At 43.6% G+C, this 119,372-nt stretch overlaps 4 protein-coding genes and 2 long non-coding RNA genes across 6 annotated transcripts; 4 read left to right on the top strand and 2 right to left on the bottom strand.

The window, feature by feature from the left end:
• The first annotated feature begins 1,658 nt into the window (after positions 1-1,658).
• Positions 1,659-7,842, top strand: DYNLRB1 (dynein light chain roadblock-type 1). Its single transcript, XM_083508345.1, has 4 exons — positions 1,659-1,797; positions 4,949-5,024; positions 6,781-6,948; positions 7,432-7,842. Exons 1-4 carry the CDS (start codon positions 1,795-1,797, stop codon positions 7,473-7,475), a joined length of 291 nt encoding a protein of 96 aa, XP_083364471.1. The 5' UTR covers positions 1,659-1,794; the 3' UTR covers positions 7,476-7,842.
• Positions 7,843-9,402: 1,560 nt separating this feature from the next.
• On the top strand, positions 9,403-50,696 carry MAP1LC3A (microtubule associated protein 1 light chain 3 alpha). Its single transcript, XM_083508344.1, has 4 exons — positions 9,403-9,745; positions 34,084-34,139; positions 48,674-48,780; positions 49,521-50,696. Exons 1-4 carry the CDS (start codon positions 9,706-9,708, stop codon positions 49,681-49,683), a joined length of 366 nt encoding a protein of 121 aa, XP_083364470.1. The 5' UTR covers positions 9,403-9,705; the 3' UTR covers positions 49,684-50,696.
• LOC310709155 lies at positions 50,052-55,898 on the bottom strand. Its single transcript, XR_014527366.1, has 2 exons — positions 54,414-55,898; positions 50,052-54,295 (listed from the first exon to the last, which is right to left on the bottom strand). It is a non-coding gene; the product is annotated as an uncharacterized lncRNA (long non-coding RNA).
• A 306-nt stretch (positions 55,899-56,204) lies between these two features.
• On the bottom strand, positions 56,205-84,477 carry PIGU (phosphatidylinositol glycan anchor biosynthesis class U). Its single transcript, XM_083508174.1, has 12 exons — positions 84,232-84,477; positions 81,998-82,062; positions 79,167-79,226; positions 76,631-76,693; positions 74,425-74,534; positions 71,145-71,245; positions 70,517-70,614; positions 69,562-69,716; positions 67,522-67,665; positions 64,311-64,435; positions 62,883-63,025; positions 56,205-57,850 (listed from the first exon to the last, which is right to left on the bottom strand). The coding sequence occupies exons 1-12, from the start codon at positions 84,359-84,361 to the stop codon at positions 57,737-57,739; spliced, it is 1,308 nt and encodes a 435-aa protein (XP_083364300.1). The 5' UTR covers positions 84,362-84,477; the 3' UTR covers positions 56,205-57,736.
• Positions 84,478-84,591: 114 nt separating this feature from the next.
• LOC310709164 lies at positions 84,592-86,088 on the top strand. The gene is made up of 2 exons (XR_014527376.1): positions 84,592-84,842; positions 85,948-86,088. It is a non-coding gene; the product is annotated as an uncharacterized lncRNA (long non-coding RNA).
• A 24,049-nt stretch (positions 86,089-110,137) lies between these two features.
• Positions 110,138-114,404, top strand: LOC310710161 (trace amine-associated receptor 13c-like). Its single transcript, XM_083510733.1, has one exon. It carries the CDS (start codon positions 111,889-111,891, stop codon positions 112,969-112,971), a length of 1,083 nt encoding a protein of 360 aa, XP_083366859.1. The 5' UTR covers positions 110,138-111,888; the 3' UTR covers positions 112,972-114,404.
• The last annotated feature ends 4,968 nt before the right edge of the window (positions 114,405-119,372 follow it).

Genomic DNA, 119,372 nt, shown 5'->3' with positions numbered 1-119,372 from the left:
TCAAACTCCCAGCAGCCCCATTCAGCACGGCCAGGGATATTGGGAGCTGGAGCAAAGCCATTTCTAGAAGTGTTAGCCATCCATGCACTAAAATAGCATGTTGTGCTTTTAATACAGAGGAGTTAATGAGGAAGCAAGGCCTCATGCGAAACAACACATTTACAGAATGAGGCTAAGCATGGTTATTTATTAAACGTTATAGTCACTTGCTTTTTAAAAGGCTTTCAAATGACCTACATGGGAAGATATACACATAAATACATTATGTCATAGGGGAGAATTGATACAAAACAGACATCTCATACGGCATGTTAAAAACCACACAACCCCCTATAATTGTGATAGAAAACTTTGGCAATGCACTAAAAGTGAAACAAAAATCATACTTCCCCCCCTAACCAGCAGATGAAACAAAACAAAACCTCAAATACCAACACACCCTAACCCAGAAGTCAGCTATGTCAACCCTGTGATTTGTTTGGTTTTATATTTGATCTCCCCACCCCAGCTAGAAGCCTGGTGTCCAGGCCAGCTATTGCAAATCAGTGGGGTGGGAGCCTGTCGTCCATGATCCAGTGGCTGCCCACTTCCTTGCAGAGAGAGCAGCAGCAAACACAAATCAGGGAGAGATGGCAAAAGTTTACCTGCTATGCTGCGGCTCCCCTGCTGCTGCTGGTGATACCAGTAAGCTTCGTGGGGATTTCTACGTACAGAACATGTACGTGGGGGTGTTACCAGTCCTAGCCACCCAACCTTGCCCTTAACTGGTCTGTAGCTAAGCAGGAATTTGAGTGAGAGAATGAGGGTGGGTGGTTTGCAGAACTTTTATCAGCCTCTCAATTAAGAAAATCACTGGCACCAGTGTGTTTCCAGGATCAATTTAAGGGCTTGGTATTGATCTTTCTCAAGCCCTAATCCAGGGTTGGGTAACCTGCACCCCTCCCTAAAGTCGTGTGTCCCTTCAATCCCACCAGCCCAATGACAGCTGAAAAGTCACAAACGATTTGGGGCCTGGTTTTCCCAAGGACTGCGTGCGTTAAACTTGGATGGTTTTGAATACCGGAAGCTGCCCCCCCCCCTTGGCAGTGGCATCAAGCCTCTCTCCCAGGCGAAATTTGTCAAGCGCCCTCTCCACCCCACCTCCTTTTAAGCGTTCTTTGAAAATATCCCATAATGCTTGTTCTCTTTTAAGTCAATCTTATGTTCAAACACTAAATTACTTACTGCTTTCTTTCTACATACTTCTACATCCCCCCAGAAGGACCCAGGTAGCAAACTCTTTGCCCATCCAATTCCTATTTTAGCCACCACGAGGAGAGCCAATGTCCCCAAGCACCATCCCGTGGGCTTCAAACGAGTAGGGATTTGAACCTGAGTCTCAGCTCTGAAATCACGCTCAGTTTTCTCCCCCTTGAGAGAACAGCTTATGCCACCGATGCCTCTGTTTGAGCTGCTGAGCCGTCCAGCATTACGCATTTTCCTCCTTCATACGCGAAGTTGCAAACACCCATTCTGTGTTTATGGAGAGCCTTCCAAAGCAACGATTCATAGCCGCCACCCCCACTTTCCCCCCACCCCCACGGAATGTTTTCCTACAAGAGGGCGGTGTAGGAAATGACACCCGGTCCCTAAACTTCGGAACCCGCCTTCCCTCTCCAACCATTGGCTAAGGACGCGGCTCGCCCTGCGGGGTGAGACTGGGGCGCAGGCGCGCGCGCTCACTGTGACGGGGCTCGGGTGCCAGCTTGTGGGTACCTCCCAGGGAAGGCATTGATCTCCCTCCCTCTCTGCAAGATGGTGAGTGAAGGGGGGTGGGCGGTCTGCTGCTGCCGAATTCTCCCCGTCGCAGAAAAGAGGAGACTTCCTGGGTGGGTTTCGGGTGACCAGTGGAGACTTCCTGGGCAGCTCTTTGGAAAAGTCCAGAGCAGACTCCGCTGCCGCCTTGTGATGTGCCACACCCGGCCAGCTCCTGCGCGCCCCGGGGTCCGAGATCAAAGGATGTGGCTGAGGGGCCCATTGCATTCACCAGCTCTTTTCTTTTGCTGTTCAGCTTCTCTCTGATCGCGTGCATTTCCACGGCCGTCCTCTTGGCACGCGGGTTCCGGGGCCTCTTGCATTGTTTACAGCATCATCCCCATCTCCGTGATGTGACCATCTTTCTGGTCCCATATAAGGAGCACTGCTCATGATGCGCAACGCTCTCACCTGCATGCATTCCTGCTTGATACATTTTGTACTCCCAGGAGCTCATTTCCCCCCAACATAACAATGGGGCAGGGTCTGCTGACAGAGTGGCTTTCTGTTGCATTGTATTTGTTGGCAGAGTGGGGTCTGCGTTTGTGGCTCGTCGTAGTGTCCAAACCCACGACTTTTGCCCCTGCACAACATTTGGCCCTTCAGTGTACTTTGTATAGAATTCTGCAAAATGTCTAGATTCGGGACTGCTTGCATGTATATATTATTTTATTAAAATCATTCCGGCAAAAGGTGTCTCCAAGGCATGTTGTTGGCACCCAAAACTATTTGTAAGATGATGCATGTGGGTTGCTTCCCAAGTCCTATGTACAGTACAACTAAACTTAAAAGACCCCATCAATGGCCTACTAGCAGCAGCAAGTATGTTCTTCCTGTACTGTCAGAGGCAGTGTTCCTGGGAATCACAAGTATGGAGAGTGCTGAGTTCTCAGGTTTATTTGCAGGCTTCTTGTTGAGACATCTCATTGACCACTGTGAGAATAGGATGCTGAACTAGATAAGCCATTGGTTCGTGATCCAGTAGAGCTTGTCATATGTTCTTGAATTGATTGATTGATTATATTTCTGTGCCGCTTTTCATTCAGATGAATCCCAAAGCGGCTTACAAATGACAATAATGTGACAGAACATAATAGAGCATCATAAATACAGCATAAATCATATAGAATAAGCACACCAAATACAGAAATACACAGTATTGCATTACTATTGCCTGTTGGCCATGTATATAGAAGGCAATGCATGGGTGGTTCCATGGTGCATGCATATTTGCATTTATAGTCCACCTTTTCTCCATCATGGAACCCAAGACTGTCAGCATGTCCTTCCCAAGCAGCCACTGGTCAAAACCTTTACAGTTCCAGCATGGTGGTGGCCTCATGTACCATATTTACTCGAGTGTAATGTGCCATCAAATCTAATGCACACCTCAATGTTCAGAACTTTGAAACAAAAACAAAATGCTGGCAAATGTAAATATGCCATCAAATCTAATGCACACCTTAATTTCTGCAACATAATTTGGCCAAAAAAGGTGACCATTAGATTCGAGTAAATGCGGTATTTCAAGTGTGGGCACATCATACATTTGAAGTATGCTATTGAACCTTGTGTTCCCCTATCACTTCCACTATAATAGCAAACTCATGAGCTGAATGCTGCTAGCATTGTAGCCAAAACTGACAATGAAGAGGGGAAGCATCAGCCTCTGCAGGGAACCCTCTCCCCTTTCCCTGCCAGGTTTGCAGAAGTTTGAAAAATATATAACCTCATTTTATGGTTGAGCATGGGGCAATGGGCCTGTTACCACATATTCAGATTGCATATACTGTAGAACTAAACATTTTTTACTTGATCATGGTCAGGACTTGTCTAGTTTGGATTTTCTGCTGTGGATTTTGATTGCTCCAGGCCACTTTACTTGTTTCCTTAATCACTGGTGCCTCTCCATGTGGTTGTGGTCATGGCCCTCCCGGCTGCAGAGATGAAGTAGTCTCCCTAATAACAGGTCTGGCCTTGTCTAGGCAAAATGATCTGCAGGCAGAAACCTCTGGTGGGTACCTTTGATACAATTTTGTCAGAATAACAAAAGTATATCATGGCACCTGAAAGACCTAACTAATTTATTATAGTATAAGTCCACATTATCAGATGCATTGCATTATCCTGAGTTGCAGGTGTGTGTGTGTGTATGTATATATATATAATAGATATTTATACATATATATGTGTGTGTTTAACATGATTAATATAACTCTCTAAGTTATTTAGACAAAACAATAAAGCATGCATATTTTAAAAAAGCAAAATCAAACTTTAAAATCAAGAAGACAGAAGACTTATTAAAATTTGGGCAAATTCAGCACTTTTATGTGTAATAAAAATCCTTATCTAGGTCGACATGCCTAAACAAAACAAAAAAGAGCATTTAAATATATATGTGGGGATGTTTGTTTGTACGACCAGGGCCTGGGAAACATAGCTGTCAACGTTTCCCTTTTTTAAAGGGAATTTCCCTTATTCTGAATAGGATTCCTCGCAAGAAAAGGGAAAAGTTGACACCTATGCTGGGAAACCAAAGTTCAATTCCCCACTTAGTTACGAAGTTCAATGGGTGACCTTGAGCCAGTCCGTTTCTAACCCTAACCTACCTCTTAGGATCATCTATATGCCATTGCTGCTGAACCATGAAATCTTTTAAATGACACGTCTTGGCTTGCCATAGCAGCATTTAAATATTTGCACTGTGCTTCCCAGGTTGTATTCTGCAAGATATTTTCCAGCATAAAGATGATTTCCATATAGGAAGTGATGTGTGAAGAGGCCTTTGTTGTGAGAGGGGGAGACTTCTGTGCAAGATGCGCCAGGATTTCACCCCTATCATCGCACTGCCTTGTGTAACGTCTGAGCCTGATAAGCAAAGCCACTGAAACGGATAAGCAGAACCAGTTTCTGGCTTCCCAGGACTTATTGCCAGATGATGGGAGGAAAATTGTGGCCTTAAGAAAAGCTTAAGCAGACTTTGATGATATGGTGGTGCTGGAGAGAGCTGTGCTTCTGTGCTTGGAGCACAAGACGTACCTCTCCGAATCCTCTTACCCCTCCAGTCTTTCCAGATGTCTTATTACACAGCATTATTGGAAAACAAATTGCTTCTTTCAAGATACACTTGCATATTTTCTTTTTCTTCCAGGCTGAGGTAGAAGAAACCCTTAAGCGAATTCAGAGTCAAAAGGGGGTCCAAGGAATAATCATTGTTAATTCAGAAGGTATTGTGTAATTATGGTTGTTGTTGGCGAAAGCCACTCTTTTAGGCCCTGATGCTCTATTGACATACTAAATTTATCCTGATTGTGCAATAAATTTAATAATAAATATTCTTGTGTGGGAGGGGGTTATTAGTTTGTTTTTGTTTTATTAGGTATGTGTGAACCGTCACATGCTGTGATGAATGGGGGCCAGAGGGAAAAGTGGGTGGAGCAATGAATGTAGATTTTACCTTTGCACAGTCTACTGGTTTCTTTAGTCTTCATCCAGGCAAAGTTGATGCATCAGAACTCAGGGATACATTCTCACCAGGCAGAAATATTCAAGCTGTAGAATGGAGCCAGTGAGGGGTGTGGCTTGGAAAAGGGTTGTACAGTCTAGGGAGAATTCCAGGAGCCAGACAGAGTTTTCCATGGGCTACATAACACACTTGGGTTAGAGAAACCCACTTGCACGTTAGAAATGTCTGCTGTGATGCTAAGGCTACAATCCTATGCATGTTTATATGGGAGTAAGTCCCAGCGAAATCAAAAGGCATAGTACATATCTTTAAAGATGTGCTGTACCTTTGATAATGAATTTAGCACTGCTTGTGGCCAATTAATTTTGCGTCTTCCTCTACAAATTGGGATGGTGTAATGCTGTTGAATGTCTGTCTGTGTGCCTGCTCCTAAAATGTTACTTGTGATCCGCAAGGCCCTATTAACAGTGGTGGAGAACTTCGCCATAATTACCTGCCCTTTACTGTAAGATCCCAGAGCAGGTTACAACAATGAAAACACAACATTAAAAACAACTTATAATCACAAAAAATAAGGTGGGTCCTGAAAATATACATCTCAGGTGTCAAAAGGTGTGTCATCAGATTTCTGAAGCACGGTTCACCCAACCCTTACTTCCATGAGAAACTCTAGAAGGATACTGTGATCAACAGTGTTGAAAGTGGCCAAGAGATGGAGGAGACTGCCCTCTTCTTTCTCCCACCAAACATCAGCAACTGGGGCGACCAAGGCAGTTTCAGTGCCATGACCAGGCCTGAAGCCTGACTGGAATGGTTCCAAGTAATCAGCTTCCTCCAAGCATGCCTGAAGCTGGACCACTGCCACCTTCTTGAGCGCTTTGTCCCAAAAGGGGATATCTGCCACTGGGTGATAGTTGTTTAACACTTATTGGCCAAGGGGAGGACTTCTTAAGGAGGTGACACACCACACCACCACCTTCTTCAAGGCAGATGGTACTTGCCCTTTCTCCAGTGAAGCATCAATCGCTTCCTGTATCCAAGTCAACTCCCTGTGGCTAGAAACCAGTATGGGCAAGCATCAAGCGGGCAGGTGATCAGCTGCACTTCTTCAAGCAGCTTGACCACATCCTCAGGCTGCAATAATCTAAACTGATTCAGTTTAGATGGAAGATGCAGTGTTCTAGGCACTTCCATTGGACTTGGGGGTAACTGTGGCATCCAATTTTGTTTGAATTCAAGTGATTTCCAACCCCCCCCCAGTGAATTGCAAAGGAGGGTGTCAGAGCAATACTGTCTTGGCCAGATGACAAAAGCCCATTTGCCACTCAGAAAAGCTTTGCCATACGGCTACTTGCGGGTGCAGTGGTGGCAAAGAAGTAAGCTTTCTTCACTTGGTAGGCACAAGCAGAAGTCCTTGTACAGGCCTTCTGCAGACAGGGCTAGTTAGGCCCTTAACTTTCTCAAATCAAACTGTGTCTTAGCCTAACGTAACCACAGAATCATTTTGCACCCTGCAGGCATTCCCATCAAAAGCACCATGGATAACCCCACCACAGTGCAGTATGCAGGCTTAATGCACAACTTAATAATGAAGGCAAGGGGGACCGTGCGAGATATTGATCCCCAGAATGACCTCACGTTCTTGCGGATTCGCTCCAAGAAAAACGAAATCATGGTTGCGCCAGGTAAAATAAACAGGGAAAGCTCTTCTTGGAACATTTGGATGCCAAAGTGGATTTTCATTATCTCTAAATCTAAACTTTTATATGGGATACACTCTTTATTTTGTACTATATAGGAAATACAGAAAAGTGTGGGTTCTAAATAGTGGTGAAAGAGTTTTAGATGGGTTTCCTATCCAGATTCAAATAACATTGAAGAACTTCATCATTGATGGGGGTTTTACATATCCTTCACAATCTTGCAACTTGGTCTTATTTATATTTTACTCCAAAGTCTTCTGAACAACTCTTGAACTTCTTCTACTTCCTCTTCTTGTGCTTTGTATATAAGATGGTCTAGGTTGCTACTGGCCAGTTGTGAAGTCTTGAAGTGAGACTTCCACTCCTAGAGTGTTCTATCTGTAACTGAGCCTAGAATGCATGTGATTAAATTAGCACTAACAATAAAATACTTTTTTAAAAAATCCCTCTTTTATTTCATTGCAGATAAGGACTATTTCCTGATTGTCGTTCAGAATCCAACGGAGTGAAATCCTCTCAAAATGACCTTCAGTTCCTTATACTTAAATGTATTTTTATTTAACGTCCAAAAAGCTGTTAGTAAATAATTGTTTGTGCCACATTAATAATGCCTGAGATTCTGTTTTTAACTGTTAAATGTAAATTCAAGGAGTATCTTCATATAACTAAAATGTAACTAGATGAAGAAGAAAAGCAAGGAAATCAGGCTAACTTAAGTGTCAAAGATTTTTCCCCAGAAAATGTAATTGTACAGGACTGTTGTCTGAAACCTTTCTAATCATAAATTAGTTTTTCTTTTGCATCCTTTTTCTTTTGACACTTATTTAAATTTGGAAGATGCTGTTTCTTCTGAAACTGATTAAAAGAATAGAAGAATTCTGGACTGTGACCTTTGATTTTTTAAAGATTTCAGTAGCCTTGAGTTTTTAATACAGAAATTGGAAGTCTTGCGTATCTTGAAATCACCCACGCTGTCACGGTATTCCTGAGCATTTTGAGTGACTGAATTTGGAAAATTCTGTACGGTTCTGGTTGCCTCACCTCAGAAAGGATATCGGGAGAGTTGGAGAAGGTTCAGAAAAGGGCAACCAAAATGGTAAGTGGATGGAGTGACTCTCAGAAAGGTTGCAGCATTTGGGGCTTTTTAGTTTAGAGAAAAGGCAAGGAAGACATGATAGAAGTTTGTAAAATTACGCCTGACCTGGAGAAAGCAGATAGAAAGAAATGTTTCCTTCCTTTCTCATAATACTAAATACATAATACTAGAACTTATGAAGCTTAATGTTGGATGATTCAGGACAGATAAAAGAAAGTACTTCTTCACACAGCCCATAAACCACGGAACTCACTTCCACAGGAGGCAGTGGTGGCCACTGGGTGCAATGCATGTAAATTTTACAATTGCACAGTAGGCTGGTTTCTTCATGCACTCAGCTCTTTTCTATATCCAGGCATTATCAGGGTCAAGGATGCATTTCAACCAGGTAAAACCACTCAAAGAGGGTGTGAAGCAGGTTGTGGCCTGGGGAGACTCCTGAGGTCCAAATAGATTTGGTGCTAGGGACTTAAGGTCCCAACCCCTGCTGCAGTAGAACTGGCCCTTAAAATTAAAAGAGAGAAGCAGGAGACTAGTTGCGTTTAGAGAGGTGGAGAGGCCTATACGTTTTTGAGTTCCTGCAATGGGAGCTGGTGCTGGAAATTCCACAATGAGCTATGCTGGATTTCTTAGCCATGAAGCTCATTGAGTGACCTTGGCCCTCTAGACCATCTAACCTACCGGTACATCAGAGAGTTGTAGGGAGGATAAAATGGTGGGGTGAGGGTAGAACACCACCTTTGGGTACCTGCTCATAAAAATATAAATAAGCATATGAGACCCTGCTCAACCTCAAAGCTCCTTCTGACCCAGAATTCCTGTTCACACAATTAGGTTATTCTGCATGCACTATTCAGTAGGAAGAGGGCACTCTGTACATGTTCAGTGGCATTTTACTGGGTTCATGGCATCACTATGGCTATATCATCAAGAGAAGGGGAAAAGCCTTATGGATTGCTCTGAAGGCGATTTGAGGCTTTCTGCTTTGATTTATTCCTCTGGTTTATCAGAGCCTGAAAGGAAGGATTGGCGGGGAAGGGGAATCCGAGGTTAATTCTTCGATGAACGGGCCTCTCCTTAGTTTAAAAGAGAGACCCGAGGCTCCCTCCGTAGCGAGGCCTGTGCCAGCTAAAAACACGAGCCCGAGGAAGCAGCACTCTGTGCATGCTCCTCGCCCTTCTCCGCGCCTGCATTGTTCCCTTCCCCGCGAAGCCCAGCCTCCTCGCCAGGGCGTCTGGAGCGGAAAGAGCGCCGAGGGCTGCCGGCTCCGGCCGCGGTGCGTCCCTGGCAAGGAGGCCGCACTGCAGAAGGGGCGGGGCCGCGCACCTCCCCTTTAAGGAGGCTGCTGGTGAAGTCACCGCTGCTTTGCCAGCTCCGGGAAGCGCCGAGGATCGCCCAGCCGGCGGCAGCGACGACGAAGCAGCAGAAGCAGCAGCGACAGTCGGCTGGCTCTTGCCGCCCGCGAGGCACCTGCTGCCCTTCGAGGACTTAAATAGGCGGCGTCCTCCGGCAGCCAGAGGCGGCTGTGGGGAGCTCGGCCGCGTCCCTCTCCAGCCGCGGGGTCTTTGGAGCCCGGGCAAGATCCCGCTGTCCCTGCTGAGTCGCGGCGCTCTTGGCTCACACCCCTTCCATCCCCGGCCGAGATGCCTTCGGACCGGCCTTTCAAGCAGCGGCGGAGCTTCTGTAAGTTCCTACGTCGGTAAAACGCTCGGCTCCCGGGCCCAGCAGGTTGGGACAACGGGGGGGGGGGGTTGGGGGGGAGAGAGGGAGCTTATCGCCGCCGTCCCTCCTACCCTGACGTTTTGGGGAGCAAGCGAGGGGGGCGCGGAGGTTTGGAGGGCGCAAATGTTGGGGGGGCCTCAGGCCGCCAAAGGAGCCCTTTTTGCTGCTCTGCATTAACGCTGCCGCGGAATTAAGCGGAGGAGCTTAATGCCCTTGTTTTCTTCGCTCTTGTTTTTTCCACCCAGGGTGCTTCCCTTTTCTCCGCCTCCAGGGTTCCTTATGCTGTTGGAGAGGGCGCAGTGGGCTAAGAGCTGGAGGGAGCCGTGCTCACACCCCCTTGGGGTGCTTCCTCCCCAAGATTATTTAGATTTCGGCTCCCTCCAGCTCACCTGCGTCTCTCAATCTAGGGCAAGACTTTTAACTCGTACCTGTTTGGGGCTGTGCGAATGAGAAGTGCCTAAAAACCCAAGGGCAGGTGATCACCTCCTCTCCAAAATGTGCCCTTCGGTCATCCAAACCCGAGGCATTTTCATAAAGATTCCGCCTCTCCCCCATTAAGGAAACTTCGGTGGGGTGTGCTGGGTAACTCAACACCCTTTACTGGGACAGACTGCTTTGCTTCTGGCATCTTTCCACTTTCCCCACCCGTTCTGTGGGGCTCTTTTTCATGGTTTGGGGTGGGTGAGTGAAAGAACTGAGCAGTTCTCCTAATGGCAGGGGCAGCTCCTCTTGCCCCCTCTAAAACCTGTCTTGCCCCCCCCCCCCCACTTCTAAAAGCAACTTGAAACTCAGTGCCCAAATTGCTGCAGGTTCCGCCCCTTGGAAAAAAAAATCCCTCCTTGTCTTGGTGTATGTTCAACCCAGACCTGGAGATAAATGCGCTTTGGGCGACTCTGGGAGCTGTAGGCAGCCAGGTGACTCTCTTTGTTTTGCTTGATCGTTCAAGTTTCCTGCTGCTGAGCCAGGCAGGGCAAGGAGGCAGGAAGGAAGCCCGAGGTAATTAGCAGCTGCAGCAGCCCAGCCGAACCCTAGCGGTGATGTAATGCCTACAAATAAGAAAAGTGGGGGGGGGGCGTTGATGTGGTCCAGCCTCTGCAATGATGGGGGCTTGGAACGCGGAGCTGGAAAGCCACGTCCCTGTGCCAGAGAAACCCCCAGCCCTCTAAAGAGCCAAATGTGCGGTTGAAAGAGGAGCTCTGCTGGAAGAGAGCCATTTCACTCCCACTCGGGTGGAAATATTTGCTGCCTCCAATGGGATCCAAGGCATTCAGTGGGGTCCCGCCCCCGAGATTCGAAGCGCTTGTTATGCCCACAGTATATTCCCACTTGTCATTCTTCTGTTTTGATTAATGGAGCAGAGAGTGTGGCTTTGGGTAATCTGCTGTGTCTGTAGATTTCTAGGGTCTCCAGATTATTTCCCCCTTTTGCTGAAAATACGTATCTAAGAATACACACACAAACATAAAAAACCTACTGTAGAAGCTGAAAGGAGGGACAAAAGTCTATGACTTCCCCCCTATGGTTAGAACTGGGTATCTGCCTTTGGTGAGCGATCGTTTGGAATAGGCGCAATGTATATTTCGTTGGTCTTCCATGTGAAACCAGCATCCTGTTCTGATCAAAGGCAGCTAAAGGGCTCCTGAGAAATATTAAGCTCTCCTGTTTTTCACATGGCCGCTGCCCTAAAAGTACTTTCAGAAAATGTAAAATACATTCCAGAATCTGTGTTCAAATAACTACCTTCTCACTTGTTACATTGTCTTCAGACTGACAGTCATTAATCCTTAATTAAGGATTAAATTTAGATCTGTATGTTGTTGATGCTTATACTTCTCCAACAGTTGGACTTTGTTGTTAGTTGTTGTATTCTGCCATTGTCTTTCAGAGAGGATAAATAAGTACAGCGCTGGACACTTATTCCTCTCTTGGAATAAAATGAGGAAAGTTTCTAGTCCTTATCTGTTGTGTAAGATAAAGCAATTCAGAAGCCTGGGAGGATGAGAAGGATCTGTAGTCATCGGGGATGAGTGTGATGTACAGATCTCATTTCTCTCCAAAATTCCCATCCCTAATCTCTGTGATTCATCTATTTTCATTCTGTTTCTCTGCCTCTTCCAGTACATTCCAATTTGGCCACTGGGTGGTAGGAAAACAAAATATTTTATGTAAAACAAGAACACATGCATAAATTACAAAACTAGTTCAGAGCACTGAAGTGAGTCCACAGGGAAGTTCTCCAGCACATCCCTATTGTGATGAATTGCAGTTTTGCAAGAGCACTGCTCGTCATCTATGGCAGCCTGGGCATTAAAATGACAGCTTGCTGAGTGAAGATCAGTTGAATGCTTTTGGAGTTTTTCACCATAAGCAGGTCCTGCTGCTTCAGAATGATCCTCTTTAAGAATGTTTACCAGACAGGTTTGTGTTTCCTCCAAGAAAATGCCAGTGACTCATCAATAGTTTTCTCATATCATAAATATTGACCCTGTTCATTTTCCATTATTCATTTTTGACTCAAAGCAGCTGTCAAGGCCCTTGTGTCCCCTTAATGGCTATGTCTGCAAGTGAATAGATGCTTATCAGATTATCAAGTATTTTCTAGTCATCCACCCCCTCCCTATTTTGGCATTCAGTTAGACTTATATGTATCTAGGATTGCTGTGTTAAGTTTGCTGAAATACTATTGCATTATTTTATTTTATTTTAAAGGATTACACCTTAGTTAAAAACACTTTTGTCATATAAACAAGATCTCTTATTTCAGATGCCAGCTTGGAGAGTGTTGTTAGCTAGAAAGAATGACTGTTTTCAAATGTAGATTTATTCTTTTTAGAAGAAGCATTGTTATATTGTTATGTATCTATTCAACTCCTAAAATAGTGCGTTCCCTTAAACTGTTTTGTAAAATATATATATATAGAGAGAGAGAGAGCGCGCGCTGGGAAAGACTATTGAAGGCAACAGTGGTTAATCATTATTCTCTTGGTGATCCAGAATGCCTTTTTAGTGCACACCCACAAAATAACATGGGAAGAGTCCAGCTGGATCAGAGCAAAGTTATATCTAGTCCAGAATCTTATTTTCTGCAGTGGCTAGCTTGAAGAAAACAGTCTTCCCCTTTGTCTCAAGCATCCAGAGAGAGAGACAACCTTTTTTGTACTTGGAGGTTTCAATTAGCTGTCATAATTAGCAGCCACTGAGGATACTCCATGAATTTACTGTATCTAATCTTTAAAAGACATTCAAAACGGCAGGGAATTCCGTAAGTTAAATTTGCATTGTGTGAAGAAGTACTCCCTTTTATCTGTCCTGAATCTCTACCCCTTTTCAGTGTTGTTGGGTGAATTCTAATGACGTTAAGGGGGATATCTGTAATAACAATAACAATAATTGTACAACACCCAATGGACTAGGTTGTCGTGGCCACTCTGGGCAGCTATCTATTTGTTTCACATTGTGCACAATCTTATAAACTACTGCTCTGACCTTTGGTCCATCTCTGGACACAGCATGAGGTGCTGGTTTTATATTTCAAGCCCGTTAATGGCTTGCAACCAGGATATCTGAAATATCACACGCATATATACCTGAACTTTGATCCTATTTGTAAGCCCTGCCCTGAGTCCCTGTGCCCAGTGCAGTGAGGAAAGCGACTACAAGCAAGATGGCCTGGTCATTGGTGGCACCCCAATGCCCTTCTCAGAGAGACTTGCCTGGCGCCTTCTTTAAGGTTGTGCAGGCACTAGGTGAAGACCTCTTATCTTCAGAAGAACATAAAAAGAGCCCGCTGGATCAGGCCAATAGTCCATCTAGTCCAGTGTCCTCTTCTCACAGTGGCCAACCAGAGGAATGTGGGTAGCCCAAACATAGAACCAGGGTGCAACATCTCTCTACCCACTTGTGATTCCCCAAAACTAGACCATGTTTCCCAGACTTTTCAGGGGATGGGTGGTGTCCTCTGGTTTTATTCCTATCTGTGCTGGTAATAGTTACAGATAGGTAGCCGTGTTGGTCTGCCATAGTCAAAATAAAAAAATTCCTTCCAGTAGCACCTTAAAGACCAACTAAGTTAGTTCTTGGTATGAGCTTTCGTGTGCATGCACACTTCTTCAGATACACGTGAGTTATATCTAGTCCACGTGAGTGTATCTGAAGAAGTGTGCATGCACACGAAAGCTCATACCAAGAACTAACTTAGTTGGTCTTTAAGGTGCTACTGGAAGGAATTTTTTTTATTTTGTGCTGGTAATGTTTAGGCTGTGTGTTTAATGACCCTTGTATCATACTTGTAGGGACGTGGGTGGCGCTGCGGGTTAAACCACAGAGCCTAGGACTTGCTGATCAGAAGGTCGGCGGTTCGAATCCCCACGACGGGGTGGGCTCCCTTTGCTTGGTCCCTGCTCCTGCCAACCTAGCAGTTCGAAAGCACATCAAAGTGCAAGTAGATAAATAGGAACTGCTCCGACGGGAAGGTAAACGGTGTTTCCATGCGCTGCTCTGGTTCACCAGAAGCGGCTAGTCATGCTGGCCACATGAACCGGAAGCTGTCTGCGGACAAACGCCGGCTCCCTCGGCCCATAGAGCGAGATGAGTGCCGCAACCCCAGAGTCGGTCACGACTGGACCTGATGGTCAGGGGTACCTTTACCTTTACCTTTACCATACTTGTCTTTAACTTTCATTCATGTTTGAGCCACTTAGAGAACAATATTATTGGAGAATCCTATTTAAAAATAGTTGATGACAATATGATGATGATGATCAATAATAAAGCTCTGTTGTGACCTCATTTTTTATTTTCCCACCTCAGTACTTCGCTATGTTAACCATTTCCCTCAATTTAGAAAACTTCCCTGTCTGATTCCCTTGGGGGTAGTTCTGATCAGAAAGAGCCAGGCAATTGACCTTGTACAAGCCTACTTTACCATTTTTTTCCAGCTCCACATCCATTATGTGTGTGAGTTCTCTGTCACCCCTATTTTATTGGTGGAGAATTTGAGAGTGAGAGGAATGACTTGACTAAGGGCATCCAGGGAGCTGATGACTGGGGTTGGATAGGTTTCCTAATCACCTCATGCAATGTAACCAGAAACTGAGTAAAGAAAAAGCACCAGGAATGCAAGTACCTTAGTATTCTGTTATCTGAGTACTGTTTATCCAAAGACTGAAACAGATGTGATATTGCAGATCTGTGATCAGATCCCCTGAATATTTTGTTTTGGGTTTTTGTTTTTTGTTTAAAACAGCTGGGGTGGTGTTTCAGTTTTGTGGAGAGCAGCAACTCTGGTGGAGGCTGTAGAAATAACAAACCTGTCCTTGGCCATACTGTCCCTCCCCAAAGCTGCTATTTAACTTTGGGCTTTTTTGGAAGGTGGGGGGAAGCCACAGCATGGGTATCTGTAGTTTTCCCTAGTGAGACTAACAGGAATTTTGTATAGCTAAAGGCAAGCCCGCAGACGAAATATTTGCAGTGGAGAATGAGGTGCTGGAATGAATATTACACTGGGCATGTCATTGTAAAGATGTGGCTTCTTCTACTATTTCTTTTTAAATTAATTGGGAAATCTGATCACAGATTCTTCTACATGGCACTCTGCATTGCAGATCCTGTCCTGAGCAAGGGGTTGGACTGGATGACCTCTAGAGGTGCCTTCTAACTCTTATGGTTATGTGATCTTCTGTGCCACATCTGTTTTGGTCCGATAGATGTGTCTTGTGTAGGCTCCCATCTTCTGTCATTGAAGCCTTGCTGAACTGTCATTCCTGAAGGTTTTGTATGCCCTTCTGGAAGCAAATGTTTTCTCCAAAATGTTCTCTTTTGTTGTGTGTGTATTATTTTGCACCCAATTCAGATTCCACCCAACAGTCCGCACCACAGATTAGCCTTTGATATCCTGTTTATCTCCAGATGTATTGGAGTGCAACTCCCATCTGCCCTAGCCATTACATGTTTGTTGGGCTGATGGGAGTTGTAGTCTGAAACATTTGGAAGGCGAAACAGGTTAGCAAAGGAAGCCATAGAGAATGTCTCTTGCTTGATGCTTGAAATCAACCGCATTCTGGGGTTATTATGTGGTATGTTGGTGAGAGCTGTGGAAAGTTTGAATTATTCTTGGAACCCTTGTCCAGTAATTTCTAAGAAAGCTCACAGAATGGTTTTCAAGTGTTGTCATGCTGTGACAACGCTGCCTTGTCAGTGAGCAGCTCTTAAGTGTTGTGCAAGCACATTTGAGGTCACACTCCTGCTTTGAACCTGTACAGCAGCTTGGCCTGGGCTAAAATATTAACTTAGCAACAAATTGAAGAGCCCTTAAGCAAGTAGGGACTGTGGGGACACTTCTTTTCCTGGGATGCAACCTTTTCCCCTGAACAAGTTCTTGTGTTTTTAACAGATTATAATAGGCAGGCACCACACTGTTCCTGTTGAATTTCTGTTTGCTGCAGCTCTTAAAGGTACAGGAGACCTGTCAGGAAAAGGTGGAGGGTTTAACCCTGGACCAAAGTTGCAAAGGCACATAATTATAATGAAGAGAAATGAGAGAAATTACATAGAGTGCTTGACGCCTTAAAAGCCACTGTGGAAACGACACCATCACATGTTGCACTGCTGTGTTTTTCATAACACTGTAGCTGACTCTCCCACATGCCGGAGACTTGAATACCTCTTGAGCTGCTTGTTGTCCTCACAAACCGCTTACTCACCCGCCCTTTGCCCAACCGCCCGCCCCAGTCGAGAAGGGTGTAACAAAAACAAAAATATCACGAGGCTTTTCTGACTACCAGGTATTTGACTGCTGCAATGTATATGCCATCACCTATCTAGAGCTGCTGACGTCCTGGCTGGCGAAGGGCAATGGATGAAGTTTGCTTTCTACCTCCCAACCGCCTGCTGTAAGCTTGGGGGGGGGGGGACACAGGGGGGTGGGCCAAGTAGGAGGAAAGCAGAGAGCTTGGCTTCTTTCCAGATGCCCTCTTCTCTCCTTCCTTCCCACCCCCCTCTCCCAATCCCAGCCATCCCATTTGAAAGCAAACAGGATTAAAATAGCCTAGGAGGCACAGGGGGCTGGAATGGCGAGGTCAGGCAAGGCAGCTGCGACTGACTGTTACGTGTTCCTTTCAGCTTATTTTCCACATGCCCTTTTGGCTCTCTCAGCTGACTGGTTTGCTAAATACTTTCTGGGAAGAAAGGGTAGAGGGGGGATGTTATCAGCCAGCCAGCCATCTGCATTGAGCCAAAGATGTTGTTGCTTCTATGGAGAAAAGAAAAAAAAAAGTAGCCATGTTTTCCTTCTCTACCTCCTCCAGGATGGGATTAAGAAGCACAGCAGAGAGTGTGTTAAGGAAAATGCCTCAGGGTCAAGTGCTCTTCTGGCTTCTCTGCCCTTTCAGGCCTTGCAAAGTTTACAGTCGTGGGCTGGGCCTGCAAGGCAAACAGTCGTCACAAGAACATCTGTTTACAAAGTGTTTGAAGCTGCTGCCCTTTTCGGAGGAGTTCTTAGGGAGAATCTCCTGAAATTTTACAAGACCTCCTTGTATCCTGTATACTGTTTTCATAGGCCCCACCTGTACTATTTAAAGCAGCCATGGCTTCCCTCTAAGAATCCTGGGAAATGTAGTTTAAGGGTGCTGAGAGTTGTTAGGGGACACCCAGTCCCCTCACTGAACTAAAACTTCCAGAGTAGTTTAACAATGACTCTTTTTCCTGGGAATTATGGAAGTTGTAGCTCTGTAAGGGGCCAGAGTCTTTCCCTTTTGAAAAACTTCAGGTGCTTCTGTTTAGATGTATTTTTCCACTTTCTTTTCTTTTCTTTTATGGCTGATTTTTGGATGTAGTTCTAGGTTTTCTTTGTTTTCATGCTTTGAAAAGCCTTGATCGTGTTTATTTGTCTTTGCCTTCTGGGATAAGAGTCTCCAAGGTTGTTGACCGAGTTGTTCCCTTGTAGTGACAACCTGATGGGGAAAAGCTGAACCAAACTTGATGGAAACTTAAAAGGATGAGCAGTTACATGTAGATGAGGCAGAAGCAAGCAGTAAAACATGTCATCATCATCATCATCATCAGTTAATTTATTCATCTCCTTGTAAAATACTGTCTCAAGGCAAAATTTAATTAAAAACAGTTAAAAATGCAAAAACAATACTAAAACTCTGGGTGCATCACGTCCAAAATGAAAACAAATTGCTGTGTTCGCCGTACAACTATTTTAAGAAAGGCATCTGTTTTCAGTTCAAACACTTTTGTAGCTGGAAGTAGGAAGCCATTGCTTAGCCCCCCTCCCCCAATTAAAATATCCATCTCTCATTGCACTATAATGAAAGACTGCAAACCTGTATACACCGTGTCATTGAATTTGATGGGGACTTACCGGTACTTATGAGTAGACACATACAAGATTGTTCTGTAAGTGTGTATAAATGGGTTTACTCACATTCAGGCCATGCTACTCTTTTCAACTGTCCCCTGTTTGTTCACTGCAAACCTGTTCTTTGATCCCAGGAGCATTCCTGCAGTTCAGCCGTTTTTAAGAGGCCCAAATGCATAGTGGACAAACAAAGAACTTTCCCAAATATATAGTAGAAGCATGTTGTCATATAATGTATAAATAACAATTCTAGTTCAAGGCATGAGCCAACTCTTAAAATACAACCCACATGTTGCAAGTTGAAATTGGGCTATTGTTACAGGAATATGAGGCCTGAGTTGGAATGTTGATCATGCCAGTCCTAGCCTTGCCTCTTTTAATTGTCCACTCCTGCCTTGCTGCATTCTAACTTTATTGCTTAGATGTGGCCATGGCACAATGACGCCTTTCATATACGGTATATTTCTGACAACAATTCCTCCCCAGGATACACAATTCCATGATGCTGTATGTGCAGAACTTATCAAAGTAATACTAAACAAGGTTTATTATTTATGTAGTGCATTTCCCAAACAAAATACTTTATTTTATACATTGTAAGCTACCTTTTTATATTTTAAGAAAGGGCAAATTATAAATTTGCAGATAAATAAATGGGACACTGGGCAGTGCAGTCTTACACGTTTCTCCTCATAATTAAGTTCCATTGAGTCAAATGGGGCTTACTCCCTGATAAATGGGTATAGAATTACAAGCCGAGGTGGCTAGATCATGACTTGCTTAAGACCATCCAGTGAATTCATAGCTAGGTTAAAGTTCTGAACTGGGACCTCTAAATAGTAATGTTTGTAGCCAGTTGTTGAATAAGAGTTTCAGTAGGTTTAACAATAATTTTTAACGACCAAAATAAATTATCCTCATAATCCTTGTAGAAGCTTGACTGTATATATTTCTTTCTCTTGAGTTTCTTTCTTCCAGTATAAGATTGTGATCTGGCACATAACCACTGGCATGCAATCTGGTTGCAATAGGACTTCTGCACACACAGCTGTGCCGAGCATTGTAGGTTAAGTAAATATTTTTCTAAAAGAAAACATTCAGTGAAATCTGTGGCGCTCTGAAACACTTTCAAAACTTAAGTTCTAGCAGAGTTGCTGGATAATGGAGGGCAGTTGTTGCTTTATATCAAAGTGGCACTTGTCTACAAAATATTTGGCCAGAAATCTAGGTCTCTCTGTCTCTCTCTCTTCTTAACAACAATTTCTTCTTCAACTCATTTGATCCTAATATACAGTAAAAGTTCTTGGCCAGGGTGGACAACCTTTTTTTCTGTCTAAGTCTGCATTTCCTTAGAGGTGATTGATCTATCAGGAATTGCAGATCTACAGTGGTAGCTGTGAAACCAAAGGTGCATGGGATCTCATTCCTGTTCCATTACTTTCTTTTTCCTCACTCTTCCACCCCATTTTCTCAATTTCACCTTCCTTGCTCTCCACTTGATATTAGCTTTAAGGGCCACCTGAAAGGGGTCTGAAGGCCACTGTTAGCTCACCTGTCTTACCTGAAGAGGAGCTTGACTGGATCAGACCCAGGGTCCATCTAGTCCAGCACCTTATTTCACACAATGGCCAACCAGATGACTTTGGGGAAAACAAAAGCAGGGTGTGGCAGCAATATCCCTTCTGAGTTGTTTATCTTCTACTCTTTGCTATTCAGAGTTATAGCTATTCTAAATGTATTTAGTGTACTTTGTTAATACTGTGAGATGCTTTGAGTTGAAAATAGGGATGAGATTCCAATAATTAAGTCCAAGTATTATATAATACACCAGAACACTCTTTTTGTCCAACCTGCCTGGGCCCATACTTTACCAGCTATCCCTAAGATGCCAAAGAAGCAAGTATGAACAGGGCTTTCTGCTTCCTGAGCCTTAGGCAGCCAACTTACACAGTATGTTGTTTTAAACTGTTTTTAACATTGAGTTTTAATGTGACTGTCCCTGGAACCTAAAGGTGAAGGACTGGTTAAAATGATGATAAAAGCAAGTAAACAAGAAGTTAGGAACTGGATTCAGTTCCCCAGAGAGACAGAATGCCAGATTTAAATGATGCAGATTTCGTTTTAAAAACTAAAAGAAAAGAGAGCAGCATTAACGAGCAGCATTTGAGATAATCAAAAGGCCCATAAAAGTTATAGTTCCAGAATCTGATTGGAAAGAGTGGTTGGGAATTACGAACCAGAATATAATGACAAAAGTTAACTGATCCTAACTCTTTCCATCCCATTGAGTATTGATCTTAAAGGCTGTAACAGGTGACAGAAAACAGGAGCCAGAGGAAAATGCAAATGTATAAAAACTCAGGGGAACCCCGTGAGCCAACCAGAAGTCTTAAAAGCTAGAATCTTCTAGCACTTCGGTGTATGTGTTTTCTCATAGCTGAAACTAGTTCCCAGATAGCATGCTCTCTGGCCTTAAAGCATAATATGTCCAGATAACACAGGTGTCTCAACTTGCTGAGATCATTCCAATTGTTAGGAAGTAGCATCTCTTCCAGAGACCAGTTTTTACCCCAAGACGCAAGTGATGGCACCATTTTCTTGACAGGGTTCAACAGCCCAGTGCATGGAATTAACCTACCAAAGCATTCCTGGCTGCCCCCACCCACTGTGAGGACCCTTCCTTTGCTGAAATTAGGGTTGAAAAAAGCCATCTGTTGTAGCCAATAGAAGGCTAGTTGCTGTGTGTTGGAAATTTTGGAGTCACCACTGGGGAAGGGTTAATTCTTTCTTTCTAGCAGCAATCCCACCCATCCCACAAAAAAGAGCCCCCTCCCCCCCCCCCCCCCGCAATTGCAGTTAGGCTGAAAAGAAGTCTTTTGGCTCCAAGAGAAGGCTTTTTTTCTAAACCTGTTGCTCTTTTGGAGACTTCAGTAAGCAAGGGTGGGTTCCCTGTAGGCTGTGCTGTCCAGGAATATCGCTCCCTCCCCTCTTTAGGTTTGGGGAAAGCTAAAACACTTCCTTGCATTGAGGGGTGTGTGCGGTGGGTGAGGGCCCACAATTGTTTCTTGGGTTTCTGAATGTGCTCATCGGCCCTGTTCCAACTCCATACTTAATAATGCTTCGAATAACTCTAATAGGGTGAGTCATGCCAAACTTCCCTTTGCAAAAGCCAAGCTTATTCTTCCTTTGCAGGACCTATTCTTCCATACATTTAAGAGCTTTAACAATGCTACGGCCCCAATCAGAAGGTCCTCATTCAACAAAACTGTTGTTCTCCCATAAACAGATTGCATGCATGTATGAAAGTGGATTGAGACACCTCCTCCCTCTTAATGCCGCGTTCAAAAGTGTCTGTTAAACCTTACGACTGGGGCAAGAGAGGTTAATTTTGAAAAATGACAACCTAAAGGCTCTGATCAGGCATAAGTATCCTCTTCATTCTTCTTTAACATTGGGACACTTGATCTTCAAGAAGAGAACTTTTTAAAAACAGCAGTAACAACTGATAATAATTTTATGCTGCAGAGAGGTTTTGTTTGAAGACTTTTGGGCGTGGGCAGGTAATACACCCTCTTAAACTATCTACCTGTAATATTTCCACTCTGAAAAGAAGGAGGGAAATAAACATGTAGTGGTAAGAGAGGATTCAGCTGGTTACTGGATAGTTTTAGAGTTACGGTCATTCAGTGGTGTCACTGGAACATTGCTTGCTTATTCTCTCGCCAAGCTTCATATTGCCATGGCTATAAGCTGTTGATACCCCTCTCCCCATTTCTTGAGTTGCATCCATGCCATATATTTAAGGCACATAGCTTCTTCCATAGAATCCTGGGAAACGTAGTATGTTAAGAATGCTGGGAATTGTAGTTCTGCAAGGGGTAAATTATTGTTCCTATTATTATTTGGGGGAAGTCATATGCTCTAAACATGGTATGGAAGTGACCCCAAGTCACAAGCTGCAAGAGAAGTACAGTGGTACCTTGGGTTACAAACAAATTGGGTTACAAACCCAGAAGTAGTACCTCAGGTTAAGAACTTTGCCTCAGGATGAGACAGAAATCATGCGGCGGGGCAGCAGGAGGCCCCATTAGCTAAAGTGTTACCTCAGGTTAAGAAAGGTTTCAGGTTAAGAATGGACCTCCGGAACGAATTAAGTCCGTAACCAGAGGTACCACTGTATGTCATTGGTGGCTTTTCCAGAATTACTTGGTCTTCTCTTTCCTATAGCAGTAAGGAACTCAAAGCGCAAGTGCCTTTCATTAACATCCAAGAAAACGGCTACTTTATTTGTTTCTTGGCAAAAAAATTATACCCTACTTATTGTTCTCAAAATGTGTTAACAAGCAAAGAAGAATATAGTTGTGTGCTTAGCCCAGTCCTCCAAGCTATGAGGTTTCAGGGGTACAGCACTAGGAATGAGGTCTTAGGTGTTTTGTAATATTTGTGTTTATTTAACAAGCTGAGTACAGGTGGATCACAGCTTAGCACTCCCCACAGATCCCCTCCCCCCCAAAAAATCTCAGACCTCTGGTTTTGCTTTCTGATTCTCTGTTCCAAAGTACAAGCTGTGTGCCTTGTCCTTTCCATTCGTAGAGAACTGCATGAACACATTCCATAGTTTTGAGGAAGGAAGGGGAATCCCGATGTGTCATCTTTCCAGATCCCTCCAGACCAATAATAGTTTTGTTAAACCTGCATCGTGACCAGGCAAAGGCCCAAACATGGCCCAACTGGTTTCCTATATACTCTCTGCACCTTTTAATCCTGAATCTTTTCCAAAATCTTCTCACTGGGACCCCTGAGATGTCATTTAGCCCCAAACCCCATCCCAAAAAATGCCTTCATAAAAATTAGCAGCCATCACAACAAAACATTGTTAATACAAATTAAATCAGAGGGATGGCATTAAAGCAACATCTTCCTTTTAAGAGCTTTGCCTAAAGAGAGTGGTCTTGGCGGCTCATGTAAAAGGACCAGTTTTCCCAGATCTGTGACTGAATTTGGTAACTGGTTCTAGCCAGCCACCCCTGAAAGAACATTATGGAGTGGCCACCAGCCTGTTGGATGGTGGGAAAGCCAAGAGGTTTCTCCCCACCAGATGTCACAGAGTGTGAGAAAAACACTCATTACAGTTATCCTTCCTCAAAATCAACCCCCACTCCCCCAGTTTTGTTTATCATTTTCCCAGGATGATGAGGAACCGTTAATGAGCAGGTGTCTCCCAAGGCACTCTTCACAAGTTCAGTTGTTTACACTATCGAATATCTGCACAGGACTCCTTGTGGATTTTGTTTTCTTGTACATTGCCACTCTCTCTCTCTTCTTCATCTTTTGGCTTTAGGACTTAAGCAATCAGGTTTCGGTGATTATCGATGGGAACTTGTGCTTTAAGATGTCCTAGACGCATCCCCTTGTTATCTTGGGTTTATTCACAGGTCACTGTGTTCTCACTGGAACTGTTAACATCAGATATAAACAGCCTCCTGCTATTTCCATTATTATTTATCTTGGAAAGAAAGAGAGACTCTGAGTTTGACTGTGCTGTTGACACTCCAGCTTCTCTTCTCCCCTGAACATGTGACCAGGGGTTGGTTGTCCCTCCATCAGTGACCATGAAATCAAGGTCTTTAAACTGTCCTTGATCAGGGCTCATTCCCAGAAAGCACATAGGACAGAACTGCAAGTACTTAATCAGCTAGGCCTGATTGGCTTTTGTTTGTGCTTCTGGTACAATTATAATACAGTACACGACTCTCCAGGATTGTGACATAAATCTCTTTGTAGCGTGTGTAATTAACAGCCTCTGTGCAAAAATATCCATCTGTCAGGCTTGTGTTTTAATATTTATCCGTTTCCCCTTATTGGGACCAAACCTCTCTCTACCATTACTGGGGCTACAATGAAGCTGAAGCTGCCTAACTTATGGCTGACCTGTTTTGAGAAAACGCCAGCCACTTATGAAATGTCCTGACTTGCTTGATTGCAATGTGACGTGTAATGTATTAACAGAAGTGGGGAGGTTCTGGCTGGTGATGGAACTGGCAGGTTTGGTGTACTCGAACTCAGAGGTAATTTGGCTTGGTGCATTGGCACCCATTTAAAAGATTAACATGTAGTGGGTGTAACTATCCAACAATAACAACTCAGACTTGCGGCACCTCTATCAAGACTAACAAATTTATTATGGCATAAGCTTTCATGGGCTAAGCCCTGTCTACTTAATCAGGTGTGTATGCCATCTGCTACCACAATAAACGTGTTAACCCTGACTGTGCCACAAGAGTCATCTTTGTCTTTTGTTGCAGCAGACTTACATGAATACCCCTCTGGAAATTATCCAATGATAAAGCACAGGGCAAATGAAATGATAGCCCCAAGGAGCAGATTTCTTGCCAGTGTTTGCAGTTAATGATTCGCAAATCCCTTTCCGAGCTCTACAAACTTAGCAAGTTGCAATAATGAATTTATGTGGACCAACTTACAGTTGAAAGTTTGGGTGACAGTTTTCAAGCCACAAAAGACTTTTAGATTGGGTGCTGGCGGGTGGGAGGGTGGATAGATGTTGCTGGGCCTGGTGTTTTCCATTTGTGTTATGTCTCCAAATATTTTGTCCCAGTTCTGCCTCTTGGGCCGACAAGATGCTTCAGTTTAGAAGTACTTTTCTGTCCCGCTTTTTTGTGCATATGTGCCTGCATATGAAAACCAAAACTGGATGCACAGGGACAAATTCTGATGGTTAGCCAAGCAGTGCTTGGTGCTTTTGTCTGCAGCAAAGCAGTGCTCCTTGGGTTTCACTTAGTGGAAGGGTCTGTTTTGCTTCACACTCAAAGTCTTGCTTACCATTTTCTTTTGGTGTTCAGATAGCATTTTTCCTCCAGGATGCATCAACCACTCCAGGAGGGTGTTTTGATCTTGCGTGACTTGGTTTTCTTGTAGCTCTCTAGGTTCATCATTGCTCTCTGATTGCGGCATGCTGGACCTCTATTCATTCACATAAGGAGATGGGATGTAGAATTTTACTCTGTAGCAGCAGCAGCATAGAACTAATGACCCTATGCAGCTTACCAACCCTCTCATTTCTGTGACACTGCCTTGCTGTGATAATTTAGCAGTGAGCCATTGCTAAAAGTGAGAGTTGGGTGGGGAAAGACCAGCAGCTGCTCCCTGCTTCCCTGCTATCCAAAATGGGGTTGGAAAAGGAGAGGCTCAGGCATACCACTGGATTGCACTGACAAGAATACAGCAAGGGACACCAACAAAGAATACTTCCTGTTTCTGGTATGTTGTGGAAGGGAGCCAAGTGGGAAAGGAAAAATTGTTTGTGATAGTTAGGGGAGAATCCTCCTTATATAGGTTTCTGGGAGGTTGGTGGCTAGAGAGTAATCCTTACAGTAACCTGGCAAACAAGTGTTTGTGGCCCTCCATATGTTGCTGGATTATATAACCATTGGTTACCGTATTTTTTGCACCATAGGACGCACCGGACAATAGGATGCACTTTGTTTTAGAGGGGGAGAACAAGAAAAAAAATTCTCCCCCTCTCTGCCCAGCGCCCCTTCAGTGAAGCGGCAGGAGGCGCTGCACAGAGAGGGGAAGAACTTTCCCCCTCTTGTTTTCCTGCTCTAAAACAAGGTGCCGCTCTAAAACAGCCTACCTCGGAAGCCTGGAAAGTGAGAGGGGTCGGTGTGCACTGACCCCTCTCGTTCTCCAGGCTTCAGGTTCCTTTCGACTTGCTCTTTGGGGCTGGCGGGGGGAAGCCCACCACCAGCCCCAAAGAGCAGGTCAGGGAGCAGCGGAGAGGCTCCTGCCATAGCCACACGTCACCTCTCCAGCCGGGAGAGGGTCGCGGGGCTATGGCTTCTTTAGCCACACGCGCGCTCTCCCGGCTAGAGAGGTGACATGGGGCTGTAGAGGCTCCTGCCATAGCCGCGCATCACCTCTACAGCCGGGAGAGGGTTGTGGGGCTATGGCGTCTTCGCTCCATAGGACGCACACACATTTCCCCTTCATTTTTGAAGGGGAAAAAGTGCGTCCTATAGAGCGAAAAATACGGTGTATAGGAAATTGAAGTTCCACAATATCTGGATGGTCCTACTCTTGTAAACCCACAGAAGTGACGAGCCTGCAGAAACATAAATAAACCTAGCCAACTAAAAGGCTAGGAACTGCTTTGTGTGCCCCCTTATTAAGGTTACCCATTTGAGGACATGGTTGATTAATTAGATTCTTTGCGAGTTTAGAAAACACTTGCAAGACCCCCTCAATAACATTGCCTTGGTTTGTTGATTGCAGTGAGGCAACCTTGTGCCCTGTTTCCTCAAGAACTTGCTGTTCCTGCTTGACAGCAAGTGGAATGATAACAGATATTGCACAGAGTTAGTGTTCTTATCTACCTTGCTGCTAATAATGAAATCCCCTTGCAAACAATGCTCCGACCTCTCTGCTTACTGTCAGCTTTGCTGGGGCTGGAGGTTACCTGAGATAGTTTGCGTGTGATAATTTGATTTTAGTCTTGTTCTTTCTTTTGGATTTATCTTTGTGCAACCATCAAGTCCAGCATCCCATTTTCAACAGTGACTGATGGGATATTATACTAGTGGCAGGCTTCGTTTACTCCTGGCGGATTCCTGTTTACCAATACAAAATCACCTCCAGCTACTTTTGTAACTAAGTGGAAGAATTTTAATTTTATTTTTACTGTTTTGTTTTGTCATGTGTAACATCCCTCACTTCCCAGTTGAGGCAGAAGTTACTGTAAGGCAGTGCAGCTTATAAACATAATGTTGCTGGTGTAGCATTTTTCATTCTGGGGAGGTCACCTTCTTCCACCAAGTGCACAGCTTCTGTAGGGATGTGCATGGAGCAAAGAGGGAGGAGGAGACCCTGCTTATCCAGCCATATCAGCGCTACTGATCATGTACTGGAGCCAGGATTGCCACCCACATTCACCTGATTGTTCTTTCCACTGAAATTAATTGCAAGCGTTCAACATAACTGAAACTAGGACCATACATGCCTCACACACATCTTCTATTTGACCTAAACTCCCTTCTGCTGCTACCAATAAATAGAGTAGCTGTCTTTTGATAGAGCATCTATTGGTACCACTTGTATCCCCGTCTTCCTCCTAGGAGCTGAGAGGAGTATTTTAGCTTTGGAATGTTCCTTAAGAGAGAGGTTATACAGTATTAGTTATCCATGTTGACTCCTGGTCCATTCCAAGCAGAGATGTAGAATGTTGGTCTCAAATGTTCAAGAAAGGACTCCTACTCCTTTTCTCCCAGTCCTTCTGTCCTGGCTATCACTTCCTTTCTTATTTAATGGAGATGCTCTGGATGTTTGAAGACTATGGCTTCTAACACTTTGGTAAAGAGGGAGTATCCATATTGCTGTGCAAGCATGAATACTTGCACTGATGGGATGCTTACGTAGTGCTCCATTGGATACAAGCCATACTCAACTTCCGATAGTGCCCTTGATGGCGCCAGGGGATTGTGGGAAACATAGATGGCCACCTGCAGCTCCCACAGCCAGGAAAACCCACCAATATAGGAAATGGATCAATCTACCAAGGATCCCCTCAAATCTGGAGCCAGCCCTGGATGCAGCTCCCTTGGGTGGCTATTCATGTATTGTGCTTTCTCTTAGTGGTATAGTGGTTAAGAGCGGTAGTCTCGTAATCTGGGGAACCGGGTTCATGTTTCCGCTCCTCCACATGCAGCTGCTGGGTGACCTTGGGCTAGTCACAATTCTTTGAAGTCTCTCAGCCCCACTCACCTCACAGAGTGTTTGTTGTGGGGGAGGAAGGGAAAGGAGAATGTCAGCCGCTTTGAGGCTCCTTCGGGTAGTGATAAAGCGGGATATCAAATCCAAACTCCTCTTCTTCTTCTTATCAGTTTTTCATAGTCCTTTGCCTTTCAGTTTCTTCCTACATAAAAAAAATGTGTTCTGAAGATGGCAATAGATTTAATGCCTCTCTGTACTAAATTCCTCCCTTTTATTCCTCGTTCCAGTTTAAACTTGCTTGATCTGTAGGATAATGGCTTGCAGATTGCTTCCCTCCCCCTCCTCCCAGTGATCTGGGTGCTTGTTGGCAATTTTAGCTTGACTGACTTTTCCACAGTGGATCTGACATAGAACAGTCAACTCTCATCTTCACTTGTATCAGATGTTGGGTAGCCATTAGCTGTGATAGAACCATGAGGGTGAATGCAGAGAAATGGTCTGCTTATGGGGGGGGGGGGGTTGGTATGTTGAAACTAGAAATATTTGCACATTTCTTCAATCCCTGTAATCTCAGTGGATTCAAAAGTGCTTTTGGGCTTTACTGGCTCTATTATTTCTATCCTCACTTCAATGCTTTTATATGAAAAATATTCATGCATATAAATATTCATGTGTCTGGTTCACCCGTGACATACTGTGAGCAGCTGACAGCATATGCATTTGTAGTGCACAAATGGGTGACATATAGATTATACTAAATTTGAATGATCTTTGATGGTGCAGTAGTGCTGAGCTGTACACTTGGGCTGGCTCATTTCTCACAGATACATTGGACGGACCCTTCCAGTTCTATCTCATTTAAATTCTTGTGTCACCACAGAATAACATGTCGTGCTGAGTTTGCATGAAAAAGGCTGGCTGAACTATATTCTAAGTCCCAAGCCTGAAGGAGACAACTTCTCCTAGATATTGGAAATGCACCATGAGCAAGAGGGTTGCAGCTAATGCGCAGAACTATAGGTGTATGTGAGCTACTGTGGTAGTTAAGGGTACCAGTTGGGTGCTGGAACTCCCTAGTTTGGGTTATTTTGGGTCATCATAAAATCACCTGATGGTCTTGGACTTGTCTCTGTTCTCAGCCTCCCATCAGTTATACAGGGATGATCATGATAATAATAATAATAATAATAATAATAATAATAATAATAATAATAATATTGGCCTTAATTTTATATACTTGTTTTATGGACCATTGGAAGCACTTCAAACACTTGTTAAAATAATTATTATTTCCTTTTTTAAATATATTTTTTATTGAATCTTCTGTTTTACAATTTAAAATACTCATTTTACATCCTTAAGGTATCAGCGACTTCCCTTCTTTTTCCATGGTTCATTTTACATATCATAAATCCCTGCATATTTTACAAAAACTATACCAATCAGTATTTCATTATTGCATTCATAAAAACTTATTTACACTGTTGAATTTATCTTAATGTTGTCAGCGTTTTCAGCTGTACACAGTTAACTTCAATCTTCTTTAAACATTCATTCTTCTTGTTCTCTTATTCTATATGTTAAGTTTGCAAGTTGTGCATATTCTATCTACTTAAGTCGCCATTCTTCTTTGGTTGGGACCTCACTCATTTTCCATTTGGGGGCTAACAAAATATGGGCCGCAGTAGGAGCATACATAAATAACCTTTTTTGACACCTGGGAATTTCAGTCTGAATTATCCCCAACAGAAAGGACTCTGGGTTTTTTGGGAAAGTACCATATTTTTCGCCCTATAAGACGCACCGGCCCATGGGACGCACCTAGTTTTCAGGGGGGGAAATCAAGGAAAAAATATGATTTCCCCCCCGCAGCTCTGGGAGCAGCGGGCAGGCTGCACGCAGCCTGTGCTCTACTCCAAGACCTTCTCCCTGCTTTTGCGGGAGGTGGTGGAATTCCCCCACCTCCCGCAAAAGCCCACAGGAGCCCCACTTGGCTCCTGCGGGCTTTTCGACCAGGAGGGAGAAGGGACTGAAAGGGCCAGTCAGTCCCTTCTCCCTCCTTGGGGAAAAGCCCCCAAGAGCGGCACGCTCTTTAAAGGGTGCGCGGCTCCTGCAGGCTTTTCTAGGAGGTGGGGGAATTCCCCCCCCTCGTAGAAAAGCCAGCAGAAGCCGCGGAGCCCCTTTAAAGAGCGCGCGGCTTTTGCCTGCTTTTGCGGGAGGTGGGGGAATTCCCCCATCTCCCGCAAAAGCCCAAAGGAGGGTTGGAGAGTAGCGGGAAGGCGTCGCACGCCTTCCTGCTGCCCCCCATCCTCTGGGGCTGGCAATGGGGGAAGCGCTGCTTTCCCCACCGCCAGCCTCAAACCCGTGTTGGAGAGTAGCGGCAAGGCGTCGCACGCCTTCCCGCTGCTCCCCATCCTCTGGGGCTGGCGCTGGGGGAAGCGCTGCTTTCCCCACCGCCAGCCTCGAAGCCGGGTTGGAGAGTAGCGGCAAGGCGTCGCGCGCCTTCCCGCTGCCCCCCATCCTCTGGGGCTGGTGATGGGGGAAGCGCTGCTTTCCCCACCGCCAGCCTCAAACCCGTGTTGGAGAGTAGCGGCAAGGCGTCGCGCGCCTTCCCGCTGCTCCCCATCCTCTGGGGCTGGCGCTGGGGGAAGCGCTGCTTTCCCCACCGCCAGCCTCGAAGCCGAGTTGGAGAGTAGCGGCAAGGCGTCGCGCGCCTTCCTGCTGCCCCCCATCCTCTGGGGCTGGCGGTGGGGGAAGCGCTGCTTTCCCCACCGCCAGCCTCGAAGCCGGGTTGGAGAGTAGCGGCAAGGCGCCGCGCGCCTTCCTGCTGCCCCCCATCCTCTGGGGCTGGCGCTGGGGGAAGCGCTGCTTTCCCCACCGCCAGCCTCGAAGCCGGGTTGGAGAGTAGCGGCAAGGCGTCGCGCGCCTTCCTGCTGCCCCCCATCCTCTGGGGCTGGCGGTGGGGGAAGCGCTGCTTTCCCCACCGCCAGCCTCGAAGCCGGGTTGGAGAGTAGCGGCAAGGCGTCGCGCGCCTTCCTGCTGCCCCCCATCCTCTGGGGCTGGCGCTGGGGGAAGCGCTGCTTTCCCCACCGCCAGCCTCGAAGCCGGGTTGGAGAGTAGCGGCAAGGCGTCGCGCGCCTTCCTGCTGCCCCCCATCCTCTGGGGCTGGCGATAGGGGAAGCGCTGCTTTCCCCACCGCCAGCCTCGAAGCCGGGTTGGAGAGTAGCGGCAAGGCGTCGCGCGCCTTCCTGCTGCCCCCCATCCTCTGGGGCTGGCGATAAGGGAAGCGCTGCTTTCCCCACCGCCAGCCTCAAAGCCGGGTTGGAGTGTAGCGGCAAGGCATCGCGCACCTTCCCGCTGCCCCCCATCCTCTGGGGCTGGCGATGGGGGAAGCGCTGTGTTCCCCCACCGCCAGCCTCAAACAGCAGACTCTCCTGGCTTCAGTGGAAGCAACATGAAGCCTCCAGAGCGCAGGCTTCGGAGGCTTCGTGTTGCTATCGCTGAAGCCAAGGATTCTGCATTTGCCCCATAAGACGCACCCACATTTCCCCTTCATTTTTGGAGGGGGAAAAGTGCGAAAAATACGGTACTTTTAAACATTTTCCCCCAATTCATTATGGATCATTTCCCAATACTCTTTTACCCTTTTACAAGTCCACCACATATGAAAGAACATTTTCACCACCTCCTTGCATCTCCAGCACTTATATGATTCAGTCTTATACATCTTAGCAAGCCAACTTGGAGTTAAATACCATTTGTGAACCATTTTCAAGTAGTTCTTCATAGAATAACATGTTGTAAACTTCAAGTCACTTTTTCCAGAGTTTTCCCCAGAGGTTAAAATTTATATTGTGTCCTATATCTATTGCTCATTGTGAAAAATAATATTTTTTTCAACCCTCTGAAATACACATTTCATGTGTACCCTTTCAGGCTAGTGTACTCCTTTCTTTTTTTTTGTACTCAAACTTTCTCTAATCTGCAGTCCACTGAGATTCTGTGGCAAGGATGGGGAACCTGTGGTCCCCCCAAAAGTTACGCTGGACTACACCTCCCATCATCTCTTGGACATTATGACTGTGACTGATGGTCATTGTCATCCAACAGCAACTGTAGGGCCACAGGTTTTCCACCCCTATTCTATTGGGATGAAGCAGCAGTTGGGCTTGAGGCAGGGTGGGAGTGGAATTTATTTCCTCTTGTGTCTCCCCCTCTGTCTCCAATCACTACCACTTCAGTTTACAGTGGTACCTCGGGTTAACTACCGTATTTTTCGCTCTATAAGACGCACCAGACCACAAGACGCACCTAGTTTTTGGAGGAGGAAAACAAGAAAAAAAAAATCTGACTCTCAGAAGCCAGAACAGCAAGAGGGATCGCTGCGCAGTGAAAGCAACTGTTCTGGCTTCTGGGATAGCTGCGCAGCCTGCATTTGCTCCATAAGACGCACACGCATTTCCCGTTACTTTTTAGGAGGGAAAAAGTGAGTCTTATAGAGCAAAAAATACGGTACTTAATTCGTTCTGGAGGTCCGTTCTTAACCTGAAACTGTTCTTAACCTGAAGCACCACTTTAGCTTATGAGGCTTCCTGCTGCCGCCGCGTCGCCGGAGCACGATTTCTGTTCTTATCCTGAAGCAAAGTTCTTAACTCGAGGTAATATTTCTGGGTTAGCGGAGTCTGTAACCTGAAGCGTATGTAACCAGAGGTACCACTGTATCGGAAATATATCTGGCATCAGGAGACATGAGCAGTGAAATCTCTGTAACAATGTGGAAACCATGCCTGAACGGAACTAAGAAGACTTTTCTTTCCCTCCTAATGAATGTGCGTAGAGCAAGCATCCCAAAACTCGGCCCTCCAGCTGTTTTGGGACTACAACTCCCATCATCCCTAGCTAACAGGACCAGTGGCCAGGGATGATGGGAATTGTAGTCCCAAAACAGCTGGAGGGCCGAGTTTGGGGATGCCTGACATAGAGTGTTTCGTTCTGCATTTTTTGTGTCTACTAATTTATGTGGGCTGTTTCACGTGTTCTATAGGGACAAACCTGGATTTGCCGCAGTGTGTACTCAGCAGAGAGCTACAGCTATTCGTGATGAGGGCAGGTGTATGATCTGCTTGTTTTCAAATGCATGGCCCATCCACATGTTTGTAGATGTATTACTGAGACTTCATGGATATGCCTTAAAAAGCAAATGTATAAAGTAGTCTTCCTGATTGTCCTAGTTATAAGGAGATGGAGCGTGTGTTTTGTAAGCTGCTTTGAGGGCGCTGAGTGACAGAGAAGTAGCATAGACATCCTGTAAATAATACAGTGGTACCTCAGGTTACAGACGCTTCAAGGTTACAGACTCCGCTAACCCAGAAATAGTACCTTGGGTTAAGAACTTTGCTTCAGGATGAGAACAGAAATTGGGCGGCGGCGGTGGCAGGAGGCACCATTAGCTAAAGTGGTACCTCAGGTTAAGAACAGTTTCAGCTTAAGAACGGACCTCCAGAATGAATTAAGTTCTTAACCCGAGGTACCACTGTAATCTGCGTAGGCTAAGGCATCCTTTTACATCAGAAGTTTGGCTTCCTTCCTGAATGCTTTCCTGATGAGCTGGCATAAGCCTTTCACAATGTGGATAATGTCCAGCTTAGTTACATGTAGGTCAGTGTAAATTACCATCTCATTGCTGTAGCAGCTCTGTACTTTGGTGTTTCCAGACAAGGACTTAATGTTGCAAGCCAGTCATTGGCAGCAGGTTTTCTGATTTTCCATGGAAAGGGGGAAATTGGGATTAAATGGGGCAGGGATGGAAGATTCAGGGTGGCATTTTGATGCCAATGGCCTCATGTGGATGTGGCAAATAAACAACAACGTGTGCATGAGCAGCACCAATTCCATAATAAGTACTTGTCTGGAAGCATCCTTTGTGTTATCTAGCTAGCTAATCTGCATGGTACCCGACTTTGGGTGTGGGTGGATGTCAGGTGATATACAAGACTTCCCATAGATGGGGGGGATTGCTATATAAGGAGCAAATATTCTTATTTATTGCTGTAACTGCTACATTCTGACCACTGTCCCAGTTTGGTATGAATTGTATAATCCTGCTTGCAAACATTTGCAAGGTTTCTCCCCCTCCACAATTTTTTATTGAAAAAAATAGCCAGGAAAAGTCTTCCAAATTCCTAAATCTTCTATTTTTCCCCTTTTACAGCGGATCGTTGTAAAGAAGTACAGCAGATCCGAGAACAGCATCCAAACAAAATTCCGGTGAGTATAGAACGGATGGTTGTGTGGTGTGTGTGCTTTTGTTTGAACTTCTGTGTTCCATGCTTCGGTTCTGGCTCTCAGTGCCAGCCTGCTAAAGTTGCTCATTTTCCTCTTACATGGGCCGAGATGGAATCGCTGTATTGTTAAGACTCAACATCTTGAAAGCAGAAAATAATAAAATGGGGCTGTCCCCTTATAAAAATTATAGCCAATATTTGAGGGCAAGGATATGCACTCTGCAAGTTGAAGGCGGAGATGGAGGTTGAGGGAGAAAGCCATTTGCAAGGCATGCCAATAAGTTCAAAGAAGACAAAAACCAACAATTTAGCAAACATGCAATAAATTCAGTGTTGCAAAAGAAGCAATCTTAACTGAAATACGTAAGTACAAAGCAAAAAGAAATTTGACAATAAATTTGAAACTGCTGGTACAGGACTTATTTACTCCAGGGAGCCTCAGCTGCCTGGTTTAGGCCTTATCTGCACTATACATTTAAAGCAGTATTATACCACATCAATCTGTCATTGCTTTCCTCCAAAGAATCATGCAAACTGCAGTTTAAGGGTGCTGAGAGTTCTTAGAAAACTCTTCTTCTCCTCACAGAGCTACAATTGCCAGAGTGGTTTAATAGAATCATAGAATCATAGAGTTGGAAGAGACCACAAGGGCCATCGAGTCCAACCCCCTGCCAAGCAGGAAACCCCATCAGAGCACTCCTCTTCAGTCCCTCTTCCCAGGGATCTCTGGGAAATATAACTAGGCCCTTGTAAGTGACCAGCTCTGCCAGCTGCTCGCAACATTTATTATTTCCTAACCAAAGGGAGCAGCAAAAAGAAACAGCAGTCCTTTTAATTACAAGGGCCGAGCATTCTCCGTTTCCTTCCTACATGGTTTGTGGCTCTCTCTTGCTCACCAACCCATCCTATTTCGAACTTTCCTTCCCAAACACTTCTTTGGGCTCGGGATTCTAATTACAACATTATCAAACATTTATCTCCCCGATTGATTCTATCCATGATTCTATCCTCCTGGCATTAACCTTGAAATAATCAAGTGAATGCCAAAGAGAAATTCAAGTTTCTCTGGGGAGGTAGTTGCCTCAAGGCACAAACATTACTGCAATCTCTTTCACTTGTGCCAAAGCAAAAGCGTACCTGGTACTCCAGCCTTATCAAAGGACGAATTGGAGAGTCTAAACTAGAAAGCAGTAATTTTTGCATGGGAGAGACTTTCCAGGAAATTAGCCTCTGAACTGTTTTTTGGTTGTGATCATATACTTATTCCTCCTCCTCTTTTTTTGTCCCCAACTGAAAGAATAATGTAAATTAAATAATATTAATAATTTATTATTTATACCCCACCCATCTGGCTGAGTTTCCCCAACCACTCTGGGCGGCTTCCAACAAAATCTTTAAAATACAATAAAACAACAGACATTTAAAACTTCCCTAAATAGGACTGCCTTCAGATGTCTTCTAAAAGTCAGATAATTGTTTATCTCCTTGATATCTGATGGGAGGGCGTTCCACAGGGCAGGTGCCACTACTGAGAAGGCCCTCTGCCTGGTTCCCTATAACCTCACTTCTTGCAGTGAGGAACCTCCAGAAGGCCCTTAGCACTGGACTTCAGTGTCCGGGCTAAACTGTCATCTGGATACCTATGAGTGCTTCTGGATGGGTGCGCAAGCTTCCTTTTCTTTTTTTGCATCTGCACAAAGATATTGCCATCAAGATGTTAGCCTCTGTTTCCTCTACCTCCCCACCCCACATTAATCTGAAGTTAATCTTTTAATCTGAGAAATCAAAGAAACCTGTTGCAATTAACTCATTTGCAGTGTTGGCCCGTGGAAGAGCAGGGTCTCTGGGAAGGGGTATTTGACCTCCTTAGAAGCTCCCTATTCTCTGGATTGCAGCCCTTTCTTCCTTGTTCCATTCACTTGCATGGAGCAGAGGAAGAGGAGGGGGCTGCAGCTGAGCACCCCCTTGAAGGTTGAATGCAGCAGTTCTCTTGCTCTTGGATGAACATGAGGAGAGTGGGAGAGTGCCCAAATCGTATTTTTTGCCTGAAGTGGCAGAAGAATTTAACACAGAAGAATCTTGCCGTGTGGAGCTATTCTCATTGTTAAATCAGATTTCCATGAATGCTTTTAATAATTGTGGGCCACTAACGTCCTCTGCCACTACTTATAGATTTCCATCATGTTGGGCATGGGTTTGTTTGAGGCAACAACTTGAGGAAGAATGTGTCAAGAGCAACGGAATAAATTCTGATAGAAGATCTAAAATTTAGTCAGCAGGGATACCCAAATTGTCTACTGAAACTTGCCAAACCTTGGGTTGAAACAGGGCAACAGTTCACATGGGCAATAGGCATGGCTAGCAGGTAGGGAAAGAACAGAGGGAGTCTGCCAGAATGGCTGGTTGGTGAATTACTGGATTGTGAGTTACGGTATATATTGGCATGAGAGTCATTGCTCTCAAAAGAACTATATTTCCTTTTTATGAGCATTCAGGGCCTCCACTTTGCTGCTTTGTTCTGTTGACAGCTCCAGCAATGTCAGATTCCTTCTGCCGTGGCTCAGAGAAATGTATACTAGCTCTTTTGTTATGAGCATATTGTTCCATTGAAATATGAGTTCTTGAAAAATAACACGGCTGGCTCTAGACTTGCGCTGTTCTCTCATCCAGTCTCCAAATACTGCGAAACTTAACTTCCTTCATAAATACTTAGCCATTGTCGCTGGGTAGCAATTGCACAAAGGTCAATGGAACCATTGCTAGCTGTCTATGAAAATGTCACAAGAGCAGGCAAATTTAATCTATGCATTATGGGGAGAAAGGAGGCAACCAATCACAATTTTGCCATTTTTAGCAGCTGCCCCAGCACAATTTTGTATGTCTAAGTTACATTCTCTTAAGTGCCAGGTGCCATGCTTGAGGAAATCAATCCTGTCTTGTTTTGCTCCTGCAATGACTGGGCAGAATCGTTCTGCTCTCCCCAGCTGTCTCCTTGTCCGTCTTTCTTTCTTCTCCACCTGTCCCTCACTAGCCTCTCCTCCTTGAGAGTCCATGCTGGGTCAGCGCTAATCTTGTGACCACACAGTGGTTGCCTGTTTATAATCTCTGCTGTCAGCTGCTTGATTTGAGAAGGAACGGGGACAGGTTCTCCCGGCTAGAGGGAGCCAAGCTCTTTTTAAAGTTAGAAGAACCCTGCTGGATCAAGTCAAAGGCAAATCAAGTCCAGCATCGTGTTCTCTCTGTGGCCAACCAGATGCCTGTGGAAAGTCTGCAAGCAGTACATGAGCAAAAACAGCTCTCTTCCCTCCTGCAGTTTCTGGCAACTGGTGTTCAGAGGCCAACTGCTACTGACAGTGGAGGTAGAATATAGGCATCATGGCGAGTAGCTGCTAATAGACTTGTCCTTCATGAACTTGTCTAAATCTCCTTTAAAGCCAACCAACTTGGTGGCCATCACTGCGTCCTGTAGGAATGAGTTTCATAGCTTAATTATTTGCCACTACTGAGCTGCATTCTTCTATCTATGCAAATTAACCCACAGTCTGCATTGTATTTTCTTACAAGTGAGACCAGCAGCAAAACATTGCAGCATGTGGATTGCTTCTTTTGGGGTTCAAGGCAGCCAACCATGCGCTCTCTCAGGATACTCCATTCCCTTCCTCTCTAGTTTTGTAAAAAATATATGTTCTTCATCTTCTCAACTATCAGCATGCTCAGTCCTCATTGGAGTATTTTGGACTCCTTTAGATTTGCTCCCCTTAACATTTTATATTTGTAGCTCTATAAATCTTGATTATCCAGGCATCCTGGTAATTCTTCCTTGTGCATGTGTGGTGCTGTTTAGGCTACATAAGGATCGCCACTTGGAAAATGAGTTGGTTCGTGATATTTTGCATAATTCCACCGCTGCTGGTCGGTGAGGAAACTGAAGGGAGGCTATGCAGGATTTTGAAATCCAATCAGCAGTGCTGACAAGTAGGCATCTTATTCATTATCCCCTATAGCTCCTTGGATTTCACTAGGCATTGACCACACATCTGCAAAATGGAAACAATGCTAAGATTGTTAACAATCTTAAACACCTTAATAGAAAGGGACAGTGGATCAGTTCAATCAGAGACCGAATTTCTGCTTGCTAATAGAGAGAAAGATACTGCTAAAACGCTAAGATTCTGAACTTTGTGGTTGGTACCAAATCCTGTAACTTGCATAGTGTTCATGCAGTATTGCAAAGTACACAGCTCCCTAGCCAACAGCTCTTTAGCTATTGGACTCTAAAATGCCACAAGCATGATATCTGGTGTGCTTGTATGTACACCCATCTGTTCTCTGCTGCTGATACTTGAATAACTGTTTGGTTTGGTTTACATAGCTACACGGGAAGCTGTTTAGCTCAGTCCGTTGGTACATCTAGCTGAGTATTGTCAGTGCCTGACTGGCAGTGGCTCTCTAAGAGATTCAGAACCGGATGCTTGCCAGGCCTGCCTGGAGATGCTGGGAATTGAAACTGGATCCTTCCACATAAGAAGAGCCTGCTGAATCAGGCCAGGGGCTCATCCAGTTCAGCACCCTGTTCTCATAGTGGCCAACCAGGAGCTTGTGCGAAACTCACAAGCAGGACTTGAGCACAAGTACACTCTTCCAACAATTGGTATTCAGAAGCATTGCTGCCTCCAAGCGTGCAGGGAGAGCATAGCCATCAGGGCTAGTAGCCTTTGATAGGCTCATCCTCCATAAAATTGTCTAATCCTCTTTGGTCTAATCCTCCAAGTTGGTGGCCATTACAACCTCCTGAGGAAGCAAGTTCCATAGTTTAACTATGCACTTCATGAGGATGCTCTGCCACTGAGCTATGGCTCTTTCCCAGCAGCATCACACAAGAGCAGCTCATGATGTTACTAGCTGTGGATAGGGTGATGGTTCTCTCTCCAGTGCCAGCAGTGCTATCGTCTCTGCATTCCTCCCCACAGCCCTGGATGCCTTCAATGTCATGGCTGCTATCTGCCACATTCTCTCCAAATGCCCTATGGGAAGTTACAACACAAGGCAGCCTTTGACAACAGATTGCAATGATCACAGCAGCACCAACCAACAAATAACTGTGGCTCAAAGTCATTGTGGACAGTATTTTTGGAGCTTTGTAGGTGTACAGCCTTCAGTCCCTCTCACCTTCAAATTAGATGGAATATGGGCAAGGGGAAATAATTTAGAAAAATAATGTTGCAAGGTGTGAAGAATGCCTATTACTGCAGAATGTGTTGTTTGTTAATATGGATTTTAAAAAAAAAGAAGAAGGAAAAGAGCACCCTTTGCAAATCAGTGTTTTAGCTGAGCGGTTTTGCAGTCTTTCAATCTTGAGGGATCTGTTTCTAGAGTCTTCCAAGGATCTCATGCACACTGCAAAGGATTTGGGTATGTGTTCTAGGGCACACACTCATCTGATGCATGGTGCTAGCAAGGCATGTTGGGTCTTGCCATCGCCCTTGCCAGAACTACAAATGCAGCCGAGAACCATGTACAGCATTTTTCTGTAGCTGCACATTGCAGAGGGAAAATCAGTAGTGGGCAAGCTGCCTTTCAAGAAGATGTATCTGCCATTACTGATATTTTCCTTGAGGAACCCCCTGTTACTTTCCAGGGAACCCCAGGGATCCAAGCAACATAGTTTGAAGAAAAAACAACAACACTGTTCTGGTCACGGTCAAGATCTTCATCTACTTTGCAAACATGGGGAAGCACACAAAGAAAGAGATTTAAGTGCCGCTTGAGAGAAAAAATTAGATAATTTCCTTTGACCACAAATTTTTATGCAGATGACTCCCAGACTTACCTTTCTGCTCCTGACATTTCTCCCACCTCCTCTGCTCAATACAGTATCTCTAGCTGGCTCTGAAATTTCATCCTAGCCATCTCAGTCATGCCATACTCTTAACCTGAATGTGTTTGAAAGCAGAACGCATAATCCTTATCTATTGCCCATCGCTTGCCACTCCACACTTCTGTGTCATTGTTCAGTTCTGCTTCTCTCTCTCTCTCTCTCTCTCTCTCTAGCACCTTCAGCTTCTTCTTTCTTCTGCACTTATTCCTAAGGTTGCTTTCAACTGACAACTTTCCATAGGTGCACACTCAGTCTGTGTGTGCATGTCATCAGTGCTGCTCTGTTGCTGCACTGTGATGTTAGCACGTTTCAAGTTTTCATGCATGAAGACTCAGAGACCCTAAACTATTTTTTTCTGGAGCTTTTGCATAAGGTTCACATTCTTTCTTGTCCGACTCTATACCTCATTTATTGTCTCCCTTTCCCCCACTCCCGTCTTAATCCATGCACTTCCTTAAGAATGCAGACAACCGCATTCTCTATATACAGTGGTACCTCGGGTTAAAAACTTACCGTATTTTTCGCCCTATAGGACACACTTTTCCCCCTCCAAAAATGAAGGGGAAATGTGTGTGCGTCCTATGGGGTGAATGCAGGCTTCAGGAGAGCCCCACCGCCAGCCCCACAAGCTCGGGGGACAGCGGGGAGGCGGAACGCCGCCATCCCGCTGTCCCCCGACTTGGTTAGAAGGCTGGCGGGGGGGGAGAAGCCTTCTCCTCCCTGTCGCCAGCTCCGCAAACTCGGGGGACAGCGGGGAGGCGCAGCGCACCATCCCGCTGTCTCCCGACCTGGTTTGGAGGCTGGTGGGAGGGCTTCCCCCTCCCCCAGCCCCACAAGCTCCCAGAGCGATGCCAAAGCTGCACGCAGCTTCGGCACCGCTCTGGGTCCCGTTCTGGGGGCTGGGGTCGGGGGAAGCTCGGGCTGGGGGGGAAAAATAATTTCCCCCCCTTTATTCCCCCCCCAAAAAAACTAGGTGCGTCCTATAGGGCGAAAAATACGGTAATTTGTTCTGGAGGTTCGTTCTGAACCTGAAACTGTTCTTAACCTGAGGTACCACTTTAGCTAATGGGGCCTCCCGCTGCCGCTGTGATGCCGCCACGCAATTTCTGTTCTCATACTGAAGCAAAGTTCTTAACGCAAGGTACTATTTCTGGGTTAGCGGAGTCTGTAACCTGAAGCATCTGTAACCCGAGGTACCACTGTATATAAAAAAACTCCCTTTCCTACCTTAATATCATGCCGCCCTCAGCCTAATAGACTGTCTTGATTTTCCCTCTACTCAGTTTCATTGGATGACCCTGGGCTCCAGAATTTTGAGAGAGAAAGCAACATCTCCTTATTCTCTGTTCCCCCACCAAAGTCCTCTCCATCCTTCATTTTTTGTCCTGCCTGCACTGCTTAGATTGTAGATAAATAAGCCTGGAGTTGTGTCACCTCTGTATCCCTTAGGGCACCCAGGATGCTGTTAGAGCTAAGTGAGTAGCACATTTGCTGTAGTAAGCAGTCTCCCATTCACTTCTCCTGGGTGCCTCTCAGCCCACGGGTGCAGAAACAGAGTCTTGCCATACATCTCTGAATGTCATCAGCTGTCACTGTAATCTCCAAGCTGTTGGCAGCAGCAGAAGAAACAGCAAGGGCTCCTACTCTGCCTACTCTCATTGCAGTAGGAATGATTTCCTCCTGTGAGGGTGGTGGGTGGGATTGGTAATTAAAAGGATGCCTCTTATCTCCTACTGTTGCTATTAGACTTTAGCAGAGAGAAAGATGAATGGTGAGGATCCAGAGAGGAAGCTATTGAAGCCAGCAGTGCTTATGCTGTGCTCTTGTCATCTTCCATTTGTCTAATAGTAGAACATAAGGATTTCCTAAACTCAGAAGGTTGACAGTAGCTAGGCACTTTAGCACCATCTGTGCAGGCAGATGTGTGCCACCCCTTTCGTCACTCTCACTCTATCCTTCACTACCCTTTTTCAGTCTGGGGACACGCACGGAGGTGTTTCTGTATCTCTCTGTGTACATGCACACCTTTAAAATGAAAATCCTAAATAGTGCACCCAAGTGCAAAAGCAAATGTTACTAGCCTCAGTTATTACATTTCACAAAACAGTGGCATCTTGGTTCCCGAACGGCTTAGTTGCCGAACAAATCGGTTCCCAAATGCCGCAAACCCGGAAGTAAGCGTTCCAGTTTGTAAACGTTTTTCGGAAGCCGAATGTTCAACATGGGGTCCGCTTGAGTGCAGAAAGCTCTTGCAGCCAATTGGAAGCTGTGCCTTGGTTTTCGAACCGTTTCGGGAGTTGAACGGACTCCCAGAATGGATTAAGTTTGAGAACTGATAGTTTCCCGGTTAAGGTTTGTGCAAGAGTGATGAAGAGGCCTTGTGCAAAGGCACTATGATGTTGTTGTTGTTGTTGTTGTTGTTGTTGTTGTTGTTGTTGTTGTTGTTGTTATAAAAGCCTGGTTTATATACCATAATTAAAGTCCCCAAAATTATCCCCCACATGTTGAGATCTTGAGAGAATAGGTCATTGAAATTCAAACATGCCCTCATTATGCAACAGTTGATGGAATTAGGCATTCTAGAGTCTTTTGGGCTGCTGGAAATAAAATGGCTGGGTTGTACTCACTCAGGGAGCAAATGTAAGTAGGGCTGTGGCAGTAGAGGCCACCTATCAGACTGGCAACACATACACCCCCCCCAAATGAGCTACCAATATATATATATATGGGGGGGAGAGAGAGAGACAGAAGGAAACAATGAGCTTCCATACCACAGATATATAATGGGTAGCTTTTACTTAATAGATTTTCTTCAGGGAAGGAAAATCTGGATTAAATACTTTAAAAGTATGGGTTGGCATTTTGACAGTGGTATCATTGTGTGGATGCTGGGGAAAAAATTTTTTTGCAGGCATGAGCCACACCAAATCTACAATAAGCTTCCATCTGGAAGGCCCCTTGGCAAGGGGCAGAGGGGCAACATCCATTGTCTCCTAAAAGGCTCTGATTGAAGGCGATTATTCACTATGCTTTTTAATAACTGCATGGCAAGGAGACATTGAACAGACGTGATTCAGTGCCCTGAACATGTATTTGATTGCCTTGCTTCTTGGCTCTTCCCAAAGGCAGCTGGTTGGCAGTGGTTCAGATGGACGTCTGGGCCAGATGGACCTTAGCCTGATCTTTTAAGGCCAATTCTTACACTAGGACACCCTCCCCCCTTTTTTTTGCAAACAATCATGCATTTGCACAATAACTTCATTTATTATCTGTAAAAAAGGCTTCAGACATTTTTCTGTTGAAGTAGCACTTCTGTTCCTAGAAGGAGAGATAAAAATAAAATCTGGACTGAAAGTGGGGAGTGAATGAGGGTGGATCAGCATTCAGCTGGAACTCAGCCCCAGAACCTGTTTTCAGTTTTGGGGCCCAGCCCTTGAGCATCTATAGAATCGTAGAGTTGGAAGGGACCGTGAGGGTCATCTAGTGAAGCAGCGGAACTACTGAGGATGTGCAGAGTTCCTTTTCCTAACTAGCGAGCAAACCAAACCATTCCCACACATCAGTAATTGGGGATCAGGGCCTTCCCCATTAGGTACCTATATAGCTTCTCGGGTCTGTAAATGAAATGATGTTAAGAAGCTGGAGCAGACCAGAGGCCCATCCAATCTTGCATTCTTCTCTAATATTAACCAGCCAGATTTTTATTTATTTATACGAGTATTTGTAAGCTGCCAACGCCTGAGAAAAATACCATGGAAGTGTACTACACAAGCATCAAAACATCATAAAATACGGAACATATGGCCAACACTGAATCAAATTAATTCCCCAAAAGGGGTTGATGAAACAAAAACCAGATGCCTCTGGGAAGCCCACATGAATGCAGCAACACCCACCCTGTGCCATTAATGTCCCCCAGTAACTGGTATTCATTCAGATGCATACTGGGTTGTATTTAGCACAAGGACTGCTGCCTGCACAGTGGTACTTTCCACATGAACCCCTTCCACATCTGCTCCAGAGGATTGTCAGAAACCTCAGAAGACATTTCTTTTGTGGTGGGGCGGGGGGCATACTCATGGCAGCAGGTTCTGCTCAGCTCAGTTTGTAAATAGATAAATGCAGGCAGGGTTGGCACATTAGATTTCAGTGATCACAAGAATATGCAAGTAAGGACTGTGAGAATAACAAGATTAGCGAGCAGTTTATTTGGTTATGAGAGGCAGGAGGGTATACACATATGTATCTCACATACATACAAATGCACATATATGTACAGTGGTATCTCTGGATGCGAACGGGATCTGTTCCAGAGCCCCGTTCGCATCCTGAAGCAAACGCAACTCGCGTCTGTGCGTGCGCGGGTCGCAATTCACTGCTTCCACGCATGTGTGTGACGTCATTTTGAGTGTCTGCGCATGCGCTAGTGGCGAAACCCAGAAGTAACACGCTCCATTACTTCCGGGTCGCCGCAGAGCACAACCCAAAAATATTCATCCTGAAGCTACTTCAACCCAAGGTATGACTGTATATGTATGATGGATGCATAATCTTCTTCTTTGGTGATCACTCGTAGCTGAGTAAGATTATCTTCCATGAACACGGTCTTAACATTTGAGTCCGTAAGTGACTGTGGAGGCCAATTCTGGATCCACATGTCCTTCCACAGTGGGGACGTAGGTTTCCAGGCAGGAGTTGATCACGGTGAGGGTTTGCCAAACATGCCTTCCTCTTCTCCCTTTCATCCTGAGTCCGAGTGTCTTCAAAGTCCATGACCCCTTTGGTAAAGGCTGTTCTGCGATTGGAGTGCTCGCAGGCCAGTCGGTGTTTATACTACATTTTTAAAGATTTGCCTTAAGAGAGTCTCTAAACCTCTTTTGTTGACCATTAGCATTACGCTTTCCATTTTTAAGTTCGGAATAGAGTAGATGCTTTGGAAGACGATAATCAGGGATCTGTACAACATGACCAGTCAATTGAAGTTGATGCTGAAGAATCATTGCTTTGACACTTGTGATCCTTGCTTCTTCCAGTACACTGGCGTATACCGTACATGTAGGTGAAAAACAAAATCCACTTACTGCTTAGAGTTGAACTATGCTTTCAGTTTGTATAAAAGCTTTTTAGGTGTGTGTGTGTATATATAGGGTATATAATGATTGAGTACTCTTCTGCATGGGAAAAGCTAGTATATCCAGGGAACAGTTAGGCTTAACCCCTTTTCTCTGATACTCTAGCTGTCAACTGGAGGCCCGAGCTTTTTCTTAACATAAGATAAATAGAACATGTTGACTCCACAACCCCACCATCATTCTGACATGGTTATCATCCTTTGTTTCACATTCTACTCCTCTTCATGTGTTATTCACATAGAGGACTCTCACACATACACGGGAGCAGGAGCAGGGCAACGCCACAGGGCCTGCCCAGACACCACTCTTGCCCTGATGTCCATGAGTTGAGTGCAGATGCCACACTTTTCTACTTCTGGGGCAAGTCTGCAGCCATGTGCCTTCCTAGATAAGCAGACTGAGACTGGTACCTTCAGTGAGTAGATGCCTCTGGGTCAGAAGCTGCTTCATATAGAGTCAGACCACTGGCCCATTTAGCATTGTCACTGTTGCCCACTCTGACTGCCAGTGGGTTTCGTCTTTCCCTGTCTTGCCTGGAAATTGTCATGGAACCTGGCACATTCTGCATGCATTGCATGTGCTCTACAACTGATTCAGTAGGAAGCCAATATTACAACCACTACTGCATGTCTGCTAAAGCCTCTGTTTGTGACTACCACTCTGTGCTGGGTACAGTGCACACTGCCTGCTTGCATTTACTCTTTGGCCTATTCTCTGGCTGCTTCCTATCTAATAAGAGACACACTTCATGTACGGGCACAGTGGTTGAATAATTCATATCCCAAGATACGCAGAGCAGATGTGATTCCCACATTGCCTGGCAGTTGTTCCCTTTCTCTGGCCCACAATTGCTTTTGTCTAGAGCTGACTAGACGAAAATGTCACTCCGTACACTAAAACCGGTCTCGTGGCGTAGAATTATCCAGCAAAAGTGATTGGCAGCAGGTTCCGGGCAGATAAAAGAAAACTTTTCTTTTCAAAATTGCATGCAATTAACAGGGTTGCGCAGCTCCAGGATGTTGTGGTGGCTGTTCTTACAGATGGCTTTACCCTGCAAAGGAGCAAATTAGATCAATTCACAGAGAAAAGTCTTTCAGTGGCTATTAACTAACAGGCCTACAAAGGCAGTCTACCACTATTGCCAGTAGCTAGAAATGGCCCTTGAAAGATGGGCACTCAGGCCTGCCTTTATTATGAGCATGCCAAGGGCACCTAAGTGTCCACTGTTAACTTCATCTTGCCCAGCTATCTGGTTTTTCCCTCCAAGGACAATCCAAGCCCCGTTGCACTGGGGTGGTGATGGAGTGAGCGGCATCCATCCCTCACCTGCAGAGTGAGCAGAAGGGCAGCTGGTGGGATCCATGCCAGTGGCAGCCAACGAAACCCTCCAAATCAGGGCTTTCCAGAGAAAGGGCAGGATCTGTTAGTTCTGAAGCCAGCCCCGCTGCTGCTGTTAAATGGTATTGAGCCCAATCTGTGCCAAATTGCTGTTCACTATTGATTGCGAAAAACTGGAAAAGTGGTATAATACCGACAAAAACAGAGTGGCTTGCCAAATTATTGGAGTATTACAATATATCCAAAACAATGGAAGAAATTGGAAGTGTGGAAAATGATCATGCTCTCATGTACAAGCAATCATTTTCCCACATGGAAGGATTTCAAAAGAAAAGATAGATAGGGACTGGAAGGTGTTTAAAAGATACTTGCAAAATCATATCGAAAAATCAGAACTCCTATTAGAATAAACAAGTTCTGTTTCAAATACTGAAATATCAAATAAGATGGATAACAATGTGTAATAGAAAAAGAAGTATGAAATTAGGCTAAAGGTGTGTGAAAGAAAGTAACAGAAGTGGAAAGAAATTGTAATTGAGTAGATTGGAAGTCAAACACAAAGGTGGGGTGAGGGGTGGTGGATGGTGATGGGGAAAGCAATTATTTGTGGGATTGAATATAAGTATGTTTGAACACTTTTAAGGATTGTATGAAATGTATGTTTGTATGCTTGTATATGTGTATTAATGATGAACTATTTTAACAATAAAAACTTATAAAAACAACAACAACAAAAAACAACAAATTGCTGTGCCAGCTCCAGGCCGGCATTGTGGTCTGCTTGACCCTCGATCTTTTGCTTTGGCTTCCATGCATGGCAGGTCTGTGAATGAAGCAGCCCTGCCCCTCTGTAAAGCCCCATCAGGGATACCTTTTATTTCATAGTACAGTGGTACTCCAGGTTAAGAACTTAATTCGTTCCGGAGGTCCGTTCTTAACCTGCAGCTGTTCTCAACCTGAAGTACCACTTTAGCTAATGGGGCCTCCTGCTAATGCCACGCCACTGCTGTGTGATTTCTGTTTTCATCCTGAAGCAAAGTTCATAACCCGAGGTACTATTTCTGGGTTAGCGGAGTCTGTAACCTGAAGCATCTGTAACCCAAGGTACCACTGTATTTTTAAAAAATGGCAGTTGTGTGGCTTTGAGTTTGTGACACTAGCAAATATTGATGCTTAAAAGGATTGCTTCTGTCCAGGGGTTGAACCAGTGGGCGCATTTCAAAATCTGAGATTTGGGAGGGGAAAAGATGGAGACTCAGCAAATCTGAGCTGGCTGCTTAAAGCCAGCGCCTTCACATTTGCCTTTTAAATATCAACTTGGTGGTCCTTCCATGTCATCATCGAAAGCTTTAGGGAAGCTTTTAATATCTGAAGGACTATTGTATTTTAATATTTTGTTGGAAGCCGCCCAGAGTGGCTGGGGAAACCCAGCCAGATGGGCAGGGGTATGTATGTATGTATGTATGTATGTATAAATACATAAATTATTTGTCACCACCACCACCATCATCATGCCACAGAGCTGTGCCATCTCTGTGTTTCACTGCTGAGTGGCTGTTGCACCATCTTGTTGCCTTTATTGATTCAGAAGATTCTCCTGTTTGTGAGCACTGGCATACATTTTGTGTTGTACACAACACCAAAGGGGATGTGGGCCTACTGAATTCTCACTGATGCTAAGGCTATGGACAGGCACATATAATTTGAGCAGTGAATGAGCCAATAAAACACTTTTTTAAAAAAATTGCTGGCTTTCGTTCTAGATCATGGAAATCATTTTCTTTTTAACTTTTCATTTGTCTGCTTTTACAAATAAGATACGGAACAAACATACTAATGACTGAATGTTCAGGCTATCATTTAAAATAAGTTTTAAGAAGGTGGGCGCAAGCAACCTGAAGGAGAGAGGAGCAAGACCGAATGTGGAGTCAGCATTCAATTTGTTGATTACAGTACAGCTTTCAAAAGGGGTTCTTGTAAAACCAGACAGAAGCCACTCCTGACTTCAAGGTGCCAATTGGGAAAAGCTTTGATGTGGTTTGGTTCTTGATTTTTAATTATCTTCACATCCCTGGGTTTGTTTGCTGTTTGAAAGGCTGTCTCCTTAAGGGCTGCCGTGATAGATCTGGATAAGAAGAAACCTGACTGCGCCCATTTCTCTCTCATCAGGTCATTATTGAAAGATACAAGGGGGAGAAGCAGCTGCCTGTGCTGGATAAGACCAAATTCCTAGTCCCTGACCATGTCAACATGAGTGAATTGGTAAAAATAATCCGGTAAGTGAAAGGCCTCAAAGCAGCCAGCTGTGATCTGCTCCTGACAGTGCAAATCAAGGGTTATTTTTTTGGCATGGGAACAGCTTGTCCTTCTAACTAGCTTCCTAAAGTAGGACATGGGGATAGGGCAGTCCTCTTCTATGAATTAGAAGGGTGATGAGGCAGCTGCAAAGGGTGCAGCATGGCTTCTCATCATTCACTGACTTAATGAGCTGAAGGCACAGCAGGTAGTGCTGCTGCTTGGGGGAAGCAGAAAGGATATTTCCCTGAATCTAGACCATCATCAGATCTGTAGGCACTCCAGATGCCGACCAGGTTTGCCACCAAAAGATGCCATCTCTCTCTTTTGAGCTATTTGTGGCATCTTTGGGTCTGAACAAATAAGTGAATTGGATTCCACTGTGCAGGTCTGTCTGCTAGCCCGGCGCTGGGCTCCCACGGCTTGCGGAGAGCTGCATGTTCTGGGGGCTGGGGTCAGGGAAAGCTTGGGCTTCCCCCATCCCAGCCCCGCGCCTGGGGGGGAAATTAGGTGCGTCCTATGGGCCGGTGCGTCCTATAGGGCGAAAAATACGGTAAACAACCTATGGCCCTTTAACTGTGTGCTCGGGTATGTTGTTATTTTGGTTTGTGTGTTTTTGTGTTGATCTACTGTAAACTGCCCTGTGACCCTCAGGCGAAGGGCGGCACAGAAATGGAATAAATTGATTAATCCTGTACTTCTTTCTGCCCCTCTCCACCAGTCGCCGGCTGCAGCTGAATCCCACCCAGGCCTTCTTCCTGTTGGTGAACCAGCACAGCATGGTGAGCGTTTCCACCCCTATCTCTGAGATCTATGAGCAAGAGAAGGACGAAGACGGTTTCCTCTACATGGTCTACGCCTCGCAGGAGACCTTTGGCTACTGAGCGCCTGTCTGCACCAGAGGACTGACTCCACAAACTGTTGCGTTGACATCCCTGCCTCCCCAACACTCCCCCTGCCCCCCCTTGGCACACCAGTGCAGACAGAGGCCTGTGGCTCGGGAGCAGCACAAAAAGCAACTGGTGTGCCTCCACCTTTGCAGTGCAACAGACCAAGCTAGTTCTGTGTGTGTATGATTGCGTGACCCACAAGTCTCTACTTCCTTGCCCTTGACCCCCCCGTGTGGACCCCCCTTCCTTCCCTGCTGCGTGCGCTTTCTCTGTCTCCTTTTCTGTCTCTGTTGTCATCATGTCCTTTTTTCTTAGTCCAATGCCAAATTGATGGAGCTTATGGCAGGCGGAGGAAGGAAAACGCCACCGCTACAGCAAGGGGAGGGGCTTATCCACTGAACTTTTATTAAAGGGCCAGAAATCTGATGGCAAACAAACAAAAACAAATAACTACCACTGCTCTTGCGTTTTTAATTACTTGCATATCAATTCTTGGTGCTACAGAGTAGATGTAGGCGTCTTCTACAGGACTGTGTATAATGTATATCTCTTAGATTTATTTTATTTTGTAAGCACGACGGGGGAATATAATTTGCTTGTATTATGTAGATTTTGAAAAACAAACAAACCAAGCCCAAGCTTCTTTGCACTTTAAAACGTAGTAGAGGTGAGCGTGGAATTAGCTTAATTTTCACAGATCTGCCGTACCCTGTGCTGTGTGTCTCTGTCAATATTTATACTTGCCTTTTTAGGATTGTTTTTGTTTCGTTTTTTAAAGCCAGCCCCTCTCCTTTCTTGCATGCACGAGTTTCTTTTCCTTTTTTCTAATTTTCTTTGTCCTATTGTGGCAAGCAGACCATTCACTCAAGGAATGTACTGATTTATATTGCTTTTTTCCTCTCTTTTTTAAATTTATGATACCAAAAACGTGTGTGTATGACAGGAAAAACTCCCCACCCAGTTGAATCTATACAAATAACTATATAAATAAAGATAAGTTAAAATTGTGTCTTGTTGTCAGAGCAGTAGATTTCACCTACCCCCAATCTGAGACGTCCTATACAGTCAGACTGAAAGCTGGTGACGAGGAGTCGTGACAGCATGCCTGTTCTCTGCTTGTGTCCTTGTGCCACAAACTTCCACGGAAATGCTGAACCTAGTTGTGCAGTGTAAATGGAGTTGTAAATGGAACATGTGCACAAACCTCTGTGCAATGGTGTAGCCCTGGAGCAGAGCTTTCCAAAATTTTCATGTCAGTGACACAGTGTTTAGATGTGCATCATATCGTGACACAGTAATTCAGTTTTACTAGCAAGTGGGAGATTAAACTAACCCCTTTCTAGCCCCGGGAAGAGAATTGCACATCTACACACTGCAGCCCTAGAGAATGTATTTAGCTAATGGAACCACTGGGTTTTTTTTAGTAAACCAGAAGGTGGCTTCTGGGCCTATTAGACCTGTTCCCTTGTTACTGTCTAGGGATTGGGAACCTCTATGACTATAACTCCCAACGTCCCTTGCCCTTAGCCTTGCTGGTTGAGACTCATAGGTGCCTGGAGGACTTCCTCACTACCCCAAGGAACCAAGCTGTAATGTAGTTCTTGTTCTTGTTCTTGAGCTCCACTGCAGTGATGGGGAGGCATGAGGCTCACTGGCTACTGTAAACCTCTTCGACTATTAGCCCTTTCAGGTGCTCAGAAAGGGCTGCACACACAAAAAATGAAATCGAGCCGTTTGGTGCCACTAGTAATTTCATTCCTTTTGCCACATGAGCAAAGCAGAAAGTGGGAAGAACCGTGCCATTCTGCACAGGTACCAGTAAGACCACACAGAAGAGGCAAAGGGGAAAAGCTGAACTTTAGGTCTCTTAAAGGAAGAGAAATACAGCAACAGATTTGGTCGTGCTAAGTTAGGCATTGCTCCTGTAAATATAGAAAGCTCCCAAAGGAGATCTTCTCATGAGAGCAGTGTGATACATGAGACCTATGAGGTCTTGTGTCACATATGCTTCCTGTATCTTTGAAACTTGCCTTCAAGTTCACAGTTGCTGCTATTGGGAGATCTATGAGAAGCCAGGCTACATGCTCTAACTGATGTTGACAGCGTAACTGTACATTCTGCATAGGCTCAAAGGTCTCAACACCATGAGGGCCTTCTCAGTAGTGGCGCCCACCTTGTGGAACACCCTCCCATTAGATGTCAAGGAAATAAACAACTACCTGACTTTTAGAAAACATCTGAAGGCAGCCCTGTTTAGGGAAGTTTTTAATGTTTGATGTTTTATTGTATTTTAAATATTTTGTTGGAAGCTGCCCAGAGTGGCTGGGGAAACCCAGCCAGATGAGCGGGGTATAAATAATAAATTATTAGTATAAGTGATGCAAATTGTCAATTTGCACCATTTATTCTACTTTTGCTTCTCATAGGACCAGTGAGTAAGGCAGAGAGCCCCCCCCCCCGAATTCCTCCTGGCTTTTTAGAATTCACCCGCAATTGCAAATGCCCTTTAAAGCCTACGGTTGCAGCCATAAAAGTTAGAAATATGCTTACGAAAGTTAAGACTGAATTTGCTGCCAAATGCCAACTTCTTTCCTTGAGCAGATTCACAAAATACATCACGCCCACAAGAAAAACTGCTGAGAGCAGCATGTCGACCAGCAATAGGTTTACAATTAAAATCTTGGAACCGAATTGGATAGTACCAGTCGTACAGGGAAGCAATGTAGTTCCTATCTGGATGGGAGCCTCTGAACACACCAGTCTCTCCCCCCCCCCCCCCCCGCTTTGTGCAACCATGCCTTCCGTTCTGTGAGAAAATAGCTCATCAACACTTTCATCCTCCTCGGTGCAGGCAGAAGCCACTTCCCCATGGCTGCTGGCACCAATTTATTCATGCCGTATAGCTTTTATAGCCTGCCAGCTTGACAGCCTGCTGTACAGATCCTTCCATGTGTAGGAAAGCAATCTCGTTATTAGAACAAACCCTTCCCTGTTAAAAGTCATCCCAATTCAGTACATTGCTACTCCTCATAGCCCTTGCCCTGCTTGGGAAGCCTGAGTTTGACCTGTCCAGAGCTTATGGACCCAAACTAATTTGGGATGGCGTGCTAGTACAGTCATTAGGAATCCAGGTCCAAATTCAACTCCTGCCATTCACAAACTGCGGTGTGAGAAACCCTAGGGTTTTTTGGAAGCTCATCAAAGATTCCTCCATGAGATCAGCAATAGTAAGATGCTCTAAAAGGAAGATTGCCAGCTGCTTGCCATCCATCTTTCATTGCATGTGTTGGCTATGATCCGCGTTGGTAAGCAACAGGTCCGATGACATAGGTTGGGTCTAAAACTTGCCCTATAATTCTGTACCAAATCCACACCAAACATTCTCCTGCTTCTTGACTTGCCTTTTCCTCTCGTTCTAACACACCTGTTTCTCTTTCTCTTTTCCTCTCCCCCTAAACAACCTCCTTTTTCACTTCTTGGGGGGTATGTGTGCAGCCTTTGCTTTTTTATTTCCCTGTTACAGGCTAGCAAGTTATTGACCCTCTGCAAAAATGGCCACCTGCATTGGAGAAGGACAAGTGCAAGCCTCAAATTATTCTACGTGGTTCACATGGGAAACAAAATGGCTGATGCCATGGCAACCGCTCAGTGCCAAGATGCTGCAGCTCCAGGGCTTCTGCATGCCAGCCCAGATTAGGATTTAAGAGGATGAAAACGAGGGGGATGGGGAGAGAAACTCTAGAATCAGGACACCGCCGAGCTAAAGCAGGGGGAAATATTATGTTACATTAATTACATTTCGCTAAAAGGTTTTAATAGCCCTTGGGTAAGGACGGACTAGAGACACTCTCAACTAACCATTACACGTGCACACTTCCAATGCCAGCTTCCAATTATCTCTCATGTACTGCAAATAATATAAATACCATTAGACCATCATTCCACTCTCAGTCCTAAATAGAATAATGCACCAGTCATTCTCCAGTTTACAAAGACAGCATGGATCCTCAAAACGCCCATAAGTGAAAGGGGCAGAGCAGCTGAGAGGGAAAGTAACTGTATTGCTGACCAAGGTAATCTTTCTGTCAATTGATCAGTTTTCCCGTTTGCAACCAAGGGCTCAAGTCTTCTGACAAGGCAGCCATTTTGAAAGCCAAAAGCTATCAGGTAATGCTGACACATGGCTCTGCCAGCTTATGCTTTTCCCCCTAAATAAGTGATACATTTGGACTGCGTTGTCTCAAATGAAGGACATCCATTTTGTTCGGTGGACTGTGACATTCTGAAGCATCAGTCACAATCGGGGATGTTCAACAGCTGGGCTGAACCAGCTGTTTTAAACAAACGACAGCATTTAACCACAGCTCTATAATAGTATTTATGCTTCACTTTTACGTTGGTTAAAGCATGTCACATATCCTAGCAACCTTTATGCCAAACCCTGTAAGGTGGGCCATCTTTATTTTATTATTTTTGACCTTGTTTCAAAAAGTAGACTAGGCATACAGTGTCATTCGTTCTTGCGATTCCCATACTGCTCCCAAAGGATGATGGTAACGCTGAGGCAGAATGGCTTACACAGGCATGGCCAAACTTAGCCCTCCAGCTGTTTGGGGACTACAACTCCCATCATCCCTAGCTAGCAGGACCAGTGGTTAGGGATGATGGGAATAGTAGTCCCAAAACAGCTGGAGGGCCAAGTTTAGTAATGCCTGGCTTACGACAACCCTATATTGTAGTCCACTGTTCTCGCAGACAGGTGATCATGCCTTGAGAAGAGCACTACGGTGAGCCAAGCCAGAGACTACAAAACCAGAGACTATGATAAATGCATGGTTTGAATGTGTCCTCTCAGCCTCTCTGTTACACTTACACACTTACACACACACACACACACTAGCACATCAAACAGATGCAGCAGTACTTCATAAACACATGCAACACTCACAGAGGCTCCCTCCCCCCCCCCGTCTATTGTCTTCTGCTGCTGTTGAGTGCTGAAAACTGATATATTTCTTTTGGGAAACAGGCTCAACCAGGGAGGCATCAATCTACCCAAGAGTGTTGTGCTGCAAAACATGCCCTCGGTAAATGGCTGATTAAAATAGGAATCTAAAATCCCCCAATTTTATCCAAACCAGAAAAAGCTACATCCTTGCAATACCCTTGAATTTTTTCACACGAGCGGCCAATAGCATACATTTATAAAATGCCTTGGTAAGACACAAAAACGGTTGCAAATATAAGATGCCTGCCTCACAATGCACGGTGTTTAAACCGCTATGACTGCCATTTTTCGTCAGAATTTTCTGAACCTTGGTCAGGTTGCTTGGAGTGGAAGTGCATGCAAGAAAGTGGGGGATGAGCTGGATCCCGGTACAGGATCCTGCACCCCAACCTGGGTGCATGCACTGAGTCTATACACATGCAGTTAGCACGAACATAAGGGTGGTGGGGCCCTGAAACAGCCAACCTTCAATTCATCACCTTGTTTACTGGTGGCATATTGGGAGGTGGTCATTTAGGAGGCACAAGGGCAGTGGTGGGGTGAGGGAGCATCTGACCTCTTTCAGCTTTTAGAAGTGCTCATCATACACGCTTGCATCAATGGCGGATCTTGGGGTCTCAAATTTCAGTGGCAGCCTGTGCGATGCCAAAATTCGGCGCCCCTTCACCTCTCACACTCCATTGTCAATCATAGTTGCCGTGCCCCTGGTGGCAACCTGCACCCAGTGCGACCGCACCAGTCATGGTCCCCTAAATCCACCTTTGCTTACATCTTTTCAAGAAGGAAGGTAAGAGCTCCTTGTCACCCTGTCCAAGCTGCTGAGAGTTGGTGGCTTTTTTATTTTATTTTAAGGTGTGTAGGGGGAGACAAAAAGGGGGAAATAAAGGTAACAAGCTTTCCCTGCTGCTACTGTAAGGCTCTCCTCGAAAGCATCAGGAATCACCCCCTGCCATCTGATGGACAAACCCAAAATATTATCTGCCCTAAATTCAGATGAACCCTGAAAGAGAGAACAAGACCAGATCCAACAGGTGGTACAGGGAGCACACAGAAGTCAGGAGTGGAAATGTCGTCGGAATATTGCTTGAGTTACACTGTGCCCCCAACCCACCTGTACAGTTGAGCTGAAAGAGAGTCTTCCTCGGAAAGCCCTTCAAAACTCACAACTCAAGTACCATAGTCTCCATGCACTTCTTTGAGACAAGGTAAAAGTCACTCTGTTATGGAGGTCTTCTAGATTAAGGGTGGAGGACCCTTTTCAGCCAAAGGTCACATTCCTTTCTTGGCAACCTTCGGGGGCCACATCTTATGGTGGGTGGGGCCATAGGCAAAAAGTGGACAGAGCAATGAATATAAATTTTGCCTTTGTAAGGTAGGCTAGTTTCGCACACCTCTCTCTTCCATCCAGACAATACCTCTTGCTCATCAGAGTTCAAAGGCGCATTCCAAGAAGGCCCCTGGGTCTGAACTTCCCCAGCCCTGTTCTAGAAAATCACTAAAAGTGCAATTTAATAAGGCAAGCTTTTTTATTTTTATTTTTTAAAAAATCCCTTCTGAAAGATTGCTTTAATACACTGTAAGAGAAAGGAAGCTATAGCCTGTAGAGCAACTTTGCAAAAAAAATAAAAATAAAATAAAAATGACAGAGGGAACATTAAATTGCAGATTCAGTGGGTCTGAAATTAATCTCTTCTGCTTATAGTTATAAAGGTGGAGTGGTTTTGTCACTGGGCCTCTTCTGGGCTTTAGGAGTTTGGCTGGGTCTTGTTTGGCTACCCGGTGAGGGAACCACACCATTGGTAAAATTAAAATGTCAGAGAAAGAAACTAGCCGTAGCTGTGCTGGGTTAGAAGAGTTAAAAATAGCAGCCATCTCCAAACAAAAATACCTGTCTCTTGGTTACTGAAGGGAAGTGAACCAACTGAACACACAAGCATTAAAAGGGGGTGGGATGGGGTAGCCATTTTTGCATAGCTGCTTTTCTAATACAGTCACAATTTACTGCTTCTCCTACTAAAACAGTAACACTTTGGGTAGAATATGTAATGGTTATAACTACTGTTGGGCCCAAACATTCCATTAACAGTGCTCCCACTTTGTGCTTTCTGGCCTCAAATCTTAGGTTGGGAAGAGCTTGGAAGAATCATTTTCCTATGAATCTTAAAAGCTGAATGGATTATGTAGCCCAACCATGACCTCTCTGGTCAACATGCATTCACTTTGGGTTTCCTGTAACTCTTAATTTTCATTTTCCTAAGACTGCACGTGAATAATTCGTTTGCATGTACATAGTGTTTCCCCGTTAAAGAAAAGTGAACAAGTTTGATCCACCTGGTGATTCCGCCAAACGTCCTCTGAATTCTTGGGTTACATGCAGCAGAATGCAAATCTCCAAGTCTCCCAGGCTGGTTCCACTGGGCAGCTCTACTCTGACGCACATCAAACTGACCATTTGTCCAGAGCACAAAACTGCTCACAGAATACTTGGGGCCTCCCAGTTTCCAGTATCAGTGCAAGGAGAATAAGTGTCCAAGAGTAGCTGCCCATTCTCTCCCGAGAGCGCAAGGATCCCTGTACATCAGGCAGATGAGCTGCCAATTCAAGCAATGGAAGCAGAGCAGCAAGAGGAACCAAATAAACACTTGCTGAAGTTATTCCTTTCCTCAAGGATAAAATTCCCAGGAGTTTCCCCAAGAAATAATAATAATAATAATAAAAACCACCCATGGCCTTGACACTTGCCTGGATGCAAGACCCTCCTTGGTGTCAGTTCAAATTCATTTCATCAAGTCCCGAGGAATTATCCAGAACTGATGAGTGGCATCCGCAGCGGTGACAAGAAGATTCTGATGCGGCTGTGGGCCACCCAGGTGGGCTGTTCAACCTGTTCTCATGCTCTCTGCATCACGCTTTGTACCAGCACTGAATTGGTTATTCCCCAAACAGGAGCCCGTTCACCATACGCAAAAAAAGGTATCTCCCCACCCCTCCCCAAGTATCATCCGTTGTCTGTTCCCGCAGTCGCATCAGATGCCAACTTTATTTGAGAACCAGCATGGGGTCTGTCCTGTCTTTTCGGATTAAGTAGATTCCGTGAGTGAGGTAGTACTCCCTCTGCAGGAAGGCGTAGAAATAGTCTGAGATGAGCAAGATCTGCAGGGGAAGAGAAGAAAACACATGCAGGAGTGACACCTGATTCATTCGGAACAAAATGGCTGCACTTCCAGACCAAGACATGCTGTACTTTGCTCTATCAATGTTTATTTGGTTTATATTTACTGAACTATTATAGACACAAGCCAACCTGCATAGCAGTAAGGCTTTTAAACCATAAAAACATTACCAGTAACAAAAGGGTGCTAAAGCTACTCAAGAATAGCCAGATTGTGTGTTGAAGCAGTAAGGAAAAACCCAACAATGCTGCATTATCTTAACAATTTTATTCTGGAATGCTCAATCAGTTCTGAGAAGAGCTGCCATAGATGCTGTGGCTAACAACCAATGCAACCCTCAGGCTGAAAGAGACCAGCAACTCCTGACCTGTAGGCTACACAATGTCCTGATTTCCTAGGAAGATTAATTTCTTCAGAAGAAGCACTATAAACAATCCTCCTTAAATGCCTTTTCTTTTTAGAACTCAGTGACATATCAAAGTGTAGCTGGAGGAATTCAAAATGACCTTAACAGACTGGAGAACTGGGCGCAAGCTAACAAAATGAATTTCAACAGGGAGAAATGTAAGGTTCTGCACTTAGGCAGGAAGAACCAGATGCACAAATATAGGATGGGGGATACCTGGCTTACTGGCAGTACATGTGAAAAGGATTTAGGGGTCTTGGTGGACCACAAGCTTAAGAAGAGTCAACAGTGTGATGCAGCAGCAAAAAAAGCTAATGCTATTCTAGGCTGCATCAACAGAAGTATAGCGTCCAGATCAAGGGAAGTAATAGTACCACTCTATTCTGCCTTGGTCAGACTACACCTAGAATACTGTATCCAATTCTAGGCACCACAGTTTAAGGAGGATGTTGACAAGCTGGAACATGTGTGGAAGAGGGCAACCAAGATGATCAAGGGTCTGGAAACTAAGCCTTACCAGGAGCATCCTAGTTTGTGAGAGTGCAAGGTCTAATAGAAACCACGTATGCATTCAGCCAACATATCCCAGCAATTTTTTTAAAATATAAAAATTTATCAGCACCCTTTTCACTAACCCTTTCTGCTATACTTGGCTGCTACTGTCCACCCCCAGCAAAAGAAGCATGAAGGCTGAGAGCTTGGGGAGTGGACAGAACAGAACTGTGTCCCCCACACTTATTTGCGTTCAGAACATAGGCACCTTATCTTTCTCCAACACAGCAGCAAATGTTTTCATGGCTTCCAGTGTGCTGTGCACCTGACCCCTGGAGCATTTCATTTTGACCCAATTCTTCCTCTTGCAATTAATATTCAAAAAGACAGCACACCTGTCACTCTGCATGAAGGAGACTGAAAGTAACCATCTGTGCGGAAAACCATCTACTCAAGCAAAAGAAACCAAGGGAACCTAAAAAGCTTGCAATTTCCAAGGCACACTTTTAAACATACCGTATTTTTCGCTTTATAGGATGCACCGGACCATAGGAGGGGGAGAACAAGGGAAAAAAATTCTCCCCCTCTCTGCTCAGCGCCCCTTCAGCAAAGCGGCAGAAGAAACGGAGCCCCTCCCCTTTCTCCTCCCACTTCGCTGAAGGGGCGCTGCGCAGCTCTCCCTCTCTGCTGAAGCCAGGAGAGTCTTGCTCTTCCGGCTTCAGCAAAAGGAACCAAAAGCCTTTGGAGCGCAGTGCGAGTTCCCGCTGCGCTCCGCAGGCTTCAGACAGCTCTCCAGGCTTCAGCGAAAGCAACGCGAAGCCTCCGGAGCGCGGAGGGAGCACTCCTGCTGCGCTTCGGAGGCTTCGTGTGGCTATCGCTGAAGCTAAGGAGCCTGCATTCGCTCCATAGGATGCACACACATTTCCCCTTAATTTTTGGAGGGGAAAAAGTGCGTCCTATAGAGCGAAAAATACGCTAAACAGAGGTCATGCTGCTGGGGCTGATGGCCATAGGTTCCCATCCCTGACGTAACTATATCCAGCTGTAAGTCACTCCATATTTATATACTGCAGGTCTTCCATGGTTAAACTCAAAAGATGAAGAGGAGATGTGGATTCCCAGAAACTTAGGGGCAAGCAGTGAAGGGCTAAAGTAGTCATCGGTCAAACAGTGTCACATACAGTATGGAGTGACTCTGAATGGGGATTTGAACTTCGAAACCTAACACTCTGAACTAGTTTACACAAACAGCAGATGAGATGATAAACCAGAGTGGACTGCACAACTCCAGACTGCAGCTGAAGGCTCACAAAAATCTTCATAGGAAACTACCTTATCCCGAATCAGAGCATCTACTTTAGTGCTGTTTCCACAGACTGATGGCGGCATTTCAGGGTTTTGTGCTGGGAACTCTCCCAGCGCTACCTAGAGAACCTGGACCTTCTGCATGGAAACCTGGAGCCTTCGGTGTACATCAAGGTTTCCCAAAGTGGTCAATACTGATCCCCAGAGGTTGATGGGAGGTTGATAGTTAGCAGTACAAGTGGTCAGGGATGATGGGAATTGTAGTCCAAAAACAGCTGGAGACCCAAGTTTGGGAAACCCTGCCTTAGACATACTGGACAAAGTGAAGGACTGCAGCTTAGGCTGAAATCCAAGGTACACTTTCCTTGGAAAATAACCCCACTGAACTGCGGAAGCATATCTAGGCTCAGGCTGCTAGAGGAGATGCAGAATAGTGGCAGAAACAAACTATGACTCTTGCAATTGGATTTGGGAATGCACAGCTTCCCAATACTTCTGTCCAGCCTGCAGGCTCATACTGGTCCTCAGAGCACTTCTGTTTTAATTTGTTAAGAAACCCGCTAGCTATATTTGCAATGACCATAGGAAGCTGTCTTATAGCTTAGTAGCATAGGCACTGACTGGCAACAGTTCTCCAGGGTTTAAAGTAGGAGCCTTTTCCCAACACAAATGAAGATTCCGGGGATCCTTTAGTGTGCAATGTATGTGCTCTATGGCCCCTCCCCAAATTCTAAAAGTTCAGACCCTCTTTTTTCCAATTCAAGGTCCCATGTGGCATTCAAACCCAGAACCTCTGGAGACCAAGTGGGTTACAAAGACAATAAATGCTTTAAAAAAGACATCACAAAGCTAGTAAAAATGGACAAGTATACACTGAATTCACTCTGCGTTGCATTCTTGCTATTTCTAAGCCTATGTCATAGGCAGTTTAGGGATGGAGGAACACAGCCATTTTTGTCTTTTCAAGTTAGAAATTCTAGTGTAAAAGTTATCAGACAGTAAGTCCCACACATTCACTAAATACTGGTATTGACAAGATTCATGCACACAATATGCAGTTCAATTACCATAAATTTAATTAATCAGATAACTAGGTTGATCAGAGTATGTATATAACAATCTGTGATATGTATATAACGTATCAGTTAGGGATTGCAGAAAAACTGTTGTTTCACTAATTAACCCATATCTTTAAAGCTGTAGTTTGGATAAATATCTCAGGGCCTATTGCTCTCCAGTGAGGTTCCTGAAAGTGATGTATTTCTAACGATCTCCTCTGCCTTTGTACCAAACACTCACAACAGTTTTTATTCTAATTTCTTTAATATATCAGCTTTTTTCTTTCTAAGCAAGCCTAAGTTAGAAGAATGCTCAGTGCAAATGACCAATTTGCCAACCCCAGAGACTGGCAAAGCAACTATATGTCCCTTTTAATATTAAAATGAGCATTTAATACCTTTCAGGAGAAAAATCAAACCAAACTGTTCTGCAAGAAATTATCTTGAAGCTAACAGGAGATCAGCAACAGGGAGAAATTTAATTGTTTTTGTTGGAACAGAAATAGATGCAACGATGAAATCTGGAGAGGAGCGTTGCTTCAAATGATGAAATATACAATTAAAGTAGACAGATGGAGTAACAGGAGACCTAGTCTAGAAGCCAAAGTCTCCACTGAAGTGGATTATTACCTTGATGTACTCAGCACAAGGAGAACAAAAGACGACTATGTGACACCCTTTTGGCATGAGGATGCACAAATCATGGGAGGCCCACAGTCACATCTGTAATTCCCCGCTCCCTACTAGTTCACAGCAAAATCTGCTTAATGCAAAGGAAATTCGGAACCTCTGATACAGAACACTCCAGCACAGTGAGCAATACAGCTAAGAAGGAGATCTAGAGCAATTGCAAGATTGCTGCGGTGCCCCTTCCCATTCCTGGTGACCCAACATTTAGTAATAGTAGAACACTCCTGGATGCACAGTGAAATGTGGTGAGCCAGATAAGAGCAGCTGGGTCCAGGGAGCTAGCAAGCCAAATTGAAAAATCCACCTATAACAAGGGAAAGCAACTGCTTTTCTAAGCTGCCATGCCCCAAGTCAGAATGTACAAGAATAGCATTCAGATAACAAAATCCTGCAGTTACACTTCCCTGTTTTTGTTCTTATGCTGTATAGATCTGGGACCAAAAGAGACAGGAAATGCAGGACAAAACACACAACATGAACACATTTTGACAAATCGCTTTTCAAAGATAAGATGCTAGCTAGGCAGCCCTGTCTTTACTAAACATAAAATATGCACCAAGAAAACATGAATAAATTATGAAAACTGAGCATATCTGACTATATTATTATTAAATTTATTCCAGGCATTCATTATATAGGAATTTAGGAAGTAGCTTCATGCTGAGACAGACCATCGGTCCACTTAGCTCAGTATTGTCAAAACTGGCACAGGCAGCAACTCTTGAGGATTTAAGACAGGTGTCCCTCCAGACTTTACCTGGAGATGCCGAGGTTTGAATTTGGGACCTTCTGTATACAAAGGAGATATTCTCCAACTAAGCTCCGGCCCATGGGACAGGCATGGAACTGTGTGAGGCAACTTAACAATGAAATCTTACACATCCCCCTCCGACTCTGGAGATTTCACTAGATATTACACATGCGCGTGCACACATTTTCTAGCCTATTGCTGTAATGCCAAGATTCCTATGTTATTTGATTTCTGTGTCCATTACAAAATCTGTTACAAGGGACTTAAAAGAGGGCTACTTAAACATCACCCACCACCTTGTTTTACTAACCTGTCCTACGTTGAACGTCAAAGTGATGGCGTAATAAAAATTTGAGTTGGCACTTCCTGCGTAAATCCAGAGATGCCATAAAACCGGGAAGAGTAGGGAGCAAACAATGAGCACACAGGAAAGGATGAAGACATTCCGGAGGACTGCAACAAAAAGCAGAGGCGTCATTAAAAGTGGTTAACTGGTATCCTAATGAGTCCTTGGCATTCTACCATACCAACTACAATGGGGTGGCAGATACTAATTTAGAGGGTTGTTCCAGAGACAGCTGCTATAGAAATCCCTCTAGTTAGAATAAATAATTAACTACAATTCCTGTGTCACATGAAAGCTTTGACAGGCTTATTCTGCACTCATTTCCCAATGCCACCACCCCAACGTTTCCACATTTTTTATTTGAGCAGGTGCAACATACAAAAAGTCTAAGCAATAACACTGGAAGATAAATAAAGATGGGGACTGAATGGAAAGCTAAATTTGGACCAAACTTTTCCTGTCTTAAAATACAATGAAACATTTTGTATAGCTTTTGTGGAGCATTTTCTTTTTTACTTTTCAGACACACTAGTCATGCCAGCACAAGACAATTCTCATAACTAATATTGGTTGTTGGTGAAGCATTTCAATTTACTTACTTGCTTCTGACATAGCGCCTTTTAACAAAAAAAAAATATTCCCAAGGTGATTCACTGACAAAACCAGTTTAAACATTTTTAAAGTAAAACTGGGGGGGGGGGAGGTTTTGGAAATTCTTTTTATACATTCTGATAAAACTAATTAGATTTCATGATACTTGATCCTACCAAAATTGCTTGTATATCGAGGCTGAACTCAGAAGTGAACTAAAAAAGAATCAGGTTAAATTCTTAATCCAAAATACAGTCGGCCACAGCTGAACGATTGAGATTACAAAACCTGCCCCCAAGCAAGTCACTGCAGGAAGAAAAACAAATGCTTCCTGTTGTGAAAGGAGGCTGGATCACTAGAATTTGTCAACGTCATCACAGCAGGCAATTAAAGCCATCTTGAAGAATGATTTATTCTCAGTCTGCACACATACAGGGAGGGAGAAAGAAGAAGAGCAAGTGTCAATTGCAAGCTGCAGCTGAACAGCCAGAGTGATGAAATGCCAGAGCTCTGAGCTGCAACACACACATACACACTCCGGTCCAATTTTAGATCAGCACAAACGAATCACTTTTGAATTCCACTGATCTCACTGGGAAAGATAAGCATGTGCCTGGTTCTCTCCTACTGAAATCAAAAGGTCTTAGAACTTTGGCTGAATCATTCCTCTGTCGTTTTAAATGCTACTTTACGCTCGCTTTCCAACAAGGAACGGCAGTCACTAATGGCTTTTCCAAGGTGGGCAAAAAAGACCGGATTAGGGATGGAGGAGGGGAAAGAATAAAATGCAAAATAACTTACACTGATACAGGTGGCTCCAGAGTGGAAGGAAGGCCATGTAAAGGGCAATGTCTCCCACAGTTGGGTAGGACTTGAAGATGGAAATTATGGCAAGTTGAACAAACATGAAGAAGATGGGGTGCTCCCTAGAGGGGAGAAACAGAAAAGGCTGTAAATAACTGGATGGTGTAGATGCTGCAGGAACGGTAGAGGCTCCTGTTCTATCAGTGTAAACAGCTGGCCTTCTAACAGCAAAATTAAAACCTTTAGGCAAGGATAGCACCATTTCACACTGGGGCAGAAATCAAATGTTTGAACACTCCCTGCATCAAAGCTCTTTGCCTGGGGAAATCTGCCATGTCAGGATGGAGCCTAGCCTTATGCCACCAGGAGTATTTAAAATACAAAATCTGCCCCCCTCCTTCTTCCAGCATTCAGACATAGTTTAGCCTCACCTGTGATATATACACTCTAGCTATGAGTTTTTGTCGTATTGCCACCATTATTTCATTAGATGACATCATATGCACTCAACATGAGTACAGGTTTGGTAGCGTAAGGAAACATGGTGGACATAACTGGGTGTAGACAATGACAGAGGCAGCAGAATGCATGTGTGCAGAAAGACCACAACTTGAGAGTCTAGCAATACAGTCTGAGAGAGGGGCAAACTCTTATGCTGTACCCTTCCAATGCACGAAGCTCTGACAGCCACACCAATGTGGTTTAGCAGCTAAAGTCTTCGAGTAGGACCTGGGAGATGAGGGTTCAAATCCCTGCTCAGCCATGAAGCTCACTGGGTGACCTTGGGTTAGACATTGAACAGTATCCCACATATTTGCACAAGGATTTCTGCTGGTGCAAAGGCAGATCCCCTCCCTTTCCTCCACCAATGAGCGTCGTGTGCCATCCCCAAATCTTCTCCAGAGGGTTGAAGGAACCCCTGGAACGTATTTAAGGGGAACAGAGAGGAAGGAGAACATTCTATAGAACAATGAGCAATCCTTGCCCTGACAGAACATTTTCTTATCCCTACTTTGACTGAAAGCCACTCTCACAGTCTTATCTACTTTACAGGGTTGTCAGGAGAATAAAATGGGGAGGACGAGAGCCACGTATGTCACCTTGAGCTCTCTGGAGGAAATGGAAAAATAAAATAAATCTCCCACCCTTCCACCAAGGAACTCAGGAGTGGCGTGAATGTAGCTGTCCCGATTTATCCTCACAATAAATTGCAAGCTGGGTGACCTGTGAGCTAACTTAGGCCGAGAGACTTGCCCAAGGCCACCCGCTAAGATTCATGGCCTGGCTCCATTGCTCTACCTCCCATATATCACGCTGGGAGTCTTGTGCAAGAAGCAGGCAGAAGCATGGCTGCCTTCTGACTTTGACAGGGCAAAGATGATGCCTAGAAAACTGAATGGCAATCGCATCCCTTTTCAGAATAACTTCATGTGAGACTGGGCCTATAGTATGTGTTGTGGCTACAGTTGATGAGGAAAGGAGATATTAAACTAGATTGAAATATCTTGGCAAAGTCAGACTGACCACAGTTGCTGGGAAGTGAAAGCATGGTGTGAAAGGGGCTGACGACGGTGCCTTCAAACTGAGAGAGACTACTGTGCCATCACACTGCAGTCACAACATGGGGTCACATGAATCCCTTCCATGCTATTCTTAGCTTTGCAAGCACATGGGACAGGCAGAGTGTGGCATGACTCCAACCAAGAAGGACAAAATGGATCTCCCAAGACTGCTACTTAATAATGGAGGCTTCTATGCATTTCCTAGGCATCGTTGCATTATATCTTCACAACCACCCTGTGAGATAACAAGGCTACCAAGCAAATTTCACGGCTGAGGCCAGGGTATTTTAACCCAGGTCTTCCAAGGACAAGTAAAAAAACACCACAGTGACTTTAAGTTCTGATTTGCACAACTATGTATAGTGATTTCTCAAGTTTGATCTCATAGCTTTCATTTTCAGCACTTATACAGATAAAAGATAGCTGCAGAGGGAAGCATTCACCTGAGTCCCATCAGCGGAAGCCCTGCATAAGGACCTCCACCTGCACAGTGGGGTTTCTGCCTTCTGCCCCCACATGCACCCTCTGTCCCACCAAATTGCCTCTGTTGACCCACGGTCAACAAATCAATACTCAACATGGCAATGCTTTGATAGCGCCTCAGAGACAGCTTACTTATTTTGCGAGCAAGATGCTTTCATAAGATGCATGAAACAGATTGACAAAGTTGCACATTTATGAGCTGAACAACTCTGAACAGTCTAGGCTCTTAAGCATAATATAACTACTCTGATTTTTAGATTGAACTGTTATTATGAAAGTCTTATTTTAATATCTTAATTTTATTGCAAACCACCCACTTGAGAGGCATACAGATACCTAAATAATAACAATAAATGAAGTTAAATGATGAAACAGCCTGTGTATAGTTTTGTAACAACAGGTTGTGACACATGAAACCTCATCCATACTTTCGTATCTTTTTCGTCCTCTGTAGCTCCAAATTATTTGAAAGACACAACATTTCTAATATATAAATAAATAATGCATACAAAGCAATGTTTATGTCACTTTATTTAATTTGCATTTGCCAGGGGAAGGGGATCATATTTTGAGCTACACAGCACTGTCAACCCTAACTGCACCATTATTCCTCAGGAGGTATAAAGGAGTTAAATTAAAACCTCAAACTCAACACTGAATAATTCTGCTGTTATATGCAGAGTCCCTTTTATACAACGGATAAGGCTCAATTGTAAGAATGGCATCAGACATGTAAGAAAAACTTACGTGTCTTTGCTCCATCTCATTTGAATTGGCTTGCATGTGCTGTGTAAGCATGCTATGGCTTCATGGTCCAGGTGAGCTCCATGGATAGCAGTTGAAGATTCTGGCTGAAACATGAAGCCAGCTATGCGGAATGCAGCACATTTTTCTCTTACACGCACAGCATTTTGTTAAACCAAGCTTCAGCTAAAAGAATAATAGTGATGTTCAACAAGGATTAGCCAAACTAAAATGAGCAATAAGAGTCCCTCCAGAAGAGAACATTGATCACTCCTGGTGATGGTTTTACACTACCTTGCACAGCAAAAGCTTTTGTCAGCAGCATTAAAAATTAACACTCCTGGCCAGCAGAAACTGAGGAAGCAGCAGCAGCAGCAACAACAACAAAGAGAGAGGCAAGAGTAAGAAAGTCTACTTACTTTAGTTTCACCGACAAGGGAATAGTATAAAAGAAGACGTTGATCTGAAAGACGCACACAAAAAAGAGGCTGAAGTGCTCAAACATTTCAGCAAAGAAGTACCAGAAGAGGCCGACGTTGGGTGTCAGGTCTGGAACGGAAAGGCTGGAATGGATGGCACAATGTCACAATCAGGGAGTATAAATACAGCTTAGTAGAACAAGAGATCAACAAACAATTAAGAGTAAAAACAGCATGTTAAAGACAAAGACATTACAAAGACCTGGGACTGCTTTTAAAAATGGTTCAGAAAGTTCAATTGGTGGAAAATATAACTGTCCACCCACAGGTTGTGGCTGGGAAGCTGGAGCGTATTACACCCGTATTATACCAGTGTCTGAGCCTGATTGAAAGTGCTCGTGATGACATTTAAGGCCCTAAATAGTTTGAGACCCAGCTTATATTTAAAGGACCTCGTTCCCCGCCTTAAAATCTGCTTCAGATGCCCCGCATAGGTGCTCACCTATAAAGATAGGCTGTTGTGCACATGGAACAGGGACTTCTTGGCTGTGGCCCCACAATTTAGAACTCAATTCTATATGAAGTTAGGAAGCCTCCATCCTTTTGCTCCATCCTTTCTAAACAGGCCTTAAAGATCAATCTTTTTACTGCTGCTTTTAGCAGCTAGTCGGTATCGCTCTCTCTCTCTCTTTTGCCACACTCATGTCAGTTTCTGCTGGGTTTAGCAGTACTTTGGACTATTTAAAAGGTCTGGTTTTTCATCTAGTTATAACACTGCACTGTGGTTTAGCTTTTTGTATATATATTTGCAAACTGTTTTGGGAACAATTTGGTTTGAAAAGCAATCTATTTATTTTTTTTTTAAAAAATAAACAAAGCATTGCCTCCCCCACCCACCCAAAGCTAGGCTTTCCCCCATTATCTTCACTATGGCATTTGCAGTTCCATTTCAACCGCAAATTTATTTCTGTGGGAAAACAGCGACACCTATTGGTCATAATAGCTTATTCAAGGAACACCATTGTCCTGTGTTAGGTAAACAATAATGACTCTGAGAAACAACAACACCACAATGCACTGGGGACAAACATTTAGTTCCACATCTTTCCATTTCTAATGTTTCAGGTTGGAATATCTGGAGGCTGTGGGGCTTCTCATCTTCCCACTGTGTGCAAGCACATTCTGTATAACCTGTCCAAAGAACTGGTGCCTTTTGAGGCAGTGCTCCTTATAGAATCATAGAATTGCAGAGTTGGAAGGGATCACGTGGGTCATGTAGTCCAATCCCCTGCAATGCAGGAACCTTTTGCTCATGTGGGGTTCAAACCCACGACCCTGAAATTGTGTGTCTCATGCCCTACTGACTGCGCTATGTATCAGAAGCTATGCTTACCTAAAGGATGTAACAAGCAGAGCAACATCAGGTATTGTTTATTGCTTTTCCTTTCATGTTAGCATTTAATACATTGAGCCCACACATAATCTAAACTCCTCTTAGACATTGGCTTTCTCCAGGAATTGTGACTACTTGAATTAAGAATATAAGATGATCCTTCTGGATCTAGTCCACTATTCTGTTCTCTCCATGGCCAATCAGATGTCTATGGGAAGCACACAACTGCTCTTAAAGAGGCTTTGAACACAGCTTCTCTTAATTTACAGGATCCTCATTATAACAAATATCAGCCTTATGAATGCTTGTTATCCAAACATCATTGCATGCTCCTCAGTTAAAATGCCAGTACAGCGCTACATAATTAGTACTGTACACTAATTTACTTGAGCTCCTGTTTATCAAGCATCTTCCAAACCATCTTCCAAACTGTTTATCTTCCGAAAGTTGCGCTATTCACCCAGCAATGAATCACCCCTAATTAACATGACATTGAACAAACATACGTCTCTTTTAACAACAGGAGGCTTAATTCAATATTTTAATTGTTCTACTGTTTTGTGTTCTGAACTCACAAGTAGAATAAGAAGCTCTTAAGGGGGATGGTGGTTTTATAGATGGACAGATCCAGTACAAGTTCTACTTACATGAAACCATACACAGACGGAATAAAATCCCAAGAGTTGAGGAGGAAGAATGAGAGACAAATAATCACCACCAGGCTTCCCAAATACAGAGCTGCATACTGCGTGGTGTAAAGCCAGAAGCCTTTGCTTTTCATTTTCACTGGTATGAACTGACGCTATTGGGGGAGAAACAACATCACAAAGTAAGTGTTTTGAAATGGAAACATGTAATATGAAAAAAACCCCACCTTTTCCAGATCAGGGTTTTCATATTTATGGAAGAGCGCCTGTAATACAGAAGGCACTTGTATTTTAATAATAGTGCAAAATCCTAAATATCTGGGAATGGTAGGGTAACAATGGGCTAAAAACCACTAAAAAATGGTTTGCAAAATTTTATTATCAATCCCCAAATCTTGGGAAAATATCCTGTGCCCTCTGACTGAGAACCTCATTTAATCTGTTTTACAGGGCTGTGTATATACATGAACAATTAAAGATTCCAACCGCATCTGACTCCCTCAAGGGAGGGGCCATTGACTTTCCCTCAAGAAAAAGAGAAGCCAGATGCTTGACATCTTCTACAGAAGGGCAAGAAAGAGACTTGTTGCCAACTGCAGGGCCTTCCTAGACTTAGTCTTAGGCTAGACTTAGACTTAGAAGAAAAGACAGTCATCAAAACTCTCCCCACTTTAGCCAGATCAGCACAGGCAAATGCCTGGTGTTTCACAATTTGCTCAGTAACATTGGCCATGAGAGAATGGAAGAGTGCTCTGTCTCAGCCAAGGCGAGCTGAAAACAACTTGCAGGTTGCTTTCCAGTTTGAGCGTCTGCCCCCAAGGAAGTCTTGCAAACTGTTGGCAACCGGTGCCATTGTGGTATCTATTGGTTTGTGTTTGCTGCTCTTTCTGTTTGCTGATGGTTGATAGGAGAAGCTGTATTAAAAACATAGCTTTTGCTCCTGTAGAATGTTTACCTGCAATAAATACAGAACGGCTGGTGCAAACAAGGTGAGAGGGTACAGGGACTGGTATGTTGCTAAGGCCAGAAATACAGCACTGAGCAAGGCACTACCTGCAAAACAGGAAAACAAAATAATTGCGACAGCTAATAATCACTAGACTTTCCATACTCAAACGGACTTCTAAAGCATTTGGTCAAAAAAGGAGATTGAAGGGTGCTAAGACAAACATTCCTTCCATGTAAACATTGCAGATCGCCAGATGGACTCGTCTTCCCTCTCCTCCCTCTGTGTGCTTTTAACCTGACAATACTACACACACCCCAAGCCAATTTCAAGGGGCATGTAGGGTGGGGGGTTGAAGACCCATTGCACAAGCGGAAGTCCATTTCTGCCTCTGGCCCCGCCCACAACTGGCAATGTGGCTCTCAGAAAGCTGCCCAGACATGAATGTGGCCTTCAAACCGAAAAGGTTTTCAGTTGTGACATCAAAGACTGCAGAACCACAAACCTATCTGCGATCTGGTTTGCCTGACAGCTCAGACACAACCACACAGTTATTTTCTGCATTTAAAGTGGACATTTTTCAACTGTTATAAAAAGAAAAGCTGAGAGGTACGCCCGTTTCCCCCAGATCAATTACCTTTAATCGTTGCCAAAATGAAGAATGCAATTACAGTATTGTTGATGGCACAAGTGGACTTTGCAACGCAAGACATCACAGTATATGGATTCAAGAGATAACTGGAAAAGAGCAAAAATGCAAAGTCAAGGTCCCAGAATGCCTACTCTATCTCCCACTTCATCCTCTGACCTAGTTCTTCTGTGAAACCTTTGGCCTAACTCTGTATTTGCATCCCCAGCCGATACAAACCTTAATTATGCATAATTGTATTTGCACATTCACCCTTTGCTTATCTAGCTTCTCCTTTCCTTCTCCTTCATCAAAAGGAGGTTATAAGCTGCTTAGGGTAGAGACTTGTACTTTTTCTTTTTGCTTATGCTACTCTGTACATTAAGGGCACCGTATAAAACAAGCAGCTGCAGATAAGGAGTTAAAACAAATGCCAAACAATCAGGATTCTGCCATCTCTTTTTTATTTCTGGGTTGTGCATGCTTTGTCATCCAAGACCCTGAACTGAAATGGTACCTTTGGGACCCTGCCAAGTTAAGTACTGCCCTTGCAGACAAACCTATTTTCCAGCACAGTACAAGACAATTACAAGAATCTAAGGAGGAAAGGAGAATGTTAGAGGAGAAAGAGTACATTTAAAATGCAATCTCATTCGGAAGAATGATGATGTAATAGGGGAAACTGCCCTTTTGTATGCAAAGTGAGTTTGGCAGAGGGTGAGTTTAGGATGGGTAGAGGAATGGAAACTTTATATGTAGCGGAACTAAGAAATATGAGTTTGAAAGGGCTGGATTGATATATTTTATACTGGTTCATTTTGCACACAACACTAAGTCAAACCATGATTTAGTAGTGCAAACAAGCAAACGTGTGGGTTCCTGGAGAGAAGATCATGGCTGCTTTGCTCCTCCACCAGTCTCGCTGCTGAAGCTGCGCTACTGTGAGCTACGCCATGGTTTGGCCTAGCATTACATTTGAACCAGAGTTTGTGACTCAAGACAAACCATGAGCTGTAGCCAAGTTTCTTTCCTATGATTTAGCAATCATGGTTTGTCTGGGGGAGATAAACCATCAGCCCACTGTCAAATGTAACCCTAACCCAAAGGATGGCTTAGCTCACATTATGGTAGTGATAGGACCAGAGTAACCACCATGTTCTCTTTGGGAACCAAGGTTTGCTTATATAAGCTACATCATGGTTTGGCTTAATGTTACATGGGAACCAGGTTGATGAAGTATTAGAAAGATTATGCTTTCCCTTTCTCCCTATGCATTTCTTCTTTCTTTTATGCATATTCTTTTTGATTAAGACTACAATTTTGTACACGCTTATCTGGGAATGAAGCCAGTGGGATATACTTCTGAGCAGACGTGTATGTGATTGCACTGTCAGGCTGCGAGCCTTTCAGACCTTGAGACTTCACCTACCTATCATTCCCTCTAATTGTAAATTTAGGTGGTGAATGTAATAAAATAATAATAATAATAATAATAATAATAATAATAATAATAATAATAATAATTATAATAATAATAAATTTATTTATACCCCACCCATCTGGCTGGGTTTCCTCAGCCATTCTGGGCAGCTTCCAACAGAACATTAAAACATTGTTGTAGCCCACAATGGTCACTGAGAAACAAAAGGGGATATCAAAATGTGCAGGGAAACCCTGAGTTTTGCCAGAGTACAGGAAGACCCCCAAAGGGGCAGCTCCCTCCCAGAAAAGCTCAATAAGGACTGAGCATGTTCAGTAACCAGAGAATAATTATTGTCTGCAAGAAAAGAAAAATAGAAATGGGGAAAGACTGAGTGGAATGGCCTGGGGGAAGAGGGCATGGCTGGCTGGCTGGCTGGCACACTGAACAGAAGCAGTCTTACTGAGAGATGAGTATACGCTGCAACACCTTGATGGAGGCCCCACTTCTTAATGTACAATTACTGATACTTGTCCTTCCACATTTGGTAACAGATAAACGGTAAAAACAGGGGGGGAAATAGCATGCAACATCTTTAAGAAAAAATACGGTCTGCCACTGAATAGGTTTTATTAAAGAAATTAAGGGAACACACAGAAGATGATTCAAGGACAATTATGTGCTAACAGGAGAACACTTACAATGGGGTGGATTGCAACTGTGTGGGTGGCAGGCTTTGTGGGAGGTGTTGCAAGCCTTGAACACAGCTGAGTTAGAGTGGCTGAGAGATTACAAGATTAAAAAGCACACAGACATCACTGTATATCTTCCAGAGGATGGTTCTTTTTAATTATTTTACGATACAGTTCCTTAATTTTAAAAAAATAAGCAATTCAGTTGTTTCTTTTCACTAGGCTCAAAAGGGAAACACAGATAGATTATTGCTCAGTAGGTGAGATTCTGGGTGAATCATTACCATTATAATAAAACTATTAGGAATAAAGACACAGCAAGATAAGGTGTGTGAGTTAACAGCCCTTTCCTTGGGTGCTATCTTGGGATAGGCCCCAGGCAGCTCCTTCAAGAAATTGGATCAGGGCAGGAGGAAGGGGAGATTCTCTGTTTCTGAAAGTCAAGCTTGTGAAGATAGTTTTGGGAAAGGAGTCTGCAATTTTAGCAGAAGGTAGTACACCATTCACTCGTTCCATGAAGCTCATCCTCTTTCCCTCTTGTTGGAGGGACAAGAAGGAAAGGGCAGAAATGTTTACTGGGGGGAAAGAGAAGAGAAAACCACAAACCATAACAGTCTTGTGCACCTTTGGAATGGACAGGATGGTTGTGTTGCAGACAATGCTCCAAAACATAGTTTTGAGAACTGTGAATGAGCAGTGGGCTTGTGTGCCATTTCCTTCCTAGGCCTCTCCTCCCCTCGTGGACAGGGCATAATTCATTATTTCCTGTCTTAATCAAACCATAGTTTGCTGGTTAGGAGATGGTATGCTTGGCAGAATGAGGAGACAGGAAAGCCCAGCTGTGTGAACAGGATTCCACTAGTACCTCTCTGGATCCAAGCCAATATACAGTGGTACCTCGGGTTAAGTACTTAATTCGTTCCGGAGGTCCGTTCTTAATCTGAGACTGTTCTTAACCTGAAGCACCACTTTAGCTAATGGGGCCTCCTGCTGCCGCCACACCGCCAGAGCACAATTTCTGTTCTCATCCTGAAGCAAAGTTCTTAACCCGAGGTAATATTTCAGGGTTAGCGGGGTCTGTAACCTGAAGCGTATGTAACCCGAGGTACCACTGTAATTAGTAATAACAAACGTTCTGTGTATTAGAAGATTTTTACCCACTGAAGGCAATACTTACAACAGTGCAACCTTGAGAGGGATATAGTACATTTCCATGGGGGTCCGAATAAGCTCAGCCGCATCAGGTGCATATTTATCCAGTTCTATTAGTAGCTTTTGCTTCTTAAACTGGATAGGAAAGAAAAATGAGATGTCACAAATCACTGTATTTGTATAAGTTACCGAGCCTCATTATTGTGCTGCCTGAAGAAAATTTCTTTTTACTATTGCCCAAAGCTTATAAACGTAGTACTTAGATTTTTTTGTTACTACCTTTTCACAGGCAGAACTACCGTATATTGCATGGCATGAACATCTACAAACCACAGCAGTTTCCCCCCTCAACATTGCATCAGATTCATTTGAGGACAATTTCAGAAATATATTGATGTAATTATATATTTAAAATGTCACTCGCTAGATAAATCAACATTGACCTTTCAGAAGAGAGAATTCAAAACTGCTTGAATTGCAAGCATTATAACTTCAGTAGTTTCCTTTCAGTTTTCATGAGTTAATAAGGAAAAGGTCAAGTCACAATCTAGATTGAGATTTATTGGGTGGATACTGATTGTGTGTCTCTGCCTCCTGTTTGTACTGGGAAATGATTCACCAAGATAATGGGCATATCAATCTATATTAAGGATCTCTTCTACTGACCATAAGGAAAGTATTATCCTCTCCTTTCCATAGAGGGTTTTTAGTTTCATATTCCGTTCCAATGGTATTTCAAAGGGATTGGTATGGATTAATCAGTCCTGCTGGAATACTAGACAGACTGGCTGAGTTGGGACAATCATACCTTGAAGCCAAAATATTTACAATATTTCCCCCCTGCATCCACAGTCCCTTTGTGCTTTCTGTTGTGAGCAAACAAACCATGACATCTCTAATTAACCAGTTTCCCATTTTTCATTCAAACTGGGAAACTATGGTCGAGAGCCAGTGTGGTGTAGTGGTTAAGAGCGGTAGTCTCGTAATCTGGGGAACCGGGTTCGCTTCCCCGCTCCTCCACATGCAGCTGCTGGGTGACCTTGGGCCAGTCACACTTCTTTGAAGTCTCTCAGCCTCACTCACCTCACAGAGTGTTTGTTGTGGGGGAGGAAGGGAAAGGAGAATGTTAGCCGCTTTGTGACTCCTTAAAGGGAGTGAAAGGCGGGATATCAAATCCAAACTCTTCTTCTTCACCAGCTTCCAAGCAAGCTCGAATATTAACCTAACTTCAAACCAGGACTTAATGTCCTGGATTGTTATGGTACTGGCAACTATAGTCTCCCAGTTTGGATGAAATGGGAAGCTATAGTCAAGTACAGTGGTGCCTCGCAAGACGAAAAGAATCCGTTCTGTGATTCTCTTCGTCTAGCGGTTTTTTCGTCTTGCGAAGCAAGCCCATTGGCGGATTAGCGGATTAGCGCTATTAGCGGCTTTTAGCGGCTTATCGGCTGATCGGATCAGCTGATAAGCGGCTTAGCGGCTTAGAAAAGGGGGGGGACCCGCAGCAACTCGCAAGACATTTTCATCTTGCGAAGCAAGCCCATAGGAAATTCGTCTAGCAAAGCACCTCCAAAACGGAAAACTCTTTCGTCTAGCGAGTTTTCCGTCTTGCGGGGCACCACTGTAAACATTTCTTGGTTTAAGCACAGCTCATGCAATGGGAAGGCAAAGGGGAACAGCAAGAAAAGCAGCGAGTGCTGTATGACCTTGTCTGCACTGCCTACTTACTGCACATGAGGCATGCACTGCAGTCAGCATTGAAAAAACTAGAAGAGTGGGTGCAGGTATTGCCATGTGCCTAAGAAAGGCTAATTTCCCACTCCAACATCATGCTGCAAAAATGCATTTGGATGCAAATCCAGCAGCAACGTAACAAAAGTGGAGCTCATGGGCAGAGTCAAATGCAGCCTTTTGCCCTCTCTTGCCCAATTATTGTCCTGCTTCCCTCTTATTCTCTCTCTCTCTGTGTGTGTGTGTGTGTGGTTTCAGTACCCAATGACTGCGAAATAATGTAACTATTGTGAAAATCTGTGACAGTAAATTTCAATATGTGGGAGCAGATATTCATACACCAACAGATGCGCAAATTACATCACATAGCAGGTGGGTAACCCAACAAGTAAAGAAAATGCTTATTAGAAAGAAAAATGAGGAAAGAGAAGACAACACACAGCAAATGCCCTATCAATGTGTACAGTAACTAAATAAACAAATGGCACATGTTTACTTACCGTAACTTTGTTGTAATCCTGAACAGCCAAATAGAGAGCGACAGCAGTCAACATATCTGTAATCTGAAAAAAATATCACCAATATTAATGAAAAACACTTGAGATTGTAAAGGATCACAATGAAACATGTTACTTTACAAAATGTTTTTTAAAAAGTAACATCAGCTTCTGAGGCAATTTGCAATGTTCAGGAATGCAAACATCATGGGCCAAAAACATTAAAATTGTATTTTTCTATAAGCAAGTTTAAATTATAATGAGTTGATTTATATATTTTTAATTCATTTCTACAGCACCCTATTTTTTATTTTTTTAAAAAAATATATTATTATTATTATTAATTATTATTATTATTATTATTATTATTATAACTACACCTACAATTTACTACCCACCCTTCACTCCAAGGCTCCAGGGCGGGTTATAACAATTAAGACGCATTATTAAGAACAGTTTAAAGCAACATAAAATACAGAAATAAGGTGGGTTCTAAAAATATACATCTCAAGTGTAAAATTCCCAGTATACCTCAGGTGGGTTACAGTAAAAAGACAAAATAAAACAAACCACAATACTGCATAAGCATAAAATCCAAAACAGAATAAAGCCAGCAGAAGAATAAATACCAATTTAAAACTGGCAATGAGAAGCAACAGCAGTTCAAAAGCTCTTAAAAGTCCTGAGAATTTTAAGATTGGAAAAAAATGAGAAAAAACAAAGGTATCTGCCTGGCACCAAAGAGGCCACAATTCAGACACCAGGTGGCAGTACGGCGGATAGTCCAGAACTGAGGTTCCATAGCTGTTCCTCTCTCTGGAAGCCACCCAGCAAACCTCAATTGGTGGGAGTACCTGCAGAAAGGCCAGAGGAAGGCCTCCAGGGAGCAGGCAATCCTTCAAATTTAAGATTTTAAAGGTCACTATCAGCATTCTGAATTGGGGTAGAAACAGACTGGAAGTCAGCGTGGATGGTAAAATACTGGTGTAATATGATCATATCAGCCAGTCCCAGAGTTAACAATCTTGTAGCCCTATATTGAACCAACCAAAGTTTCTAGATCACGTTTAAAGGCAGTCCCAGGTTTAACACAATATCATCGGCTCATCAATCTCCCTGGAAGAATCTAGGAAACTGAGCATTTTGAGAACCTAGTCGACATTGGAGCTCATTCATCAAGTCCCACGCGAGTTCAAACAGCTTGACAAACTCTGTTTCAGAGCTCATCCATGCCATCATGTTAAATGTGTGATAATTGCAGCTGTGACCTGATACTTTGAACAAAAAAGAAAAAATTATCACAGGTGGGTCTTTTTAAATTCAGGTAAGACTGGAACCAGATAGCAGAAGTATTTGTTTGTGAAGAAGCAAACCCCTACCACGCGGTAAATTAAGATTAGCATTTTACAGCAATTTCACAACTGAGAAAACAAGTATGGTGCACACCCGTAAAATGCAATGTATATAGGCCCAATGTGCAGAGTCTATGCCATTTTGGTCTGTATGCAATGAATGTTATACATATACACCACATTCAGACATGACACCCACAAATGGACACCCCAGAGGTATCAGATGTAGGAAAGTAAGGTGTGATCTTACTTGGCCACTATGCATAGGAAACAGGTAAGGGTAAGTATAATCCAAATTTGGCTGTGACAGGAGTGCCATGAAGTCAAGCAAAATTAGCCACACCTCTGATCATTTGTTTTACCCGTCTTTGGCGCACAAACACTATTGTAACTCCAATTATATAACATGGGAGAAGTCCTACTGAAGTCACCAGACCTTTGCATTTGCTTTTGTAGGAAATTATTAATAACAGGAAAAGTAATGGGAAATTACTTTTTGGATTCTTCACCATCTCTAAGGCAGTATAAAAAAGCAATAAAGCTGGGATTTATAAACTCTCCACTTCTATCTTTCTTGGCAAGCAAACATCCCATGATAACTTTTTTTTAAGGAAAAAATATGTATAGATTTAATCCATTCTAAGATATGCCACATGTCAACAGAGTATCATATAATTAAAGGCTTTCTGGAGGAAAAATTACAACTGCCACCTTGTTTAGGAAAGTGTACTGTAGAATTTGAATGTTTCAATAGTTAGGGAAAAAATAGCATATGCAGCAGGAATGGGAAACTTTCAGGAGCCATGGAAGGATGGATGGGAAGTTGATGGAACAGAATTATTTATTTATTGAATTTATATACTGCCCGATACCCGGAGATCTCAGGGCGGTTCACAAAAAATATGGATTGATGTAATATATCTAATTTTTTTCCTTTCCCCCTTCTTTTTCTTTCACTTTTTTATTTTTAATTCTTCAGTTCTGTATTTTGTACTCTTAGAAATTCGTGTGTGTGTGTGTGTGTGTGTGTGTGTGAGAGAGAGAGAGAGAGAGAGAGAGAGAGAGAGAGAGAATTTATAAGAGTACAATATATATAGGAAAGTGTACTCTACACGCTCAATAAAACAAGGAATAAGCTCTGAAAGAGAGGTTATTGAGCTGTGGATGAAAATGAAAGAAATACTTACCATAAATACTAGCTCAGCATAATCAATCAGGAAATGAAAGAGGTATATTATTAGTGGAGTCTAAGGGGGGAAACAAAGAGAGAAATACAATTAACCTGAGCAAACTGCTTTCAAATCAAAGCAACACACACCCACACCCACACACAAACAAACAAACAAACACACCTATTTCCTGGAAATGACACAAAGTCTACACTTTAGGTTCATATAATCGTGTTACTGGGATGCATTAAGTTAACATTTACTCAGAGCAGACCTATTGAAATTAATAGACCTACATGAGTGATGAGTATGAATTTCAATGGGTCTACTCAGAGTAAAGCTTAGTTGAATGCAACCCGTGGTATCTTCAGAGTATGGCATGACATGTAATGCAGAGCCACTAATCCAGCTATCATTCATATCTGTGCTAGGAACCTATTGTAACTAGACCAGTGCTGCAGCCATGGTTGATGCTGTAGCTGTGGCATTTATGATTGCTCCTGACTTCCTGTGTACTTTGTTAAGTGCCCCACAAGGGTATATACCATGGGTAGGTAAACTAAGGCCCGGGGGCCGGATCCAGACCAAACCGCCTTCTAAATCCGGCCCATGGACGGTCCAGGAATCAGTGTGTTTTTACATGAGTAGAATGTGTCCTTTTATTTAAAATGTATCTCTGGGTTATTTGTGGGGCCTGCCTGGTGTTTTTACATGAGTAGAATGTGTGCTTTTATTGAAAATGCATTTCTGGGTTATTTGTGGGGCATAGGAATTCGTTCATTCCCCCCCCCCAAATATAGTGTGGCCCCCCACAAGGTCCGAGGGACAGTGGACCAGCCCCCCGCTGAAAAAGTCTGCTGACCCCTGGTATAAACACTATATTGACATAGGCAAAGAAGGGCAAGGAAGAGAACTGTTATTCCCAAAGGCAACTTGAACAGCCCCACAGCCTCCTCTTTGGAGAAGCTGTGCCTTTGCCTTTAATATTACAAGTAGGGACTCATAAGCATTGAGGAAAGGGGAGGATAACTCTTTTGTGCCCCTCTTCTTGCCCCCCATCCAAAACAAATAACCAATTGCCCTTCAATATCATGCAAGCAAGCAAGCATTCCTCACACTCTGAAAGTGTTGGGGATGGGAACAGGTGGAGAACATCTCCTGCCTCCCCTCCCAAGTTATAGAACCTATCTGCATAAGGAGTAATTTGGTGGCATATAGGGCCAAACTAGAAAGCTCTTCCCCCGTCCCCCATCAAGCATAAGATTGCACTTTAGCTACCACCCTAATTTCAATTTTATCTTACGGGTAAACGTAAAGGGACCCCTGACCATTAGGTCCAGTCGTGGCCGACTCTGGGGTTGCGGCACTCATCTCGCTTTATTGGCCGAGGGAGCTGGCGTGCAGCTTCCGGGTCATGTGGCCAGCATGACTAAGCCGCTTCTGGCGAACCAGAGCAGTGCACAGAAACACCATTTACCTTCCCGCCGGAGCGGTACCTATTTATCTACTTGCACTTTGACGTGCTTTTGAACTGCTAGGTTGGCAGGAGCTGGGACCAAGCAACGGGAGCTCACCCATTTGCGGGGATTCGAACTGCCGACCTTCTGATCGGCAAGTCCTAGGCTCTGTGGTTTAACCCACAGCGCCACCCGCGTCCCTTTTATTTTACGGAGCAAACACCAATTGCTTTTACATTTCCAGTCATGCTCCAATGATAATGCATAGTTAAGTCAGCTACTGCCTTCTTCAGGCTAACAAATAACAACAAATCCTTTGAGTTTAGGCTGGACAAATAGGATTTCCCATCCAAAAGAAGTTTATATAGCCATTATAATTATGAAAAGCTGTTTCTGGGGAAACCCCCCCCCCCGGTATTTCCTTCCTTGTATCAAGGTGATCAGAGGAACGGGAGTAGGGCCAACCCTAGTATTAGGTAGAGTAATAATAATAATAATAATAATTTATTATTTGTACCTCACCCATCTGGCTGGGTTTCCCCAGCCACTCTGGGTGGCTTCCAACAAAGATTAAAAATACATTAAAATGCCACACATAAAAAACTTCCCTAAACAGGGCTGCCTTCAGATGTCTTCTAAATGTAAGGCAGAGTAAGGCAGCCACTTTGGGCAGCAAGTTCTGAGGAGCAGACAGAAGCAGCAAGATGTGGGAAGACAGAGCTGTGTGTGTCACATGGCCTGGCCTGCACTCCCAAGCCAGCCTACCTCCCTAAATTGCAACTGCTGGCATTGTACCATCACCAGTGTTGAAATAAAATCCAGCTGTACAGACTGGTCAACTCATGTACTGTACATGGAAACGTTGCCATCTTGACCTTTGCCTCAGGAAGTCTTGGACCAGTCCTGAGCAGATCTTTGTGAGCTCCCTGTATGCAATTCTCACTCACAATGTGGAATTGCATTGGCTCATTTATTTTAATTAATATTTTATAGCAGTCTTTTCATTTGAAAATAAACTTCCAGAGTGAGTAACAACAGAATAAAAGAACAAATTACTTGAGAACCAGAGCAAAAGTATCAGTTACTTGAGATTCAGAGATTCAGTAACTTCCACAGTACATTGAGGAAAAGCTGGATGAGGATATGAAAGGTGCAGACAACCCTTCCATTCCCCAGATTGCCCTGTTACACTAACTGTATGTGCACATATAACTTCAGTAAATTTATTAGATACCTTTTTCTAAAAAAAAAATTTTGCAGCAATTAAAATATACCAAGGACAAAAACAATGCAAGACCCTCCACATCAGTTACCATGCCCTCTTGACTTCAGAATTTCCAAGATAAATAGCATTTCAATATATTTTATAAAAATGAATCACTGCATACTTACTTCATGAAATACATCACCAGAATATGGAGACACGCCCAAATCAAGTAAGGCTAGCCCCTCAACCACTGAAAAAAACATGCAAAATCGCTGTTATTGGTTTAAATGCCCAAGATTGAAAATAGTGAGGGTTCACTCATATAGATCCAAACACAAATTCACCACTTAAACATATCCTATGTATTATTATTTTATTAGTTATTCTGTTTCACATTAAAAAGTCTTAACGTGACATTGACAACAATAAATCACAGCATATAAAAACAATTTAAAATCAGAGTAAATTTGAAAGACTAACTACACAAGACACAGAAATTCTCATCCAAGAGTAAATTCATATGGGCAAAGTCTTACCCATCCCACTAATTGATGAGCATCACCACAAGAGACAACTTTAATTAAGCAGTCTTAGCATGGCACCTAAAAACTGACAGAAATGGCACCAGGAGCACCTTCCTGAAAATAGCATTCTACAGATGGCGGGGCAACACTGAAAAGGCCCCTTCTTGTTTTGCCACCCTCCACTCTTCTCTCAGGTGGGCCACACAGAGAACACACCCTGATGATGATTGCAGGGCATGGGCTGGTCCTCATGGGGAGAGGTGATCCTTCAGGTATTGCTGTCGCATGCGCTTTAAAGGTCAAAAACAGCATTTTGAATTGAATTGTTTTTTGTTTTGAAAATTTTGCTGACCGTTTTATATGTGTGTGTGTGTACATGCATACATACATGTGCATTTCATATAACTCAGGCATAGGCAAACTCCGGCCCTCCAGATGTTTGGGACTACAATTCCCATCATCCCTGACCACTGGCCCTGTTAGCTAGGGATGATGGGAATTGTAGTCCCAAACATCTGGAGGGCCGGAGTTTGCCTATGCCTGATATAACTGGTACATAATACTGTACTGGATGTCAGATGACATACTTCCAGTTGCCAGAGTTTTCTATTATTAACTAACACAGAGAAAGCAAATTATTATTTCTTTTATAACAAAAGTTTTACAAAGGAGGCCATAGTTTTAGCTACCAATTTTTTTAATGGTAGCAGCTGGGTAAACACCCCCTGAATGTTATATGCGCCTTATGTGGTATTTGATCACGGGGAAACAGGAGGACAGAAATAAAGTAAAAAGAAATTCGAATGGCTTTAACTGTAACTCTTTAACAACAGCAAACATTTGACTAGAGCTCAGCAGGTTGTTTTCTGTTGCTCAGAAGAGACCTCTTCCTATTTACATCTTTTTACCACGTGGCCCTTTTCTGCAGACATTAATTGTACAGAGAGAAAACAGAGTTACTTCTTTTTGTTTCGTTTACTTTGCAAGCTCTTGTGCCCTTGGGACTTGAAGAACAGGTAAAAAGAAATTCAACAAATTAATTGGAAAAGCTTGCAAATACCAGATAGGTTTAGGATTTAAATATGTAATGTGATGAATTAATATGTTTAATGCTGAACTGGAAAAAAGTTGATTAAGTTAATTTTATAAGAATATTGGTTTTGGAAAACCGTTAAAATGATATACAGTGGTACCTCGGGTTAAGTATTTAATTCGTTCCGGAGGTCCGTTCTTAACTTGAAACTGTTCTTAACCTGAAGCACCACTTCAGCTAATGGGGCCTCCTGCTGCCGCTGCTGCACGATTTCTGTTCTCATACTGAAGCAAAGTTCTTAACCTGAAGCACTATTTCTGGGTTAGCGGAGTCTGTAACCTGAAGCGTATGTAACCCGAGGTACCACTGTACACTGAAATTCAACCGGGGGATACGAGGAAGTCACTTAACAATGTTACTAAGTTTGGTTTAAATACGGTTGAGATTTATGTTTGTTTGTTTGTTTGCTTATTTATTTATTTTTTTGGAAAATCAATAAAAAAATTGGGAACAAAAATTCAACAGGTGAAGTTCCCCCCCCCCATTAGTTACAGTACTGTTTCTCCATGCGAATAAAGGCTTCTGCCATTCAATGGGAAGTGGAGCCCCTTTGGCAACCTCTCCCGCGGGTGCACTTTTTGAGACCCTCTCCGCGCCCAAGGAGCGCTTAGTACCAGGGCACAGGTCGAAGGGCGGCGGCAGATCGCCCACGAGAGGTCCTGGGTCCGGCCGTCAGAAGGCAGCCCGCGAGGAGGGCTTGGGGTCCCCTCCTTCGAGGGAGCCACCCCAGGAGCGGGCGAAGATGCCCACCTTCCGCCGCCTACAACCCCCCGCCGCCCCCTCCTAACCTCAGGCCTCTCACCTCGCTTCCAGGCATTTAAAGGGGACGCGACCTCCACCCTCTCCGAGATGAGCCCGGCCAGGCTGGAGCGAAACAGCACGGCCCGAACTGTCACGGCCACCAAGAGAACCAGCACCAAGGGAGCCGCCATCTTAGCGGCAGGACACACCGGCCTATGCCAGCGGTAGTTCCCAGGCTCGCCCCTACAGCTGGGCGTCTACAGAGCGGGCTGGGGTGAAGAGACTACAACTCCCAGAATCCCATCGGCTGAGGAAGCCTTTACTTCCCGAGGACCGACGGCAAGAGAAGCAGGACAAAATAAAGCCGGGCTAACAACGAGCGGAGAGTTGCTCTTAGGGGAGGGCTCTGTGTGCGTTGTTTAAACTTGACCTTCTTTAGTTACAGAATCAGGATGCTTCCTTATTTCAGCAGCAGACGTTATTTCAGCAACTCAGTGCATTTCAATGTCGCTTCCCTGAAGCAGATGTCCCCTTGCAATTTCCAATTCATTCAAAAACTCCTACAGTCAGGGGCATATGCGTTTACCTGGGAGTAAGCTCCCTTGAACTCCATGGGACATTTATAGGATTTTTTCCTGTTAGGCTGCAGTCCTTTTACCTGCCTAAATGGAAGTAAGTCCCATAACTAAATGAGGCTTGCACAGGGTTGCAGTGTAAAGCTTTGTGACATTTAATTAAATTAAAATTAATTTTAAATTAAAATTAATTTTAAATTAAAATTAAAATTAAGACGAACCTAGTGAGTCCACTTCATTAGATGCATGAAGTGAAGTGCACTGGAGTCCATGAAAACTGATGCTATAAACAAAATGTGTGAGCCTTTAAGGCGGCACAAGACTTTGTTGATTTTGCTACCCCTCTGGAAATAAGTATATACTACCAGTGCTTTTTTTTTCTTTAAAAAATTGTTTAGGGGTACTCTCATTTTCCTACTCATATTGAAATACTGCCCCTCAATGAGGCCAAACTTAGATTCACGAAATGTTTAGGGGTATGTGTACCCCTGCATCCCCGTCCCCCCGAAAAAAGCACTGTATACAATCATACAACAATCAGTTTATTTTCTGCTAATGTTCCTTATTTTGGGATAAACTACACGAGTCTCAAGGGAATGTTTAAATGCACAATAACTTGTTTGGAGACTCTCTGTGTGCACTCTGTAAGAAAGGGGACTCAAGAAGGACACTGACAAACTGGAACGTGTCCAGAGGAGGGCAACCAAAATGGTCAAAGGCCTGGAAACGATGCCTTATGAGGAACGGCTGAGGGAGCTGGGCATGTTTAGCCTGGAGAAGAGGAGGTTAAGGGGTGATATGATAGCCATGTTCAAATATATAAAAGGATGTCACATAGAGGAGGGAGAAAGGTTGTTTTCTGCTGCTCCAGAGAAGCGGACACGGAGCAATGGATCCAAACGACAAGAAACAAGATTCCACCTAAACATTAGGAAGAACTTCCTGACAATAAGAGCTGTTCGACAGTGGAATTTGCTGCCAAGGAGTGTGGTGGAGTCTCCTACTTTGGAGGTCTTTAAGCAGAGGCTTGACAACCATATGTCAGGAGTGCTCTGATGGTGTTTCCTGCTTGGCAGGGGGTTGGACTCGATGGCCCTTGTGGTCTCTTCCACTCTATGATTCTATGATTCTATGAAATTATAGGCTTCTTCAACTGCTACAGAAATAATAAGACTAATGTAGTGCTTCTGCTTTTACTGCAGGTGGCATCATGGTATATACTCATTCTGCAGGGAGTCAGAAGCTGAATACCTCTGAGAAGATTATGCTTTCTCTAATCTTACTGGAAAAGTTACTTATTTAGAATTTCACTAATTCATTACTTATAAATTTCCTTTGGTGAATCTTCCAGTTGTTTCATTCATTCTGTTCATTTTGCCATGAGTGTAAAGTGCTAATATCTGGAATACATAATTTAATTTAGGAACATCTCCTTTTTATATATAAAAGCTATACAAGCTCTTTAACTTGAATGTTAGTAAACAAAATTTTCTACAAAGTGCTACTGATCCAAAGAAATGCTTCCTGTGCAATTCAATAGTCTAAAACTGCCTCTGAATTTTATTAACAGACTAAATTTAACAATCTGAGCATCTACCGGTAGGTGGAGTACTATGAAACAAGGCTTCCCAAAGTGTGCGAACTTCCCTACAACATGACAAAAAAGGTGGATTTCCTCAAGTATAACTAAGTCAAAACAAAGACATAGGCATGTTTAGATAATGTTCAACCTAACACGAGCCTTGCGTAAAGAAGAGCAGGGTGGCAGAAAAGATATTATACAACATGTATTAAAGTTCTAGGGAAAAAAGAAAGCATATAAAAATAGGTATTATCTCCATTAATCACACCCACCAGCATAACCCACCCAATACAAATGCTTATTCATGTTTGTAGTATATCTTTTCTCCAAAGTGCTCAGCAGAGCACACTGGCCATTTTTATTTTCACAACAGCTACTGGAGGTGTGACATAATGATCGACTCAATGAGTTTCATGGCTGAGCAAACATTTAAACCCAGATCTCCCAAGTCCATTAATTATAACACACTTGATCTCATGTTCTGCTAAGCTGGAGGAGGAGGAGGAGGTTTGTATTCCAAACCAAAGCAGTATATACCCATTTGTTATGTGCACAACCTACAGTGGGGGAGGGGAAGTCAAGGATAGACTTGATAAGATTTCCCCTAGCAATGTCTTATGTTTTCTCATGCCTAATCCATAGGATTGTGCATGTCAAATTTATCAGTCTGCTGCGCCATGCATGTGATCACAAAAGGACAATTATCTTGAGGCAAGAGCACCTAGGAAATCCTAATACCCTAACAAGGCAAACACCAACCATATGTCACTTCCATTTTGCCATTAAGACCTTGTTTAGTTGGATCTTAACAGCCTACATGCATGCAGGCACACACACACACACACACACACAACACAGACAGAAATAAATATTCCAAATGAGTAATATTTGGGACGTGTAAGAGTGAATCACCTGATATGACATTTACTCAAATTCTTTTCTTGTGACTGTGATGCACCAGGCTTAACAACAAAGTACAGTTTACAAGCTAAATTCTACTTTAGGAGCCTCTGAATCACCACCAGCAATGTAGAGGGGCTAAGATTCCCTGCACATCTCTCTGGAGTGTCATTCTAAAGCAAATATTTATGTAGTGCATTGCATCTAACCAGAGTTTGGAAGCTTCTGAACATTTTGGAGCAGCTTCTGAACAGCCTCCCCCCCCCCCCCAGAGTAGTCATAATACAGTACTGACATTTGTTGTCATGATACCGTTACATCCTGATTGTTGTGCTGAAAACATGAGCAAATCTGGGCAATAGCAGCAGAAATGATACCAACAGACACAAGTATAAATTTTCATTGGCACTTCTGAGAATGCATCCAAGGATTATTATGTAAGATTACGTACACTAAGCTGATGAGTAGGACTTGTCTGGGAATAAGAGTATTTAATGAGGGGATAAGGAGATGCCACAAATGTCTGGGGAGCTAAGGAGGAAGAGCCAGGGGCTACTGCTACTACACTCTATGCCACTTGAGGCAGTCACCTCACTTTGCCTAACGGTGGGGCTGGCCATGGTGCTTGTGCCTTGCAGCAGCAACACTAACAGATCTAGGAAGAGCTAAAGTTTACACTGTGGTAAGAAATTATTCATTTATTTGTTTCATTAAATTTCTATACCACGCTTCATCTGAAGACCACAGGGCAGTTTACTATATAAAAACACAAAAACACATGGCCTAATAACAAACAAAACCAATCCACACATCCCGCAAACACATTTCAAAAGGCCATAGACTGTTCAATTAGCCAAAGGCCTGAGAGAAGAAGAATGCCTGGCATCTAAAGATATGTAACAAAGGAGCCAGGTGAGCCTCCTTGGAGAAGAACGGAATATAATTCCCCACGAAAGACAGTCCTTCAAAGGTTTTAATGGGACAAAAGGGGAAAATACTAGATTGTAAAAGCAAGTCTCTTTACAGAGCTAGAGAAATCAATTGCAGAACTACAGTATTCAGAGGTAAGCCTCCTTTAAGACATAAGCAGAGTTATAGGGCAATTTGCAAGGCTAACTTAGGGGTAGGGGTCTATCTTAGGGGTTACTGTGCTGGCTGTCAAAATAAAATACAGGCTCACCTATTTCCATGTCCGTATACCTGTCTTTTTTCTTGCGTAGTGAATAGCAGGCATAAGGGGTAGGCCTGATTCCAACTGGGACTCAGGCAAGCAGGGTGTTGAGTTGTAGGTGAACATATCAGATGACACAGCGATTCTTCAAACTGCTCTTGTTTATTCACAGAACAGAACAGAACTGAACTGAACTGAACTGAACTGAAGGGTTCAGCCTGCCTGCTTACATAGAGCTCCACTACAACGCAACTGTAACAACTTTCTGTAACTATCCAATCACTGAACGTCACTTTCAATCCCTTATTTGCATATGTGGACCTGAGTGAAAACTATCTACAGTATCCCCCTGCTGGCCCAGGGTGAGAACTTCAGTACATAACACCGGGGGTTAAAGCTTCCTTCACGGTGCCAATTTCCAAGTCCTGCTCCCCACTCCACCCCATTTATTAAACAAGAAACAGCTATGCAGCACCAAACTACATGATAAAAGTCACATCCAGTTTCACCCTTAGTCACTGTGTTACATTAGTCTTGCTAACATGTTGCATAATTTTAAATGTTTACTCAGAAGCAGTATCCACTGTTTTCATGGGGACTTACACGCAACATCCTCAGTGTATTTTGACCACCATGTAGTCCTCTATGTTGACACAAGTCTAATCACTTGATAGGTTTATTACTGGCAGAGAGTGCAGCAGGATAAACATGGACCCAATCTGTTCATCCAGAATGTTAACACATTAGCCCCAAACCACTTTAAGATCAAGGATGTGCCATACTTTCTTCTGCAGCAGCAACTACTAAACAATTCCAGGGCATTTTAATGGCCTAAACACAGATGCAGGTATTTACTGAATATCTTCTCTTAATGACTCATTATCTTCTGCTTAAAGTGCTGTATCGTGGCTGCTGTTTTATATTAAAAGGAAAATGTAATAGTAAATAAAAAGGTTCACAGAGTGTAATGTGTTTGGAGGACACTGAAATATATTGTCCAAATTGTTTGACATGTTTAGCAACTTGAGAGGTACATCTCCAAAGCTAACAACCTTCCCTTCCCTTACTCAGTGGGGTAAGGAGAAAAACTATATTGGTTTTGTAGTCATCCCCTCCTTTAACTACACCAATTTAGCACCACCCCTTACATCTGAGGTCATGACCCCTCAACCACAATGTGTTTTATTTAGAATTTCTGATCCTGTATATAATGCCTTTGCTTCAGAAGGAAGCAGTTGTAATCTTTCCACAAAAACAATTAAGGAGCAAGTTCTATCCCCATTTATTTGAATAAAGGTAAAGGGACCCCTGACCATTAGGTTCAGTCGTGGCCGACTCTGGGGTTGCAGTGCTCATCTCGCTTTATTGGCCAAGGGAGCCGGCGTACAGCTTCCGGGTCATGTGGCCAGCATGACTAAGCCGCTTCTGGTGAACCAGAGCAGCACATGGAAACGCCGTTTACCTTCCCGCTGGAGCGGTACCTATTTATCTACTTGCACTTTGATAGCTTTCGAACTGCTAGGTTGGCAGGAGCAGGGACCGAGCAACGGGAGCTCACCCTGTTGTGGGGATTCGAACCGCCGACCTTCTGATCGGCAAGTCCTAGGCTCAGTGGTTTAGACCACAGCGCCACCCACATCCCAAATTTATTTGAATACAGTACAGTAAATACATATTCTGAAAACAGAGCCCAGTGTGTATGTATGTGTGGTTTCTTTACATACGTGGCATCCACATCAAGCATCGCTCTGTCCTCCCAACACCTCACTGCTGCTCCTTGCCCCAGATAATCTGTTACCTGAGGCAGCTGCTTCGCCCTGCCACATAGTAGGGTCATTCCTGCCATGTATTAGGGTAGCAACGGTGCAGGAGATCTATTCCCTTAGTGTCTGTTTTGTGTACTTCCACCAAGTGGCTGCATACCCACCATGCATTAAAAGCAAATTTAAAGCACATTTCTCCACCAAAAAAGAATCCTGCACACTATAGTTTACCCCCTGTCCCTGACACCTACAGTCCCTGACACCTTTAGCAAACTACAGCTCGGTGATTAGTAGCGCTTTAAATGTGCTTTGAATATTTGGCATGTGCATAGCCAGTACCTCACTTTGGGGTAACAGTATGCTGGAGCAGATGGATGTTTTGTCTCAGTCGAAAGGACTGCTATTATATTATTTTGAATAGCAAACTGGGGATGTGATTGCTAATAGATATGTGTAAATTGTCTGTATTTATTTATTAAGATGCCTCTTAGTGGAGCTTTGAAATATATTTCATAATGCTTTGAGAAGCCAGAGGATATGACTCTTCTTTCCACCAAATGCTAAATTACAGAGTTAACGAAAATGGGGGGAATGTGGCTTTGCTGCTGAGCTTCTGTAAATACCATGAGTCAGCATTTGTTGAAACCATTTAAGCCATAATTGACTCCTGCTAATGACATCTCTTCCACTTACGCATGCAGATCAGATGTTTAGAGTCAATTAATCTCCAAGCTTGGGTGTTTTGTGTATCTTATATCCCTGTACAGCTTGTATTAGGTTCTTTAAAATCTTCTCTTTCCTGGTTTACACTCTGAAAGCTGGAAAGTGCAGGTGGGGCCACAACACTCATTGTCACAACAAGCCAACAACCAAGCCAAGCCCACTCTGCTGCAATGTAGAGCAACAGAATGTTTAAAGGAGTTACAACTGGGGGTGAGGGGATCAAAATTGGACAATGTACAGTAGGGAGATTTAAAAAAAAATTAGCCATTTTGCATTTTTTCTGATCAACAGACTTTTTGGTTCAGAACATACTGGCTTCTTTTAGTCAACACTTTTCTGCATCACTGATGAAGAAGCACAGGCCCTGTTTACATAGTCTGCTCAGATGTAGGTCGTCCACATGAACTTGGAAAGTGGGGTGGTGGGTGCACACTAAGCTTCACCCCTTGTCTTGCCACCCCTGGCACCCTCCTGTTCATGGAGGGCATTGTGTGAAGCAGGGAGCCTTGTCCACTCTACAGTTAAGAACTGTTATGCAGGGAGATGCCATGAGTAGATTAGGCTCCCTACTTCAGACTGTCACCTCCCACAAGCTGGAGTGGGATGGGGTTTCAGGGAGCTGAGTTGAGCAAATTACACACACACACACACACACACACACACACACACCCACACACACCATACTCACGTGGAGGATTTACACACAAGCAAAAAGCTGGACTAAGGCTGCAATCACTCTCCTTCACACACTTACAGTACACACCCTGATCTCTTAAATTGGTACATCACTTTTCAGTGTAAACCGAATGTCCTAAGGCTCTCTAACAATAAAACATCAAAAGCAGAAACAATTTAAAATAATGCAATCTGCCAAAGACAACAAAATCAAAGCAGCAGCAGATTAGAAGACTAAAAAGTATAACTGCTTCTGAGTTTCACATGAATGTCCTTTATTATCACAGGCAAACGTATTTGTGGCAAGTCACATCAACAGAGGCTGCGATATATGGGACCCTTGAAATTTCTTTGCATTCCTATTTATCCAACTTTAGTGAGGTATCTATATATAATATATGCACAAGTAAGCTTTTGCATATCCCTTAAGCATCTTACTAACTGGGTTTTTTTAAAAAAAAAAATCTTCGAAGCAAATCAAATGAATTTGACCTCTAGCTTAAGAATGCATCCCTAAGGAATTTTTTTTTCTAAGCAAGGAAAACTTGAGGCTTGTGGAGGAGGAAGGAGAGAATGCCTGTAGGCAAACATTGAAGGCAATAGAATAGTTGGAGAATAGCAATGATGCAATTTCCTTGATTCTAAAGAGGAGTCCTGCAACAAAATGTTGCAGTGTGGAGTATTCTTGTTCAGGGTACCAGCCATCCAGCCATGCCCTGAGCAGGATACTCCATTCTATTCCATCTCCCTGTGAGTTTTTATTCCTCCTCCCCAAGCAGTTAGGCTCAATAACTTGATTTGCACCAAGAGACAGCCAAGATGGTACTTCCTTTAGGTTTCCACAAAATATTTTGGGGGCTCTGCAAATCTTAGGGTACCCCTATGCCTGTGTTTACCCCTCTCTTTTGCATGGATGGTGCCACAGATTTTGGCAACTTCAGGATCCCCTATTCTGCTGTTCATATATACTGGATGGTGGTGGTTTCAAGTTAGTTTGTTCTAACCCAAGAACTGTTGTGCTTTATTTTCTATAAATCTCCTTTTCCATTATTCTTGGGAATGTTATTTTGCCACCAGTGACCTATCTAGTTATGATTTATGTGACCTTCTAAAGAGCTCCAAAGTGCTAGTAATTAACTTGATGAAATGTTAAATACAACTGTTACTCTGCAGCAACATTTTGAACATGTTCAGTCCTAGATTTTTCCAATTATGAATGTTCTACAGGCAGACAATTCAAACACCTGGATGTATTGAGCATATCAGCTAATGAAAAAGCAAGGAACCATATTGCTATCAATCCTCTTCTGCTTTCCACAAGGAAGAGAGCCACGTTACTATGCCAGTGATAGGATACAACATATGTGCCATCCTACATCTCTCTTCAGCTATTAAAATGCTAGTGTGATTAATAATATTCTTATATGTTTGTACATCTGCTGCCATGTAATGCATCTGTTTGAATAAGTTTATTTGACTTTTAAAAATTATCTTACCCATAGGTGGATTTATCTGTCTAGGCCCTTGAACATGAAGCCCATATTGATTTCGTCACTGTCAAATAGGTATCCATATTCACATGGCTGATAACATTTAGCAGACAGAATAATATTCAACTCTATATGTGATTCATTTAGGCTGGAGATGTTAATTCAAAGAACCCTCTTGCTGCCAGCTGAATCGGACAAGATGTTGGCACTCTTGCCATCTTTGCTTGGCACCCTCCCCAAAAAAAGTAGGTGCTAGGGCAGGTCTCCCTGAGGAGGGTATTCCATTAACCTTAAAGGATGCATTAAATTTCCCATCCTTTTCCTTTTGTTCATCCTGGCAGACAGAAATATACAACCAAAATGTTGCTGGATAAGGCAAAGCCTCATTTGCAGTTTGCCTGTCCCATGCTAAGGTTAGCTCTGTATAACTATGCCAGTGAAGAAGAAGAAGAGTTTGGATTTGATATCCCGCTTTATCCATACCCTAAGGAGTCTCAAAGCAGCTAACAATCTCCTTTTCCCTTCCTCCCCCACAACAAACACTTTGTGAGGTGAGTGGGGCTGAGAGACTTCAAAGAGGTATGACTAGCTCAAAGTCACCCAGCAGCTGCATGTGGAGGAGCGGGGAAGTGAACCTGGTTCACCAGATTATGAGTCTACCGCTCTTAACCACTACACCACACTGGCTTTCTCACATTGAAAATGGAGCCTGTACATTTCCTATCCCCGCCCCCCTTTTCTGAGCCTTTTACCATGACAGGTTTTCAGCAGGACTTGTATAGCTTTATAATTATAACTGTAGAATTAAAAATACAATGTTTTAATGAAACACTTTTGTTCAGGGTGGTTAACAGGAAAGAGATTGCGAAGAGCTTCAAAAGGATTTCTCCAAACTGAGTGAATGAGCAGTAAAATCACAAATGCAATTCAGTGTAAACAAGTGTCACATGACATACACTGGGGCATAAAAATCTTAATCTCACATATACACTAAGCATGTTTATTCAGAAGTAAATTTTGTTGTGTCCAATGCTGCTCACTTGGTCAAGAAAGTGTGTCTGTAGAAAGAGTAGTGCCATAAGACAAAATTGTCACCGCAATAGATCTTCTTCTTCTTCTTCTTCTTCTTCTTCTTCTTCTTCTTCTTCTTCTTCTTCTTCCATCCCCCCCCCCACCACTTTTCACATGAAATGAAGGTGGCAAAGTTTCCAGGCCTACATTTTATTCCCTCAAAAATAAAAAGATAAATCAGGCTTTGGGGCTTTGGGCAGCAATTATGTACACAATCTGATCCCCGCTCCGTTTCCAGCCTTGACCTCAGAAGAGCAAACACAGCCTCATTCCATGTTATTCCTTTGATTTTAGGAGATGAAAAGAAAGAAACAGCTATTTTTAGATATTTATGGGATAACTGTAAGAATTAATCACCACCCGGCTCCATGGCATTTATAATCTCTGGTCCCACATTTGTACATGATGAACATACCATCTAAGCATAGCATTTCTTAGACTACCCTTTGTTGGTCTCATTCAAACTGCTTCTCTCACATGTATTTGCAGCATATACAAAAAAAAAAAAAACCGATACTGAAAAGGTTACAAAAATGGTATCTGTTTTCTAAAACACTGGTAAAAAAAAATACAGTGGGGAAAACTGGTCAACAGACATGAATCTGTATTATGATTCTGTAACTTTCAAGAGAATGCCTGTTTCTACTGCACTTCTTACTTTCCCTGAACTCTTAGCAACCTTTCAGCTACAAATTTACTGCTTGTTTATTCAAGCTATCACCATTACCATTGCTACAGAGCCAGCAGTGGCCTGCTGATTCCTATGATAAATGTTTTTATAACCAATGTACCTTATTTGTACTCATTTATAAGGAGATTGCTCATGAAAGCCTTGCACTGATGCACTCAGCAGGTTTTATTGTCTTTCATGGCAGAGAGAAACAGTGCAGGGCAGCAAGATTTCTTGGACATTTAGGATGAAAGATTTCCTTCTCCTCCTTTTCAGGAGCCCTCAAAACGTAATGCCCTCTTGGACATGAGGTGGTGAGGATGCTTAGCTTTTTCTCTGTTGAAAAGTAGATAAGAGTTGGTGGGTGAAATATCGTATTTTTTGCTCTATAAGACTCACTTTTTCCCTCCTAAAAAGTAAGGGGAAATGTGTGTGCGTCTTATGGAGCGAATGCAGGCTGCGCAGCTATCCCAGAAGCCGGAACAGGAAGAGGGATCGCTGCTTTCACTGCGCAGCGATCCCTCTTGCTGTTCTGGTTTCTGAGATTCAGAATATATTTTTTTTCTTGTTTCCCTCCTCCAAAAACTAGGTGCGTCTTGTGGTCTGGTGCGTCTTATAGAGTGAAAAATACGGTAGATAGAGTGGTGCTCCTTCTCGTGTCCTCTTTCAGCTCCTTATGCTGAATAAGGCTAATATTAATTCTGCTTCATCTGACTTTTACCCAGATCCTTTGCAAAAGCAAAGTGTTTGTGCAGTACACTTTTTTATTTTCTGTCTCTTGGGAACAGGGTGGAGAGTTTGATCTGGGAGGAGGAAGAGAGAAGCGACCAGAGGGTGTTGTGCCCATAGCAGAAGCTCAAAATTCGAAATGTGCCCAAAGGCCTCAAAAGATTGGTGGTCCCTGGTTTAACCATCTCAGCTTTCTGCTCTCCAAATCCCTTCATGCCTCTGTGTGAAAAGCAGTAATCCAATGGGTCATGGTGCTGGATCTAAGCACAATGGAAGGGTACCTCACTGCTTCTTTTCCCTCTCTGCCAATACCCTCAGGCACAAAATGTGACATTGCTCGTGTTCAAGAATTTAATAATATTACAAGTGTCTTCATTATTTACCGTATTTTTCGCCCTATAAGACGCACCAAACCATAAGACGCACTTAGTTTTTGGAGGAGGAAAACAAGAAAAAAAATATTGGTATTTACAATTTCCCCTACATATGAGTTTGCCCTATGGACATGTAAACCTAGGGAGGTTGGTTGCACAAAGAATCACTTCAAATAGCATGGATTTTTTTTCACTTGGGCCTGTGTATTTTGTGGGCTCCCTGCTTGCTGAATAACCAGGTCAGGGGGGAAAATCAGGAAAGGGTGTGATACCATGAACCTTAGAATACACTATTTATATGCTTTTGGGTTGCTTTGAAACATACAGTCGTCATTGCAAAAGTGTTTCCGTGGCAGCCCGGTGATTGCCCCCGCAACAGCAGAAACACTTTCCTTTAACAACAATAAAAAATATGAAATATTTTTTTCCTCCTTCTCATTTCCCCTGATTGTTCAAACCTCTCAAACCATTTCATAAATCTGATTAATGAATAGCAGTTATGAATATTTCTAGTTGAGCAAACATATCTGAACTATTTACAGATGTATTATTCAAGGTTCTCCTTCTCCCCCACTCTCTCATGGATATATATATATAAAACCAAGGCACAAACATCAACTATAAAAGAGCATTGGCTTGCTACTAATTGCACGAGAATGTACATGTGTGTGTAAATCAACAGAACTTAGTTTGCATCAGTGGAGCTATACACTTGCTGTTAATTTCATCCGTTGGGTTACTTCATTGCATCTAGGTAGCTTCATAGTAGTCAAAGATAAGCACTGGACAACAATTCCCACACAAGGCCACACTCAGAGGAGAAGGTTCTTAATTCAGCAGCAGAGCACATGCCTTGTTTGAGATTCAGTCCCTAGCACCTAAGCTACATAATGCCGTGTAACAGGGCTAGGGAAGACCTCCAACCAGAACCCCTGAAGAGTCTCCACAAACCAGTGTCAATGATACCAGAAAATGGTACAAAGCATGACTCTCCAGATGTTGTTAGACTTCAGCTCCCATCATCCCCAGCCAACATAGCCAGTGGTCAGGGGTGATGGGAGTTATAGTCCAACAACATCTTGGATGGCTACAGGTTAATCACCTCTGGTATTTTATATATAACATTTTAAAACATATGAATTGATGGTTGTGGTGGGTTCATGTAACGGTTTGATACAGGCTGCACGTGCACCATACATTCAAAGCACATGGCTTCTCCCAAAGAATTCTGGAACTTCCGTTTACCCCTTACAGAGCTGCAATTCCCAGCACCTTTAACAAACTACCAGGATTCCCAGGATTCTTTGGGGTGATGCTTTAATGATGAACCTTAAATTTGTGGCATGTATGCAGCCACACTGTAGTCAAATAGATTTTAATCAAAAGATCAGTGCAATACTATATAAAATTATTGAAACAGTTAACAACAAAATAAGCAATGTTAAGATAACAGTGGCAGATAAAACCATTATGGAAGCACAGCACCATAAAATCAACCAAGTGCAATGTGGAGAGAGGTATTTAGGGTTTTCCTGAAGACCAACACTGAGGGAGTCACTAATATTAACCTGCTTTAAAAACATATACATGTTTCTCCATAGGTCCAGTGTGATGGAGGTTAGGGTGGTTATGGTATCAGGTTAGGGTTTGGGGACTCAGGCTCAAATCCCCAGTTAGCCATGAATCTCACTCATTAACTTTGGGCCAGCCATTATCTCTTAGCCATCCCTACAGCACAGGGTTGTTGTAAGGATAAAAAAGGACAGGGAAAACTGTGTGCTTCCCCTGGAACTCTTTGCAGGAAAGGTGGGAGATAAAAACTACTCCAAAATCCTGCCTAATATCCTTATTCCTTCCTTGCAGTGTTTATAGTCAACCTTTCTGCTTATCATAATCCTTTTGCATGTGGAATGCAACTTACTCAAACTGTGTCCAAAACATGCTATGAAAGTTAAACCTCACAAATACTTACTTTGATGATTTCATCTCTCCCCACTCTCTTCCCAGCAGAAAACCACCAACCAGCTGGTGTTATTAATAAGCTCAAGAGAAGCATGAGAAAGTCCATGTTTGTGAAGAAGGGTTTTTTCTATCTCTTTATAGCCTTCTTCTTAATCAGCCCTTCAGTCATTGGGAAGTTAGCCAAATCAGCTGATTAAAGCCTGTTGGAGTGGTTATGCCAAGGATAGTCCTCAGGATGACTCTGTGGACTACAACTCTCATCAGACCCAACCAGCATGACCAATGGTTAGGAGTGATGGGAGTTATAGTCCACAACTTCTGCAATAGTTAGGCACTGGGTTTGTGCCATGGAGTAGAGAGTATTGATTTTTAGTTCCCCAGAACTGGCAAACCAAAATGCACCATGCAGATAACAGACATGGCAGTGCTCACTATGTATACAGGGATATGCTACATTTTGTCCTAGGCTCATGTGGCACTGATGACTTGGAGTGCTTTATACCAACTCAGGATAGTTCAACAGCCTTTCCAGAGAAAGCGGGCCTAGTAACAGTGACACATTCTTTGGCTACATCCAGTCTTGATTGACACAAGATGCTGTACAATTTTTAGAACCAGATTAAGTGCTGGCTTTGGCCTTTAAAGATGTAAATTGTGTGGAACCAGGGTTATCTGAAGGATACTTATAGCTATATGATCCTGCCTGTTATGGTCAGCATCTGACTGGCCTGACAGTAAGAGCTGTTACATTGGCTGTTACCAGGGGACAGGCCTTTTCAGTGGTGGCCTTTTGGAACTCTGAAGACATTTTTATCTTAATCTATGCTTGGTTAATAAATGGTAACTAAGATTCTGACATGGTGACTTTGTAGTAGCTGCTAGCTTTAAATTAATGTTAGTAACTGTGATTTGCTGCATTTGAATTGTTGAGTTCAATTTCATTGTTCTGTATGGGACAATGACAATAAAGATATTGTATCATATCGTAAATTAAAGTGTTTTTCAAAAAGTCATTCTGTAAACTGCCTTATGAGAGCATAATTCTTTGAATGAATGAATGTCTTGATCATAACAGGAAAACACAAACCACAATGGATACCTAAAAGAGATTTAGTCTGTTGTAGCAAGTACTGTAAGGTTATGCGGGTGTACAGGACCTTGGATAGTTCCAAGCAGACCACCTACTTTCAACAAGACTAGGAACACCATTGGAGGCCTTTGGGGCCAACTATCATTCCCAGGCTCCGCCTCCACCTTGAAGATTGGAACGTTTTAAAGGGGCAGTCCTCTGGCCTGGAGTCTTGTGATCCATAACCACCAACTCCTCCCTTGTGCATTGCTGTCACTGGCAAGAAGGCACTGGGGAGCACGAGGACCCTGGTATAGAGGGGAGAATCTCCCCTCTGGGAGACTATGGCTCAGGAGGTGTTCCCAGTTTTGGGGCTTGTGATTCAGAGGGCTTCTGGTTGACAGACTGTGGATCAAGCTCCGTGTCATGGCCTGGTTCTGAGTTCAGCACCTCCATAGCTTACATTACTGGTCCCCCAACCCAACTGGCACCTCTACTTACAGGTAGGTAGCCGTGTTGGTCTGCCATAGTCGAAACAAACAAACAAACAAACAAACTCCTTCCAATAGCACCTTAGAGACCAACTAAGTAACAAACTTAGTTGGTCTCTAATGTGCTACTGGAAGGAATTTTTGTTTTGTTTTGTTTTGGCACCTCTACCTTATCCTCTATGTAAGCATTCTGGCTAATGCTCAGGGTCGAGTTCATGAGAGATAGCTAGTGGTTGGTGGCCAAGAACAGCACAGTGTGCACTGATGATTTAAACCAGACATGGGACTGTTAGGGGGAAAGAAAGTAACCATGTGATTGTTTAATTTATATCGCCATGATAAAATGTGCGGAATGTGGAATCTACAGTTGGTATTTAACTGAGATGGGTGAGGGGGATAGCATGATGATAACTGTTTTTCTCCAAAAAAAAATCTGAAAAACTGCAGAAAAGAAATCCAGAAACATTAAGAGATGAGTTTCGGACAATGGATTCATATTCACAGCAAAACAGGCTTGCTAGATATGGAGGAGCACTTGTAAAAATGGTTGGGCAATGCAACAAGTCGTCCTCTTGTAGAATCACCTTCTCTGGAATGCTGAAGACAATACAAGGTTAAAATCTATCATTGGAAGTTTAAAGACTGAGAATCTTTTCATTATAATGGTTGATCAACTCTTAAGATAGGTGTGGGGAACTTGTGGACCCCCCAAATACTGTTGAACTCCAACTCCCATCAGTCCACCCAACATGGCCTATAATCAGGGATGATGGTAGCTGTAGTCCAGCAGCATCACTGCAAACCTGCCTTGCTGGATCCGAGCATGGTTTACCCATGCTCCTGTTCAAGATGGCCACACCCTTTCCAAGCATACTTCATTCCATTCCCCTCTCGCCTGCTTCTCTGTCCCTCCACATCATCAGCCAGCATTCCATGGCCACTGAGCATGCTCAGTCCTCCACTGCCTCTTCTGGGGTTTCTACCCTGCCACAATTAGGATTTTTTTTTGGGGGGGGGACTTCTGCAAACCTCAAGGTTCCTCCATATTTTCTGATATCTCCATTTTGTGCACAGATTATGCAATTCTGGCTACATGAGGTTCCATGGTGTATAGGATTGCTATTGATGGACTTGCCCTCCATAGTCTTAATTCCAAGCACAGCAGACAGACCCTTCCATTCCTTTGCTATTTGATGGTTTTTTGGAGTCCTTCTTGGGTGACATCCACTTGACCAAATTCCTTGCATCAGGCATGGGTAATAATAATAATAATAATAATAATAATAATAATAATAATAATAAACTATTACTTATACCCTGCCCGCCTATCAGGCTGGGTTTCCCCAGTCACTCTTGGCGGCGCCCAACAGAATATTATTAATAATAATAAGAAGCAAAAAAACAACAAACATTAAAAAGTCCCCTAAACAGGACTGCCTTCAGATGTCTTCTAAAAGTCAGATAGTTGTTTATTTCCTTGACATCTGATGGGAGGGCTTTCCACAGGGCTGGCGCCACTACCAAGAAGGCCCTCTGCAATAGCAAACCCAGTATATAAAACAGTATAAAACAGTAGCTTATCATACATAGTGTGGTTGATTGACCATTGCATTTAGTACTGAAATTCTGTATATCACAGATAAGACTATAAAGGTGTTGCAGTAAGCATGCAATACAAACACAAGGTCTTGGAAATGACCTCATAAACAGAAAAGCACTGGTTCGTTAAACGCTCCCTTGCTGGAAGCCCAGAGCCAGTAGTGTTGATGACTCAGATTTATTCTACACAGTGGACTGCATCTTTCTGCTTTTCATTAGCAAGAGATGTCCTCTTGCACTAACAGACCTTCAGCTTTTTGTTCCTTTTAATGTTATAGAGAAGTGGTGTATGCCTCATACAGAGCATACCATTTATTTTCTCTTTGCTACTGGAAGCACAAAGGAAAAGTCTTCCTGCTAATTGAATAACTGGGGATATAATAATAGAGAAATCAAAGCTATGGGTCTGAATAATGAAACAGAGAATAGCAAGCTCTTAAAAGCAAGGAAAGCTGGAAGGTCTCTTTATACGAGTTTCTGTCAAGGGCAACAAGACCTTAGTAGTGCAAGCTGTAGCTCAGTGGTGGCAATGCTTTACATCCAGGAGGTCCCAGTATATTTCTGCACATGTGTGGTCATTGTAGAGACAGAACCAAAAGCCAAAGGGAGCAAATATTAAATCGAATGGACTAAAATGACACAAGCAGGATGGAAGTTTCAGGACAGATAAAAAGAAAATACGATGGAATTTGATCTCATAGGAGGCAGTGACGGCCACCAACTTGGATGGCTTCAAAAGAAGATTAGACAAATCCATGTAGGATAAGAGATTCAGGTAGGTAGCCATGTTGGTCTGATGCAGTCAAAATGAATAAATAAATTTATTTATTTATTTGTTTTGACCATGTAGGATAAGTTTGCTACTTGCCATGATGGAGGCTATGTTTTGCCTCCAGTGTCACATTTGCTCTAGATCAGCCAACACACCTCTGATGTGCTCACACAGTCCTAGTTCAATGATGTAGCAAGTCACTGCTTACCATGCCCCATGCAATCTTCTCCATTTTCACTCCAAATCAACAATGCAGTTGTTTGTCTTCTTTTCTTTCTGAGTAATAATAAGATTCTCTGTGATGTAGCTGGCAAACTCATCACACCATGAATTAATTGTCCAATGGGATGACTTTCATAGGTGAAACAACGACCTATGAAACAGCAACAGGCTGAGCATTAATAGCATCTCACATAATCTTAAACACCATTCATTGTTTTAAACATATATATATATAGATGAGCTCCATGGGGACTAGGTCTATTCATGGGGGCATTACATAGGTATGAATCAGCCCTTACCTGCAGGTGGAGTCGGTAAAGGTTTACCATGCCATCCATCAACCGGGGTAATTTTTATTGAACAACATATAACAAAAGCTGTGGCAGAAGTGAAGTTAGCTTTCTTTGTAATGCCACAGCTTTTTTATATTAAAAAATTGTGTTGTAATTGGTTGGCTTCTGAGTTAGTGTTGTGCTTTGGTTCCAAGGCCATGAATAGCAGTGATTCATAAAGTTATTATAGGAAGCCATAGACCAGATGTATAATTTCACATATGGGGGTTCAGCTCCATCTGGGAGTTGGGGTTGTGAGTGGAACAATGTTGAATAAGTGTGACTCATGTGGGTTTTAAATAGGTTTTAAAACAGAAAACAATTTACAAGGAATTCAGCAAGAATATTTTTTAAAGGCACTTGCAACCCATTCCAAACTTCGCAACTTTTTCCTAGGTGAGATGTGTTTTATTAATAAGGGGACTATGTGTGGCTCAGAACGAGTATTGCTACTCTACCGCTGTGCAATCTCACACAATAACGGCACTTCCCGATTGTTGTTATTTTCAAGTGGATTCAGTTACATACTGTACTGTCAAACTGAGGTTGCACAATTAAAGTTGATTTGGTGCACTAGCACAAGGCCCCTCTTCCAAACCAGACCTTTTGCAATAAGGAAAATGACAGGAATATACACTGGAAAGCATGGAAGAACAATGCCTGATGCAACCTCTCTGGCAGAGTCCCACCTAACAATCAGAATGAATTCTCAGTAAATAACCACCATAGTTTAACTTCTCTGCAAATAATTCTATGAATGAATCAGAATGAATTCTGAATAATCGAGTAATCTGGAGGCAACCTAAGATTGTATAAACCAAACTGTATATGACCTAATGAACTGAGTGAGCAATCCTATTCTCACATTATGCCAGTACCAGAGACACACAGCTGCTAGGCCAATGGAATGTCTTGTTTGCATGTCTTGCTAAGCCAAACTTGGACTTAATCACGAACATGCCTTCTGCTCTGCTGCACAAGTCCTTTGTCTTATTACTGGCTTACCACATGTGGTTTATTTTAAACAAGTAGAACACAGTTTGGGGGTAGGGGAGGGGAGGCACATCACAATTAAGCCATGCTTTAAAACAAACCATGGCTTCACATGACATGGAAGCTAAGCTACTGTAATCAAGGTGTACTTGGCCTGGAGAGGAAAAACAAACAGGTGGGAAATAATTGCTAGATCCATCAGTGTATCTTCAGAAGCAGAATGGGTTTGTCAGCAAATCTGAGGTGTTTGGCCACTTTCTCTGTCATGGGGGGGGGGCACAGTTGACATTCCACTGATTTCTATAGGCCCTCAACTGATGGATCTTCAGTATAGGATTGCACCATTAATTATTTAATTATGGACAGGTGCATATGCTTTCTTTAAATCAAATTTCCAGAACAAGGTATAAATGCAAGAGAGAACCATCTACAGAGCAGCCCTTGTTTCAGTTAATAACAAAAGACCCATCTATCTTAGGGTTGCCGAAGTTCAAAAAAGTTGTTGATCTTTTTTTTTTTTTTGGCTGGGAGACCCCTAAATTGTTGAGCTTTTTCCCTCAGTTTACTTGCTGAAGATCCAGGACAAACCACCGCCTTCTCAAAATTCCCTAAACTATCCATATCATGTGCATCTCTTATAGCATATAAATTCTGTGTAATAATTTAGGGCATCTTAGGGCATGTGGTAATGCTTCATTAATCCTGGAAAGGCTATGACTCTTTGGAACAAACCCCCACCAGGTCTCTCCATTGCACCATTTTGTTGGATTCCAGGCACAGTGGTACCCTGGGTTACAAACGCTTTGGGTTACAAACACTTCAGGTTACAAGCTCTGCTAACCTGGAAGTAGTACCTCGGGTTGAGAACTTTGCTCCAGGATGAGAATGGAAATTGTGCGCTGGCGGCAGTGGGAGGCCCCATTAGCGAAAGCGCACCTCAGGTTAAGAACGGTTTTGGGTTAAGAACAGACCTCCAGAATGAATTAAGTTCGTAACCTGAGGTACCACTGTACTGTATTTCCAACAGCATGGCATGAATTCTGGGAGAAGTCCTCAGCGTTGTAGGTGTGGTTTTCCATTCCACATGTCTTCCAATCTTTTCTTCCTCCCATTTGTGCTGCAGTGCTATCCGTTTCTCCTTAAAACATCAAACACCATTAAAAGCTTTTTTTGCGGCTGTGTATTTGGATTCATTAGGACTCTGGAGTGTGAGTGGGTGGGTGTGGGTTTGAACAGCAGGTTGTGCAAGCTGGTGCTTAGCTCCCACAGTTAAAAGCCACTGTGTTTAAAATAAGCAGAGGAAGGTAATTGTGATAATAAACTAGGCACTTTTAAAAAGTACTATGGATATGAGCCCTTTGACTACTGACTAAATCTCACTTTCATTACCATGTATGTTTAGGAAGATGGTTTAATGTAGGACTGCTGAAAGCATAAGCCTGTACTAACTTCTGTGCTAACCAGCTTCTTTCCTAATGCACACAATACCTTTCAGGATAGTTTACATTAAGATTCCCCTTCCATTTTTTCTCAAAACACACTGAATTCTGGGAAGCTATCCCATGCCCACTGGCTGATATTTTTCCATTGGGGCCATGGCAAGGACATGGCTAACCATTAATTTATGTCTAGGTAGCCAGACGAACTTGCCTTTTCTAGTCTACCCATTCCACCTATTGGATGTCTCGTACAGAAGCTCTCCTGGGCAAACACTTGTTTCAAAAACAATAGCCAAACATTTCCTGTTTCAAATATAGAACTAAAGGAGAACATAGCTAGAATTAGTTGAATAGTCTTTGTGTGAGTGCCTGGCGTGCTCTGGTCCATGGGGTCACGAAGAGTCGGACACGACTAAACAACAACAACTTTGTGTGATAGATTTTGAAACCTAAGTAAGGCTGAAAACATCATTATAAAGCAACACATGACAGCAGGTGGAGGAACAGTCCAAAATCTTTATTTGCCTTCATTTGTCAGTGTTTTTTTTTTTTTTAAGAAGAGGAAGGAAGGAAGGTGGAGAAAGCAAAAAGGAAAGATATATAGGAAGTACATGGACGTCTGGACATTTACATCTTATCTTGATCAGAAATAGGCCTAGGGGTTGTAACCAGCTACATTTTGCTCAGATTATATACCCACTGAAATTAAGGGACCTAAATTAGTCATATTCATTAATTTCCTTGGGTCTACTCTGAGTAGGACTAGCAGCCTTTGTGACATAAGAAGCTGTGCCCAGAGATTAGCATTTCCACCTCCCAAGAAGTACCTCAAAGGAGTCACTTTTGACTCACAAGTGCTTTCCTTGTTTTCTCGGAGGTTGGAGTTTCCTCCCCCCATGCCCTTCACTACTATATCCATTTCATTCCATCATGGCTGCTCTAGGATTTAAAGATTCCGATGTTACTTTAGGCCTGGCAGGGCTGGATCAACAATCTTGGGAGAATTTATTTTTTATATATATACCAGCCTTGATAATGGTCTGCTACCAGGAGAAACCACCTCCCAAAATTATGTCTGTACATCTTTTAAGACAGCAGCTGAACTATTTTAAGACATGCCCATGTAAACAGCCCATATATTTGACTTCCAGTAAAACAGGAGTGAAATACTTGTCCTTCAGGTGACTTTTTCTCAGTTTGTATGGTATTGTGGAAGTGGGAAGCTATGGTTACATAAAGGCAAAGGACAGTCTAAGGGTCAAATTGGACTTGATGTGTCACTCACATAACAATTAGTTTTTTTAAATGGCTGGTATAGGGTTCCCCAAAACCATGGCATGGGAAGGGAAGCTTTCAGACTTTGCCCCTTCAACAGTGCAGGTAAGAAATGGCTCTTCCCACGAGCTGTGCCTATTTGCACCCCTGTGCCCCCCACAGGTTGCTATTTTATTGCGAGTGTACTCTGCAACATGGCATTCCCACAGTAATAGTGGTGGAGGATTTATTCTGCTTTAGTCTGGTGTCCAAGGCTTCTCCATTGCTATCACAATACTGCTATCTAGAGAGGCTACAGTGCAATGAAACTGGTTCAAAAACAAACCAGAACATTTGAGGCATAAATAGTTGTAGGATTTAAGCAGGATATGCACTGATTGGAAATGAAAGAGTGTGACTTCCCTAACACTTTTGCAGGTGTTAACAGCATGGAAAACTGGGTCATGTACAAGTGCAGCATATTAAAATAGAAAAGTATAAAGAATTAAGTAGAATTTTTTTATTACAATGGTATAGAACTCCAGCACAAATGGCATATATAGTGAAAGGGTTTAGTCCGAAATGCTGGCATTGTGGTCAGGAAAAAGGACTACATTCACACATGTGGTGGGAATGTAATCTGGTTAAGGAATATTGGAAAAAGATTATAAAGGTAATTTCTGGATTATTTCAAATAAACATGGAAGTTAATAGGGATTTGTTATTTTCGGGAATACTGGGAAATAACAAAGTAAAAAGTAATAAGCAAGAGTTGTACAAGATTATGATTTTAGCTGGAATGGCAGTTATTGCTCTGGGATGGAAAGAAAAGGCCAAATGGAAAAATGGAATGATTATGTTTTTGAATACGTACAATCAGAAATATTTGCACAGATAGTGGCAGAGGATAGATGGGAAAACAAATGCTAAAGAATCACAAATAAATGGGCTTTTTATAAGAACTGGATAGAAAGAGGGGAAGCCAACCCTAACATACAAGCTCGAATGAACAGACTGTGTACATGCATAAAGATATGAAGAAGGAAGGCCTGACCGGGCGGGGAGGGGAGGGTTGGAGTGGGGAGGGAGGGGGGGGAGAAAAAAAGGAAAAATGGTAAACCGGATGGTATTTTGAATGGATTTTGTTATGTAAACCCTTTTTCAGAAGCCATATATAGTGGTACCCCGCAAGACGAACGCCTCGCGAGACGAAAAACTCGCAAAACGAAAGGTTTTTTCGTTTTCGAGTTGCCTCGCAAGACGAATTTCCCTATGGGCTTGCTTCGCAAAATGAAGCTTGCCCCGGGGACAGCGGGTCTTCTCTTTTGAAGCAAGGGGCTGCGGGGAGATAGCGATCTCCCCGCAGCCCCTTGCTGCAAAAGACGTCCGGGGGAAGCGGGGAAGAAGCGCTTCGCTTCCTGCTGCCCCCGGACGTCTTTTGCAGCAAGGGGCTGCGGGGAGATCGCTTCTCCCGGTGCTCCGAAGCCGGGCGGGGGGCAGGGGACACCTCCCGCCGCCGCGGGGACACCTTTTGAAGGCAGGCGGGGGGGGGGGAGCAAAGACTTTCGCCCCCCACCCGCCTTCAGAAGAGGTCCAGGACCTCTTCTGAAGGCGGGCGGGGGGCAAAAGTCTTTGTCCCCCCTGCCTGCCTTCCCAGGGGCTTTTAAATCGCCCCGGACAGCGGAGAAGTCCTCCGCTGTCGGGGCGATTTTAAAATGCCGCCCGCCAGCATTTTAAGATCGCCCGGACAGCGGAGAAGTCCTCCGCTGTCCCGGGGTTTTTTTAAAATGCTGGGGGTGGGAAGAAAAGCCCTTGTCCCCCCCCCAGCCTTCAGAAGAGGTCCGGGGACAGACTGTCCCCGGACCTGGTCTGAAGGCGGTTTCCCTAGGAACGCATTAATTGATTTTCAATGCATTCCTATGGGAAACCGTGCATCGCAAGACGAAAAAACCGCAAGACGAAGAGACTTGCGGAACGAATTAATTTCGTCTTGCGAGGCACCACTGTATATTAATGCTATGTAGATATGCATTGTAGTATGAATGAATTGTGTTTTGTATTCTTTGTTTACAGAATATATGTAATAATGTTACGTTACTAAGCAAATTTAATAAAACAGTTTTTAAAAAACAGAAACGTACAGGTGCAGCATGAGCAAAAGCCATCATGAACACACAGTGAATAGGATGTCTGGCCAAAGCCAGGCAGCTAGATCCCTGATTCAAGACCAACTACACTTCCCTCAGGCTCCAGTGAGGGTTGATAACAGTGCTGGGAATGCAGAGTAGACAAATCTTCTCAGGCTTTTTCATCCTTAGGGCGCCCCCAAGGATAGAGTGAAAAAATTAGGCAGGATGAAATGGTGCCAAGTACTGTGACATTATTATTTCATGCTTGTCAGTTACTCTGAAGTTCATGCTGTTCTCTGTCCAGATGGATGGCTTGCACTTCCTGTTTCTGAAGGATTTGGAGAGGACTCACAAACACTTGATAGATGATCACTTAACCAACTTCTGTTGAAAATCTAAAGTGAGCAACTTATCTTTTACTGTGAGAGATTATTTACGTCTGGACGGCCAATATTATAAGAGAAGGGTTTGTGAAGGATCTGCAGATCATTAACACATTTTAACCATCAGGAGATGAATAGACTTCTTTGAGAGACATAATGAGGACAAGGACTAATCTTTTACTGAAACAGCTTCTGTTGGTTGAGAAATGTGAAAAACAGTGAGAACTTTTAGTTTTAATATGAAGTGTCTGTTATCATTCTGGGAATTTCTGGCTTGTTTAAACTATTTGACACCATACCAGACCCTGCCTAACTTTGCAAATTGCAAATACGCAAGCAGTTTTCTTGCTACCTCACTAGGAGCAAAACTAGCAACTGGGGGAAAAGTTAAATATACCTCTCCCACCCATCGTTCTTGCCCTGAAAATGCCCACCACCCACCCACCCAAAACACCTATTCAATGTATGGAAGGAAATTCAAACCCAAAGGATGGGAGGACTGTGTTGCACAGTAGAAAGCAATGATTTAGCCCTGTATCTGCTTCCTTGCTGTAAACATCTAGGGATATTTTCATTTCATGTTTTACTGGTAGACGGGTGGGGTGGGGTGGGGGTGTAATATGTGTGTTATCAGCTAAATATCTGGCATTTGAGAGAAGCAGCTATGACTCAGGAGGCTGGCTCCTGGAGAGCTGACTCAGAGAACACTGGAAACCGACTTACATTGGCTCACTAGCTCAAGATTATCTGCCGTGATTATCCAGCAGCTCCCCAGTGTTTCAGGCAGAGGGTTCTCCCATCCCTACCAGGAGATGCTGGCAATTCAACCTGGGACATTCTGTCTGTCAAGCAGCTGCTCTACCACTGAGTTATGATCCTTTGCTTAAAGATGTGGCCTGGCAGGAGAGGTTGGATTCTACTCAATGCAGGCACCCAGGCCACATTGGAGATAAAGTCCAGTTAACAACCAACTCACCTTGCAGTGAATTTCTACATGAGAACAGACCAAGACAACACATGCAGGACACCCCTTCAAAGAAAGGACTCCACCCAAGAGAAGGCTGGACACCGGGGTGCCACCACATCATCCATTTTCCTTAGAAATCTGAGGATGGGACAAACAGGCACTCACCTGTGCACCTTGGCCCATCTGCCATGGATGTTTCAGCTGAGATTCCTGCATCGCAGGGGGTTGGACTAGATGACCCTTGGGGTCTCTTCCGATTCTAGGATTCTGCCCCTCTATTCCGCCCCCCCCCACGTGACCACTGTGTCTCTTAAGTTCTCTCTGAAGGGCAATTTGGGAAGGGAGGGAGAGACGTAGCAATGTTTATGACAAAAGGGGTTTAGCATTAGCAATAAATTTCGCGAATGTATGGAACTGGTCCGGTATTAAAAAGCGGTGCAGGGAAAACGCCCATTCGACTGGTCTTCGAGAGGTTTCTTTTGTCCAACGAATTGTTATGAGGAAATAATAATAATAATAATAATAATAATAATAATAATAATAATAATAATAATAATAATAATAATAATGGGAAACAGCTGATCGATCGTAGGATGAGAGCGACAACCCTCGATAACGCCCCTGTGGCAACATTGCGTTCCGCCAGCCAATGTGGAGCACGCCCTTAGGAGCACCCGCACGCACGCGCTCCCCGAAGAATCTGACTCTGATGTGTGGAGCAACACCCATTCCCCTCGCACACCCCCTCTGCCCAAACTGGAGCCGGCGAGTACGGGGGAAATCTGAGCAACGCCCCCAGCACTGCAAATAATCTCGCCCAGAATCTCGGCAGCCTTGTTTCGCGCGTCTCCAGTCTGCAGTCCCCCTCGCCTTTTGCTCTCTTAGGTGAGAAAAGCAGGGAGCGCCCGATGGGGCAAGAGCCGTCCGTAACCCAGTCCCCGGAGGCGGGAGGCGTCGCCAAAAGCAGCTACGCAAGAAGACCTGGAAACTCAGGCGCGTGGGTTAGCTTTGGTTGAGCAGCCGAAGGACTGGAGAGCAGAGAGGGCTGGACATATTCAATCTGGAGGCGCGTGGCGAATGTTTCCAGCAGCATCCTCTTTTTGGAAACTCCAGGAACCTGTTGCATGGATTTTCGGGTAACCACATTTTCGGGTTGCAGAAGAGAGGCTATTTGTCGCGGGAAGGGTGTCGCCGGTCTCTAGAGCAACCTCCGGAGCGCCGCTTCTTCGCCGCAGGACGGGAGCGCAGCGGAGTTGGCGCAGGGACTCTCGCCAAGGGTGCTTTGAACTTTGAGGCGGCCGTTGGGCTAGCGATGCTGGGAGAGACGGAGGATGAAAACAGCTCGGAGCTGCGCGCAGCGCCGCAAAGCTTGAGAGAGCGAACAGAGAGCCTTACAGGCTGATGGGTCTCCCAGTTTGTGCTGGTTTTTTCGCTTGCGTGCGCTTGAGCGCACGTTCCTTCCAGAAGAGCGGAGCCGCTTCGGAGCGCATCTGAATGGCAACTCCAGGAAAGGGCCCAAGGATTGCTTTGTTCCTTTGCTTTGTTTTGAGGAGACGACTGTGCAGATAATCCGCGTAAAGACTTCTCACCGATGCGAGAAATTGCCAGCATGTGAATCTATGGCGGAACGTTAAGACTCGCCCTTTTCTTGCTTTTAATACGCTGGAGGCTGCTGTAACCCTAGTAGGTCTAGGCACGGAAAGTTCTCTTCAAGAGAGGGAGAAGGGAGCGATAGTCTGTCGGATAGCTGCAACCTACCTCTCATAGTATTATCCCAGGGCAAATACCACTTGAATACTTCAAGGGCTCTCATATAAGATTGGGGACGGGTCTGTTGTTATATTTGTGTGCGCGCGTGTGCAAGGTGTGCCTGAGAGATGCTTCTGCAAAAATCTGAGGGTTTGTGTGACATTGCAGTATCAACGCGTGCGTTTTGAACAAAGTGATGCAAGATCACAGTATTTGCAGATGATCTTTGAATAATCCTTTGCTTGTGTGAACTATCCACTACTATAGTTAGACTCCTGTGTGTGTGTGACACAGAGAGAGAGAGGGTGGGAGGGAGGGAAGGAGAGAAGGAACTCATTACAGTAGATTGTGTGGGAGCCTGACTGGCACCTCAAGCTTGTTGCTGTGTGGATCTGCACTTCACATCTTTGCGGGCACAGCAGTCGATTCTACATTTGTGAATAGGCTGCAGTTTGAACCGGACTTCCACTCAAATTGTTTGTGCTGCTATTTCTTGCAAACTCCGCTTCTGGAAATTCCATATGGAGAAAGCACTCTGCGAAGCACCTCCCATGGAATTTCAGAGGTGAAGAAACCTTAGCCTGTAACATTTGTAGCTCCCTGATTGTCTTAGGAAGAAAATACAACCTGGTCAATGTTGGGAAACAGCAGTGGCAGGAGCCCCAATTGCACAGACTGGAGCCAGGCCTCTGCTGGGGACATCTTCAAGCTGTTCCTCATGGTCCTCCTGGTGGTGGTCATCAGCCTCGGCAATCTGGTGAGCCTCCTGGTTTTCTTCCGTGTCAGGCAATTCAGAACCTCCCAAGGCTACCTGAAGGCCTCCTTGGCCCTAGCTGACTTGGCGGTGGGGCTCATCGTCGTGCCTTACTCTGTTTACAGGGAGGTGAACAGGTTGACCTGGGGGATGGAACCAGAGATGGATAAATATGAGAAGCCTGCCTGCTTCATCACTGGGCCCATCTTTGCAGGCTGCACCTTTGTCTCGATCAGCACTATCTTTCTGCTCTCGGTCGAGAGGAGTGTAGCTGTGCTGAAGCCTCTGCACAGGAAAGCAGTGATCACCAAGCGCAGGACTATTTGGCTCATTGTGGCCTCTTGGGCCATGAGCTGCTGCTTGGCCGTGGTGCCCTTGCTCTCCAGCCCTGATATCACCTTCCAGTACAATGCCTGCAGCAAGATGTGCAACTATGCCTTTCCAACAGACAAGCCGCCTGAATCCCATTGGAATATCATGCTACTGTACCCGGTCTTTGACTTCTCAGTTTTGAGTGGGACCTTTGCAATCAATGCCGTCACCTTTGCAGCCGTCCACCAATACTGCAAGAAACGGAAGCAACTGGGAGAAGAGGCACAGGGTGGTAGCAACCAGGTCTCCTTCTCAGACATTACCGCTGCCAAGACCATTGGCATTCTGACTTTTGCTTTCTCCATTTCCTTCCTCCCCATTGCGGTATTTGTTGTGGGGTCAGTAGTGGGATACCAGTGGTGCAAGTTCTCCTTTTACGCCTTCTGGATCCTCACTTCCAACAGCTGTTGGAACGTGGCCATCTACAGTGTTTGGGATCCCAAGTTCCGTCAGGGGGTTCGGGAGCTGTTCAACAAGCCGGTTCTGATATCGACCTCTCAGGATGCCGCCTGCTCACAGGAGGAGCACAGCTCTGCCCCTGCCTGTGTGGCAGTCCTCAAGAAGATGTTCCGCCCAGAGAGCAACCGATAGCACAGTTGGTGTCTGCCATTTTGATTAGGGTGGCTGTTGTGTTGGGATGTGCAGTCCCTATCCTAGTCCACTGCAAGCTCCTTTGGACAGGGCTGGCCAGAGATATTTTGCTGCCTGAGGTAAAGGCCCCCAGCAGAGATGGCCCCCTTATTTCCATGTATGGAATTGACAATTGAACATTGGCTCGTTTAAGGAGTGTAGGACAGATCACACAGCCTACACATCTCTGCCTCCAACGTGTCACTGTCACCCCCTGTCCCACAGAACCTGCTGCCTGAAGTGGCCACCTCACTCTTCCTAATGATGGAGCTGGTCCTGTTATCTTTTAGAAATGTGCTCTTCTCTTGAAGTGCCAGACCTCCTGGATTTCATAGAATAAATGCAGCATGGATTTATGGGCATGAATTATAATGCAGAGTGCAGAAGCATGCTGCTCTCTCAAAAATTGTTCTAACCAGGTTCCTGTTTACATAAATAAGCAGAGGAAAAGGGATGGAACAGAGCCTTTAACCCCCACAGAACCCAGAAATCTAGAGAGCAGAATATTTCTTCTCTGTACAAACTTGGAAAATGGCCCTTTGTAGATCCAAGTCCAAGGAAAACAACAATACAATTACCAAAAATGGCCCTTGGGTGCAGTTATTGCTTGCTGTATTATCACAAATATGGTTATGGTATTTCAGCATGCAACATATAAAATTTACTCAGACTCTAAATGTGCACATTCTACAAAAACCAGAGACACTGTACTCTTAAAAATGGAGCACTGCTGGCACAGAGTTAAGATATCATCCTTTATTCTGGGTTAATTTAATCAAAACAACTATCTTCTTTATGGTTTTGAACTCAGAATCACTATTGGAAATTAACATGGTCATATTTAAACAGGCATTGAAAGAGTGGGAAGCTGGTACTTCTTGATAAAGCAAGGTTACCAGACCACCAACTTGGAAGGTTTTGCAAGCAATGTGCCAGTTGTGTTCAGCAGTATAGAAGAATAAGGTTTCAATTACCCTGATCATATGTTGAAGTATTTATTAAATTGGATTAGGGGGCAGCTTATCTGTTTTACATGGTTGCTGTTACAAAAAAAATAATATGTTGATGTTGAAAAGATGGGAAGTTGTAATACGTGACAGTGATGTAATATTAAGGAGACGATTAAGTGATAGACTGAATAACTGTTTTGTTGATAGACCTTTCATCCGGCATTCACAAGGCTTGGTGGATGTTTACAAAGGCTCTCACTCTGTGTAATCCTCTGTTATGACTTCTTTTCCTATTTGGCTGCTTTAAAAGAACTGCAGTATTTGTTGTATGAGGCTATCTTGATAACATACACCATTCTGAATGTACTCATTAATGATGAATTTCCCTTGGTTAAATAGAATGCGACAAAAAGAATAAATATTGTTTGCACAATCATTTTAAAAGCATTGCCTCAATGAAAAGATGCACACAGTTCATTTACGGCAGGGATGGAGAACCTGTAGTCACCCAGATGTTGTTGGGCTCAACTCCTATTAGCCCCAGCCAGCATGTCCAGTGGTCAAGGAGGGCCACAGGTTCCCAGTCCAGTCTCTGATTTTCAACAGCACTTGAATAGTCATCAGCCCTGAAAGGGATAGCTTCAGGAAAAGCAGCTTTGTTCCAGCTAAGTTGGAAACACACTGGCAAAAGCAATATCTTGTTATCTGAGCTACCTGGATTCTGTAAGTTTTGAAGTGGCATTGGTTTGTGCTGGTTATTGACTTAGGTGCCATTCTTTCTCAATATGTATATTAGTAAAATAATAATAATATTAATAATAATAATTCCAAAATCATAGATTTCCAGTGATCTGACAAGCAACAGAAATGGATCCTGCAACTATTGCCTTAAACTTTCCTTAAACTTGGTTGCAGCGGTCCAGAAAGAGAATTCAATGCATACAGATGTGCCAAAAACAAGTGTCACTGCATGTTTCTCTGCAAGGTTCAGTTCAGTTTCCTCTTGTACAGTGGTACCTCCAGTTACAAACTTAATTCATTCCGGAGGTCTGTTCTTAAGCCGAAACCATTCTTAACATGAGGCGCACTTTCGCTAATGGGGCCTTCCGCTGCTGCCGTGGCACCGCCGCATAACTTCCACTCGCATCCTGGGACAAAGTTCGCAACTAGAGGTATCTACTTCCAGGTTAGCGGAGCTCGTTACCTGAAGCATTTGTAAGGAGGACGGTACATAACCCGAGGTTCCACTGTATTTGGAAAGCAACTAACAGCAGTTAGAATACTGGTTCACTCACTTGTCTTTTCCCTCCTACATACTTCAAGATTTTTTTTCAGCACAGCTTTTATGGGGAGGAGTAGTGGCTTTGTGATATCACTGGTTCTAGCCAATCAGGGCTGTTGCAAACTTGCAGAACTGGTTGCTGTCCCATATAATTTTCTCATTTAAAACAGAGCTACCATTTCTGCAGAAAATGGTAAGTTTTTGTTTTTAAAAAACAAGCAAACCTGGAAATAGTAAACCAGTATTGAATGGGGTGGGGTGGGAAAATAGGATGCCATTGTTGTTGTTGTTGCTGCTGCTGCTGCTAGTTCATTACCTTCTCATTAACTTTGCAGCACCATGTCAATGTTGCAAAAAGCTTGCGTAAATGAGCAGCGCTGAGCCCACAATAAATTGCCCTGTGTCAAGTGGTCAGATCGATATATTCAGTCTGCTATCCAGGTGCAACTACTGGTAAGCAGCTTCCAGAGACCCCAACTGCTCTATTTAAACTGGCCTGGAAGCCTCCCAAATAGGAAACTCTTTCAACTAGAAGACTGTTAGTCCTTCAAATAGAGGCCTGTCCTCTTGTAAAGCAGGAGGCCAGCCTAATTTTGAGCCTGATGTATGTTGGGAGTCTTTTGAGTTTGTTAAATGAGCCTTGCAAATCTCTGCTTAGAAGTGACATTATTTTGGATGGTCTTCATCTAATGTAATGTGGATGAAATAGCGACATGATGCCATTTTTATTTATGCATCTTTCTATGTTGTTCCATTTTGGATTCATTGGCATATTCTGTATAATACCCTGCAGTGTATTGTGGTTTGGCAAGTAGCCAGACGAGATTACCTCCATTCCCTTCTAATTCTACGAATCCATGGAAAAAGGGAGGGGAATCTACACAGATCTAGAAAGAGGTTTTTATTCATTTGTTGGAAACATCATCATCATCATCATCATCATCATCATATCCCACACATCTGGCTGGGTTTCCCACTATGGGCGGCTTATAGCATATATAAAAATACAACAAAACATCAAACATTAAAAAACCAGAATATCCTATACAGGCAACAAACCAACCAATAAATCAATAGAAACCAATAATAACAATAATAACAGTTTACAGTTATACCCAATTTAAAATAACTGCCAACCCCAACTAAACATTTAACCGACCCCAACCTGACAAAAACAAGACGAACCAAAGTTAGAACTGTTTAAAACATTGTAAAACATTTTAGCCAGTTGCCCCACCCCAAGACTTGTTCCAGCAATTGGATTGCCTTACTGCATTTTGTTTCAGTATCTGCCAAAAAAATCTACGAACAGAAAACAATTGAGGAGAGAGCATACAAGCCATGAGTGACAGATTGCAGTGGGTGAAATACAAGCTTTCATCTTAACACAATAAATAGATTAGTTATAGGAGAGGGAGGTTCTTGCTTAGCAATAAATAGTTGAAGTATTCTTCTTGATTTGCTTGTACAAAGCTTATACGGTGGTTAGACTATGTCCTTCCTTTATTGAGCAATTGGTCTGATTTGTTTAAAGGGTAGTTTATACTATAATCAGCATTCTTCTCAATTTGCTTGTAGGATATTTACACGTCTTCCCATTAATCATTTGTTCATTCCATACTTTCCAATGCATTTCCTTGTTGCTTTACAAACCACAAAAAAAAAAAATAAAGGATTTGTTGTGCTAAGGTGACACTGCACTTTATCCACTTTAATCACGCAAAGCTAAAGTTCCAGTATGCACTGAAATCCTTCCCACAAAATACTGGCAGTCTGGAAACAGCCTTGGTACCAATGGAGAAATAGAGAGCAATGTCTAAGAGAGCAAGGTCTCACCTCTCCAGTCCAGATTCAGGGAGCAGAGCATGTGGCAATACCTGGGCCAGGAGGACATGATCACTCCTGCCTACAGTTATTTCTGCAGACAGCTGGCTCAATAGCTGTAGGAATCCACATCTGTGGGAAGGGTGCCTCAAAGGAGGGGTTGCGCTTTGCCAGGACATCTAGAGTTCCTTATATATCGAACTGATAAAACTAAGGTGTAGTAATTTGTACAGAACAGACAGTATTTACTAAAATCTCAATAATACCCTTTAGACTAATACTAATATTAATACCAAAAACAAAAATGTGGCAAGCTTCTGGGTTCTCCATAATTCTCAGCTGGGCAAGTTGCTACACAAAGCAGAGGGTGAGTGGGACACAGAAAAATGGGGGGCGGGATACAAAAAATGGGCAGCTGTAGCCATGAGGTCGGCTTGTAAGTCTCAGACTTGTATGCTGACTAAGTCTTTCCTAGGTGCTGCAGACTCTGGGATAAACAATTTTCTAGAGGAGCCATTGAAAACAACATGGAACATTGCCAAACTGCAATCCAAAAACCAAACTCCACAAAAATGATGCTCCGCTGGTCTAACTGAAAGATGCTGCATTCCCTTATTTGGGCTTTTCTAAACACAAAGTTGCACGTGACACAATTCCTAACTATGGGGTTGTTAATTCCATGCAATGACGCCAATCTCAAGATAGAAGATAGTCCATGAGGCCAACTGGATTTTGGCTACTGGTGTAATTCCTGTTTGTGCCTTCTGTCTGTCTCTGCTTGGGGTTACAAGTCTGGGTGATGTAGATAAACCTACTGCAAGTTTCTTTCCACTCTGTGTATTTGAAGCATGGCCGAAAGCAAACTAAGCATATGCCAAACTTGTGTAAAATTAGAATAAAAGGGTGATATCCAATAAATGGATTTCCCCTTCTTCTTTTCCCCTGGGGCTCTCAAAGCACCTCCTGGAGGGTCCCCAAAACCTCTGTAGCATAAGCAGAAGTGAAAATCCATTCTGCTCATTATGTCTGTTCTACTGGCAGATGGGCACCTCTGATTTTCACCCACTGTGTTTTATTTCTTTAAGTTTACGTCTGGCTTGTCTGAGTTTCTAAGAGATCTCTAGGTGGTCAAGCTCTAACTGGTGGAACGGAACGTTACCTGTTGGAAGAGTTTCAAAGGAAATCCAACACCTGAATTCTCCCTCACCTTTCAGCAGAAAAGGAACACCAGAGTCTGAAATATGAGAGTGTGTGCATATTTGGGCCTTTATTCAGGACATGCAAATATTTGATTTTGTCCATGGAAAAGTCTGATAGGTATGACTTTGAAAAGCTATTGTGCAAAGGTCATAACAGCCACAAACATTATGAGAATTAATTTGCTTTCTATTTTACAGGCTAGTAATCTATTTTTTAATATACTTTTATTTAAAACACTGCTAGAACATGAGGAATCTAATGAGCTGATGAGCTGGAATACGTCAGTGAAATGCATTGTGTTTAGATTGATATAATATGCAAACACTGCCTGAGGTGTTTTTTGGTTGTTGTGATGCTGGAGTTTTTTTTTTGGAAGGAGCTATATTTTCATTTGGTGACATGTCAAAAAGAGGACATTGAATCAATATTCATAGTGCAAAAGCATTTTTTATGTGCTATGTACTTATACGGAAGGCAATTGGAAATGTTCTGCAATGCTGGCATTTTTCAGTTGCCGGAGGGATGTACTCTTGGAGAAAATGCCTGCTTTGTTTGTCAACAATCTCAATACTTGCAACACGGTTCACCAACCATTTTGGACCAATTCTGAGAGAGTTCTGTGGGTGCCAGTCACAAAATGGCTGCCATAGGGGCATAGTAACACAACATGAGAGTGAGATCCATTAAACACAAAGAGATTTACACCTGAAGGAGGCATGTATACCACTGTACTGTAAGGAGACAGTGAATTCTTATTGAATGTCTTTTAGCGCATGTACTGCAGAATACATGCCTAAGCTTCTTTGCAAAGTTTTTCCATTTGCCTTTTGGGACCAAGGGGGGATTATTTAACACCCACCCACATCTATAGTGTAGTAGTATTGGGCCGGCCCTGACAGGCATTCAGTTAGAATTTGACTTATAAATGAAATTCACAGTGGTACCTCAGGTTAAGTACTTAATTCGTTCCGGAGGTCCATTCTTAACCTGAAACTGTTCTTAACCTGAAGCTTTAGCTAATGGGGCCTCCTGCTGCCGCCGCGCCGCCGGAGCACGACTTCTGTTCTCATCCTGAAGCAAAGTTCTTAACCCGAGGTACTATTTCT

The sequence above is a fragment of the Podarcis liolepis genome (assembly GCF_965112155.1).
Source record: "Podarcis liolepis genome assembly, chromosome: 6".
Lineage (NCBI taxonomy): Eukaryota > Metazoa > Chordata > Lepidosauria > Squamata > Lacertidae > Podarcis > Podarcis liolepis.
Note: the sequence above shows the minus strand (reverse complement) of the source record. Positions and strands in the feature narration are given on the sequence as shown.

What these genes read in the sequence shown, in the direction of transcription:
- MAP1LC3A (XM_083508344.1), top strand. Translation starts at nt 9,706, where the DNA reads ATGCCTTCGGACCGGCCTTTCAAGCAGCGGCGGAGCTTCT. An exon ending in CAAGCAGCGGCGGAGCTTCT is followed by an intron (nt 9,746 to 34,083) that starts GTAAGTTCCTAC and finishes CCCCTTTTACAG; the next exon opens with CGGATCGTTGTAAAGAAGTA. An exon ending in GAATTGGTAAAAATAATCCG is followed by an intron (nt 48,781 to 49,520) that starts GTAAGTGAAAGG and finishes CCTCTCCACCAG; the next exon opens with TCGCCGGCTGCAGCTGAATC.
- PIGU (XM_083508174.1), bottom strand. Translation starts at nt 84,361, where the DNA reads ATGGCGGCTCCCTTGGTGCTGGTTCTCTTGGTGGCCGTGACAGTTCGG. An exon ending in AGGATTACAACAAAGTTACG is followed by an intron (nt 74,535 to 76,630) that starts GTAAGTAAACAT and finishes TTTCCTATCCAG; the next exon opens with TTTAAGAAGCAAAAGCTACT. An exon ending in CTGGAGCCACCTGTATCAGT is followed by an intron (nt 63,026 to 64,310) that starts GTAAGTTATTTT and finishes TTTTTGTTGCAG; the next exon opens with TCCTCCGGAATGTCTTCATC.
- LOC310710161 (XM_083510733.1), top strand. Translation starts at nt 111,889, where the DNA reads ATGTTGGGAAACAGCAGTGGCAGGAGCCCCAATTGCACAGACTGGAGC.
- DYNLRB1 (XM_083508345.1), top strand. An exon ending in AATCATTGTTAATTCAGAAG is followed by an intron (nt 5,025 to 6,780) that starts GTATTGTGTAAT and finishes TGCACCCTGCAG; the next exon opens with GCATTCCCATCAAAAGCACC. An exon ending in CGAAATCATGGTTGCGCCAG is followed by an intron (nt 6,949 to 7,431) that starts GTAAAATAAACA and finishes ATTTCATTGCAG; the next exon opens with ATAAGGACTATTTCCTGATT.